The 144179-nt window shown below is 35.8% G+C and overlaps 1 protein-coding gene across 2 annotated transcripts; it reads right to left on the bottom strand.

The window, feature by feature from the left end:
* Positions 1–29220: 29220 nt before the first annotated feature.
* Positions 29221–96462, bottom strand: LOC138715673 (uncharacterized). Of its 2 annotated transcripts, none has more exons than XM_069848743.1 (5): positions 96386–96462; positions 87279–87350; positions 64607–64661; positions 54604–54729; positions 29221–29450 (listed from the first exon to the last, which is right to left on the bottom strand). In XM_069848743.1, exons 2-5 carry the CDS (start codon positions 87330–87332, stop codon positions 29305–29307), a joined length of 381 nt encoding a protein of 126 aa, XP_069704844.1. In that variant the 5' UTR covers positions 87333–87350; positions 96386–96462; the 3' UTR covers positions 29221–29304. The 2 variants fall into 2 exon arrangements, with proteins under 2 accessions (XP_069704844.1, XP_069704846.1); XM_069848745.1 differs by having other exon boundaries at positions 87279–87347; positions 96386–96437.
* Positions 96463–144179: the final 47717 nt, after the last annotated feature.

Genomic DNA, 144179 nt, shown 5'->3' with positions numbered 1-144179 from the left:
ATCTATTTTTTTCTTTGCGCGAAAAATCAATATTCTGGAAACTACTGCGAAAACATATGAAGGGTACACGGGAAAAACGAACAATGTCACAATGCTGTTAAGGTTGATGTCGTTATCTAATTCACTGTATTACTACAAACGTTAGTGTTATTTTTACCAAAAGTGGTAAATGAGAATTAAAACCACGGATACATTCATCATTTCCTTCATTTCAAGCAGAAACATCAATAAATGTTGCAGTAATATACTGAAATAGATCACTATCTCATCCTTAATGGAAATGTGACATTGTTCGTTTTTCCCGTGTACCCTTCATATGATTGTGTCAGTAACAGTGATAGTGCTGAGTGGTTGTAGTGATAAATGCAAGTAATTGTGATAGTCATAGCGCAATTGTTAATTAGACTCATATTATAGTCTCAGTATGTGAAAGTTGCGATATAAAAAATACGCTCGTTTGTTCCGTTTGGACGTGGAAACATTCAAACTTTTCTTTTGCATTGCAAGTCAAGCTTGAGTAAAACGTGATATTAAAAAAAAAGTGATACGACGAAGCAGGTTTACTAATCTAATCGACCAAGTTGTCGCCCTTGATGTCTCACGCTCACCATGAATTCGAGGTTACCAGGCAAAAAAAAAAGAGAACTATAAAATTCTAGTATCATTTTCCCGAAAGGGAAACAAAACTACGAGTTTAGAGCACGTAAAAGAAAAGAGGGTTCCACACAAATTCTGTCAACCATTTCTTGCACACGCTCAATTTCGATGTTGGACAACCTCTGCAAATAAATGAAACGTTAAGTAGAATACTATGATGTTGCCGACAGAGAGTGAGAATGCTGCTCCAAAAATACAGAATTCTTTTGGAGGAAACTTGTTCTGACCTGGCCTGTTGAACTTTCTCTCCATCACTCTAGAGTCCAGTCTAGTCCGTGAAATATATAACGATCACAAACTACGCCTCATTATATTTATTAAAAAGCTTGCGGTATTTCATTAATCAAGTGCGTTAGTTTAAATATAGACAGTGATTATCATGACACAGTCCTAATATCTCACCGTCCTTACGTGTTGTTAGCCATTGGATATTAAAAATGTACATTACTTTCTTAAAAAGTTGTGAGTTATCATGCCAAAAATCGCTACCGGTATATGAACAAATTTTAATGTCATATTTTTAACAAATCAACGTGTTCAAATTAATCGCCTCGAGTCAGAAGAGGCTGTAAAAATTTCCATGATGCAATAAGTAGGCCTATAGCAGAAGAGTTCATTTGTCAATCCTTGAAAGTAGCAAATTTTGGAAACAGTAAATTTATTACAATTTTCATCATTAAAGCCACACATTTTTTTTAATTATTGTAAAAGAATTTGCTTTCAATCTTCAAATTTAAAAAAAAAAATCCATTACGAATATTCTAATGACAACATTTCATAAAGAATTCTTACGTGAAGTTAGGTACTTTAAAATGATGAGTTTTGAATAATTAATTACGAATGTGTGACACTTACCTTGAATGAATGAATGAATGAATGAATGAATGAATGAATGAATGAATGAATGAATGAAATAGCCTTTGGATTTCCCGTGAAGGGCTATGGCCTCCTAAAAGGGGAGCTCTTTAGAGATCATGCGGTGAGCTAATCCGCATGACTGTAGATTCTGTTCTATATAAGTTTTGTTCGTCGTTTGTGTGTGTACACTTGCGCTCTCACTCGATACTGGCAAACTGTAGCGATCTCCATTCTTCTCGGTTCTTGGCTGTTCTGGACCACAGGGGTCCAGCTAGGCTCTTGAAGAAGTCCGCCCATCTGGTCCCAGGTCTTCCTCGGTTTCGCCTCCCGATGCGTGGGTCCCACGTGGTGGAAATATGCGCCCATCTGCAGCCTTGGAGTCTCGACACGTGGCCTCCCCATTTCCATTTCAGGCGTTCCCCTTGGTGTGCCATGTCTCTGGTGTTTGTCATCTGCTTGAGTCTGGTGTTGAAAATCTTGTCTCTGAGGGAGAGTCCTAGGATTTTCCTCTCCATTTTGCGCTGGCAGATCTGAATCTGCGTCTTCTGGTTCACGGTCAGTTTCCAGGTCTGACAGCCGTACAGTAAGGTTGGGAAGATACAGGATTGCAGCACCTCCAGCTTTAGTTTGCGGTTCAGTTTCTTGTCAAGGAGTATGAATTGCAGTGACCAGAAAGCTCTCCATGCTGATGCAATTCTTCTTTTTAGTTCTCTCGTCATGCAGCTTTTGAATCCGACCAATTGGCCCAGATAGATGTATTCCTCCACGTACTGTAATATGGTTGCGTTGACTTGGATTGGTTGTGGTTGGCTGTTCGTCACGACTTGGGTTTTTTCCATGTTCATGCTTAGGCATGCGTGTGAGCTGCAATCACTTAGTTCCTGTATCATCTCTTGTAGGTCGGTGGCGTTTTTAGCGAAAAGTACGATGTCGTCCGCGAATCTTAGGTTCGTCAGCCGATATCCGTTTATATTGATTCCATGTCTTTTCTTCCACTTTAGCTTACGGAATATGTCTTCCAGGAGGCTAGTAAATAGCTTTGGTGAGATCGGATCCCCTTGTCGGACTCCTCTTCCTATTCTGAATATTTGTCCTTCTCGTTCTGTCATCACGGTGGCGTGCGAGTCTCCGTAGAGCTTAGTTAGGATGTTGATATATTTGTGCTCGACTCCCTGGTTACTCAGCGTCTGTAATACACAGGAGTGTTCTACCGAGTCAAATGCTTTCTTGAAATCTATAAATGCGAAATAGAGGGGAATATTGAATTCGTCCGTTTTTTCTATGACCTGGTTGATTGTCTGTAGATGATCCACCGTGCTGTAACCTGAGCGAAATCCTGCCTGGTCTGGAGCTTGGTTGTCATCCAGTACTTTCGTGAGTCTCCTTGTGATTATCTTAGAGAACAGCTTGTAGACATTTGATATCAGGCTGATTGGACGGTAGTTGTTCAGGTCGTCCTTGGCACCTTTTTTGTGGAGTAGAATAATTTTGCTTGTCTTCCATTGGTGGGGTACTGTCTCCGATTTGAGTATTTCGTTGAAGACTGCGGTGAGCGGTGTTAGCAAGGAGTCGTGACCGAGTTTCAGGTGTTCGTTGTGGATGTTGTCTTCTCCGGGCGCTTTTCCGGATTTGAGTTCCCCTATCGCTGTCCTGACCTCGCTTTGAAGTATTGGTGGGACCTCGATGTCGTCTACGTTGTTCATCTGAATACTGTCGCTTGGATTCTCTTCCTGTTTTGAGCTGGTGTATAATGATCTGTAGTAGTTTGTGGCTGCCGTCACAATGTCTTCTCTTTCTGTTAGACGGTTGCCTCTGGGTCCCCGTGCTCCCAAGAGCCATTGCTTCCCACTTCCTCTCTGTTTTCTTGCTTGTCTTGTTGATTTGGATGATTCCAGTATTGTTCTTACTGCCTCTGTGTTGTGTTCACGTACGTCCCTTCTGATCGCCCTTTTTGTTTGCTTATCAATCTCTGCGTACTGGTTTTTATTGTCCTCGGTTTCATCCCTGCTTGGATATAATCTCTTCCTTTGTTCAATTAATGCAATTGTTAACGGGCTGAGCTTGGAACTGTTTTCTCTAGTTACATTTGTTCTCCTGGCTGTGATTGATGCTTGGGTAAGGGCCTCTTCGATGGAGTTGTATAGATCCTGTGGGTCGCGCTGGGAGGATAGGTCCATTTCATGTAGTCGTTCCTGTAGTGCAAGGCCGAAAGTGTGCCTATCTAAGCTGTCAATTGTGCTCGCTATTGTATTCCCAAAATGTCTTCTGTTTCTCTTTATATTCACTGTGGCACGTACCATTCTGTGATCCGTCGAGAATTTCAGGTTTGGTACGACTTGTATGTCTCTCGCACCTGCTAGGCTGTCGGTTAGTATGTAGTCCAGTTCGTTTTTTGTCGTGCCGTTGGGGTGTCTCCAGGTCCACCTTGCTTCGCTACGCTTTCTGAAGAACGTGTTTAGTATCACCATTCTCTGTTCTGTGGCGAATTGTACCAGTTGTTCTCCTCTTGCGTTCCTTGTCCCGTAGCCGTACGGCCCAACTGGGTCCTCTTGTGCGTGGAGTTTGTTCCCTACTTTGCTGTTGAAGTCGCCTAATATGAAGTTCCTGTGTGATCTGTGTCTCTCAATTGTGTCTTCTAGCAGTCTGTAGAAGTCTTCGCTGTCTTCGTCACTATGGTTCTCTGTGGGTGCATATATTTGTATCATAGTTACATCGCATGTCGCTGTCTTTATCTTTAGAACTATTATTCTCTCTGAAACCCCTATGATTTCCTTCACCATGGGTTTGATGTGTTTCTTAATCAGGAATCCCACTCCTTTCTGTCCTTTGGTCTGCCCGATGTAGCAGAAGAGGTCGCCGTTATTCTTTTCGATTATAGTTTCCCCCATTCTTCTGATCTCGCAGAGGCCCAGGATATCGCAGTTAATGTTTTTTAGAGCATAGTTTAGCTCCTCTTCTCTTTCTTCTGTCCTGAGTGTGTTCACGTTTAGTGTGGCTATTCTGAATTCTTGTCTGGTGGTACGATGGTGTGGTGTCTGTACTGGTGTGTTGTGAGATTCCGTTGGCGCTCTTGGTGGTTCTAAGTTGTTGTTTGTTGCATAGTGCTTGTTCCTGGGATGCTGATTTGTTGTTGTGGCCGCTGCGCGTTTTTTGGTTGGGGCAGGTTCCGTGGTTGCGGCGGGTTTTTTGCCTGGGGCAGCTCGTTCCAACGTATCCATCTATCATTTATCAGTATTTTCTGATATTCCACCTTGACGTTGTTGCCTTTGTTACTCTCTTCGGTAGCTAGATTACGTAGTTGGGTTTGTATACTCCTTTCCTGGAGTGTCATGTCATCATCGATGAAGCATTCCTCCCCCGCTAATTTGTGTTTGTTCTTCATTATAATCATTTTGTCTTCCATGCTGGCGAGTTCAACCCTGGCTAGTCCTCTGTCGGAGTAGTCTTTGCAGATGTACATAACTTTGCTGTATGGTTTGTTGAATTCTACTTTTGCCAGTATTTCATTTACTTTATTGGTCATTTCTTCATGGTTGTCTGGTCGTATCTCTTTGTTTTTGATGATTATGTTTTGTCTTCTTTCTCTCCTCTGCCTCCTCTCTTCCGCTTCCTCTAGTGACCTTAATTTTTTCTCTATATGTGTGGTTCTCTCATCCATGGTGTTATCTAAGTTGCGTACTCTGGTTTCCAGGTTGTTGCACTTTTCTTCTATTCTCTTGTCAAAACCTTTTATTTCCTCTCTCAAGTCTGCTATGTCTTTCCTTGTTTCAGCCTTAAAGTCCGTGTTTTGTTTCTTTAGGTCTTTTAGTTCGGCTAGGATGTTACTGAACATGGCTTGTATGGTCTGATTCGTGTCGGTGTCTTCTTCACTGCCGCTGTTCCGTTGGTTCGCCCGTTGTGCAGGTGTATTTCGTGATTTGCTTGCCGCCATTTTGGACGTGCTCCTGGGTTTGTCGCACTTGTGAGGAGGTTCCGCCTAGCGTGTTGTTTAGGGTGGTTGGCTGCCCGCTGCCGTGTGGGCGGTTCTCTTTTAGCACTGTTACTGTGTGGGCGGGCTGACTTCCCGGGTTGGTAGTAATGTCCTCTGTCGCTAGGGCTCGCCCGCTTCTTTATTTCTTTTCTTGGTGCTTGCCGCCTTCTGGTGGGGTATCGCTGAACTCGTTCGGTTATTGAGTTGAACTTCCCCTGCGTCACTTCCGGTGTCAGGAGCGCTTGTGTGACTTCCTTCCCTGTGGAGGCACTCTGCGATCTTTTAACCTCACTTAATGTGGCGTTTGTTTTTTCTCTGTTGTGGCTTTTATCCTGCAAGGATGTTGCTACTAACACTCCCCGGCTGTCTCTGAACTATTACTGACCTTTTTGTGGTATTGTGGTTGGTTTGCCGCCCTTTATCTCGCTAATTTTCGCTAGGATAACGCACCACTATAATTCGACTTCTACTAGTAGTCCGCCATCTTACATCGTCTGTCGACACTTACCTTACTGTAGTCGAATTAGTAAACATATTTGTGATTACAGTCTTTAATCAAAATATGTCTTATGACTCGACCTGTTATCAATGGATATATCGAAGCACTAGAACATCGAAAATTATTTTACTGATTAAATTTGAGTCCGCTTCCATATACCTTAAAGTTCATAATTTTAACAGTATACAAGTCGGCATACGTTACCAGTAGATACTTTTGTTGTGCCCAAGGATTATGACAGGCAATCATAACTTTGTTATGACCATAAGCAATATCTTTTCACTTTATTTTAAAGTAATAAAATCGTAGTTATTAAAAGATTCAAACATGCCTTTACAATGCGACAGAGCTCGCTTCCTGTTTTGACAGATTACAGAATACAGCTTAGCTAACTCAGCATAGTCCAGTCCTTGAACATGCAGAAATGCGTACGCTTACATTTTTATCACGAAGCCAGTCTTAGCAACAGCTGACGTATAACGAAAGATACATATTTTATGCAGCGTCTCTCGCGAGACATCAATTTCTATTGGTTACTGGTAAATCAGAAACAGAGATTCAGTCGTGAGAATTCCTTAAATCTGTATTGTTCTAAGTGGCGACCGGAAATGCCGATTTGAAAGAATGGTTAAGAATCAGAAGCGTGGTGTTTAATGAATGCAATTCCGTCTTTTTAGAAGATTCGCGGGTAAAATCGTGTCACTCTGTTACGTCACAAAGGACGCGGTTCCAGAATTTATAAATGGACATGAAACGTCCAAAACGCGGTCATTAGTTATTGGCCAAGACAGCGGTCATGCAGTAGCGGTCGTAACTTCCCGACGTCCAGGAAGAAGGATGGCAACATCTGTGAACAGCATCAGGGTTCGGCCTACTATCTACTGTAAGTAAAATCATCAATCTTTAGACTTTTCATTTAACTAGTTATCTTGGTACTTTAGAATTAACAGAAATTTCATACTTTCTAAATCATTCAATCTCAATATTTGATAATCTGTTTGTAGTAAATTTATATTTTGTTAATAAACTTAGTAATAGTGAATTTCTACACTTGTGATTATTCCGAAAGCCTGAGATCACAGTCTAAGTAGGAATCCCTCCTATCCATAAGCAAGTGCAGTTTATAAAGTATAAAGCAGTGTCTGATTCGTTTGTGTTATTTTGATAGAGATTATAACTCGCTATTATCTCAAAGATAAGCCATCCGCCCTTGTCGTGGCAAGTGGCACGACAAATTACTTGTGTCATATATGATAGAGCTCAACAATAAATTTTGATGTCAGATATGGTATAATAAATATTGGTGTCAGATATAGTATAACAAAAATTGGTGTCAGAAATGGGCACACTTTCATTATTTCAAAGAAAAGGATAAATTATCAGAAGAGTAGACTCCTGCGCTAGCTGAATTGTCAGAACTTCTACCTGTCACGCAGGCGGTCCGAGTTTGTCTCCCGGATAGGCCTGGAATATTTCATTGAAACATTCATAGTGACGCTTGTGACCGACAAGATCGCAGTTGCGGCTTTTATCGTGGTTCTCGGGGATCACCCGTTTCCCCATATTAGACATCTACATCAATCCGCCAACATTTCTCCATTTCGTCATCGTTCCATAGCATTCCCTGAACGCCGACTGATGACGCACAGAAGGGGTTGGCCAAGGGATGAGTGGGGCACGCAGTGAACCTCAGTGTAATCATTCGATGTGGGTTTGGGAATGCGCCTAGTTGAGGGTTAGTGTAGTAGATCGTAAAAGATCGCAGTGCTGGGTCATAATTCCCCTCCCGAAAATTACATTCCATTCCTTCACAGAACAGTATAAAATAAAAAAGACAGAGTGGCTAGCGAAGCATATTGAGGGGTAAAATCGCTGACACAACACGACTTACTTATAAATATTCAATTCGAGGAGTCTACAAATATTTAGCAATACACTTATTTTCTGACATACTTACGTTTCCTGTTACTGCACAATGAAGGATTTAAACATATCCTCTCGTCTTACTTTAATATTGAAATCCCCAACAAAAGTTTCATGTGATACCTAGATAATTGATCAAAAGTATGTTCCATTTCCTCATAGAAGCTATCCTAATTGTTGTCTTTCTCTTCTGTAGGGACGTTAGCATTTATAACTATGATATCGCACCATCTACGCTTAACTCAGAACTGTAGCTCCTCAGAGCGACTGCTTTACTCCCCTTTCTTACTCCACTCACCTTTTCTCCCAGTACGGTCATGACGTCCTAGTTACGCTCGGCTGCATCAACATTCATTCTCGGGGCGGCAGTTATACAATACGCTATCAAGAATTACAAATGAACAGATATTAAAATCCTTAGGAATATACCTTCAGAAAATAAGAGAGAAATGAATGAGGGAAATAAATAAGTTAAAAGACATGTAAAATAAATTTTAAAATGTATGTATGCATAAAATGTAAGAAGATCTACCTATGTATATATCGTCCTATTACTAGTAAAGCCGATTAAATCCACTTTTTGTGTAAAATAAGTACAGTCACCGACTTGTCTTTCCGTGTATTCTACTAAAATGAATAAGTCCGAAATGTTGCATGCAGGCAACAAACCATTTACTTTATTAGAAGAATTTATTATGATTTTTCGTGCATTAATAACGTTTTAATTCCTGTTTTTACAAAACTTGTATTACTGGTCTTAACTGGTTTCACTAGTAATAGGACGATAAATAAATTGTACGTTGATAAGTGAGTGATAGCTATATGACCGGATGTCAATGCTGTCATTCGACATTGTAACGCACTCCAATCAAATAAATAAATAAATAAATAAATAAATAAATAAATAAATAAATAAATAAATAAATAAATAAATAAATAAATAAATAAATAAGTAAATGAATAACTAAATAAATAAATAAGTAAACAAATAAATAAATAAGTAATTAACTAAGTAAATAAGTAGGCCAAAATAAGTGAATAAGTAAATAAGAAAATAAGTGAAGAAGTACATAAGTAAATAATAATAATAATAATTTGTATAAACAAAAGCCGCCCCAAATAAGGGTTCGATAGATCGGCCTACTAATCAATTCATAAAGAATAATAAGTAAACAAAACAATTTTGTGACACTTGGAAAGAAAAAAATAGCATTAAGGTAAGAAAACATAGGAAATCATTTACAATACAAATTTTGTTGGGTACAAATGATTACTAATTATAGCTAAGGATGATTTTAACACGTGAGATCCTATGGCATCAATCGTTGCATCAGAAATTTTATATTATTTAAGTTGATTTAAAGTTTCACGTGGGATCGTGCCACGGGCACTGAACATGAGCCCAGAAACTGTCCAATGTGTGATGTGGTATTGTGCTCCAAGATGCTGACAACAAGGCTCATAGATGATTGTTTTTCACGACACACCTCTTGTGGCTGTTGCTTATGCATCTCGAAACGGACTGTGGGATCAAGAATGACACCCTTATCCTTCTGTCGATCAATTATGATGATATCAGCACATCTAGTAGAGCCATCAGAAGAGATGCAACCAACCTCCTCGTAAACCTCATAGGAAGCAGTCTGACGGATTGAAGCTGCGATGAGAGAACGAACCGTATTAGGCCTATGTCTATAATGAAAAAATATGTAAGTTCAATCATAAGACTTATCTCTTTGCAAATATTTATTTGCTATGAAGGTATAAAATATATAAACGTTTTCGCCTTATTGGGCATCATCAGATATAATAAAATACGTGATCTGGAACTTGAGTAATTTGACAAATGAACAATATAATATACATGGCAAATGGATCTTCATGAGTTTTATGTATGGAGTTATAAGTAAAGTTTGTTAGAACTAATTTAAATATAATGTGAGCTTGAAGGAATCGAAAAATAGTTGAGTATACATATAACTCATATTACAAGTATATATATATATATATATATATATATATATATATATATATACATGGTTAAATGATAAGTAGTTAAATTATGCAGGTACAGCGATGTTAAAAACTTTAATTAAAACATGATTATAAATAAAAGGAACAAGATGTCATGGATTTAAAATTTACGAAGAATAAAATGTTTTAAAATTACTATATGATCAATTATTATTAATACAATGTTGCAATTGATAAATCTCTGTGTTGTCAATTGATCATTATCGAGAATTATATGCTTGTGGATTTTGCTGTGTGACGTGCTGAAATAAGAGAGGGGAAATTAATCAAAGTGGTAACTCGTAGAATTTCTATATGTTTTAGCTTGTGTAAAAGTTAATTAATAGAGGGGGGAAGGGGGGGCAAAAGAAAGGTAATGAAGAGTTAATTTAATTTCAAAGGTAATTGTTTGATGCAATGTTCAATTTCGCTTGGAAGATTTCGAGTGGCTGCTACATGAGGGTTGTCAACGTGTAAAAGTCTTTGACAAATATTTAAGTGCTGAAGGTAAGTTTCCCACTGGGCTTTAAATACTCCTAAACCTCGCAATCTTTTTGGTGCATACGACATAGCATCCGGGGTGTCGGTAGGAATGTTAATTATTTCCTTAACAGCATTGCGAATTAATTTGTCAATATCAGATAGAAATTTCACTTTAAGATCTTTTAAAGGAGCACATTGGAAGGGGTAAACCAACTGAGGCCAGATATATTGATTTAATATATTTATCTTTTGGTCAGGTATGAGTAAGTGTGAAGTGACCAGCTGACTAAGATTTTTTGTCAGTTTCTCAATTAGTTGTGCCGCATTAAATTTTATTTCACCATTAAAAGTAATGCCAAGATATCTTATAACTTCATCCGATTTGATGCAAGATATTTCTTGTCCATCTATCAAGGTGAGGGAATCAGAGCAGAGACATCCTTTACGTAGGTGTATAACATTACTTTTATGCGGGTTTACTTCAAGACCAATTCTAGCTAAGGAATTCATAGTCAGCGATGTTGAATATTCAGCGGCTGATTTATTTTTACACAATAATACTAGAATGGAAAGATTATTTAATTGAGGTGACATATTGTACCCATATTCTCCAGAGATATTACTTTCCCTTAATTCCTTCATCACGAAGTCAATGGCAACATTGAATAGAATTGGTGAGAGTGGAGCCCCCTGTGCAACTCCTTGCTTGATTATTATAGGGGCTGTCTTTGTATTTTTATTAATAGTGATAGTAGTAGAATTTCCTACTAAAAGCGATGTTATAAGAGTCTTGAGTTTTATAGGTATAGGCATAGCATTGAGTGTTTGTTCAATGTGTTGATGAGAGACATGATCAAACGCCTTAGAGATGTCCAGAAAAACTACACAACAATCATTTTTATTAACTTTTGAATCCTTAAGGCATCCATTAACAATAGAGGAATTTAGGAAAACACTTAAACTAAACTAAACAAACAAACAAACAAACAAACAAACAAATAATACGCGTACTGCAGTTTAAAGAGAACTGGAACATGATAAAATCTAAACCCGTGAATTAATACTACTTCCAAAGGAAATGGGAATATGATTATTTTGTTGTTGAAGGCGAAAAATTGCTTGTTTACTGTGTCCCATCCAATTCATTTCTACTCGTCATTTCAATATTAAACACATTTCAACAAACAACAATTAAGAATTATGAAATGCACAAACTTTCGGGTAAGTTCATTATTACGAACTGCATATTGATTATTTATTTATATACTGTTAAATTAAGGACGTCACTCGTTGTGTTCATTTTGAGTTGACATTAATTGTGACTTTCAAGGTTCATTACTTAAATGCTATAAATTTATGTTTCCGTAGGTGATAATAGGAGTTTTCAAAAATCTAAAACAGATTATGTGCAAAGAAATCTTAAAGAAACTACCGACAGGAAATCTAGCATAATTGTAAACCATGAAACCACACAACGCATTATAAATACAATGAATTTATTACAATCCTTTTTGAAAATTATATGCCGCCAGTGATGGACCTTTGACGGCCAGAGAATGTAAATAACTCTACGCGGAAGTCGATCATCCCCAATAGAAATGGAGTGAGGCTGAAGTCATATTACGAGTTCTGCAGACCTGCCTTAAGTACTAAATACGATAACCTGTCACTGATAAATTCGATCTTCTTTACTGCTCATTTTATTATTTCATGAAGCTTATTCCTAACTGGTGATTATTGTTTCCCTTCCCGTACTAGCTACAAAAAGTAATCTTCTATTGACAATATGCCATTTCCATCTAACCTAACCTCCTCTACTCTCACACAGTTTATTCCATATCTAGCTAGTTCTTTTGCTACTAACATTACCTACCTCTTCTATTCTATAAAGAATAGTTACATTCTAAGTACCAAATCTCATAATAACCTTATTCCTTTGCTGTGGTCGCGCCAAAGAATCAGTCCCATTCCGAGACACTGGTCCATATTGTGGTTGAGGAAAACCAAACACTGGCTTTTGCGAATTCATGGAGGTTGGGTATTGGGGTCCTGGTGGATTGTTGTACTTCCCCATCTATTCTTCGAATAGTGTAGTGTTTATGTTGAACCAGGATCGTAGCATGTGGTGACGAGAGTTTGCGTAATTTCATTGCGACATTTTCGCCAAACACAGTGTACTCGTCTCTTTCTTGTCTCCTTGCCCTAATTTCCCTCATAATTGAAAATGCCTCATCTTGCGCCGAAGATTTGCTGCATTTTGCTCGTCCTTTTCTTTTCTGTGATGCAGTAGAGCCTTTCTCCGGTGATATAAATGTCCTTTTCTTCCCTCTATCTTCGGATTGCGGCGATGGCTCGGGTGTCTGGTCTTCATGTTCAGGAAGAGCACCTACATCAGGTCATTCTTCTGGCTCTGAGTTCTTCTGAACCTAACAACGAACATTTTGTTTATAATCAAATCATTTCATTGTTTCAAAACTCCACTTTTTTGTTTTGAATTCAAATTATATATATTTAACAGCTAATATTTCTTTATCATCTTTTCTTCAGATGCCCCAAAAAATGTGAATGGAAAATGATAGCAAAGGATTTTAATGGCAAGTGGAACTATCGGAATTGTGTAGGAGCAATGGATGGGAAATACATAAATTTGCAAGCTCCAATTAACAGTGGAACTGAATACTTTAATTATAAGGGTTTCTTCAGTATTGTCTTATTTGCAGTAATCGACGCAAGTTATAACTTCATATACGCAAGTGTAGGATGCTAGGAAAGAATATCGGATGGTGGCGTATTCAATGAGACGAAATTCAAGAAATGTCTAGAAGTTAACACAATGAATCTTCCACCAGCCTGCGCCCTTCCAGGGAGAACTGTTGTTACTCCGTTTTTCTTGCGGATGATGCATTCTCCTAATCCCATAACATTATGAAAACATTTCCTGGAGTGCAAGACAAAGGATTTTTAACTATCGATTAAGTAGAGGACGTAGAGTTGCTGAAAAAGTTTTCGGATTAATATCTTCCGTCTTTCGAGTACTTCGAAAGTCAATGTTATTGGAAAAGGACAAAGCAACAAAAGTAACACTAACAATACTTTATTTGCACCATTTCCTCAGAAAGAGTAGGCCTACATTATTTCTGCTGAAGGGAAGTTGGACTTCCAGTAAAACATGAGAAAACAGCCTATACTGTGTTAGAAAACTAGTGAAATTTAAATATAATTATACATACCTCTGTGTCTGTGACTTCTCTTGGTTTAAACTCAGCATGCAGGCTTTCACGGCCGGTGTCTAGTTGAAACAGAGCTTCCGGGCTAAGATGCCGTGGTCTACTGGTGCTGACGTTACCAGACGTTTCGTCTACTTCTACGGCAGACATCTTCAGTGGTTAGGTATCCTCGGTCGAAGTCTTCTGCTCGGGATACCTGTAGCAACTGATGACCTGACTCGAAAAATCGAAGGAGAATTGGGAGGAAAATTTAAAAGGTACGCAAAACGCGTCCTTGCAATGGGTTGGGGGCTGTACAAAACTAAATATGTGAGCTCCAAGCCTGTTGGCCACTAGTCTCACTCCGGGTTACGCTGCTCCCCTGAGGGAGCTCTAGAAAATTTTGAAGGAGAAGCCAAAATTGGACGTAACCTCTTAGGTACTACATACGCGGGGGGGGGCTGACATTGATCAATTGATCACGGAACGGGGCGAGGAGGAGTTGGCTGGTGTTTGCCGTTAGAATGGCAAGACACCGTCATCTGTTGTTCGATGACAAAGCACGTGAAGGCCGTCGGAAGAAGCGCCGTGAAATCTAATCTGCAATTTGAGAGTTCCCTGTCCTTTCAATTTGCGACTTACTGAGTGACCTCGTATATTTAATGGACTATTTATATTATCTGAACTAGGGCATACATCGTTTATAATAAGGGTGGAATATGTATGGGGAAGGGCATATAGGTCCGTGGCCCATTTCTTATGGGGCTCATCCCGACATTTGTCTTACGCCTGAGGAAAACCACGCAATACCTTAGGCGAGATGAGTTGTCTCATGTATAAGAAACTAGCCAATTTGGCTATTATGTAGGAGGTGATTGTAGTCATGAGCCTTGTTGAATCGTCTCAATTTTGAGACAAGCCATTTGGCTATATGATGGCTCAATTACGAAGAGGGGGAGAGATGTAATTAGTTGATTAATTTAAGTAATTAGGGAGATTAATGGGGATATGAGTGCAGGTCCGTGGCCAATTTCTTTTAGGGCTCGTCCCGACATTTGTCTTAGCGCCTTAGGAAAACCACGGAAAACCTTAGGCAGGATGAGTTGTCTCAATATCAGAGACTAGCCAGTTGGCTCTTAGGTTGAATGACTCTATGAATCGATGGATATATACTAGCCAATTGGCTCTATGATAGTTCCATCGATTAACAAAAGTAGATATTGTTAGGGAGGGATTTTGTTTAGCCCAGTTAAGACAAGGTCATTTTAAAGCGGTTGCACTATCCAAGGAGTCTCATGGAGTTGAGTCGTGACTACCAAAACCTGGGAGTAACGCCAGCCTCCCTGTCCTCCTGTCTCAATAGTATAGCTAATGCACCTGTCTGGTGTCTACGCCGTAACCTAGGATCATACTGGCCGAGGCCAGATATGAGCGGGTTGAGGTTAGCAAGAGCTTCCGCATACAGGTTCCTAGCCAGTCGAGCAATGAACTCGTCTATGGTTGGCAACTCTAGTTCATCATGGAACTTTCTTCTCGAGGCGACTCGGGGGAGATGGGTAATGAGTCGAATCACCTGGTTTTGGACAACTTGGAGTTTACGGAGATGGGACACTGCCGCAAACCCCCATGCGTGTGCGGCATAGGTAATGACAGAGCGAATGAGGGCCTTATACATGGTAAGTCCTACCCTCAGGTTGTCAGGAGTTAAGGCCGCCAGAATGGGATAGTGTCTAACTATCAGCCCGTTGGCCTTACGAAGAAGGGATTGGATGTGATCTCCGAAGTTGAGATGAGAGTCCATAATGATCCCTAAATATTTAATTTGGTTCATCCACGGCATTTCTCGTCCGAAAAGTGTGGGTGGTGGTGGTATGTCTTCGAGCCTCGCTCTTAGTGAAAAGAGTATGGCCTGACATTTCTCTGCATTGACCTTGATTCTCCAGTCGTGGAACCACGGCTGGAGATGATCTAAGATCGACTGCAATCTACGCGACGCTAATCTATAGGTTTTGCCCATCGCCAAGAGGGCAGTGTCGTCTGCATAGATATACAGATGACTACTTCTGCCGTGGATATAGCGAAACGGGAGGTCATTAATGAATATATTGAAAAGTATGGGCCCGATAATGGAACCCTGTGGGACTCCTGCGTGAATTTCACGTGGGGTGGAGAAACTAGTGCCTACACGGGTTTTGAATGTACGGCCTCGGAGGTAGTTAGAAATGAGGCGTATCATTCCATCTGGGACTCCCATTCCCAGTAACTTAACGAGGAGTCCCTCATGCCAAACCTTGTCGAATGCTCACTCGATGTCCAGGTAAGCTGTAGCTACTACACGCTTCGTGCTCATAGCCCAGGTAATGTCCTCCGTCATGCGGAGTGCCTGGAGTGTAGTGGAAAGACCAGGGTGGAAACCGAACTGCTCGTTCCTGATTTGGGGCAACACTACTTCAGTGAGGCGTCTATGTATGACCCGCTCCGCCAGTTTGCTGAGACAACTGAGGAGACTAATAGGCCTATAGTTGCTTGGATTCGTCTTATCCTTTCCGGGCTTTGGAAAGAGAACTACGTGAGCCTCTTTCCAGGGAATGGGATGGTGACCGGAAGCCAAGATGTTATTAATTATCTCTGCTATGCGCTTCATAGCTGACCTTGGGAGATGCTGCAATATAATTCCTTGGATACCGTCGGCTCCTGCGGCCTTATGAGGGCCGAGGCGACGAATGAAATGGGCGACCTCGTGGGTGTTCGTAGGTCGTATCCCATTTTCCGGCTCCCTGCTAAGGAGGTCTCGAACCGATTCCTCAACAGCTCTGATATGGGGCAAGTTTAAATTTTGTTCCACGGTTTGAAAAGTGGTCTCTAAAACGTCTGCCAGTGCGGTAGCCTTCTCCTCAGGAGTAAAGGCCGTGACATCTGGACCGACTACTAATGGGTGAATAGATTGAGACGGATTGGACAGAGCTCGAGATACACGCCAGACATCTGACATGTTTCTGCTGTCCATCGTCTCAACCTTGGATTTCCAAGCATCCACGACAGTTTCGTGGACTGCCTCACTGATCCGCCTGCGCAAGCGGTTCATTTCTATTCTATGTTGATCTAACCTAGTGCGCTTCCACAATGTTCTTGCTTTTTTGCGTTGCGATCTTTAGGTCTCTAATATAGGCTGGGAGTGCATCCGTCCCGGTTGTGAAGACCGTTTCGGTATTGCAGCAACCATTGCCTTCTTTATGCACTCCGTCAAGTCGCTAACTGACCTATCTATCCCTGCCGGAGTGACTTCAGGGGGGAGTGGTGGAAGCGTAGCGGCTACCTGGTCTTGGAAGAACACCCAGTCTGCCGCCTTGTAGTTGAATTTCTCAGCGGTTGGGGAGAGTTCAACTGGGTGCATGATCTCCATTATCACCGGTAGGTGGTCGGACGGAAGATCATCCAGGGTTGTTAGTCTCGCTCTAGTTGTGAGACCTTTCACCAGAGCGATGTCTAATATGTCAGGCAGTTGATTTGCAGTAGCCGGTACGTGTGTGGGTTCCCTAGGGGCCATCACGACGTATCCGTTTCCTGTAGAATTAAGAAAAAGCCTATCGCCCTGCCGATTGGGGCGTTGACAGTTCCAGCTAGCGTGCTTCGCATTGAGGTCGCCGGCGACTACGAATCTATCGGATAGACTTGTCACTATATCTAAATCGCGTTCATTTAGTGTGCCCGGAGGACTGTAGGCAGCCATAAGCAGAAAGGGGAGTCTGCCTACGTAGGCTCTAATAGCCACTGCCTCTATTGCCGTTAGCTGGGGAAGGAGATACAGTGCGCGATCGAAGAACGAACGAACACCGCTACACCTCCGCCTCTTCTACCCGCTCTATCTTGTCTATAGACTTTAAACCCCGCGCATCTTAAATTTACTTGGAGTGTCAGGAACGTTTCTGTTATAAATGCTACGTCTATATTATTAGCGTCTAGGAAGGCCCTGAACTCATGTCTAAGGCCCCTGGCGTTCCATATACACATCCTAGCAACTCCGTCACTTCGTCTGGCCATTGAGAGAAACGAGGGAGGTTAGGATCTTAAATATCTCTGGGAGGGCAGACATAGGATTCTCCATAAGGAGAACTATCACTCTAGTTAATCCTTCTAGGATTGGGGCGAGCGGGAGGTTGGGGTTTGCTAATTGCAACGCCTCGGCAAAGTGCTGGACTTGGTCCAAGGTAGCGCCTTGACCGGTCGGGCCTTTGGAGGTGTTTGCAATAGCTTCCTGCTGGGTCGGTGGGGCAGGGGCGGAGATGGGCTCTACCGTGGTAGCCTTGGTGGCTTTTCTGATGCCCCTGTTGCGCTTAGGGCGCTGAGAAAGGGGTCCTACTTTATTGGCAGCAGTTTGTGGGGCTGTCGCTGCCACGGTGGACCACAGAGGCGCGGGAACGGGGACATCCAGAAGCGAAGGGATGTCCGCCTGCTGCTGCTGCTGTTGGCGGACCGGCCCGAGTTCCGTGCGTCGCTCCGCACGAGGCCCCTGCACAGGGGCGCGAGCCCGTGGCTGCTGCTGCCTCGCAGCTCGCTCCACCCACTGCTGCCGGACCCACTCGTATTGGAGCGTCCGCTGTTCCTCGAGCTCTGGCGTCCTCCGTCGGGCAGCCCTGCTCGTTCCTTCCGTGGCATCTCTAACCTGTAGTGCTACGGGACAACCTCCGTAATTGGCGGTGTGAGCGCCATTACAGAGTGCGCATGTAGCGGGGACATCGTGCGGCTTGCGACAATCTTTAGTCCTATGGGGGCGGGTGCAAGCTCGACACATAGGCTGCGCTTTGCAGCTAGCCTGCGTGTGGTAGTACCACTGGCAGTTGCTGCACTGAGGCGGGCGCTTGCTGGGGACGTAGTCCTCAACTGTAACCCTCATCAGGCAGCACTGCCGCAAGGCTTTTATCCTATCCCAGGTTTCGGGGGAATTCTCCACATCGACAATGACCATTGGGAGTTTGGCCTTTGTCCTTGATGAGTGCATCCTCGTCACTCGCCGGACGATTATGCTTTGGAATTCCAGGTCGCCCTGGATGTCCTCCTCATCTGTGTGAATATCTATTCCTCTTAAAACGAATCGCAGAGGCTTGTCGTTCTTGGGGCGCAGCAAGTTGTACGCTACTTCCCGTTCGGTCAGGAACCTGCAAAGATTTGCGTAGTCCCTTTCGCAAACAGTTTTCACGGCTGTCCCGCCGCGCGCCCTGTACGAACATAAGCCCAATGGTTCGTATTCGGCTTTGAACTCTAAGTTCAGTCTCAACATCATCTTCCTCGTCCTCACTCTCCGACACGTGAGTACGAGCTGGGGAAAGGTGGCGGGGAACAGCCTGATCTACCTCAGGGGCAGCAGCCGTCTCCTGTGGGGCCTCAGGTTCGGCGGGGGGTGCTGCCTCCTCGGTCACGACGATTCAAGAGTCGCCGCCTCTAATTGCTCCAAGGTAGAGAGAGCCGATCTCTCTTCCTTCGTGAGCTCACTAGCGGTAGAAATGCCGCCTTGCTCAGTGTTAGCTGAGCCCTTCTTCTTTTTGGCCTTAATGACCTGAAGTGCGCCGGACCCAGATGGAATCGGCGGCACTTCATCAGCCAAGACCGTAACACCACGGCTATTCAGTCCGCTAGGACCGGGCAAGTCAATACGTGTCACCTCAGTGACCTTGGGAGGGGTGGGCTTTCTCGGGAGTCCTGAAGGGACTGGGATGGTGGTAGGGGGACGAAGCTCAAGCATCTCCGCAACGGGGACCGGGACAGGCGGCGTCCGTATAGGACCAGCCGATCGCAGGTTCCGACGCCTGGGCGGAGGAGAAATCTGCGCGGGACGCGACACGCGCAAGTAGGAGGTGGTGGGCCCTGTCTGGCTAGTGCAAACTAGCAACCGCTTTACGCCACCTGCAGTAGGTTGGCTCGTGGCCTTGTTGCTCTTAACTGGAGCCATTCGAATTAGAGATTCGATCCTGTCAGGTGGGAGACCTAAGCGGCACTCTGTCCGCAGTGCAAGAACCTGCTAGGCCCCTTTCCCACTAAGGGTGGAAGCCCAGCAGTTACGCCCGACCGGTCGCCGAAGCCTAGCCCGGTTAGCCGATCCCAACAAGCGTTGCGGAGCCCGCCGGGGACCGTCGGTTTGGTTCGCTAATTTCGTTGGCCCTGATAAGGGCCGGACGAAAATTTGCGTAGCCCTCAGAAGGGCCGGGCAATAGTAGAAGAGTGGAGGGCGGAAAGCAAATTAGCCCGAAGGCCCTGCCTTTGGGCAGTCACTCCGGCACGAAGGCACAGAGGCTCTCCCTAGCAGGAAGCCTGCCTAGGGGCCGAGGACGGCTAGGGGTCTCCTCGAGAGAGGACCCAATCCCCGACCGGGATCCGCCTGGTCTAGGGAAGTTAGTGCGCACAGCCCTCCGTAGGCTGCGCGGCTTTCTTCGCGCTAAGTGCCGGTGCGGCAATGGAACCAATAGGCTGCTCTTTAAGAAGTGCCGATTACGTAGGTGTCCGCCGCCTGGCCGACAGAAGTACGATGCTCGGCGCCTCGAGCCTCCCTGGCCGAGAGCTGCTTGGTTGCTGCGCTCGGTTGCTGCTGTAGCACTGAGGAATCTGGTTGGTTGTCCGCTGTAGCTGCTTTCGCCGATGCGCCAATCAGAAGGCCTCAGGACACGTCTTGCTCCTTTCACGTCCAAGAAAGAAGTTCTTTCTCTCTCATGACCTGACTCGAAAAATCGAAGGAGAATTGGGAGGAAAATTTAAAAGGTACGCAAAACGCGTCCTTGCAAGGGGTTGGGGGCTGTACAAAACTAAATATGTGAGCTCCAAGCCTGTTGGCCACTAGTCTCACTCCGGGTTACACTGCTCCACTGAAGGAGCTCTAGAAAATTTTGAAGGGGAAGCCGAAATTGGACGTAATCTCTTAGGTACCACATACGCGAGGGGGGCTGAGATTGATCAATTGATCACGGAACGGGGCGAGGAGGAGTTGGCTGGTGTTTGCCGTTAGGATGGCAAGACGCCGTCATCTGTTGTTCGATGACAAAGCAGGTGAAGGCCGTCGGAAGAAGCGCCGTGAAATCTAATCTGCAATTTGAGAGGTCCCTGTCCTTTCAATTTGCGACTTATTGAGTGACCTCGTATGTTTAATAGACTATTAATATTATCTGAACTAGGGCATACATAATTTATAATAAAGGTGGAATATATATGGGGAAGGGCATATAGGTCCGTGGCCCATTTCTTATAGGGCTCATCCCGACATTTGTCTTACGCCTGAGGAAAACCACGGAATACCTTAGGCGAGATGAGTTGTCTCATGTATAAGAAACTAGCCAATTTGGCTATTATGTAGGAGGTGATTGTAGTCATGAGCCTTGTTGAATCGTCTCAATTTTGAGACCAGCCATTTGGCTATATGATGGCTCAATTGCGAAGAGGGGGGAGATGTAATTGTTAATTAGGGAATGACCTGACTGGTTGCTTGTCCTTATTTATAGCGCCGAGACATGGTGTTCCGTTGTCGCGGCGTTCCGCGCCCGTCAGATCGTGACCTTGGACTGGCCGTGGCGTTGATTGGTCGCGGCGGCCCGCACCAGCTCGGTCCCAGTGGCCTTGGGCTGGTCGTGGCGCACAGTTGTTGCGGTGGTCCGCGCTCGCTAGAGTGCGGTGACCTTGGGCTGGTTGTTGTGTTCCAATATCGTGGCGGACAGCACTCGCAGGATTTCGGTTTCCATCCGTCGTCCCGTCGCTGTGCACAGGTTTTGTACGAGTCCGTTTGAGGACAGGATGCCAGCAGTTGTTGAGTTTCAGACCCTCTTCTTTACGGTTGTAATTGTTTGGATGTTTATGGATTTCAATCGCTTCCCTGAATAGGCTGGGGAAGTAATTGGACGTGTTACTGATGATGTCTGTTTCTCGGAACTGTATGTCGTGCCTCCCATCCTGAAACGCATGTTCCGCCACTGCAGATTTATCCAGCTGTCCCAATCTGCAGTTCCGTTCGTGTTCCACTATTCTAGTTTTGACGCTACGTTGTGTAGTGCCTATGTATACGGCACCGCAGTTGCACGGAATCCTGTATACACCTGCGGCAACCAACTTGTCTCTCTTGTCCTTTACCGATCTCAGCATGTTACGGACTTGTTGGGTCGGCAGGAAAACCGTGTCTACATCGTGCCGTTTTAATATCTTGCCGATCCGGTCCGTGACATTATGATGATACGGGAGGAAGACCGTGCCCTTCTTCTTCTGCTGGACTAGAGTGTGGCTTTGGGATGGCCCGTTCAGATCTCTCCTGGGATGCATGGCCCTCCTAATCTCCGGAGCTGAGTACCCGTTACTGCTTAGCGCAGCTCTTAAGTGGGCCATTTCTTGTCGGAGATGTTGTGGTTCTGAGATTTTCCGCGCTCGCTCAATCAGAGTCTTCATCATGGCTCGTTTTTGACCAGGATGATTGTTTGAGCTCTTGTGTAAGTATCTATCGGTGTGGGTGGGTTTCCGATAGACGCTGTGTCCTAGGGTACCGTCCGGTTTCCTGTGGACCAACACATCCAGGAACGGTAACCTTCCGTCTGATTCTAATTCCATCGTAAACTGGATCTGTTTGTGGACCCCATTTAGATGGTTGAGAAAATCCCTTAGTGCTGGTTCTCCATGTCTCCACACCACAAATGTGTCGTCCACGTATCTGAACCAGCATTCAGGTCTTCGTGTCGTGGCCTTGAGTGTAGTATCTTCAAAGGACTCCATGTAGAAGTTGGCAATCATCGGGCTAAGAGGGCTGCCCATGGCTACTCCGTCTGTCTGTTCATAGAAGTCCCCATTCCATTGAAAATACGTAGTAGTGAGCACCAGTTGGAATAGCGCTACAATGTCCTCTGGGAAGATGTTCTTCAATAGTTCTATGGTTTCTATAATTGGGACTCTGGTAAACAGAGGCACCACATCAAAGCTGACCATAATGTCTCCAGGTCGGGTTTTCAGCGTTTGAATCTTCTCAATGAAGTGGCTGGAATCTTTGATGTATGCGGATGTCTTGCCTTCTAAGGGTTTCAGTAGGTTGCTCAGGTATTTGGCTAATGCGTACGTTGGTGACCCGATTGCATTGACAATCGGCCTGAGCGGCACATCCTGTTTGTGTATCTTAGGTAGTCCATACAGTCTCGGCGGTAGTGCTTCCGACTTCTTAATCGTACGTTGTATTTCTGTTGGAATCGACGAATTCTTGATTAGGAGGTTGGTCTTCCTTAAGATGACTGAGGTTGGGTCCCGCGCCAGTTTTTTGTATGTAACTGGATCTAACAAGTCTCTTACTTTCTGCATATAATCCTCCGTGTTCAGGATTACCGTTGCATTTCCTTTGTCCGCAGCAAGGATTACGATGTTGTCTTTTTCGTTCAAGGACTTTATAGCTTTCCTTCTTCCCCGGACAGGTTGCTTTTCGGTGGTGCTACGTGTTGTAGTACCCTTGCCGTCTCACGTCGGATCTCTTCTGTAGCGTCAGAGCTCAGGTTTCTGATTCCCGACTCTATGTTCGCAATGATGTCTTCAATTGGAACCATCCGTGGCGTTACCGCATAATTCCCTCCCTTCGCCAGGACGTCTGGTAACGTCAGCACCAGTAGACCACGGCATCTTAGCCCGGAAGCTCTGTTTCATCCTCTTGGTTTATTTCTGTCTTTCAGAACAGCATACTATCGTAACAGAACCATTTGCTTTTATAACAGATATCACTACCGGAACACGACTTATTGGTGTCCTTCTCCTTTTCCACTTCCGTAGCAAAATGGCTTAGCAAATTTTTTTTTATTTTTCTCTCAATTTCTTCTTTGCCAACACCGAAAGAGATTGTGACTTCCATAAGGGCATCGTGTCGTTTATTACGGTCTTTATATTCACAATCCCATAAAACAGGACGACTGCGATACAGATCCAGTAACTTGGTAACTCGTTCGTTCGACCACTCCATAGCGCAAACACTGCTCACAGCTCACTGATTCATACTGACGCCACGCGGCACGGGTCGGCACGTCCACACATGAAATTCGGCTCGGCTTCCTTTCATGAAGACCGACATCAGTCGGTTTGAATTCGGCAAGCCGCTCGGCACAAATCGGCCAGTCGGCACAGGCCGAACGATACGTCCATACCTATTTCATATTGCCGAGCGGCACTGCCGATCGGCATAGTGTGGACACGCCTTTATACTGGAGTTTCGCAGCAAGATGTTTTTTTTACGGTGATGGGTTATTAGCCCTTCGCCCATCCTCCAAGCTGGAAGACCACTCCTTATCGGCTATTCGCAACTGCTTACTTAATATATTCGCAGCTGTCCTCCATATCTGGAGGCCGTCTCCTTTATCCGCAACCTGAGGACACGCCATGCCATGGTGTTAGGGACCCACAATATGATACATAGAAACCCACCAAATATGTTATATATCATATATAAATTTGCCTCTAAATAAAGATATACCGGCTCTAAAGAAAGATTTTGCAGGTTTGTTTAATATATCGTATTGTTACATGGAGTACACTGACACATCAAATAATATAGCCTAATAGCTCATGTTTCCAACCGAATCTTTCTAATCCATATAGCTATCCTTGTTTTCACTTTGTTCTCATTTACTTACCCTTGTTCTCATTGCATTTCTCTTTTTATCCTTGTCTTACTCCTGTAATTCCGTTGTTTCCTTAACTTTCCCTTGTAATCCCATTGTTCTTCCTGTATTTCCTTGTCCTTCTTTTCCCCTTGCAAAGACGTTGTAGTTATATATCTAGACACACAATTGGCGCTGGTGTCGTGTACAAATTTGAAACCTCTCGCGCAGGTTCGCGCGACGCCATGTTTGGGGAGCACGAATGATTGTTTCTATAAAGCATTCGGAATTTAGAAAATACAATTGAGTATATAGGCGTTTTCGTAGTGGATTTCCTCCTTCACTGTAAATTTATTTACGTATTTTCTAACGTATAATAATATAAAATAACAGAAGTAAATCTAAATATTGTAACTAAGCATTGTTTTAAATATAAACGCCTTATATTGCTCATAAATAGACTTATTAGTTTATTTATATTTCCTATGACCGAATACATGGAATATTTTTACTTAGGGTAAACTAGGGTCGGTTGGACAGTCGGGCATGTTGGACACTCTGTACTTTAACGTGTTACCTCGCCACTTGTGGCACCAAATTCTGCTAGAAGTCAATGAGGGAAGTTGCCACGAGTGGGGCTACTTCCGTCATTGGCTTCTAGCAGAATGTGGTGCCTACAAGTGGCGAAGTAACAGGTTAAAGTACAGAGTGTCCAACATGCCCGACTGTCCAACAGACCCCAGTTTACCCTATGCTATTTTATATGCGTTAGAAAATACGCAAATAATTAATTTTATTGAAATTGTATTACAAAGAGAGGGATGTCCGTTAAAAATGTCTATATACCCTATGTATTTTCCAAACACCTAACTCACTGTAATAATAATCCTCAGTGTTTTGAGACTCAGAGGCAATATGACTCTTCTACTGCAGACATTGATAGCAATTTCCTCATTCTTACATCATTCTCAATGACACAATATTGTCAAAATGTGATTGTATGCATTGCTGGCTTAGTTGTTAAATCATTAATAAAAATATGATGTAATAAATCTAAAGACTCAATTTATGGTACGTAGTCTACCAGCAGTAAACAAAATCTCTTTTATTATTTTAACGAAAGAATAATGGGAGTCTTGTCATACCATCATCTGAGATTATAGAAATATGCCGCTTAAGTGAAAGAGCGATTATACAGATGTTGACAGTTCAATGGCATATTACCACCCACTCTTACATCGTGTGAAAACAATGTGATCTAACAATAGAACACTTGTATAATCTTTCTACACTTATAGGGACATATTTTAAAACATGGATCCCGGATTCCTCCCGAGAATCATATTTTAAACTTCTTAAATTGACATAGAAGTACATAAAGAGCTAATGGCGTAGCTCAATGGGCTAAGGCCTGCCGATAAGGAGTCGCGCTCGGGCGCAGGTTCGATTCCAGCTTGGGCTTATTATTTGGTTGGGCCTTTTCCGATATCCCCACCAGTAAGGGGAATGTCAGGATAGTCTATGGCGAATCCTTGGCCTTGTGTCGCCAAAATACCATCTCTCTATCATCAATACCATCGATGTTAAATAATCTAGTAGTTGATACAGCGTCGTTAAATAATCAACTATAAAAAGTATTGCATAACGAGCAGATGTCAGCACACAACAAAGTTACCAGTACAACACGACTTTACATAAAAATGTTGTAAGACAATATTTAACGGAGTCAACAACAACAACAACAACTTACTTACTTACAAATGGCTTTTAAGGAACCCGAAGGTTCATTGCCGCCCTCACATAAGCCCGCCATCGGTTCCTATCCTGAGCAAGATTAATCGAGTCTCTATCATCATACCCCACCTCCCTGAAATCCATTTTAATATTATCCTCCCATCTACGTCTCGGCCTCCCTAAAGGTCTTTTTCCCTCCAGTCTCCCAACTAACACTCTATATGCATTTCTGGATTCGCCCATACGTGCTACATGCCCTGCCCATCTCAAACGTCTGGATTTAATGTTCCTAATTATGTCAGGTGAAGAATACAATGCGTGCAGTACAACAACAACAACAACAACAATAATAATAATAATAATAATAATAATAATAATAATAATAATAATAATAATAATGAATCAATAGGCAAGATGTTCTGGACACTAGGCCTGAGTTCTATTATATGACTAATTCATGCATGTGACGTTCATTTCATACTACAGCTGTGATTAATAAGCTAATACATGGTAGGCCTACTTATATTTCAAACTAAAACATTAGGTACGTGTTTTTATTTTACTGGTGTATATTACGTAATATGGAGGCGAATAAATAATAATTGTTCGTTTCTTGTCCACATCAAAGCAAACGTGTGTTTACAATATGGACCTAATGTAATGCCTTACACAGCAGGCAGTGTTTTGTTAATAGTAGTTCATACTAATGATTTTCTTTTCATCTGAACTATTACTACAATACGCATTTGTATTTCTGTTCGCTCTATATGTTGTCAAATAACTACACAACGTCTTTGGTTACGGTATAAAATTGTTCCAGTTTTCTTTTATTTCGTGTCAAACTAACTTAACTAAGCTTGATTATGTCTTTAACGTGGTCGCATTAAATGTTAATAAGATTTTTTTCATTTATCCATTCAGATTGATTTATAAGAGACATCAAACATATATGTTAAACATTCAGCATTGTATAGTGCAGCTGTCTGCTAGCCGGTGCTTCTCCCAAAGCATGGCGGCGGACGCAAGCTTCAATTTGTCCCTACTCAGAACTTCTGCGCAGCCTTGGCTGTAGGGGCTCGCATCCCCTTGGTCCCTTTATATTTTCTTTGTCCTCCATGTACAGAAATCCGCTTGTTTTCCTTGGATTCTCTTATTCTCCTTGTACTCTTCTTGTCCTTTATGTATTTACCTTATTCTTTATTACAATAATTGTTATCCTTGTCTTCCATTTGTTCTTGTCTTCCCCTTACTTTCCCCTTGTTCCCCTTATCTTCTCTTTATTGTTCTTGTAACCCTTTGTTCCTTTTCTCTTCCATTTGTTCTCCTCGTATCCTCCTTGTACTTCTTGTACTCCCCTTGTCCTCCTTGTATTCTGGCTGTTCTCCTTGTATTCCTCTTGTTCTCTTTGTATCTTCCTCTTTTTTGTATGCCCTTTGTTCTCTTTGTCTTACCCTTGTCACTCTATTCCTCTTGTTCTCATTCCCTTCCCCTTGTTCTCATTATTGTCCTTGTTTTCCTTGCAATCCCATTTTTTATTTTCTTCCCCTTGTTTTTCTTATATTCTCCTTGTTCTACTTGTGTGTTCTCTTTGTTATCCCTTTATTTTCTTCTTCTCATTGTCTTTCACTTGTTCTTATTGTATTCTCTTTGTTTTTCCCTTCTCGTTCATTTTGTATTCCCCGTGCTCTTCTTATATCCCCTTCATGTATTCCACTTGTTCTCATTGTATTCCCGTTGTCCTCTTCGAATTTCCTTTTTTGTCTTTGAATTTTTCTTGTTTTTCTTGTATACTGCTTCTCCGCTTTGTATTGCATTTGTTATTTTTGTATTCCCCTCGTTCTCCTTGTATACTCTATTTTCTCCTACTATTCTCCTTGTTCTCCTATTTTTCCTCTTGTGTGGTCGCCTCACACGTAGTTCTACATAAATATATGTAGTAAGGTACTATATTCTCCGAGAAGACCAATCAGACATGTTGAATACCAATCGAGTGTCGTGTTGTGACATCTGTGTGTCGGAAACAACAAAACGGAAAGTAAAAGTTCTGACATGTGGATGCATTTTAGTTTTAAACATTAAATTGTATTATTAATTTTACGCAGTGGTTGGTAATACGGCTTCAAATTGCACAAATACTAGTAGGTATGAAGTCTACAAATTCTACCGTTTTCCTGTTGACAAAGAAAGAAGAAAGAAATGGCTTATAAATTCGAGTCGCAACAATTAGACGCCAACAGTAAATACAGTAATTACCTTTGTAATATAAGTATGATTCAACATATTTTATGGCGAAATATTTAAAAAAATGGAATGTGATTTCAATGTTTGCATTCAATATTCATCAGGGGATTCTAAGTGTATTCATTGAAAAATTTATGCAGGCTACACTACTTCATATAGAGAATCTAATTCATTGTTCTTCGTGGTAGTCTAGTGGCTAAAATGTTGCTTGTTATTTATTATTTAATGCGGAAGTTCGAAGGTTCGAGTCTCCATGTTTAGCTTCTCTTTTCTAAGTTGCTTTCTATCTTTAAATTAATTGATTAATTTTCAGTGAAACATTAATTGACATAGTATTTAACTTATTTAATATTTGGTAATGAATTAATTCTCATCGAAACATTAATTTATAATTATAGAGACTACATCACTTTTATTTTTAATTGCTTACTGAATTAATTAATTTTCATCTAAATATTAACGCACATAGAGTCTACTTTACTTTATATTTTATAGGTTTAAATAAATTACTTAATTAATTTCTACTTAAATTAATACGCATAGAATTTACTTTAGTTTATATGTTCAATATTCTTTTAATCTTTAATTTATTCATATGGATTTACTATATATACCATTTTAATTGCTTATTTCACAGGTAACTTTAGCGAAAGCTTACTGTCTCCCAACCTCAAACATGCATACATAATCTTGTCCTTGCACATGATCTCATATTAAAATTGTTATGTCGCCTTGAGTATGGGATTCAAAATGGCAGTTGTTCTACTTGTATAATAAAGTGTTCTAGTATGTAGCATTGTAAAACTACTGTATGCATCTGTCGTATTTTTTCTCCTTAAAGACATACGATGCCATATTATATGGAAGTGTTGTATTGTTTCCTATTGAAAATTGGAGTTTTATCGTTTTTTAGACAAACAATATAACACCATACTTTATTTGAATGGGTATTTGCCACTTGCAAAATATTAATCAATACATTTGTGAAATAGGATATGGTGTGATTATATTACGGAAATAGGTAATGTAATTAATTTTGGTTTCTGCAATTATATTTCATTTATTTCTCCAGTACATTTTGTTGAAAAAAGCATCTCACTTGGCTCTGTTTCACTCTAATTGTTTCAGTAATTACAATTCCTTTAATGCACCTTCTGCCAGCGAAATGAGGTATTCGCCGAAGTACAGGTCTGCACGTTCGTATGATATATAAGCTCTTCCTTCATCCAAGAGATCATTTATTTCTGACTTTACCTTCTGCGACGATTTGGTGTCATCTGGAAATCGTAATTCATTGCATTAGTGCTAATAACGGACAACCGCTATAAGTAGCAAATGCAAATAATATGAAAGACACTCTTTCAGCTTCCCCAATAACGGGACTGCCTCATTGGACAAAGCATAACTAACACACAGAGTGGAAAAAAAAACAAATCACAAAAGAGAAATGTAGATAACGAACAAAAAAGGGAAAATTAGGACAGGAAGGGAAATAGCATACATATAATAGGCCTAAACATAGTAAACAAACAGATTACACGTTCAAACAAATGTTCTTCCCTTTTTAGGAAACAAAGTACAGGTAGTATTTTAAAGTGGCAAGTAATCCTTTGATAGCAGTAAGGGAAACATCACGAATGAAGTCGTTGTTCAGCTGTAACCTCTTGCAGAAACTGACAAAGAGGCGAGATATTGTGCCCCTAGCATCAACCATTAGCCCAACTACTTCAATGGAGGTGAGGTGATATTTCTCCAAATAGAATCGAACTGTGGGCTCATAAATTCTGCATTTTTCTACGTGGACTTCAGAGGCTGATGTTCCTGTGCCTCGAACCTGGTTGTCGGGTCATTAGTGTAGGCGGATGTAGAGCCTGGTGGAATGGGAAGCATGTCAATTCGCCGACAGGATCCCTCTTGAGAGATGCCCTGGACTTCTTCATGTACGGTGAGACCTTTCTTCCTCAAGGCTTCGGCAATCATGGACCTGATTCCGTGATGTCTAGAGTTCCACAGCGTCTCGCTGAAAGGACAGCCACCCAAAACGTGGCCAAGATTTTCAATCTCACTGACGCAACGACGACAGTGGTTTCCGTCTCGGGACCTTCCTGGTATAGCAAGCAGCGGACAACATTAGCTGTCATTTTAAGAGCTAGTCTCCATTCACTGCTAGTGAGGCGATCAGGTTGTCGGATCCATTTATTGGCGGGAGTAAACTCCTTATAGAGGATGACGCCTTTCCCTTTCTGATTTAAAGAATTCCAAGATTAAAATGCTCGCTGAAATGTACTGTTTTCCGAAAATACGTAATAAAATTCTGAAATTTGCTTTAATTCTAATAATGTTTAGAGAATGGATTGTTATTTTTGGTCTGTATATCTTTACTTTTTCTATTTGACATAAATTTAAAAATTACTCTTTAGAATATGGATGTTGTATAACAAAAACTACGACCTTCCAACATATTTTAGTAGCACCTTAATTCAGCAATTATTCATTTAGTTGCATGTGCACTGGGTGTATATCAGTCGATGTTGAAATAATGAAAATGTAATCAGCTACGCTCAAAACCCTTTGAATCAAATGAAACAAACACGTCAGTTGCTCTCGGACTATTTCGTTTAAACACATCAGTTGCACCAGGAACATATTTATCCCCAATAAGTGACAAAAATACACCACGGAGAATGTGTAATACTGTGACAATATGTATCGCGCTTATCACTTGTCACTATCTGCTGAGAATGTTTACCAGGGTTGGCAATACAAGTACCCTTATCCCTTGTCACAATCTGCTGAGTATGTTTACTAGGGTTGGCAATACGTAGTGTGCTTCTAGCTTGCCACTCCACTAGAACCACGATTATCCATCATTCTATTAACCGATTTATGGATTATCCGACTGGCTTTCTCTTTCCTCCTCCTTTCTTTTCTTCTCTCTCACTCTCTCTCTCTCTCTCTTTTGATACAGAAATATATGAAGTAGGTACTTAACAATATATTAGCACTTTTTTTCTAGAGAGTGTTATTACAAGCATTTACTCTTAAAAAGTATGGTCTATTGTTCGAGTTGTAATTCATAGACCCAATAACTTATATATGTATTATTTTTCACGGGTATGAAAATAAATCGTGTTGTGCTAAGTATCGAAAAATGCGCATATCATTAAATTGTTTGGGGAAAGAGAAACTATGATTCATCTCACATCAGAATACGAGAGTTACAACTGTGTGCAATTTAATATAAATTAAGGATAAGTGTATAAAGTATGAGTCAACATGAGACCCTCACTATTCCTATCTTTCCACATACAGATATTACAATGAATTTCCTTCCCGCTTAAAAACTCGTTGTTGACAACATGGCTTAAATGAGTGAACTTCTGATCCTCTACCTAGCATGTTACATACAAGATCATGGAGGAAAATACGAAAGTGTAAGTATTAATTACTAAATTTACGAAAATTTTTTATGGTACGGATTATCCAATTTTTCGATTAACGTTCAGCCCACCCCCCCCCCCTTGATTACCACGGACAATAGAGGTTCTACTGTATCTGCTGAATATTGTACGTTCACCCCTTATTGTGTGATCTTCATACAATATGGGTGACAATAATGGTATTTAACATATTTTGAATGAGAAAGGAAAAGTTTTGATTTTAGTTGATGGTTTTAAGTTTCGCAAAGATAAAGAAAGATGCACCGTTAAAACATGTAGGAGAAGGCTCTATCTCAATGAAACAGAATCAGTAATTTTATTTATAGTAATGTTAATCACAATCATAAGATAAATTAAGTGGTATTTTAGATAGACAAATAATCTCTAATAGTGTGAAACGAAACGCCCTTAAATATTCATCGGCTAGAATATTAAAAATTACACTGGTCAACAAAATTTAAACTTTTGTCTGTTAAATGGGAAACAATGGGTGGTACTAAGTGACTTTTTGTGCTGATTTCAAATCTTTTTACAGAACTTTTCCATCACCCAGGGTTTTAGAGTAATCACATGAAAAACATTTTTCGTATCTATACAATATAGTATTACGATATCTTAGCTGAAATTACATTTATTGACATAAAATGTATGTGAAGCATATTTTCGGCTGTACTTTGCTTGAGGAAAATTTCTCTTCAGTATCCAACAATTGTCTGCCAACATATCTCTCTTCAGTATCCAAACATAGTCTGCCAACATATTTGGTAGCACCTTTCCATTTCCACGATGTCCTGGTGGAAATGCTCCCCGTGTTCGTCGCTCACAGCACTAGGTTTTTAGGGAAGAAATCGAGATGGGATGCAGAAAGTGTATTTTTAAGACGTATTACATCGCATGATCTTGTAGTTCTCAATCATCTCACTGACAAGTTCTCTGTAGTTCTCAGACCTGAAGTTTCCTAAAAAGTACGTGACAACATTTTTCAAATACAACCATGCAGCTGCTTCTTGCATATTTAACTGGTTTTTCAAATAGCGTATCTTTCATCAGTTCCCTTTTTTGAGGTCAACAAATATTCCTTCTTTTAGTTTAGCTTCAGTGATTCTTGGGAATTTATTTTTCAGGAAGAGAAATGCACTATCATCACGATCCATTGCAATCACAAAATTCTCAATCAAGCCTAGTTTGATATGCAGTGGAGGGAATAAAATTTTTTTAGAACTTACTAGTAAGTGGTTGGTGAAGAACATTAACTTGTCCTGGATTAAAGTGACTCTCTCTTTGGCAAGTTCTTTTTATATAATGATTACTTTTATCTCTGCTATCCAACTTGCACAAGAAACAGCAAAATTTAGTATAGCCAAGCTGTAACCCAAGTGAGATGGCTATTACTTTCAAATCCCCACATATCAGTCAATAAAAATTGTTATACTTGATAGTGGATAGTAAGAGCTTCATATTCTCATAATTTTCCTTCATACCAACTGCATGAGCTAAGAGAATGGATAGATATTTGTTTTTATTATGTAGTAATGCTCCTTTCATACTTGTTTTCGAGGAGTCTATGAACAAACATCAATCCTCAGGTTTATGCTCAACACACAGTGGCTCGAACAAATTCTCAACATCATTGCAGAAAACTATGTCGCCCTCTTTAGAAAACAAATCCTCAAATTCCTTTTGGCGTTGGCGAAAGAAACTTACTTTGGTGTTACCTGCAGCAGCTTCCAGCCTTTCAATCTTGAGGCGAGTAATTCTACCTTGCTTTTACTTAAACCAAGATCCCGAGCCAAATCATTTAAATCCTCCTGTGTTAGAAAATGAGGTTCATTAATAGTATCATCTTCCACAAAATCTGGATCATTTTGTAATTCAGTCTGAACATCAGGAACACTTTCAATTACTTCAGTCAATGTTACATCATCTCGTGGAGTTGGTATGGAAAGTCCTGGCCCATGAAGCACCGGCCGAATTGCAGAAACTAAATATTGATATTTAACAGTGTCTGGATTTCGAACTTATTCCAGATAGGCCTATATTTGTCAAGCAGAAGTAGCAGTCTGTCAAACGATCCTTAGGTTCGCGCCATATCATAGGGACTGCAAAAGGCATATGACAGGATCCTTTTAACCAGTCAGTTAATAGTATTACACATTTAGCACACCAGATTTCCGGGGCCCATGTCTTGTTCTGGTCTATTTTGTTGTTAAAATAACAGTCATAAGCTCTTCTAACTAGAGGAGAAAAGTTTTGCCTCTGCGCTTTTGAAGTGAGCTCAACACACTTAACAGAAGTTGTTTCTATCAATAAGACACTTTCAGAACATGTTTCTTATACATTATACACTTATATACTACTCCTTACAATGCACTATTAGGTGTGGTATTACACACTTCTATCACAATTCAATTGACAACGGAAGAGGGCACAGAATAAGCTTATTTCTTTACATAAAGCATCTATTCATCTGGGAAATTTACCTTACAATCACAGTTTTGTGAGAGAAATATTATTGTTGTTATTCGTGAATTCACAGGCAATCATACCATACGTTACAAGTCAATTTTTTACACAATGTAATGAAATATAAATGTAAAATACGCCTTCTAATCAGCATGTTATATACCATAAATACTAATAAACAGGAAGAAATTTATTTTCAAAATTAAAAAAAATGGTGGGTGATGGAAAATTTCTGACTTCATTCTTGGAATCAGCAGATGGCGATACATAAGAAACAACCGAAATTATTTTTTTAACAAAATCATTGTTGACCAGTGAGAAGAGAAGTTTCAAACACAGGATCTGAAATTACAAGTTTAGATGCGTCCAGAATTCGGCAAAGTGTTTATCGTGCAAAGAGGTCTATACCCCCAACTTTACCCAAGAATTTACATGAAGTACACATACATTAACAACAGGTGACCATAATAAGAAACAAAAACTTGCTTATGATGAACGACAATTCTTTAAACATTATGTATATTTTTCCAAATTCTGCTTTCTTTTTGAATCTATTAAAACTTTGGTTGATGGAACATTCTACTACTGCCATAACTTTTTTTAACAAATATTTCGCTATACATGTTAATATAAATAATCAGTATGTTCATTAGCATTCCGCCTTTTGCCGAACAAATCAACGGATACGTACGAAAACATGTTTCGTGAAGTGGTCCGAATTTCCGACAATATCAATTGCAAATTTCTACCAACATTTGTTGTTGCAGATTTCGAAAAAGCCATAAATAAAGCCGCGAATAACGTATGACCTACGCCATCTATCATAGGCTGTAGGTTTAATTTATCCAGGCGTGGTACAGTAAAATTCAATCGTTTGCTCTTTCGTCTGAATATAATGAGCATACTGAAATTGGAAAGTGGTTACATTGAACGTTTTGTTTAACATTCTTCGATCCTGCTGAAGTTGGAGATGTTTTTTTTAGTTGATAAGCATCCAACCATACGATCCAAAACTAACAGATTTTGCCGATTATTTGGTTACGTAATTCATAGAACCCGATTCACTGTTTCCTCCGGAGATTCGGGCTTCGAACACTGTTACTTCTGAAAGAACTACAAATGCATGTGAGGCATTTCATAGAGCTTTCTCACTGCATTTTAACAGTGCACATCCACATATTTACAAGACGCTATCATTGAAATACAAACCAGTACATACCCTTTATTAAATTTAATGATAGGCGCTATACAAAAAATTATAATAGGGTAAATCCGAAACATAGAAAGAAAATATTAGTACACTATAGCTCCTCAAAAGCATAAGTTATTTATTATTAAAAACATAAAGATTAAATTTGAAAGTTACTGATACAATATTATTATTATTTTGAACTCTGACGAATACCAAATTATTGGTACGATTATTTTATTATTTTAACAGCATTTTTAACCATACCCGTTCATTTGAGAGTTCTAAGTTTCTATAAAATGGGAAGGAAAATGCCGCATCGCGGAAATTGGCCACGGGTGCAATTGATGTACACCCAATTTTACCGCCGAGCGCAACTGATGAGTTCCGATCAGATAGAATTTTACCGTGAGTGCAACTGATGAACACCGGTGCACTTTAACGTTTTGACTACGATTTATTTTCTGTTAATATTGTGGAACAATGCGTAAAAACTCAGAGACTGTAATGCTTAATTTATCCCGCCACTGTGTATAACACTAATAATTTCACTCTGCACAAATGTTTTCATATTATTATGTCAAAGTATGTTTCATAATATAAACCTATATAATTTTTATTTTTGTTATGGTAAAATATTATTGTATCAATATATGTTTCATAATATAAATCAGTATGATTTTTAATTTTGTCATGATAAAAATTGTTAATTTTTGTACAATTGTATTAAATAATAATGGAAAACTGTCCTTAACATTAACTGTATTGTAAAATTAATTGACACTTATGTATTTTTTTTAATAATACCTGGAGTATTACAAACCCACCGCACTAGTGGCGATATTTTATTTCATCAGGCTGGCGCAGAGTTAAGAAGCATCACCAATATGCCAACAGTAGTTTTCAAAATGATTGTGGCAATAAACACACATAAAAACAGAAGAGTTGCGAAGGTGTTGTAGAACTTCTCAAACTGTACATTATAAGCCTAACGTTAATGTCATTATGAAAGTAATGGCAACATAGTCACTGTTTCACACTAAATTTATTTAGGTTACTTTTGACATATACTGTACTTCAAATATAGTCTCCTGCCATGTCAACAATACGTTGACAAAGTTTTGGAAGACGGCGGATTCCATCTGGAGCAGCATTTCTAGATATCTCTCTCACTGATCAATCTAAAGATCTTCGGATATCAACTCTTGATTGAAAGCCAATGCCTAGCTTCCGCCCAACTTGCAATAGTTCAGAATCGTAGGACTTCTCCCACAGGCTTCTTGTAAAAAGCCCTAAAGCACTGAGTTGCATGTTTTTCTCCTACATCTTGAATTTCTATGAAGCATTTTTGTTCGTATCTTTAGGGCTATATTGTTTATTACATATCAGAAACAGCCACTGTATTTATAAAAAATGGCTACTTCGAGACTTTCAATACTGCAAATTTATGAAACTATCTCTGCTCTATTACTTAGTACAAGATTTCAATCGTCACCGCTAGGAATATTGATTTACAGCATTGCTGTCATTACTTATCGAACGTCCTAGTAATTCTAGTATATTATTTGCTTGAAAAATACGTCAGGAAAAATGTTGTTAATGTGGAGTCTGTTGGTTGATGAGTAAATCACTTCAATGAGGTTGGTTACTGGTATACCGACTGTCGTTCACAAACAGCTGCATCATGTCACAAAAAATAAACAAAGTTTTCAATTTTTTATGTGAGAACTCGAAAATCACGCAAAGTGACAAGAGTTTGCTTTGGTGCTTGTTACCATTCAGTTGAAAGAATTATGATTAATCTCGACTCGAAAAAACACATCTCGTGTAAATGGAATGTCTTATAACCAAGCCCGGATGTTTAGGTTTTAAAGAACGAAAATTAGGCTTTTTCAACCCACGTTTTAGGACTTTTTTTTTTAGAATATTAGGCCTATATCTACAATTAAGAATTTATAGGTTTTTACGGAAAAAATTGAAGCTAAGCAACATACTACTAACATATTACAATTATATTAGACTTGCATTAAAATATATGTCATTGTGATATTATATCTCAAAAGTAACCTGTTAAATCACGTGGTGATAATGAAAATTTCATTTAATGTTTATGGAACTATTTACCAATATTAATACATACTAATAGTCTCTTATGTTTAAAACACTGTATCTCTATAAAATTATTACACTCTCATTTAATTAGTACTCCTAACATGACACTGAATGATGAAATATTAACAGATTATCAGGAATAAAATGACCTCATAGAAATAATCAAGAAGTGGTCCACCCATCTACTGCCATAGCGGATTGTTATTCATACAACATAATTCAGCTTCTCAATTAAAGGGATCATGCCTAATAAAAGAAATACGTTTAATTGTGCAAAACTAAATTGAATCGGTTAGAACAGAAATAGTACATATGTTACATTTTGGGTGATACTGAGTTAAAAATTCTTCACAGGTAGATGTATCTTTCTGTGCAGAAACAGTACATGTACAACGTTCTTAAAGGGTCGATTTTGACTCTCGTAATTCAGGATGAATACAGAAAGGATACTTGTGTAGCACATCCATTTCTGCACTGAATGAAGCTGAAATTAACTTTCGTTAATACTGGCCGCATGTAAGAACTGCTGTGACCAACATATATATCAATTTTGGCATTCCTACATTGTGTTTTTCCTTCAAACAGCTAAAGTAGCAAAGGCTTAGTACATATAGGTTATGTAAGCTTTAGAATGGCACAGGAAAATGCCGATGGCGACACTGCTGTTCTTTGATTGTATGCAGAATCTCCCACTGTCTTATCAACAGATGCAAAAGGTACTTTTGGTGAGGTTTTTTTGTTTTGTATACACAACGTTAAGACCAACAAGGCTATGTTGTACACGTATCATGAAGGTGAGGGAAAAAACACCGGATGAAGTTTGTTCCTTCCTTTTGCATTTCTTCACAAACGAACTGCCTTTCATGACGAGAAAACTCATCTTCAGTAATGTATGTGTTGGACAGAATAAGAACCACATAATGGTTAGGTTCTAATGAATCTTACTGATAGTCGTCGATAGGGCAGTGTAGTCCATCTTTTTCAATCCGTGGCCATTTCTATCTTTCGTACGATAGATATTGCGGCTGCACGAAATGTCTTATCTGGCGATAAGATTGGATTTATACCAGCCAACAATGCAATAAACTGATTGTACGAGCAAGTCTTACTGGCAGATTTAGTGAAAAGGAGGTCTGCACTGTGCACAGGAGATATTTTGTCCTTTACAATGTGGTGGCGGAAAAAAAAATTTAAGAAATGTTGTTTCAGTGAAGAGTCATTCCTCCTAGGAGCACTCAAAGCTTACAAATACAAATCCCTTGTTTACAGCCAGGATATGAAAGGAAAAGTTGTAGCCAGCACAGTAAATGGCGGGGTTTCAGCATACATATTCACATTCGTTACACAATCTACTACTCCCCCTTTGCCTCAAGATAAAGCCTACCCAACATGTCGGGTCCCAATCAAGTCCAAGAATTAGTAGATATGGCACAACTTCTATGATAAACTCTACAGGTGGCTGACAACATTCAGTGAAGCAAATTAGCTTCGCAATGAGAACAGTGGTAACCAAAATGATGGATATTACGCCTAAGTGCTTGCATTTCTTCCGTAGAAATTTGAGGTAGAAACTTTTTACTTCTATGAGGTTCTATGAAGTGGACCAAAAGAAGTGAACTCTTTTCTTTTATTTATTACTAAATAATCTTAAAAGGTACAACAAAAATAGAGATGTGCATTGAAAACCAATAGAGTGGAGATTACTTATTAAAATATTTGACATAATGACCATCATTCATGTCCTGACATTGACGAATTCTAGTCATCACACCTAGTATAACCTTCTCCAAAGTTTCTTGCGAGAGATTGCGACACAACAGTCAGGAAAATTCCATGAACGGCCTCTTCATGACAAACGAGTTACTGTGTGGTGTGGGGTTATGGCTCATCGTGTGTTTGGCCTTTTCTTTTTTCGAGAACGTAGAAGAGAAGGTTGTGTACAGTGAACGATGAACGTTATCGCCACATGTTGGACACGTTCCTGAGACCATTGTCGGATCTTGAAAATGTGGATGAGATATGATTCCAACAAGATGGAGCAACCAACCACACTGCAAGACAAACCATGGCTTTGTTTAAAACGGTGTTTCCATCTCACGTGATGTCTCGGAATGGAAACATTAACTGTCCTCCGAGATCGCCAGATGTCACAGCCGCTGACTATTTCTTCTCGGGATTCCTCAAGTATAAGGTGTACCAACCAGAATAAACCAAGAACGGTTGCTGCTCTCGAAGAAAACATTCGTACAGAAATTCGCAGTCTCCCTCAAGAAAATTTGGAGAAGGTTATGCTAGATGTGGTGACTAGAATTCGCCAATGTCAGGACATGAATGGTGGTCATATGTCCAATATTATGTTTCATAAATGTTCTCCAATCTATTGGCTTTCAATGCACGTCTCTATTTTTGTTGTACCTCTTAAGGTTATTTAGTAATAAATGAAAGAAAAGGGTTCACTTCTTCTGGTCTACCCTGTACTACCTTTGTAGTACAAGGAGAACTTATGGACATTATTCTCTTTCATTTGGTTGTGGACAGTTGCCCAGATTTATTTTCGTAACATTCTGAGTTTTCGTATTTTTCGGTTATGTTACTTTCGTAAGTAAAAATGTTGTCTCTGTTAGTGAAATATTTTAACAAATAATGTTTTCAGCACTATATTAATTGACAGCCTTTCAAAGGTCCAAAATAGCCTTTAAATGAATGTGGTTCAGTCCAGTGCAGAAAGGGAACAGTGTAAAAATTTAAGCAACCCTTATGTAAAATCAAAATGTTTAAAAATATATTTTTGGGTGAAAACAAGACCTATGGGGTTCTCTCTTCATGGCAAAACAGAATAAAATGAACAGAAAATTTCATATTGCTTATAAAACAGTTTTATTTGTATTTGTTTTTTTTTTTCAAATATAAGATTTTGTTACATGTACCCTTTCTGTGCTAACCGATTCAATTATATTGTACGAATAACTACGTTGCAGTCTATGCCACTAGTTCACTACTGAAAAATAACGAATCAAATTTCTCACGCCTTGAATAGAGAGGATACTGGCCATTCTTTGCCCATGTCACGTGCCACGTCTGACTCTGACATGGGCATTTTCTTTTAAAATTTGCTCGATATTTCTACAGACTGTAGTCCTCTGTATACATAGGTGCCGCATTGTAGAGCTTTCCTTTGAAAGAACTTCGTCTAAATTAAGATATTTACTATTTACGCTGCAATGAACGGCAATAATAATTCATCGATTACCTTGAAATAAATAAAGTAGAGAAGTATAAATTAAATCAACGAATTAAGTATTCTGACAAGCAAAATATTTCAGATCCTTACCTACAAATTATATCCTTATAAGTCCTTTAAAATGTAAGTATGTTTTTCGTTGGTACACTGACATTCAAAGGTACCCTGCCTACGATTTTATGATCGTGTAAACGAACTTCCTAACCCCGGAATAAGTCAGAACCAAATATAACAAAAATTGACGAACTTTGAAAAAGTTCGGCTAGTACTCAATAGGTGGCACCATTATTGGGAGGCGTTAAAATTGTCAGAGAAAATGGTTATGTAGATTAATCATAAATTATTGTTCTAACAGACAACATCAATGGTTTCCATCCAAACACAGTATTGGTTTACAATCAGTAGAGTGAGATGAATAATTGAATTCTATGACACGGGTATATTTATCTACGATTGGCAGCAATGACTCTTATCTTCGCCATATATTCATAGAAGCAATAACTAAAGACTCCACACTTATACCACAGTCTAGTATATACAGTCGCGAAGCTTAATACGTAGTAAATATGCAAACATTAGATAGTTGCTCACCACTAGGATCGCTAATATCGCCTCATTACAGGCAATGCAAAATAGTACCGTCACAGTCTATTGTTTCTAGCACCATCAAAACTCAAGCTTCGTGACTGTATATAGTAGACTGTGCTTATACCAACAAATGATCGATCACTATTGATTAGTGGGATCAGATACCTTTGAACGTCAGTATACGTAAAACGAAAAATAAATGTGATATTTCGACAGTAACGAGAGAGCAATATAATAGGTCCGAACCTAAGAATCCGGGATTTGTTATAACTACCACGAGATTGCGAAAATCATCTGCAGTGCTATGAGGAATAGGGAGAAATATTTTGTCACAGATTATCCTGATGTCCTGGTCCCATTTCTAAAAACAATGAGACGTCTATAGAATTACTTTATAAAGATTAGTCACCAAGAAGAGACGAAGGATCCGTCTTCCGGCAGATTGTTTAATGTATTATTGCTACATACTGCAACAGAACCAATGCAACACTAAGTCACAGAATGAACATAGCACACACCCGTCTGAGCAAGCTCATGTTCGCTGGCAGTTATAATAAATAACTATTTTCTACTAAAATTCAATGTAACAAACATTTAATATAGTTGCAAAATTTAATACAGATTACAATGTTTTGAAACATACAAGTTGATCTCTTCGCAGATTTAATTCAAAAGAAGAAAGACAATAATCGCAGTCCTTTACATTGGTACTCATAAGAAAGTGATAGCGAATTTCACACGCGGGTGTGTCTTTGAGACCCTTTATTCTTTCATAATGACATATTGATGCTCGTGTCTAATCTCAAACTCACCTCTGGACGTTTCTGTTGAGATGATCATTACCAATCTTAAAGCTTATATTTTAAATAAATAACAGCTGTATTAACTGGGGATAGTCATTATTATTTCTGTCTGTTGTATGTTGAAATTGTAGAGGGTATTTAATTTCTTTTAACTAGTGTGAAAATATTTATCGCCAACTGTAGTTAGTGATAGAAATCTGAGTTCCTAACAGTTGAAGAAAATTGTAGGTCTTGGTACTGGAATGTAACTTTTATGATCAATCATTCAAAAGTTGTGAAGTACATGTCGAAAGCTTCGTTTCGCAGCTCTTTTGATTCCTTGTTATTGTACAACATAATTTATTGGCAATATCACTACTGAGTGATACGGCTTTCAGAGCTGCCAAGTTAAAATTATGAAGTAAGCTGGAAATTGTGTTTAAAAAAGCTGACAAACATCAAGGAAGCTGATATCATTATTACTTACATATATATATATATATATATATATATATATATATATATATATATATATATATATATATGTATATATATGTATACCTGAATACGTTATCATACATACAATCATAAATTATTAAGGATAATCTGAAAAACTGTTGCAATTAAGCTCTTTTACGAGATGACAAATGCGCATATTATAGGGATTGGGCGACGGGAACCGGTCGCTACAACATTCTCTCAGATATGGGAATTATTCAGTATTGAAAATATGAAACATAAAACAGCCACTTTACTAAGAATTACTTTTATTATACTGTACTCTTCAGTTTGGCTTTATTAAAATATTTTTCGTCAAATATTTATGGCATTTTCCTTCATAGTTTAATTTGTAACATACGATGGAAGAGAAAGTTTTGTCTGTCTTCATTGAGAAACGAAGCTGAGTTTTACTTTGTCCCTATAAAAATGTAAGTTGAAAATTGAAATAAACCGAATAATGCAAAATAGAGATTGGCAGAACACTTGTGAAAAAAAAAAACTGACAAAAGGATACTGAGCGCTGACAAGCTGATAAACCTTAGAAAACGCTGATATCATCTTTAAAAGCTGACACTTGGCAGCCCTGGGATTTATTATCAGTAATATAGAAAGCAGAGGCTTCCTTTTACCAGTTACAAGAGTGAATCGATAAGTTCAGAATGCCACCTTCTTAAATTCTTTCCATGTTCGCAGATACCAGCAAATACTGTAGATGATACCAGTCTCAAATAGAACCTGTGGCGATTCCTGGCGGTGAACACATGTGGAGAGGAAATTTGTTTAGATGTGATCAGAAAGAACCGCCTGCAAGCTCTACTATCATAATAAATTGAAATATTTTGGGACATGGCTTTCATCCGTAATACCAACGATTGTGTTGAAGTCTAAGTGAATAGATCAGAACTTTCATATCTGTTTGTACTACATTGATAGATGGATTTAACTAAGAAAGGCACGGGCCTAGGGGCGACAGCTTTATGGGGTGACATATTTTGCACAATATTTGTAATTTTATCAATATTTTATCCTTCTTTTATAATTGTGCTTGAAAGTTGACAAAAAGCATGAAATAGTTTTAAAGTAAGGACTACAATGGACAATACGATTTTTTAAATATATAAGTTAATTATTAAATTGCAGTCGGTTTCTGAGACACTCTCCAACAATTACCTTCCTCCTGCGAAGTATCACAACTTTAAATACCAGAGACGGATGATTAAATTATTTTACATTGTCGTTCTCTTAATGATTTTATTTTATAGTTCTGTAAATCCGAGTTAGTCATTGGTAATAGTTGTGTGTTAAAGTACTTTATGCTACTGTAGTACGATTTTTAATTGGTCAGACAATTTTTATTTACATGTAGTACAATAATATATTATCTTTCTCTTTTGTTTGGTTGACAATCAAGTAAGTGACATTAACAAGAGTGACAAAAACAAACGCGCAAAATTTAGTGTGTCAACATTTCTTCTGTTTGGTTGACAATCACGTATGTAAGTAACATTAACATGACTGACAAAAGCAAACGCGCAAAATTTAGTGGGGCAGCATTTCATAATTTAGCAAGGAAAAGCGAGAAAGGGGAGCTAGAGTTGTAAAAACGCTTGGTAGAGTAAACACATTTTACACAAAAAATGTTGCTGGTTCAAGTTTAAGCAGTTTATTATAATAATGTGCTGATAACACTGCAGCCGTAGTGAAAGAAGTAAATGGGAACCAATGAGTCAAGATAAAGAAAAACAAAATGTTTTTGAATTCGAGTTACACATAGACCCACGTGTCAAATCAGACGTTACAAAAAGTAATAACCTTTTAAGTGATGATCCTGCGGAGTGGTGTGTTAATGATTCAACAATTGACAATCTTGTATATCATGGTATTAATGAAAATTATTACGAAGACTCATTGCCGGTAAAATCAATTATCTGAACAAAAATTATTTTATCATAAACTTTTAAATAATAGCGAATCAACTATTCCTCTAGCACTGGTGCCGTTTATTCTGTGACATGTAAAGAGGCAAGACCACGATCGCTACTCTTGACATTTCAGAGTGAAAAAATATTTCTAGTATTACACAATTACCATAATGAAAATTCACTTGAACACAAAAATTGAGAAACTGTCGCTTTTAATATAAAAATATCTCTTGACACCGTAGAAAATAATTTCGAATCATACCTATGTTAAGGCAGAAAAATATACTGAGAAAGGTGTCTGCAATAGTGAAGAAGCTAACAAGTCGTGGACTTCCTCTGCATGGGCATATTGAAACATTAAATTCATTATCATTATATAACGGCCAGTTTATGATGTCTCTCGAACTTATAGCTGAGTTCCATAATTTCTCGCAGGGCACGTTCGACGACATGGAAATCCAGGACAGGAAGAAACAAGCTATATTCAACAATTTGTTATGTAATAATAGAACTGCTTTCTGATTGAATGAAAGAATTATCATCAGTGATATAAAGCAGGCCAAATATTTCTCTATAAGGGCCATTCCATTTAAAATGAGCCATCTGAAAAAAAAATATTTTTTTACATTGTAATTATATTTTCTTGTAGTAAAATTAGTGATATTTTATGAATCAACAGCAACTAAAATTATTCTGAAAATAAAAGATTAATTATCTGAAGTGCAAAGCATGACCCATCAGTTGTTATACTCGTATTACAGTCGTGAAAATTGTACAAGTTGATATCGCTATTAAATCACCAGGAACATTGTCGCCATCCATCGTCATTCATTGAACATTGTGCGAAGTTACGTAAAAGAAAACAACTACAAGTAATTTTCAAGGCAAGTAGTTTTTATGATATTTAACATAGAGTAACTTAAGGTTTCAGTGCCAAAAAATTGAAAAAGTTTATTTATTCGCAAAATTAATGGTTGCACATTAAAAGCCACTTACTTACTTACTTGCAAATGGCTTTTAAGGAACCCGAAGGTTCATTGCCGCCCTCACATAAGCCCGCCAGCGGTCCCTATCCTGTGCAAGATTAATCCAGTCTCTATCATCATATCCCACCTCCCTCAAATCCATTTTAATATTATCCTCCAATCTACGTCTCGGCCTCCCTAAAGGTCTTTTTCCCTCCGGTCTCCCAACTAACACTCTATATGCATTTCTGGATTCGCCCTTACGTACTACATGCCCTTCCCATCTCTAGCGTCTGGATTTAATGTTCCTAATTATGTCAGGTGAAGAATACAATGCGTGCAGTTCTGCGTTGTGTAACTTTCTCCATTCCCCTGTAACTTCATCCCACTTAGCCCCAAATATTTTCCTAAGAACCTTATTCTCAAAAACCCTTAACATATGTTCCTCTCTCAGAGTGAGAGTCCAAGTTTCACAACCATACAGAACAACCGGTAATATAACTGTTTTATAAATTCTAACTTTCAGATTTTTGGACAGCATACTGGATAATAAGAGCTTCTCAACCGAATAATAACACGCATTTCCCATATTTATTCTGCGTTTAATTTCCTCCCAAGTGTCATTTATATTTGTTACTGTTGCTCCAAGATATTTGAACTTTTCCACCTCTTCGAAGGATAAATCTCCAATTTTCATATTTCCATTTCGTACAATATTCTGGTCACGAGACATAATCATATACTTTGTCTTTTCGGGATTTACTTCCAAACCGATCGCTTTACTTGCTTCAAGTAAAATTTCCGTGTTTTCCCTAATCGTTTGTGTTTGTGTATTTTCTCCTAACATATTCACGTCATCCGCATAGACAAGAAGCTGATGTAACCCGTTCAATTCCAAACCCTGCCTGTTATCCTGAACTTTCCTAATAGCATATTCTAAAGCGAAGTTAAAAAATAAAGGTGCTAGTGCATCTCCTTGCTTTAGCCCGCAGTGAATTGGAAAAGCATCAGATAGAATCTGACCTATACGGACTCTGCTGCATGTTTCACTCAGACACATTTTAATTAATCGAACTAGTTTCTTGGGAATACCAAATTCAATAAGAATATCATATAATACTTCCCTCTTAACCGAGTCATATGCGTTTTTGAAGTCTATGAATAACTGATGTACTGTACCCTTATACTCCCATTTTTTCTCCATTATCTGTCGAATACAAAAAATCTGATCAATAGTCGATCTATTACGCCGAAAACCGCACTGATGATCCCCAATAATTTCATCTACGTACGGAGTTAATCTTCTCAAATGGATATTGAACAAAATTTTATACGACGTCAACAAATGTGATATTCCTCGAAAGTTACCACAGTTGGTTTTGTCCCCCTTTTTAAAAATAGATACAATTATGGACTCCTTCCATTGTTCTGGTACAATTTTCTTTTCCCAAATAACAAATACAAGTTTATAAATTTCGCAAAGGAATGCACTTCCACCATCTTGTATTAATTCTGCTGGAATTAGATCGATACCTGGAGACTTGTACTTTTTCAGATTTTCTATCGCAATTTCGACTTCTAAAAGCGTGGGTTCGGGTATAAATGGCTCAGCAGTTTGCACCTCAACCTCGTCCCGATCGCCTCCATTTGGCCTATGTACATTTAGTAGTTGCGCAAAATAGTTTTTCCATCTGTTTAGAATTGATGGAGAGTCTGCAAGCAAGTCACCATTCTCATCCTTGATCACGTTTACCCTTGGCTGATATCCGTTCTTAAATTCCTTTATACCCTTATATAAATCTCGAATGTATTTATTCTTACTATTTGTTTCTACCTCATTCATTTTTTCCTTCAAGTAACCTCTCTTTTAATTCCTAAGTGTACGACTTGCTTCCCGTCTTTCATTGAAATAATTATCTCTCTTCTTCTCAACTGGATCCTGTAAGAATTTCAATTTTGCCTGTTTCCTTCTATCTACTACCATGCAACAATCTTCATCAAACCACGGTTTATTTTCCTTAGTTTCATAAAAACCTATGCTCTGCTCAGCTGCAATTTTGATACTATCTCTGATATTTTCCCACACGCTATTAACATCTAATTCTTTCTCAACTTCATCGGAACTTTCTAAAGTGGCAAACCTATTCGAAATTTCGACCTGATAATTTTGCTTAGATTCCTCGTCCTTTAATTTCAAAATATTAAATTTAGTAATATTAACTTATTGCTCTACTCGCTTGGCTACTGATAATCTTTCTCTTAATTCTCCAATCACCAAATAATGGTCAGAATTACAGTCTGCACCCCTGAAAGTTCGAATATCTACTATACTAGTATGTCTCCGTTTATCTATCAAGATGTGATCTATTTGGTTGTGTGTCAATCCATCTGGAGAAGTCCAAGTATATTTAAAAGCCACTATTTTGTTTTAGTTATTTGTGAACTAAGATTCGACTGTTAATCATTTTATGGCAGTCTTTTAGTCGTTTTCTGAAAAAATTAACGTTATTTTATATTTTGTGTCACACCCGTGACACTATCTGTACATGTTATACAACCTCTATCGTTACCTTTATAACAGGAGTTGTCACATTTTTAGAATTTACAGACCCTCTCATTACAAGGATAAGGTGTTTTTTTCCTAATAAATTTATATCCAAAAAAAATTTAAATTATTATTTTACGGTAGTGCAATATATGACTATTTTGATTCTTCTCTCTTTAATGTTAAGAATAATAGGCGACTATATTTTTGAAGTATTTTTTACTGTTAGCTTTATCTTAAATGGGCATTTAGATTGGATTAAATACAGTAATTGAACAGTTATACAATATTTTACAATATATTTAAATGAACAGTAGATACAATAATAGCCAGCCAAACACTATAAAAGGTAGTCTATACTAGAACTTGTTAATTGTTTATTCAACTGTCCGAAGACAGGTCTGAACCTCACAAGTGAAACCAAGAATGCACCGCTTATGAGGCAACTAGGTCAGGAGATAATGGGGTAGGGTGGCCAGTTCCTTTCCTTCTCCGTTGCATACATCGCCGACTAATCAGACTTCAAATACATACAAACAATTTTCTTCCTCTGACACATATCGTCAAGTGAGATATATTGCCTGATAATAGATAAACATATCAGCCAGAACCTCAGTCAGAGGATAAACATGTCAGTCTAGCCCATTAATTCTGATCACAAAAATACTGATATTCCTATTGATATTAAAAGCTAATTGCATACTGAGCTATGCTTAAGATACAATTATGCAAATTTAAAATTTGTTTTCATTGTAAGATAAAAATAATAGCGCTTTCTTTTCCACATCGACAAAATTACACTAGCAGTTCTTATGACTTTTTAAAAAGCGAAACAAAGGTTTCATTCAGAATTGACGTAATACTTCTCCCTGAGGTAGAAATAGAAGAAAACAAACATTTCTTGAATGAAAGATGGAAGAGTATTCGTCCCATATATCAATCAAAAGTTTAAAACATTCTTCTCCTCCTCAAGCAAAGACAGCATTTGTGCTAGCCGAACAGCAGTATCGACACTTGTACAATTCAAATTATTCAAGTACCAATTCTCAGGTGTTTATTCTGACTCCAAGGATGAAGAACTACTAGTATCAGAAGTAACACCTCCATGACTTTTCCTGTAACGATGGACTCAATCAAGCAATGACAGTAAGAAAAATCCAACCAATGTTTGATTGCCTCCGTGGTCTGTTGATTAGCATGCTGGCTAACAGATCCGGAGGTCCCGGGTTCGATTCCCGGACTCGGCTCTCGGTGAGTTTTTCTTGAAGAAGAAAAATTACCTGTACCTAGACATTTGTATGAATGTGAGTGTGCCGGGTTAATATTAATTAACCAATCTCCACAATATAAAAATACATCAGGACTGTCGCTGGGCAGTAACCTAAACACACGTTTCAGCGTCACATTGTTGACTATCTCAACCTGTTAGCAGAACCATAAAGCATCTAATAGATGCTATAGAGTTAGCATCAACGAAAAAAAAAAAAACCTATTGTATGTGTATGCAGCCATTTGCCAGAGCCTAGTAGAGGAAAATGGTGAAGTTAAAGTGATGTGTATGAATGTAGTTGGCAGACAAATTCCAATGGTAAACTCTTCAAAGTTAATGTAAAACACGTTTCCTACATCAGCTATGATGAAATATCTCCTTTATTGCCATCTCCTACTCTAAAACATTCTGAAATTCGGGTGTTGTATGAATTTCCTTGCCAGTTAAATGTTTATGAAAGAGGATAAATAATTGTGACTTAACTATTATTTTTGTAACAATAAAGTACTTGTATTGAGATACTATAAAGAAATACTAAAAAAATGTAATATTGATTCTAAGATTTTATGTATTTTTAATAGGCTAGTTTCAATACATAAGTATATGTTCCAGTTTCATAAAAATGCCTTTAGTGTGATTATTGTTCTACATTTGGAATCTCTTAGTAATCCATAGACCAAAGAATTAAATGCTGCCACACCGATGATAACCCTGGTGGCACCCGTGACAGGAGAAAAACTCATTTTATTAAATAATGTCTATGTCTTTCAAATGTAGCCAATAAGTAATTATATCGAATTAACTATGTAGAGTAACACTAAATTACTTTTAAATTTAAAATTCCAATAAAAATCGCGCCACCGGCATAGTTCTGTCGGCTAAGGCGCTTGCCTGCCGATCCGGAGTTGCGTTCGGGCGCGGGTTCGATTCCCGCTTGGGCTGATTACCTGGTTGGGTTTTTCCGAGGTTTTCCCCAACCATAAGGCAAATATGAGGTAATCTATGGCGAATCCTCGGCCTCATCTCGCCAAATATCATCTCGCTACCACCAATTCCATCGACGCTAAATAACCTCGCAGTTGATACAGCGTCGTTAAATAACCAAGTAAAAAAAAATAAAATCACAGAAATATTGACTTGTTTGATAGAGTACCCTATGCTGTGTCCCAAAATTGTCACAAATTTGTTCCTGAATAAGTTAAAAACTACTTCATATCATATATTCAAACTTTTAATGGAAACTTGTAGCAATTGAAATAATACAACTGTGCAATTTATTAATTTTTGTAGATTTAATTCTTAAGATTTAGCAATCTACACTCCTGTGCTAGAAGTGCGGATGTTACACCCGTGACAATGGGATTGCCCATAATAATAGATTCTACTGCGGAAATTACACTAATCGATCAGTTACCTTTCATATTAAAATACGTGGACGAAAATGGGGAGCCTGACGTGCAGCACATTATTTTCTTTGAATTTAGTGCTGCACACTATTATTCATTCTGCAATCTAGCACAAAAGATTTATAATTTCTTCTCTGGTTACACAACGCTGATAACTACTTTTTTCTTTCATGGAACCAGGAAGCAAAACAGTAAAAAGTTTATCGAAAACACGTTGGTCAGCAAGTTAGGAAACATGTATAAATTTAATCTAAATGAAAATTGGGAAGGTGTTGCCAAGGTTCTCACACATGTTATCAATAATTCCTGTCAAAAACCACTGGTGCAAAAAGGGCCTACAGACTTCTTGAACTAGAAGCAGTAGTCTATTCATGATGACAGTTTGGAACAACATGCTCCAGAGATTTAATAGTGTAAATGTTACATTGCAAAGTGTATAAGCATAGATATACATGGATTATATGGATCACTTTTAGGGTTCATCAGCTCTGTTCCTAGCATGTTCAACTACTATCCACAGAGATTACTGATATGGACTACGAATGCATTTACAAGAGTTCAAGGGAAAGCAAACTTCATGCTGATGGAAACAGAAACTGAAATTCTTCTCACTGGTTCGGAGTAATTTAGAGTCGAAATGTTTCCCGATACTAGTGACGTGCAGTCCACCCAAGCAACCCAAGCACGGCTTGGACAGCACTGATTGATTATAAGAATCGCGATATCTACGTAAATCCATGATTAAACTTTCTGTTTACTTAATCATAAAGTCCGGAAACGTTCCTAAATACGTTTTGTTAATTGTAAGTCGCGTGACGAGGCACATACAATGCACATACTGCGGTCCCGAGCAGGCAGCAGATTGCCAGCAGTGCTGAATGCAGGTTAGCATGGAAGTTGCCATGACAACTCACGTCATCATAACTTCTAACCAATGAGGAACGCCTCACGAGACTCTAGTAGATGCATATACCCCAAGCAGCTGATACCCTGTCTGGGCTGGCTGTGTGCGCGAAGTCGAATGAGTGTAAAACGTACTGTTTCTCTCAAGCTTGTTTGTACCGGTACTTTGTAGTTACATGGTGTACGTGTATATAAGTGTAATAAAAGATTTTGATTATGTCTGGTGATAATAATAATTTAATTCAACAACAAAAGCTAAATACAGTAATTTAACTAAAGCAATACGGGATCATGATGTTGCTATTGCACATATTCGTGCTTCTAACGCACTCGCGACTTTTGGAACTGTGAATATTGAAACTGAGTAGTGACCAAACACAACAGAGTACAGTATTATTCTTCATAATGAAAAGGTAACACGCAATAGAGACATTCTGAAATGGCTTATAAACGCCGTTTGTTTTCTTGCAAAATTGGAACTTTCATTTAGAGGAAAGAGTAAGTCGAAAATGTCCAACAACCGCTGTAATTATTTAGAACTTTTGGACTACACCGCCCAGTACGACCCTCTTCTAAAACATAATTTGGAGACATCTACAGTATTCAAAGGTGTATCAAATCGTATTCAAAATCATTTAATTGAGTCTGTTGCCAGTGCACTTAATAAGAAAATTAAACAGCAATTACAGAAATCTGATTTTTGCCATATTAGCTGATGAGACTACTGACGTTTCGAATAAATCACAATTTTCTCTCATTTATCGATATATGATTGAAGGAAGGGTGGTAGAGCGGTTTGTGTGCCTACGTGTTGCAAGTGAGGACAAAACAGCGGTAGTCCATTCTGATCTTATTTTTAAGACATATTAAAAACTTTTCAAACTTGTCGCACAGAGCTACTATGGGAGTGCAGTGATAATCTTTTCATTACATGGTGTCAAGCTAATATTGAGACGTGTTTTCCATAAGCTCTCTTTGTTCACTGCTATGCACACTGTCCAAAAGTGCTTCAAGTATTCCTGAATGCTGTATATTTTTTTCTAATTTTTCTGGGCTTGCAGCATTTTTCTCCAAAGCATCAAAGCGCACAAAATTTCTTGATGAATTTCTGGGTCGACGATTACCACATGTTTCCCCAATAAGATTGAATAACTCGTCATGACTTAACTAATACTTAGAGCAGTGTTTTGTAGTAGTATTTTTAATTTTAGGCAGTAGTTGCAGTAGGCGTAATCTTATAGATTTTGTAAAAAAACAAAAAGGTACCAAATAATTAGTAATGTTATAAGTATTTGAATCAAATATAAATAGTAGAAGGAAAAGAAAATTTGACTACGCGGCTGCTTGGGTAATCTGTAGGACCACCGCACGTCACTGCCCAATACCCGACTAGTTGCACACTGAATGAGCGAGGAGAAAGAAAAGTTATAAAATACTGTCAGAGTTCTTCATACTTTTCAGCAAACTTAAGAAAGGCAGGCTGTTATTCATTGTCACCTGACGAATTAAAATACTTTTGGTTTTTTAATTAGTTATTTTACGACGTTTTTCCAACTGTTATAGTTATATAGCGTCTGAATGAGATGAAGGTGATAATGCCATCGAAATGAGTCCGGGATTCAACGCCGAAAGTGATCCAGCATTTGCTCGCATTGAGTTAAGGTCAGACCCCGAAAAAATCTCAACTATGTAACTTGTCCCAACCTGAATTTGAACCCGAGCCTGTTCATTCATGATTAGGCGTGCTAAACTTTACTTCACAACGGTGGTCATTTAAATATTTTGCCTGACAATATAATCAAGATATTTTTGAAGTTATGAGGGGAAATAGATTACTGAAGGAGAAGCGATGCCTCTTTTATATTTAGATCACGTTCAAGAGAAGATTTTTCTTTGCTAAACTGTGCTAATATATTTGCTTCTTTTATGTCAATGTTCCAAGGCAATTTAAGACCTCAGCGGAATAAAGATGTAACAAAAAAATCTATAATACACGTTTCAGGAGGAAGGTAAATAATTTCAGGCGCAAGTACGGAGGGTGTTCAAGAACAGTTACCATCTTCTGAGCCAGGAATTGGCGCACACGGATCGCACAGTGTGCAGGGGCATTGTCATGGAGCAGCATCCATTTTCCAGTCCTCTGCAACTCTGGCCGAACCCGCCGGATACGCTGTAGCAATCGGTTCAAAACGGACTGGTAAAATGCAGCATTAATGGTTTGACCTGCAGGAACAAATTCCTTGTGGATAATGCCGTTGTTGTCGAAGAAGGCGATCAACAGTGTTTTCACCTTGGATTTTTGCGGACGGCTTTTTTTTGGTAGCGTGTAAGTCGGTCAACACCATGATATCGATTGCCGTTTTGATTCCGGATCGAACTGGTAGCACCAGGTCTCATCTCACGTGACGATGGTTTTCAGAAGCAATGGATCCTGGTCACAGATGGAAATGAAATCACCAGAAGTTTCCATTCCGTTTTGTTTTCTGCTCGTCTATGAGCTTGTGCGGCACAAATCGGGAGCAGATCTTCCGCTTACCCAAATCATCGCGGACGATGGTGTCCTTGCTAATGTCCAATTCCTCCGCAATCAATCTTAGAGTCAGTCGCCGATCTTGTGCCAGTATTTGTCGCACTTTCTCGATCATTTCTGGGGTTCTGCTTGTCGATGGTCGACCTGAACGTGGCTCATCCTCAATTGTTTCCTTCCCTTCACGGAAACGTTTAAACCATTCGTAGACACACTTTCTGCTCACGGCTTCCCTCCCGTACACCTGCACCAACATTCCATGTGTCACCGTTGCAGTAGCAGAACTTGATGTTTACACGTTGCTCCATTGCGCTGTGACACTTCCTCTCACACTGACTACGGTCAACTGGTCGCAGTCTGTTTACACTGACAGTCACATGCATTGCATGCTGTGTATCGATTCTCCCGAAGTCTCTGAAGAACCATGCGCCTGCACAAGCACATGCGCCAAGTTGCCGTTCAGATATGACACCATTCACCGAACTTTTTAGACACACCACTTATGTATTTTACATAACTTAAATTGTGACAATTTTAGTAGTACCAGAATGAAATGTAATTGAGGTTAATACTTACTTGCTTTCAGCCCTGTGAGTTCCTTATACACTGTGTCTAAGGATTTAAGCACGTGAATCTTTAAATTAAGAGCTTCCTGAAATGTTGAGTTCAACCTGTCAGCGCCTTTCTTAAATCGTTCCAGTTCTGAAATGAAAAATTATACTCATTTTGGAACTTAATTTTTATTACATATATGTATATATATATATATATATATATTGAACCGCAGTTTTGATAATGAATAAATCAATTTAAAAGTGAAAGAAAAAATAGGCAATGAATTATTCATCATAATCTACTTTGAAGACATTATGTCGTTCTCTGATCATTCTTTCAAGGATGACGAACCAATATATATATATATATATATATATATATATATATATATAGAACACAGAGGGATTTCCAGGTCAGCAAGACGTAAGTTCAAAGCTTTTTTTGCTAGGAGGAGAGGCCTAAAGGCTAGAATATAGTCTCGACAGGACTTACTGTGCCTTACCACTCCTTTATTTAGAAATGGTTGTTGAAGTCCGAACAGCTGCTTTCTGTATAGATAGCGTGATTCGGTTATGTGGTGTTATTTGTTGATTCAGCCATGTACCTTAAGGGTCCGGTGAAGTCTCACAAGAGTGATCTACCAACCCCCCTAAAAGCGTATCATGCCTCCTCAGCCTGATGTCATCTATATGCCAGTCACAATACTACATGATGGTGAATATGAAATGAAGTGTGACGGTGGAATGATGGAGGAAAACAGGAGAACTCCGAGAAAACCCCTCAGGAAACTGGGCTTTGTTCAACACAGATACGAGAGTCGAATCCTTGGTCCACAGTCATCGTAAGCCAGCGCCCAGCCAACTGAGCTACCAAGGCGGCTAAGAACAGTGCGTAATATTATTGAATCTAGGCTCACTAGATTTGTAGCTTGAACAGCAGTGGAGAACTTCACATCGAGGGCATCATAGCAGAAAGGCGTATCAACAAATGTAGCGTTATTGAAATATAGTAATGAAACCTGATTATGTTTGAAAACAATCGTTATATGCAGTAATTGGCATGAGCAATAATCAAAGAAAGTACCTTGTTATGTAGACAAGGATGGGAAAATGTATTCCATATTTAAATGGCTCCAATGTAAACGGGCGGTTTTGTAGATACTCCCGTCTGACACGTTGACCTCGACATGTTTAACGATATAACAAGTCGACGAAATAATTAAGAAAGAAGAAAATAATTTACATAAACATTAATTTTTGGACCTAAAGAATTTATCTGTTATGGTACCGTAATTTCCCATAACTAGGGTCCAGGCACCCAACTATGGTCCAAAACGCATTATGTACTACTTAGTCCTCCAAGAGTTCGGTGTTTGGCATATAAGGCGCCACTGTGATGGAATTATATTCCCCATAGATGCTTCTATCTACCATAACACGTGGCTGTAATATGGATGCTTAACAAGTTCAGTGTGCATCGTTCTATTGAATGTGTGAAGACACGAAATCATTTAGTTTGTGTTTCTCTGTTTTATTAAGCTCTCCTCTGTAGAACTGGTAAATTATAGATATATGATTGTTTGTACAATTAAACCTAGCTATATAGTGTTTACTTTCACGTAATAATTAGACTGGCAGAGTTTAAGGACTCAAGGCTACAAAAAAATATTTAACCTCAAGGCTACAAGTCAGTCCTCAACTATATATATACCACAATTTTTCGTGGACCATACTTGTATTTCATTTTGAAATATTTGTTTTAATGAAATGTGAACAATTTGATTATTTACTTCTGCAAATACGGTATCTCAGTATATTCTGAAACACCATTTAACATTATAGTCCAGTAAATAAAGAAACAGGCTCTTCCAGCATCAATGGTACTAGCACGAATAATGGTCCAGTAAAACGAAAACTTCAGGGTAGAAGGATCACAACCGTTCCTGTGAGTAACTATGAGAGCGATGACATTGAATTGGATACAGATTATGATGTTTCCGGTGTTCTCTCCATATTTACAGACAGTGAGTCAGATGTGGAAAAGAAGACGAAATCTGTTAAAATAATGCTAAAGGCACATAGTTATATGGTAGTTACTTATGAGGAAGAATTGTGGCCAGGGAAAGTTTTGGAAGTGAAGAAGAATGGAGCTGTTGTCTCATGTATAGTAAGAAGCGGCAATTACTGAGGTGGCGAGAAATGGAAGACATTTTATTCTATAGAAAGGAAAAATAATAAAACAAATTGAAGACCCCATATGAGTCTCGAAAAAGAGTGATCTATTTTCAATTCAGAACAACAAGAGAAGTAGAGATTCAAAGGATAGAAATAAGCCCAGTGAATATAGTTCTCAGTATGGTAAATAAACATTATCAGTGAATTTATTTGCAGAATATTTTGCCAAGAATGTGTTAGTTTATTTTGATACCGTACTTTTGTTCTTTAATATACACTCACCGGCAAAAATACCGGGCCAACTACATTTTATTTAAAATTTTTGAAAATTTTAGAATTTGTTTCATAATTGTAGATGTGCTGAGGTTTATTTAGTTATTCATTTATTTTGTGATACGTAACAATGTAATACTGAATACTTAATAGCCAACAATGATCTGAAAAGGAGATTCGTTCTTCTTGCAATATTGTGTCTAAACTTCTCGGACTCATTTCAAGCTATGCTGAAGCAGTCTTCAGACTGGTAAGCTCTCTTGAGGCAGTATTGGAGTACTTCATTGTATACAAATGTCACTAAGTCCTATCGATTCAGCAAAATGGTTGCATTGATAGAAGATGGGAATAATCAGCATTATGTGGCTGCAGTTCTTGGGACCAGAAGAGCCTTCCAGAAAATAAGACAAGTTAACGTGAGTGAGAGAACTGTAAGCAGACGTCTGGATGAATGTGGACTGAATTCCAGAAGATCAGCTAAAGGCCCAGAATTTCTCCAGCAACATCGTGTTGAACGATTATGTTTTGCTCACAATCATGCTAATTGGAACCTGGGGCAGTGGCGACGAGTGCGCTTCACAGTTGAATCGAGATCTAGTTTATAGATGGCCGTGAAAGATTGTGGAGAAGAGAAGGAGAACGTTTTTCTTCTTGTATCTTCAGTTCACGTGTGAGTTTCCAAGGTGGATCAGTAATGGTATGGGATTGCATTTCGTATGAAACTTACACAGAACTTGTTTTCATTAATGGAGGTAATTTGACTGCTCCAAGATACATCGAAGGAGGTCTAATTTAATATGTGGTACCATATACCCAACTCATTGGTGAAAAGTTCCTGTTAATGCATGACAATGCTCGCCCTCATGCTGCAAGAATCGTGGATGAGTTCCTTCACGACGTTGGATTGAATAGGATGGCATGGCCAGCAAGAAGTCCCTATATAAACCCTATTGAACATGTGTGGATCTTTCACGACGTTGCAACGCGTTGGATTGAATAGGATGGTATGGCCAGCAAGAAGTCCTGATATAAACCCTATTGAACATGTGTGGAGAAAGCTAGGGAAGTGAGTTAGAAGTCGACTAACTCCTCACAGCAACTTACAGCAGCTCCGAAATGTTCTAAGTAAAGAATGGAATAGTATCGACCAGACTAACATCCAGAATCTGATCGAAAGGTTGAATCGGCGAATGGTAACAGATACAGTCACGGGAAGGCAATATCCGCTATTAGTAGCATCTGGGTGGGCACAAAATCAGTTGTACATTTGGAAGAAAATTGAAACAATTTGTAAGTTTTTACACCATTTAATTATATGCATTTTTTGGCGTTGAAAATAATAGCGCAAGTGATAATAAAAAAAGAGTCTTTTTTCTAGGAAGCAATGTTATCTTCATTTCATAATGGGTTTTCTGATTCTCTCCTTACTTACTCACTTACAAATGGCTTTTAAAGAACCCGAAGGTTTATTGCCGCCCTCACAGAAGCCCGCCAGCGGTCCCTATCCTGTGCAATATTAATCCAGTCTCTATCATCATACTCCACCTCCCTCAAATCCATTTTTATATTATCCTCCCATCTACGTCTCCCTAAAGGTCTTTTTCCCTCCAGTCTCCCAACTAACACTCTATATGCATTTCTGGATTCGCCCATACGTGCTAAATGGCCTGCCCAACTCAGACGTCTGGATTTAATGTTCCTAATTATGTCAGGTGAAGAATACAATGCGTGCAGTTCCGTGTTGTGTAACTTTCTCCATTCTCCTGTAACTTCATCCCTCTTAGCCCCAAATATTTTCCTAAGCACCTTATTCTCAAACACCCTTAACTTATGTTCTTCTCTCAGAGTGAGAGTCCAAGTTTCACAACCATACAGAACAACAGGTAATATAACTGTTTTATAAATTCTAACTTTTAGATTTTTGGACAGCATACTGGATGATAAGAGCTTCTCAACCGAATAATAACACGCATTTCCCATATTTATTCTGCGTTTAATTTCCTCCCAAGTGTCATTTATATTTGTTACTGTTGCTCCAAGATATTTGAATTTTTCCACCTCTTCGAAGGATAAATCTCCAATTTTCATATTTCCATTTCGTACAATATTCTGGTCACGAGACATAATCATATACTTAGTCTTTTCGGGATTTACTTCCAAACCGATCGCTTTACTTGCTTCAAGTAAAATTTCCGTGTTTTCCCTAATCGTTTGTGTATTTTCTCCTAACATATTCACGTCATCCGCATAGACAAGAAGCTGATGTAACCCGTTCAATTCCAAACCATGCCTGTTAGCCTGAACGTTCCTAATGGCATATTCTAGAGCGAAGTTAAAAAGTGAAGGTGATAGTGCATCTCCCTGCTTTAGCCCGCAGTGAATTGGAAAAGCATCAGATAGAAACTGACCTATACGGACTCTGCTGTATGCTTATTGTAGGGATTCGTAACAAGCTGTTTTTTACTGTGATGGGTTGTTAGCCCTTCGCCCAACCCCCAAGCTGGAGGACCACCCCTTATCGGCTGTCCACGACTGCTTATTCAAGATATTCGCAGCTACCCTCCATATCTGGAGGCCGTCTCCTCTATCCGCAACCTGAGGACGCGCCATGCCGGAGTGATAGGGACCCACAATACATGGTTTCTGATTCTCTCCTCATAAAAAAAATTAAGAAACTTTAGATGGCCCAGTATTTTTGCCGGTGAGTGTAGTTGTTTAGTATTGCAGGAAAATGACTTTCAGATTTCACCTGTGTATTGTGTGTTTATGCAATATGTAGTAATAAAAAGAATCCATGTACTTTTCATTTAATTGTAATATTTCTGTGCTAGATTATGTTTCTACCCTTAAATTAGAAACTCAATTTATTCATTTACGAATAATTACAGATTCAGCTATAGTCCATTCATGCTTTCAAGCATGAATATGTGATTGGATCATAGCTGGGCAATTCAGAATACAACTATGTACCAACGCATATTATTTTTTAACACTTGTAATTAAATAATTTCAAACACATATGTCAATATTTATTTAATATACACTTACAAGATTCCGAAGCTAAAACTTCACTTAATCTGGATGAATAGTATTGAATATACAAAGAAAAATGTGACAAATGTGGACCATAGTTAGGGAAACAATTGATATTAGAGGAGAAAAATTCGCTCCGGCGCCAGGGATCAAACCCGGATCCTTGGTTCTATATACCAAGCGCTCTGACCACTGAGCTACGTTGAAGTCAAAATAATTATTTAATTGATGAAATAATGGGCGAATGTGGGCGGGGAGGGGAAAGGAAGGGAGAGTGAAGAAAAAGAAGCAGAAGTAAATCAAACATATAAACATGTTCTTCACAACATTGCAAGGGATGAGGGATGATTAAATAATTATGAGAAACCTAAAACTATAAAAGCTATGTAGGGTCCCTCTATTTGAATTCACGATCTTCTCAATGAACATAGTATGTTAAGACAATGAGACCATGAAGTGGAGGAAGTGCTCCAAAAGTAGAATATGAGGTATTGTATTATGTTTGAGGGGAAGCACTATGACAGCTCTTGAACCTAGTGGATCTATTACGCTCACCCAAGAGCTAGGGGTATAATCAGAGCAAAGGGATTTGGAGCACTGTAAGGTAATGGTGAAACGTAGTAGACCTATATACGAGTCACTGCTTGCTGGATTGCATCATGTGGCTGCTTACACTGCCTGCTCAATCAACGTTTATGTGCGAGTAATGAAAAAGTTATTTTGCCGCTAGGTGGCAGGTAGTGCCCATCGCCATTAACTTTATCTCTATATGCAAAGGACCCTAAAATAACTATTGTTACGACGTCCTTCAGAAGAGACAATGTTGTCCGGGTCCTTCCGTAGTGCTTAATATGTAATAATATTTATACTGAATTTAAAACTTGATTTTTTTCTAAGCCATACTACATCCAAACATAAGTTATAATTGACGGGTTTGCATCATGTAAGTACAATTATACAAGTAGGTCTTTACTTATTTTAGGCGTTGTTTATTATTATTATTATTATTATTATTATTATTATTATTATTATTATTATTATTATTATTATTATTAAAATCAATTAACGTAATAAAAATAATTGTCTGAACTGATACAAAATATTTCAACAAGTTTAAACATATTACGAAGAAATATATGCTTCCTGTAACCAAGCTAAGAGATTATTGGAAATCATTATTCGAATTAAAGACAATATGGTGGTAACTTCCCCGTTGTAAAGTAGAAGGGTCTTCTAATCCATAGAAATGTTATAAGGACACTAGGCCTTCTGTTTTCTTAAGTTCAGTATTCTCAGAAAGCTACTTCCCCATATATAAAAAGGCCCATTCGAAGTGTGATAAATTTTGCCCTCATTTAAAGAAAAATTCCTCCCCTCTCCGAAAAGAAATGCTGAGTAAAATATTGTAAACAGATAATTTACCCATTCCTTTGGAATTACGAAGTTATAATATTCAATGTGTTTTACGAGGTAGAGTGTTCCGATCCTTTCCACTTCATGTTGCTGTAATACTATGGATGACAGCTAAATTACACTTAAAATGACAAAAAATTGACTTAATTAAGATCTTAACCCTGCTGTTCTGTTACATTTTACTTTACGAATGTACTGTTCGGGTCAATATGACCCGACCTATTAAAATTACTTATAAAATTACAAAATCATATTTGTGAACATTTGTATGACTACAATAACATAGTTTAACATTGTTGTTATTTTTAAAATTTCTATTATTTTTATTTTCTTATTTTATTTTCTTATTTTATTATAATCTTACATTATTTTGATATTTTTACTATTATTCAGTTTTGTTATTTCTTTTTGCCATATTATTCATTTGTTATTTTATTTTATATGGTACAGATTCCATTACAAATTATATTACTCCGTTTATGTTACATCTTTTTTGACATGAGGCTACGCACGGTAACAAACACTACATTTTCACTATACAAATAAAGAAAACATTTATAAATAATATACTTAAAATTTATTAATCTCATTAACATCGTTAAGATTTGGCACAACTATTGTTATTAGTAATTGCCAACAATATGCTGTATTTTACATACAGTACATGTGCATTTTTTTAGCATTGCTAAACATGAAGGGAACAATCGGAATAGTTTGTTGTTAACGGGAATAATGGCTTGTCCATCGCAATAAATAAAGGAAAACTTAAAATACTGAAGCTTAATTCGTAAAGAAGAAAAAGTAATATTGCCTGTCATATTTATTAAGTAACTCAATGCTCACAATTCAACTATTTTTCAATCTGTAGTCATTCATAAACTAAACAACTGTTGACGTGCAGTCTCACTACCATTGTGATTTGCCCGTGAATCTGACGAACGACGACTGGTTCGAGGGAAACTCAGAGATTTAGTGGAATTTATCCACGGAAAATATACACATTTATTAGGTTAATCTTAGCTATACAATCGAGTGTTTTTATCATTGTGAATGTTTCAATTCTTGACGTTCAATAATTTCAGAAAGTCTTCAAATTCGATTGAGTATACACATTAAACATCCAGTTATACCACAGTATAGATATTAATACAGTCAGGAACCTGTGTGTTAATAGTTCTATAACAACAAGTTAGCTGAGTATTATTAGCGCGACTGGTGGCGAATAACTATAACTACATGCTCACTGTATCTATTAACTTTGGAAAAATAAATGCACATTATTGCATATATGATTCTTAAATTTAAATAAATTTAAACAAAGCAACAATATGAAAAGCACAGTATTTTACTTGAGTACTGGCACTAATATCAAATGCCGCTTAACCTGTAATTAGATGTACTGCAGGTCCTATTATTACAAGTTTAATGACTCCAAAATAATTCAATGGAAGGTTAATATCACTGATTTTATTGAAAATAAAGAATTATATTATCAATAGAACAGAAATATTATTAATATTATTATTATACAATAAATTGAATTCAGAAATCATCAACAAAGAATAGTTGAATAGGCTACCTAAACCGTGATTTTAAACTGTGATTCACAATTTTTAACAACACCTGAGAACTTTGGAACATCCGACAAGCAAAATTTAAGGATTTTTAAGAACTCATAAAAGCTCCGTATTCAACGCTTCAAGTGCGAAATGTACATATAATACAGAGTGCAGTGATAGCAAAGACTTTGTTTCCGAAGTTAAGTATCAAAAAATTAGAATATACCGACGTCCGAGAATACCGTCGGTACAGCAGTTTAGTTCTTTTTATGAACATTGATTTATACAAGCTTTAACATGAATGTCATATCGTGTGTGTAGGATCTTTGGTTATATCAGTAGCCCGCTGAGTATTGCTTAGATCCGTTTCTATTTTCGTGCGTTATAGATCACTTGTATTCATGTATAATCCTCTTGTCCCACAAACTCTTTGTAAGTCCCAGAAAGAAGGCAGTGCGCATGATCAGAGGACGAGCGACCTGGTTCACAAGAGAAGAACTAGTTCAGGTAATAAAATTAGTTTTGTTTCGTTGTATATCTGATAATGCGCACTGCATCCTTCCTCGGACTTACAAAGTAGCTTGAGTTCGATTTCCGCTTGGACTTTTTCCTAGTTTTTCCCCAACCGAAAGGCAAATGTCAGGTAATCTGTGGAGAATCCTCGGCCTCATCTCGCCAAATATAATCTCTCTATTGCCAACACTATCGACTCTAAATAACTTTGTAGTTGATACAGCGCCGTTAAATAACGAAGTTAAAAAAAATATTTGTGCGAGAAAACGTTTTTCTAAGACTGTACATAACTGTTTTGGATTTTGTTTTAATATGTATGATATTGGTGATTAAGGCAGTGATAAATCATGATATGTAAATTACCAGTATGATATTTGGCTTAGTAACTGAGGGAAACCATAAAAAATACCTAGTCAGATTGGTCGGCTACGGAGTTCGAACCCGGGACTTACCGGGTCAAATGTCACTGTCTGATTCATCTTGCTTGTAACAGTGTTAATTAATAAGTTCTTATTGAAATTCATAAAGTGGCTGTTCTCGAAGTGTTCCGTACATGGACGGCCATTTGCACTCAAATATTTTGTATTTTAATTTAGCAAATTCTCTCGCCTAAAATATTTAACGCATTTTTTTACATCTGAAACCATTAGTGCTGAATTGAACTGAACAATTAAATGAGATAAAATATAAACCCGAAACTTAACCAAGTTAAGAACACATGCCAAGTGCAAGCCAATGAGTCTACTTATATGTATGGATTTTTTTTTAGAAAGCTTAAAAATGCAATTCTGGGTTTCGTCATTTGTTGTTGCTGCAATTTAAAGCCTGAACAATACGGTACCTTGGAAATTCTCGTTTTTATAATAAATCTTTCGCTTTTTTATTATCATAATAATATTAAACAGCTGAGTTTCCCAGTAGTGTTAGTTACTTGCCGCTTGGATCGCTATGCTTATGCGTGCGCATGTCTGTCTGGCAGAAAAAGTGGCGAAGTTTGCTTACTGTATGAATACCTATAGTCTACTGTGGTTGTATGTACCTTCAAGTAGCATTACTTACTGGTTTCAACGCTGGCTACAACCTTCGGTGGGCTTGTGGAGTTAACGAAGATGTTCTGAAAATAATAATGGTGCCTTGTTAGTCGTACATTGTATCTCATTAAGCGTGTATTAAATATTTATTGACAATCTTTATAAAGTTGTGCGACATGAAACAGAGTAACATTTAGGTGGACAAAATTACAAATTCAAATATTTATATCTCTTCTTACTGTCTCTTAAATACTGTACAGTACTTAAATTTGTGTTATTTTTCCATGATAATTAATTGTGAAGATCATATTTTTCTAAAATATTATAGTGAAGTATCATTTAGTATCAGGCATATTTTTGTATTAAACATTTTTACGATAAGTTCCAATCATTGGTCAACAATTATTTTGTTAAATAAATAATTTCGGGTATTTCTTATGTATTGCCATCTGCTGATTCCAAAAATGAAGTCAGAAATTTTCCATCACCCACCATTTTTTTTTATTTTGAAAATAAATTTGATCCAGTTTATTAGTATTTGTTGTGTATAACATGCTGATTAGAAGGCGTATTTTACATTTATATTTCATTACATTGTGTAAGCAATTGACTTGTAACGTTTTGTATTATTGCCTGTGAATTCACGAATAACAACAATGACATTTCCCTCAGAAAACTTGATTTTAAGGTAAATTTCCCAGATGAATAGAAGCTTTCTTCAAAGAAAGAAGCTAATCCTGTGCTCTCTTTCGTTGTCAATTGAATTGTGATAGAAGTATACAATACCGTACCTAATAGTGCATTGTAAGGAGTAGTGTATAATGTATAAGAAATATGTCTTGAAAGAGTTTTATAGATAGAAGCAACTTCTGTTAAGTGTGTGGTGAACTCACTTTAAAATGGCAGAGGCCAAATTTTACTCCTCTAGTTAGAAGAGCTTATGATTGTTATTTTAACAACAAAATAGATCAGAACAAGACATGGGCCACGGAAATCTGTTGTGCTAAATGTGTAACACTATTAACTGGCTGGTTAAAAGGATCCTGTCATATGCCTTTTGCAGTCCCTATGGTATGGTGCAAACCTAAGGATCATTTGGCAGACTACTACTTATGCTTGACAAATATATCTGGAATAAATTCTAAGTCCAGACACTGTTAAATATCAATATTTAGTTTCTGCAATTCGGCCGGTGCTTCATAGGCCAGGACTTCCCATACCAACTCCACCAGACGACATAGCATTGACTAAAGTAATACAAAGTGTTCCTGATGTTCAGACTGAATTACAAAATGATCCAGATTTTGTGGAAGATGATACTATAAATGAACCTAACTTTCTAACACAGGAGGATTTTAAATGATTTGGTTCGGGATCTTGGTTTAAGTAAAAGCAAAGCAGAATTACTCGCCTCAAGAGTGAAAGACTGGAAGCTGCTGCAGGTAACACCAAAGTAAGTTTCTTTCGCCAACGCCAAAAGGAATTTGAGCAATATTGTTTTCTAAAGGAGAGGACCTAGTTTTCTGCAATGATGTTGAAAATTTGTTCAAGTCAATGAGTATTGAGCATAAACTTGAGGACTGGCATTTATTCATAGACCCTCGAAAACAAGTTTTAAAGGAGCGTTGCTACATAAAGGAAACAAATATCCATCCATTCCTTTAGCCCTTGCAGTTGGTATGAAGGAAAATTATGAGAATATGAAGATCTTACTATCCACTATCAAGTATAACAATTTCTCTTGGCAGATATGTGGGGATTTGAAAGTAATAGCTATCTCACTTGGGTTACAGCTTGGCTATACTAAACTTTGCTGCTTCTTGTGCAAGTTGGATAGCAGAGATAAAAGTAATCATTATATAAAAAAACTGGCCAAAGAGAGAATCACTTTAATCCAGGACAAGATAATGTTTTTCACCAAACACTTGTAAGTTCTGAAAAAATCTTATTGCCTCCACTGCATATCAAGAATTAAGAATTTTATGAAAGCAATGGATCGTGATTGCAGTGCATTTCTCTTCCTGAAAAATAAGTTCCCAAGAATCAGTGAAGCTAAACTAAAAGAAGGAATATTTGTTGACCTCAAATAAGGGAACTGATGAAAGATAAGCTATTTGAAAAGCAATTAAATATGCAAGAAACAGCTCCATGGGTGCATTTCAAAAATGTTGTCACGAACTTTTTAGGAAACTTCAGGTCTGAGAACTATAGAGAACTTGTCAGTGAGATGATTGAGAACTGCACGATCATGGGATGCAATATGTCTTAAAAAATACGCTTTCTGCATCCCATCTCGATTTCTTTCCTGAAAACCTAGCGACGAACACGGGGAGCGTTTCCACCAGAACATTGTGGATACGGAAAGGCGCTACTAGGGTAAATGATGTCCAGATATGTTGGCAGCCTATTGTTAGATACTGAAAAGAGATGTTCTTCAAGCAAAGTGGAGCCGAAAATATGCTTCACATAACTTTTAGGTCAATAAATGTAAATTCAGCTAAGATATCATAATACTATAATGTATGGATACGAAAAATGTTTTTCATGTGATTACTCTAAAACCCTGGGTGATGGAAAAGTTCTGTAAAAATATTTGAAATCAGCACAAGAAAGTCACTTAGAATCACCCATCGTTTCCCTTTTAACAGACAAAAGTTTAAATTTTGTTGACCAGTGAGTTGGCATGCCACTAATAGAGTACACGTTTGTCTTAAATATTTTTAAAAGTAGCACACACTAAATTTATATTGTTGTAAATTGATAATTCTCACGAGATATTCGTTCTTTTGACTACTTATGTCAAAAGAAAAAGTGGCGCTCTCTAGACACAAAGTTCCCTTCGGGTATCTCCGCTTCAATTTGGAGACAGGCGATGTTACATGTTCTTGGACCACGTGGCCTGATATCAACAGTCAGAATGAAGGTTTGAAGGTTTGTGAAGCGTTTCGGGCCATTGTTCATAACGTCGTGCGTTCGAACACAACGTAATGCTTTTTATGTTTTTTTTTTGTAAGTAGAGAGACAAAATATAATTGCTCCTGTTTCTTTTATGACTGTTTTAGTAATTAACATCGGGTTCATGAATGTATTATGCCATGACTTTATCATTATTTATCATGACATTATGGCTGCAAATGGAAAGAAAGATTATATTCTCAGCAAAAATATATTTCGTTGCATAAAAAACAAACTTACAGGCGTCTGCCTTAAAAATTATAACAATTAAAAGTTAAACCAAAAAAGAAAACAAAAAAAACAAACAAAAAACCACGATTCAATATTTAGTCCATCTTCCTCCCATCTCGATCACATCTTGCAGTCGAGTGGGCATGGAATAGACTACTGTTTTCAAATACCGACTGTTCTCAGCCATGACATCCCAGGCATCCTGGACGAGCTTCCACAAATCAACAGGGCGTCTTGGAGGGGAATTAGACCAAATTTTTCCGCATATGCTTCTTTACTTGTGCCCACATATTCTCCCCAAAGGGTTCAAGTCCGGAGAGGGACGAGGTCAATCTATCAATTCGATATCCTGTCTCCTCGCAAACCAGTCCCGAATTAATTGAGATGTGTGGACTGGATGATTATCCTGCTCAAATTGAAGAATTCCAGCAGGATATAAAAACCTAGCATGAAGAACCATATAGCGTTTCAGCAACCGTTGATATTTTTGCTGGTTAAATTTCCCGCGAATATGATGGATTGTGCCCACTCCACGATGAGAAATCCACCCCCCACACGACACAGATATTGTACCACTGCGGGCACGCATGGCAGTATATCTGTGATCGAATCGGGTACCAGGAGGACGATATACAAGAGTGGGTCCTTTCCTTGTAGTAGAATAGGTTACTTCGTCAAAAAAGATTACCCTCTCCCAATCCCGATCGACATTTCCCACTGCAATGACTAAACGCTCCTCTATATGCTCCTCCTTATGAACTTCTCTAGGAATGGCACGTCGAGATCTCAAATTGGAGGCCCTTAAACGATTTCTCACGGTCTGGTCATGGCCAGGGAAATTAACAACTGCCTTCAAATTAGCAGCGGTATGAAAGGGATTCCTTTCAAGCTCTGTCACTAATCTGGCGTCCTGTTGTGGTGTTGAAATTTTCCTTCTCTCACTCCCAGCTTTTCGGCCAAAAATTGCCGAGCGTTGATAATTTTGCACCAATCTCCGGGCTGTCATTTCTGAAACGTTGAAACGCCTACATGCCTCGGATGCCGAAAAACCAAGATGACTCACAGCCCGTATTATACTTTCTTTCGTTCCTGCACCTCTTTGTGAAGCCATGTCAGACAAAGTCGCAGGCCGAAATGGCGTCGTGGTTTCCTCAGAGAATTAGCCTCTACCTAGGTCTTAAAATAACAGCAAAACATTCATTATACTAAAAATATATATTCTTCAATTACTTACTTACTTATTTTCTGGCTTTTAAGGAACCCGGAGGTTCATTGTCGCCCTCACATAAGCCCTCCATTTGTCCCTATCCTTAGCAAGATTAATCCAGTCTCTACCATCATATACCACCTCCCTCAAATCCATTTTTATATTATCTTTCCAACTACGTCTCGGCCTCCCTAAAGGTTTTTTCCCCTCCGGCCTCACAACTAACACTCTATATGCATTTCTGGAATCGCCCATACGTGCTAAATGGCCTGCCCATCTCAAACGTCTGGATTTTATGTTCCTAATTATGTCAGGTGAAGGATACAATGCGTGCAGCTCTGCGTTGTGTAACTTTCTCCATTCTCCTGTAACTTCATCCCGCTTATCCCCAAATATTTTCCTAAGCACCTTATTCTCAAACACCCTTAACCTATTTTCCTCTCTCAGAGGTCCAAGTTTCACAACCATACAGAACAACCGGTAATATAACTGTTTTATAACTTCTAACTTTCAGATTTTTTGACAGCAGACTACATGATAAAAGCTTCTCAACCGAATAATAACACGCATTTCCCATATTTATTCTGCGTTTAACTTCCTCCCGAGTGTCATTTATATTTGTTACTGTTGCTCCAAGATATTTCAATTTTTCCACCCCTTCGAAGGATAAATCTCCAATTTTTATATTTCCATTTCGTACAATATTCTCGTCACGAGACATAATAATATACTTTGTCTTTTCGGGATTTACTTCCAAACCGATCGCTTTACTTGCTTCAAGTAAAATTTCCGTGTTTTCCCTAATCGTTTGTGTATTTTCTCCTAACATATTCAAGTCATCCGCATAGACAAGAAGCTGATGTAACCCGTTCAATTCCAAACCCTGCCTGTTATCCTGAACTTTCCTAATGGCATATTCTAAAGCGAAGTTAAAAAGTAAAGGTGATAGTGCATCTCCCTGCTTTATCCCGCAGTGAATTGGAAAAGCATCAGATAGAAACTGGCCTGTACTGACTCTGCTGTAAGTTTCGCTAAGATACATTATAATTAATCGAACTAGTTTCTTGGGAATACCAAATTCAATAAGAATATTATATAAAACTTCTCTCTTAACCAAGTCATACGCCTTTTTGGAATCTATGAATAACTGATGCACTGTACCCTTATACTCCCATTTTTTCTCCAATATCTGTCGAAAACAACAAACCTGGTCAATAGTCGATCTGTTACGCCTAAAGCCACACTGATGATCCCCAATAATTTCATCTACATATGGAGTTAATCTACTGAAAAGAATATTGGACAAAGTTTTGTACGACGTCAACAAAAGTGATAGTCCTCGAAAGTTACTACTGTTAGTTTTGTCCCCCTTCTTAAAAATAGGACTCCTTCCATTGTTCTGGTACAATTTTCTTTTCCCAAATTGCAAGTAGAAGTTTATAAATTTCGCTAGATAATGCCCTTCCGCCCTCTCGTGTTAATTCTGCTGGAATTTGATCAATAGCTGGAGACTTGTACTTTTTTAGATTTCCTATCGCAATTTCGACTTCAGAAAGTGTAGGTTCCGGTATGATTGGCTCAGCAGTTTCAATTTGAATTTCGTCCCGATAATTTCTATTTGGCCTGTGTATATTTAGTAGTTGCCCAAAATAGTTTTTCCATCTGTTCAGGATTGAATGAGAGTCTGCAAATAAGTCACCATTCTTATCCATGATCACGTTTACCTTGCCTGATATCCGTTCTTAAATTCCTTTATACTCTTATATAAATCTCGAATGTTTTTATTCTTACTATTTGTTTCTACTTCATTCAGTTTTTCCTTCAAGTAACCTCCCTTTTTATTCCTAAGTGTACGACTTGCTTCCCGTCTTTCATTGAAATAATTATCTCTATTCTCCACAATTGGATCCAGTAAGAATTTCAATTTTGCCTGTTTCCTTCTATCTACTACAATGGAACAATCTTCATCAAACCATGATTTCTTTTTCTAAGTTTTATGATAACCTATGCTCTGCTCAGCTGCAATTTTGACATTATCTGTTGATATCTATCTGTTGATATCTATATATTGTCTATTTATATTTTGATATTTTCTCGGATATTCTTCAATTAGGAAATAATAATATAAATACTTGTTAGAGTCTTATTATTAATTATATCATTTTCAAACATAACATACACAGAGTTAAGAAGAATATAATTATTTGATAATCTGGACCTCAGTGTCATAATTTGTTTTCGAAAGATCTGTATTGAACTGTATCCACACAATACGTCCTTAATCATTGCTGCTGTTACCACTGCTGCTGTTGCAGCTGGTATTACAACTACAAATATTATTGTCACAAACGTAACTTTTTATATAATTATTAAATATTCAGAATATAATCTAAATGAATGTGCAGTTGTAGTGTGTCTGACAACGCGTTTAATTACGTTAATACCAGGTAAATTACATAGTTCAGTCGGAAGAACGTAGGAACGTCGGACGTCGGCAATGTCGGAATTCAAATGCCAACGTATCAGGCTCAAATCCTCGTGAAACCTCCCCAATTTATTATGTTACAGGATAGTATAATCTATACTAATAATAAATCTGTAGCCGAACTTTCTCTGGTAATTTTCTATTTTCCAAAAATAATTGGTCCTAACAGATATAATTAACCACCCTGAAACCGAAAATCGCATTTTTGAAATTTTTGTTTGCATGTCTGTCTGTCTGGATGTCTGTTACCTTTTCACGCGATAATGGCTGAACCGATTTATATTACAATTAGAATATAAATTAAGTTCCTTGTAACTTAGATCTTTAGCTATATGGCATTCAAAATACTTTAAATAAAAGGGGGGTTATAAGGGGGCCTGAAATAATAAATCGAAATATCTCGCTTATTATTGATTTTTGTGAAAAATACTACATAAGAAAAGTTTCTTAGAAATGATTTCCGATAAGTTTTATCCCAGGCAAAATTTTGATATTACTGATATTTAAGTCTGTCTGTCTGGATGTTTGTTACCTTTTCACGCAATAATGGCTGAAAGGATTTCTATGAAAACCGGAACATAAATTAAGTTTGTTGTAGCTTAGATTTTTAGGCTATATGGCATTCAAAATACTTTATTTAAAAGGGGGGTTATAAGGGGGGCTGATTTAAACAAATCGAAATATCTCACTTAAGCTTATTATTGATTTTAGTAAAAAATGTTACATGCAAATGTTTCTTTACAAATGATTTCCGATAAGTTTTATTCTTTACAAAATTTTGATAGGACCGATTTAATGAGATAAATGAGTTTTAAAATTAAAATAACGCCATCTAAGACAGTGCAATGAAATAATAAATGACTTCGTCTGTAAGGGGCCTTGGACACAAACAATCGAAAAAGGGGCCTTGGACAGCAACAATAGAAAGCTATTAAACGTAATCTACAGACAATGTTTCTGTGTTTGTATGAAGTAATATCGGAAGCTAAAATTAACCGATTTGTATAATTAATTATTATTTCACCATTGGAAAGCGTAGTTTCTCTAGATGGACATAATGCTATAATGTTATTACAGTAACTTCTGAATAAATCGAGGACAGGTAAGATTAAAATAGCTTCTTATGCACAGAAAATTTGATAGGCTATTTTGTACATTCGTTTTCTGTATTTCTTAAAATAATATTTATGTACACACTCACTTTAATCTCAGAGAATTAACGAACAACAAGAGTGTATTGATTTAGTATGCAGTAATAGTACGTTAGCTTAGCAATCCATTATTTTATAATTCAAATTTTAACTATGCTCAATTGAATCGTGTTAAAATACAAAATATATATTTAATAAATGTAATGCAAAAAAAATTGGGTAATGAGCCAAGCAGATTATGTTACACTGTTGTAAAAGTTGTTCCTTTTGAGATTCAAGAGCCCCCACAACGAATTAAAAACTTACTTATCGGAGTACATCCGTTATCAACGCACTTTTTATATAATGTAATATAATATAATATAATATAATATAATATAATATAATATAATATAATATAATATAATATAATATAATATAATATAATATAATATAATATAATATAACATAATATAATATAATATAATATAATATAATTTGTATCAATAATAAATATGTAACCGAAATTTTTCTGGTAATTTTCGTTTTTCTAAAAATAATTGGTGTTAACATGTATAATTATTCAACCTGATACCGGAAATCGCTTTTTTGAAATTTTTGTTTGTCTGTCTGCCTGCCTGTCTGCCTGTCTGTCTGTCTGGATGTTTGTTATCTTTTTACGCGGTAATGGCTGAACGGATATCGTTGAAAATGAAATATAAATTAAGTTCGTTGTAATTTAGATTTTAGGCTATATGGCATTCAAAATACTTCATTTAACGGGGCCTGAATTAAATAAATCGAAATATCTCTCTTATTATTGCCTTTTTTGTGAAAAATGTTACATAACAAAAGTTTCTTTAAAATGATATCCGATAAGTTTTATTCTATGCAAAATTTTGATAGGACTGATATTTAAGGATATACAAGACTTTTAAAATAACAATACAATACATTTTCACCGCCGCCTCAGATTGTAGCGTTGTTGTTCCTGCAGTAATTCCTATGTGCAAAATATTAATTTTTTGAGTAGGAAGAAAAAACACATTTATTCATTCCATGGCAATGGTACATAGGAGATCGTGAATTCTTACATTTTCGAAAGAAAGAAATATAATTAAATATTACTGTTTATGCTGTATCACTATTTAAGTTATTTGAAGGGTTCAGAACCATAGTGGGCCAAGCGCCATTTACTGAAGACGTAGAAAACAGTGGTTAAAATTAAGTTATTACCATAATTCAATGGAAACATATAGCAAGTAATATAAAGTATACACATTAAAACTAAATGATATGTCAATCTTCATTAAACTCTGGTTGCATGTAATAACAAATAAGAAACATGTTAAAGCAATTGTCATTGCACCAAATGAGTACTCTCTGGACCAAAATGATAGCATTTTAATTATTTAAATACAATTTCAATTAAGTAACATATTAAACGATTTATCCTTCTAACAAACACGAATGTTCCCTGGATCTAATATTCTATTTTAATTATGTAATTACTTTATATTTATTTCTAACAGTGCAGCGGAGCGCACGGGTACGACTAGTGTAGTAATATAACAATATAAGAAGAAAAAACTAACACTGGCGTTAGGCAGCTGTATTGTTCTAAACCTTACATTAAATTTATATTACTTATATCGCTAACGAATGATAACAGAATACAAATGATAATTTGAATATTATTTATATCGCTAACGAACGATAACAGAATACAAATGATAATTTGAATGTTATTTATATCGCTAACGAACGATAACAGAATACAAATGATAATTTGAATATTATTCATGTCGCTAAAGAACGTTAATAGAATATAACACATTATAACTTGAATATTATTTATATCGCAAAAGGAACAATTAATATAAATAACTTGAATATTATTAATATCGATAAAGACCGATAACAGAATATAAATGATAATTTGAATAATACGGTATTTATATCGCCAAGAAACAATTAAAAAATAAAATGAAAAAAAAAAAACAAGGCCCGAAGCAGTTCCGGAACTATGGAATTATTCCATATCTGTGTCTCGTAGACCAGCGGTAGAGTGCTCGCCTAATGATTCGAAGATTGTGAGTTCGGGATTTGTTGAAGTTTTCATTTTATTTTGTAATCGTTCTTCAGCGATATGAATAATATTCAGATTAAAATTTGTATTCTGTTATCGTTCTTTAGCGTTATAAATAATATTCAAGTTACCATTTATGTGCTGTTTTCGTTCTTTATCAATATAAATTATATTCAATTCTTTTATATTTTGTTATCGTTCTTTTAGCATTCAAGTTATATTTTTTTAATTCTGTTATCGTTCTGTAGCGAAATAAATAATATTGAAGTTATCATTTATATTCTGTTTTCGTTCTTTAGTCATATAAATAATATTCAAGTTATAATTTCTATTTTGTTATCGCTCTTTAGCGATATAAATAATATAAATTTAATACTGGTTTGGAGCAATACAGTTGCATAATACTGGTGTTAGTTTCTTCTTTTTATATCATTACACTAGCCGTACCCGTGCGCTCCGCCGCAGTTGTTAGAAATAAATATAAAGTAATTTCATAATTAAAATAGGACATTTGGTCCAGGGAACATCCGTGTTTGACAGAAGGATAAATAGTTTAATATGTTACTAAATTTAAATTTTATTTAAATAATTTAAAATGCTATCATTTTGGTCCAGAGACCACTCACTTGGTGCAATGATGATTCCTTTAACATGTTTCTTAGTTGTTATTAAATGCAAATAATTAAAATATCTTCATTTATTTCATAGAACATCCGTTTTTGGTGCAAGGATAATTCGTTTAACATTTTTCTAAATTATCCTTGAATGCATCCTTTATTAAATCACTCCAAATTAATAGAGTTGATTGTGTACGAAGATGATTTTTATGTTAAAATTACTGTGCACCTTTTTTAAGTTTATTTTATTCACGCCTTAACATCTGTGGTCATGTTTGTGTGGGTATATGAGTAGACCGTTTTTACTCTTGTTGAGTTCCTGTTTCTATTGTGTGTTGTAGATGGCTTGTGTTCATGTAACTGATTATAGACTTTGATTAATGTTTTTCGTATTGGTAATTAAGGCGGTGATGAATCATGACATGTATCATTCCAATCTAGCATTTCCTTTCATGATTAAGGGAAATCATGAAAAACCCCAGTCAGATTGGTCGGCCACGGGGTTTGTACCCGAGACCTACCGAATGCGTGTCTCAAACGCTCCCGTCTGAGCCAACTCGCTCGGTTGTATATTATTGTTTATGCAAATAAAAAAATGAAGTGCCCTACATAAATATTATTTTAAGAAACACAGGAAACTAATATGGGTAAATTATGAGCGCAGGAACCCCATTTCGTTACACCTTATAAAATAACTCAGCTCTAGTGAGCTCTATGTTAAAATGCTTATTTATTATGGGCTGTATGGTGCAATAAAATACTCCTCTTTACGACAAAACTCTTATCTATTATGTTCTGTGCAGAAAAATAAATTTAAGTGTATAAAATTAGAGTATTTTGTGTGGACCAAATAAAGTTGCAATAATCACGTTATACAATATTTCGACAGGATATCAAGTTTTCTGTGCGGAAAGATCTATTTTCTTCTTGCCTCAGTCCTCATATTACCTCCGCCTAGAGAAACTACATATTTCAAATGGTGAAGGATTTATCCAAATTAGCTTCTGAGATTCCTTCATACAAACACACAAATATTATCTGTAATTATATTAATATTGACAAACGTCAAGGCCGCCTTAAATAGACGGAGTCATTTGTTTTTATTTTATTATAGCCATCGACGTCGTTCCTGCAATAACTCCTATGTGACATCGATTTTCAATTTTTTTTCTCTTTTAAATAACTTAAATAGTTATACAGCAAATAATACAATCTCCTATATGTAATGATATTTCTTTTTTTCGAAAATGTAAGAATTCACGATCTCCTATGTACCACTGCCATAGAAAGAATGAATCTGTTTTTTCTTCCTACTGAAAAATTTCATATTTTGCACATATGAGTTACGGAACAACGACGCTATAATCTGAGGCGGCGGTGAAAATGTATTACAGGCCTATTGTTATTTTAAAACTCTTCTATATCCTTAAATATCAGTCGTATCAAAATTTTACTCGGAAATCATTTTTAAAGAAACCTTTGTTACTGTATGTAATATTTTTCACAAAAATCAATAATAAGCGAAATATTTCGATTTATTTAATTTACGTCCCCTTAGCCTATAACCCTCCTTTTAATTAAAGTATTTTGATTTTGAATGTCGTATAGCCTAAAATCTAAGTTACAACAAACTTAATTTATATTCCAATTTTCATCGAAATCCGTTCAGCTATTATCGCGTGAAAAGGTAACAAACATCCTGACAGACAGATAGACAGACAAACAGACAGACAGACAGACAGAGAAACAAAAATTAAAAAAAAGCGATTTTCGGTTTCAGGACGATTAATTATACATGTTAACACCAATTATTTTTGGAAAAGCGACAATTACCAGAAAAATTTTGCTTACAGATTTATTATTAGTATAGATTGTAGACTATCTTGAAACACAATAAAATGGAAAGAAGTGATGAGGAATTGATCCTGAGATGTTGACATCTAAATTCCGACGTTCTTCCGACTGAACTATGAGGGTACAAGTGTAGAAACTTTTGCGGAAAAATTGGCCCAATCCCCCCCCAAGATTTTCTGATGATTTGTAGAAGCTCGTCCACGATACGGGAGGCAAAGACTAATTGGGATTTCCTGGTATCTGATCGGATCAAAAGTCCTGATAGAACTAATATTTATCCCTTGCGGTGAATTTCGGTGAAGTCCGGAGGGCCAAATTAGTCAAATCCACTCCTTCACCTCCACGCTTGGGCCCCCTGGGATCTATTAAGATTCGAAAGAGACAGTGGTGTGCGGAAAGCAACGGGAAGTTACCGCATTTATCCTTCCCAAGGAAAACTGCAAACATGAGCAAAGGAAGCTTTTAATAGGAAAAGGAGCATCTTTTTTTAATTTTATTGGGTTATTTTACGACGTTGTATCAACATCTATGTTATTTAGCGCCTGAATGAAATTAAGGTGATTATTATTATTATTATTATTATTATTATTATTATTATTATTATTATTATTAAATATCCGCTCAAAAGATCCCTAATTAGCCAAGCGGTATTCTAGGGTTTTAGTTTTGTTATACGGTATACTACTTATTTATACCACTTATGTTTTACACAGATAATGGTGAAATATATATATCTACAGTCTTTTAAAGATAACGTTTACCAAGTCTATAAATTGTCTGTAGCAACAATGTTTTTTGATCACTTACATAGTGGAGTCCTGTATTCGGTGTTGCAGTCCACAAGGTGTGTCTTTATTTGAAATCTCATTGCTTCAATAATAGGACAGTCAAATAGAATGTGTTTCACACTGTGAATATCTTCGCGGCAGGAGCATGTAGAGTCGATGTCTGCTGGAATGTTGAATCTGTCGAAGTAAGTTCCAAATTTCCCATGTCCAGAAAGAAACTGAGTTGTTACGAAAGTAGATTTGAAGTGATGGCTTTTGAGTCGGTCGTGGATTGTTGGGAAGTAGGTGTCTCTTGTTAGTGATCCGGTTGTTCATGTCGTCCATCTAGTATTCCAGTTTTGATGAGTCTGTTGTTGTATTTGTTTCTTGATATATGATATTGGTTGTAAAGTGTATGTCAGAGTTTCGCTACTGGAGGCTGCTGCTTTCGCTAGCTCATCAGCTCTTTCATTTCCTTTTACACAAAATTGTGTCCACGGATCCAAGTGAGGCATATGTGGTGTGCGTACTTTTGAAGAATTCTCTTGCCTCTATCGCTAATGGGTGACGGTTGTACTTGTCACCGATGCAGTGAAGGCCAGCTTGAGAGTCACTAAATATGCGCGCTGTGTTTTCGTTCTTAATGCACCATTTCATAGCTTCATTAATTGCTAGAAGTTCTGCCTGAAAAACTGTGCAATAAGGAGACAGTTTTATCTTGGTGCAAAATATTTCATTATCACTGTGATAGCCAATAAATGCGCAGCCTACTTGTTCTTCCAGTTGATTACTTTTGTGTCGTAATCCATCTGTATATATGTGGTAGTCGTGTGTCGAGGAGCAGGTGAGGAGGAGTTGTGCTTTTGATGGAATGCTTGGGTGGCCCACTGCTATGTGATCGGCTAACTGTTCGATATTGTGGTTGTTGAATGTTGTAGTGGAGTTTTTTTTTTTCGATTTTTCTTTAAGTCAGATAATTGAGCTCTGTATATACCAGTAAGATCTAATGGTTCAATAGCTGCGATGACTTGAGAGCATCAGTTGTTACAGTTCGGTAAGCTCAAGTAATTCTCAGTAGAAAGTCTCTTTGGATTTTTGCTAATTTTGTTTTAGCCCATTGTTTATCTAGTGTGTCCTGGAAGGTAGATGCGCAGTATAAAATTGAAGGTTCTACAGCTCCTCTCTATATAATACGTAGTATGTCCGAGTTCAAACCCCATGTGGGTCTCGAAGCCATTGAGAGTCTAGATTACAATTTGCTGCAGTTAGTTGCTAAATGATTGAAGTGTGCTCTGAACGTTAGTATTTTGCCCAAAACAACACCCAAATACTGCAACTGATCAATTATTTCAATTTCTTGCTTGTTCATTTCGATTCTCGGTGTGACCAATTTTCTCTTCTAGTTGCACACATGGCTTTAGTTTTTCTGGATTGAATTGCAACTTATTGTCTCGACCCCATTCGAACAGGATGCTTAGTCCTGTGTTCACATATGCTAATAGGTTGCAGCTCTCAAGAAGGGGCAGTTGAAGTAGATCGTCGTAAAGAATGACCCAAAAGCCAGGACTGCAAGTTCATCCTTGGGGGCAACCCCGCTCTACTTTTTCGGTAAGTGGTGTTGCAGAGGCTGAGTTGAACTTTCCTATTGGTAAAATAACTTTGAGCAAGCTCGTAAATATTTCTTGGACAATAAGGAGCATCTCTCCGGACCTCTGGAAAAATAACTAAGGAAGAGAATAATGAAGTGCTTTGTGTGGAGAGTGGCACTGTATAGGGAAGAAACATGGACATTACGACGAAATGAAGAAAAACTAATAGAAGCGTTTGAAATGTGCATGTGGAAAAGAATGGAGCGTGTGAATTGGACAGACAGAATAAGAAATGAAGTTGTGTTGGAAAAAGTGCATGAAGAAAAAATGATGCTGAAACTGATTAGAAAGAGAAAAAGGAATTGGTTGGATCACTGGTTGAGAAGAAACTGCCTACTGAAGGATGCACTGTAAGGAATGGTGAACGGGAGAAGAGTTCGGGGCAGAAGATATCAAATAATATACGACATTATGTGGATCGTATGCGGAGACTAAGAGAAAGACAGAAAATAGGAAAGACTGGAGATTACTGGGTTTGCAGTGAAAGACCTGCACGTAGGCAGAATACTTGGAATATCGTGGCTGAGGACAGTCGCTATTTGAAAAGACTCGACTGCAAGATTTGATCGAGATGTGGGGAAGATTAAATATTGAATCGTGGCTTTTTGTTTTGTTTTTTAAACGCTTAATTGTTTGAATGTTCTAAGGCAGACGCTAGTAAGTTAGTTTTGTTTATGCCAAGAAAGATATTTTTGTTGAGAATAAAATCTTTTTTTTTTCCTTCCAATTGCAGCAATGTCATAATAAATAATGATTAAGTCATGTCATAATACATTCATGAACCTGATGCTAATTTTTAAAATAATCATAAAAGAGAAAGGCGCAATTATGTTTTTTGGTCTCTCTCTCTGTTAAAAACAAAACAAAAAAGAACATATAAAAGGCACTAGGTTGTATTCGAACGCAAGACCTCATGAGTACCACGGCCGGGACGCTACCATTACGCTATCAAGTAACACACAGAATACTTTAATTATAACTGTAGATATCAAGCAACGTGGTCCAACTACATGTAACATCGCCTGTCTCCGAATTGTAACGAAGATACCCGAAGGGAACTTTGCTTCTAGAGAGCAGTCACTGTACTGACAACTGTACTTATAGAATTGTTTATTTTTAGATCATTTTTCAGCATTTTAGGACATTTCCTAAATTTTTGGATCATTTTTAGGGTCCTTAGGTCATAAAAATCCGCACTCTGGTTATAACTTTATAAGTGTTCGAGACAATTGTAAGTTAAACATAATTATAGCAAACCACAGCGGCCGCGCTACTTCTCCTCATGTCGCTTTCTGTCGTTCCCTAAACCTCCATTGTTTCTCAGCATTAATGAGTGACACCTTTTTGAATTCACCATGAGATCTTATCTCTTGATCACGCCACTTGGACATATAAACGTTGGACATGTGACCAGTAGGCATACTGGGGCCGGCAGCGCTCTTACCTGGCTGAGCGACTTCCACGCTCTTGGTTTTCTGACGTTCCCTGCAATTTCTAGACCATTCAGTTTCACTCATAACGGGCTTTTCCTGGGTTTGTTGATCTGCTCTATGGGTTTGAGCACGTTTACTCAATTTCGGCTGGGTAAAGCGGCCATTGTAACGCGATGTTACGCTAATTTTCCACATCGAAATTTCTGATTAAATATAATTTCGTCCGAGAAAATAGGCTTATTAAAAATCAAATGCCGTTTATTGTATCTAAATTGGAAAATGCGTGTAATCACAGCACCGGCTTGAAGTTGATTGTGCACTCAAAATTGTACTCCAACATTCGCACGCCCTCACTACCCCATGCACGACAACTTTCCCAGCCAGCACACCTAATCGCGTAGAGGGGGTTATACTCCACATGTTGACATTTAAATTAACGAAATCCATAAGGAACTCTCTATCGTACGATTGCTTCAGAATCCTACCGAATTTCGTTACGCTCACTTTCCTAGCCTACACTCCTACCGGCAGACCGAATTATAAAAACGTTATCACGTCAAAATAAGTAATGACGAGTTTTGTAATCATCCGTTATATTGTTTAGATCAACATCTCTAAATAGATTAGTTATATTTAGAGTGTAGTTCTTATATCAAATCAACAAGGCACTCAACCCGACCGACTCAGATTTCTTTCAAAATTTAAGGGTTTGTTTGACCTGCCGTGCTAACTAAAACTGCCGAGTTTCATATGTCCTGTGCTTTTCGTTTTCTGTCAGTGGCGTTTCAAACATGAAGAAAACTCACATTTTTGTAAGCACGCCGCTTCAATTAAAATTATATATCTCAACAACGTCTCCAGATAAATTTACAAAAATTGGGTGATACATTCTTAATATGTGATAGTTTTTATTACTTATATTGTTTTCTGCATGTATTCAATTACACTAAAAAACATGGTGAAACAATTTTCATATATTCATATTTAAAAATGCGGGGGTTCTATTTTAATGAAAAAAATATATAGTACTCCTCAATTAGTGATATAATGAACTGATAAGTTTCAACTTGGAATCTTCATAGGTGTATAAAGATAAAAATTATTATGTCACAGCAAGCGTAAGCTAACCGTATAAGTCGCGATAATTATGTCCCACACATTCGTTCTACTTAATTATATTTGATCATATTCTTGAATGTCGCTATGTAATTTAACATGTAGTACATAATTCGATTTTTTTAATTATTACCTGAAATAAATTATTGTCACATGGATTTTGTTAAACCTGAAGTTCTGTAAGAAATGCTTACCTTTCATTGCTGAGATGAAATAGCCTGATCATCTTTCCAGACAGGATGTTGCATTGTTTCAACTACATTTTAAAACTGCTTAGCAATTATAATACCCATCCTAAACAGCAGGACTATATGAAACTTGTGTTCCAGGCACTGCGGTGGATTTTGCAAATCGAAGAGCAAGCATTTCTTCCTCTTCAGTATAGCCTTTTTTAGTCACATAAACGGCATTAATGTTTGGGAGATGATGCCTTGTCCAGTCGTACAATTCCCTAGGTGTAGTTATTTGTTTATCGGATGGTCTCTGCAAACTAGCACAAGCCGCAAACCTTTTAAGTGTCCCACCTACAACGTCGCATGCTCTTTTGCCATGCGATATGCAAAAATAATGCGATTCTGTTGGAAATCCAAAATCTTCTTCATGTAATGTGAGGTTCAAGAAATTGTTTTTCTATTTTTATACTGAGCAGAGAATCCATGGGAGAAATACATAATTTTTGTGGTGAATTACAGATGTTTGTTTTAATGACTCCATTAGATATTTTTGAAACAGATGTACAGCTGTAGTGTCATATTTCGGGTAGTGTGAAATTATTACCAGATTTTTAATAGACTGTATCGGATGACGATTCGTTATGATATATTACGAAAGTATGAATGGTTGTCTGCACATTAGTCCTGTGATATGACTGAATTTCATCTTGGATTACGAAATAATAGTTTTCAGCGAAGTCGCATAACACAACAAGCAGGCATGGCTGTAGAAATGATTTCATATCACGTAGAAACTTACTTTGTTCAGATGATATAAATGAGTGAGTCAGTAAATCACCAAGTTTCTCCAAGAGACAGTCGAAAAATTTGTCTGTGGGTTTCATTATAGTCTCAAGCGTTGATCGGTCAGTCGTCATCCAGTGCTTGTAGGTCACTGATTCACTGCAGTTTTATACGAAACATTTCTCTAAACCCTCTCTTATTTTGAATGGTTCAGGAAATTCTGCACATTTCCTGAATAAGCAATTTATATGAGGAGGATTGCACACCATAGAAGCCAAGAAATGTTGATAAGTTGGAAAGTATAAAGAAAAATTTTCTTGCAATCCACGTAGACCTGAAACTTTAATAAATTGCTTCCGGCATAAGTTTTACATTCTTATAGGACACAAACACAGACAGTATAGTCCACTAACTCCAGCTAGAATACAATTTCTTTGTCAGGGTTAGAATTTTTAAACACTGCATATAATTAATTTCTGCTCATGTGATTTATCCCTGATTCTTTAATCACAACAAATATTTCTTACCAGGCATCATTCTGCTTATGTCGTCAGAACAACAGAATTATTTAACTTTATCGGCAACAGCCGCGAGCAAGGGTTTTCCAGGTTTCGGATTTGGTGAACACAAAATTCCCTTTCCCTTTGCCAGGACTTTGGCTTTCCGAATTATGTATTCCAAAGCTGAAAGAAACTCTTTTTTATATTATTTACGCTGCAGCTTTCAGGTATTAGTGTTAAAATGGTGATTTTCTCACTTTTACCTGAACTTTGAAAATTTTCCTGCAACTGAGACAAAATTTCAGAATCAGAAAGGTCCTGATTCCTCGGCATCTTTATATCGAAGACTTTGTCTTTTACAATATTTTCAAATTTCTGTCTCTTATATTTCTCTTGTTGTAGCCTTTCTTGTTTAATAAGGAACACACCTTGGTCAAAAAGACTTGTATTTAATGAACTTACATTTGCTGTAGAGTCGACGTATTCTTCATTACTAGAGTCATTATGACGATTTTGCGTAACAGCATCATATTATATTTTTATTTCTTTGCGACACATAGCGCACACCTTTTGTTCCTGTTTTAAATCAGGAAATACATTAAGCATCCACGATATAACACTTCTTAAATTTTTCCTCTAATTACAGTGCCCTGATTTCTCGAAGGGATTGCAGCAAACATAGGCCTATAACTTAAAACGCGACTTCATTACATCGCACAAAACTACCACATACTACGAAAACTAACGACACTGCACTTAAAACAGTTTACACGTGTTGTATAAATTGAAGACTGTATTGTATAAACTGCCACTCATGACGGCCTGACAGACCGATGACGCAGCTTATCAGACAAGTAGGAACTCGTGCGCATGCAGTGTTGGTGTAAGACGGGGTTAAGTGCTACAAACCAATACATTGATATATTTTTTTACTGATATTCCTGAAACGTTTCCAAAATGAAACTTACACCAAGGGGAGAATACTCTTACCTCTATAACATACATTTTTCGCGAAATAATTTTGTCCTGCATTTATGGATATTCAATGTTAAAATGTGTTTTACGTGACTATTCAATAAAGAATTCATTACTTTGATGCAAACCTATTTTTATTGAAACGTATGATCCCTTAGCTTTAAAATAAGCCCAAGTTTAAGATTCTACCTCAATTAGAAGAGAAGTTATGAATTATTTTTGTTGACATTGTATGCGGCACGTTTACATTTTTTTTTTCGTATTGATAGAATTGCTGTAGGGATATCGTGCATTACTGAGGGCTAAAATTTTACATAATTCTTAACTTAAGGTTCTTTACCATCCTACCCAATTTAATGAAAATCTGAGGTGGTCGGGTTGAAAAGTCCACTTTTTTGTGTTGATTTGACATGGAATGCCCCATACGTCTTTATTTCTATACTTTCCGCATGAATAGATTCATAGTTCAACATGGAAATACTAGTAGTTCCAGGAATATAAACTATTTAGATGTTTGCCTGTTAAGGGATTAGGTACAGCTTACAGCCGTAAAATTTTTGTAAATATTCAACATTTTTTTCTCCATTACTGTATCTTGTACAATAATCAAAATTGGTATGTATAAAACACTGTACTTCTGCTATATGAAAAAATATTTTTACGATTTAAAAAAATAATTATGTTCTATTTTTCAAAATTCAAAATGTTGGCAGTTCACTGTGCACTGATGAAGCGTTTCCCTCGTAACCCAAAAACTTGTCACCTTTTTCTTTCATGTTTTCTCTCCTTTATTTCATTTCCGAAACTCATACAGTATTTATAATATGATGCTATTTTGACTACATTCCTTTATAAATAATATGTTTTTTTTTATTTTGTGTAGTAGAAAATACTGATATTTGACCATTTTTAAAAATGAATGTATTTTTATCAGACAATCTATCAAAGGTATAGAAGTGTTGTTGCATCATAGTGTAGATATGACATGCATAAATACACACAAAGAACTTCATCACAGGATGTTGGATAGTTTTTTGAGTTATGTGTGTGGGAAACGCATCATCACTGCATAGTGAACTCAATTTTGAAAAAAAAAAAACAAACAAAAAAAAAAACAAAAAACAAAGGAACAAAGGACATACTTTCTTTAAGTCGTTTTTTTTTTCATAGCAGAACACATAGTAATTTTCATTATTATGTAAGATACTGTAATGGAGGAAAAAATTGTTGAATATTTCCAAAATTCTACTGCTGCAAGCTGTACCTAACGCCTTAAGGATCCCGCAAGTTCACACCTGTGGAGTAATAGCTAGCGCGTCTGGCCGCGAAACCAGTTGGGCCGGGTTCGATTTCCGGTCGGGGCAAGTTACCTGATTGAGGTTTCTTCCGGGGTTTTCCCTCAACCCGATATGAGCAAATGCTGGGTAATTTTCGGTGCTGGACCCCGGACTCATTTCACCGGCATTATCACCTTCATCTCATTCAGGCGCTAAATAAACTAAGTTGATGAAGCGTCGTAAAATAACCTACTAAAAAAATGATCCCGCATACAAAGTCTATGTGGTGCAGAGAAGTACAACTTTTAATCTTTCTTCATCTGGTGCAGTAATATGGCCAGCACCACACTCCGAGGGCCTTCAATCAAACTCAATTTTATTGAAGGAAGGCCGAATGAAACTACCCTCAAATAAAAACATCCGTCCTCATCTGTTATTTATGTACAGTTGATCCATTTTTGTTGATTATAAGATTAAAAATTACCTTAGGAATAACGTCGTCATCTTTTTTTTGAGTATGCTTAGTAATTAACTCTCTAGTTCGTAATGTATTGCTCTCATTACTTTTAGTCTATAGTAACAGCTCTACTATTTATTCACGATACAAGTGTTAAAATTACATTATTTTGAGAGTATGGTTGTTTGCGAAACAATGACACAGACCGAGTGTATAAATCATACGAGCAAAATAAAATCCAATTCACATGTGTGCCGCGCACCATTTCTAGACAGCCATTCGTCCCTGCTCATACAGAGGCAAATTTGTGCACGATTATATTCCTTTTGATTACAATAATGAAACTTTATTTCACCAAAAGTACACGGTGGTATAACTCAGAAGTAGAAAAATCGGCTACAGATCGAGATATCTCCGGTTCAAACCTAGTGGCGGTATGTTTTCATAATTATAATTAATTCTTAATTGTTTCATATAGTCATCAATAAAATTCTTGTTGAAACAATTTATTTTGTATATATACTCGTACGTTTCTTAACAAAAAATAATTGCTTTTAAAAGTAGGCCTGCTATTGGTTCAACCGGAAACAGTTAAAAACGTCGGTGTTAAAATAATCTTTGCACTACTGTTAAAAGAGTTTTTCCGCACGCTACCGCCTAATAGTAATTTCTCAACAGGCTCGCCTATCTTTAAAATATTTACTTTTAGGAATGACTGCATAAAATCATATTTTTTTTATTTTAATGATTGAGTTATAGAACTTAGATAATACGTATCGAAAGTAATATACTGTACTATCTACATGTCATAAACAAATAAGGCATAGGCCCCCTACTAAAAAACGACCCTAATGAACCCATATTACACTTTAATTTGAGTTCTTTCGGGTCGCCTGGTAAAGTCACTGAGAAATGACATAAAACTTGTGTACGTAATATGTACTGTTTAAATGTTTTTTTCTTCTACACATGCGACAAATCTAATTAAATATTAAAGCTCACCTGCATGACAAGTACTCCGGCAACGGCCACTAATAAGGCGAGTTTCAGCGCCATTTTTAGTAATTTTTGCTGCTAAAAAAAAAAAGAAGAAAAACGAAATTATACGTTATACTTTATACAGTTTCCCTTAGAAAGCGGCTATGTACAAAAGAAATATGTCTTGATTTTTGATGACATGGGACTGAAGTCCGTGTACACTGACACTATCTGGAGGGAAGGGTGAGATGAATGCGTTAAATTAGTATGAATTTGTAGTTTCTGAGATTCCTTGGAGATGGTTGAGACAGTTACCAAGTGTCACAAGAATTTTCAGATCAGATGCTATTGGCTGTCGTCAACTGTGCATCCCCGACTGTCACCCTTATTTTCATTATATATACTCGAGTCTCACTAACCGAACGTCCTCGACTGTCACCTGAAATTATTCTGCATATCAGCGAGCTTCGTGAAGTAGCCATTTCCACCTAGTTCATGTGTATGGGCTTTAGAATTACGTGGGAATTATACTCTGGCTCGTCTTCCAACCTCGCCGAAAATCAGCCGTCACTCTTTGTCATCCATTTCTCTGGTGCGAATTGAGTGGACGTTAAGGTAATATGAAGTGAAATATGTGGAATAAAATTATGAAAGTTTATGAAATTAAGAATTCTAGAAATCATCCATTACTCCATAGAAGGTCGAGTCTGGAACACGAATCCGAGGGATGTTGAGCTCTCTCACTAACGCTAAGCTACCGATGAGGGCCCAAGGAATGAGGCGTATTTCCAACAACTTCCGACTTTTTAGTGTAGGGTCATGAGTTCGATTTCATATAGAGCCTTCGATATTTGTAGCGTAAATAATTTAGTTTTGGAAGAGATTTCCTCTTTCCCAAGCATGTCTGCATATTTTAATAGAAATTTCAGAGTTATCACCATATCATCACCCTTTTGTCTATAAATATCCTTTATAACTTAATAACAACGTTAAGTAAAGTATAATATTGCATTGACGGAAGTGTAAATAAAGTTAGGTTAGGTTAGGTAAAGGTGACTAGGGACGGGGCGACCCTTTGCATGTCGGTCATACTAAGGCCTATTTTGCATCCCGTATTATTGGGATGAATGAGAATGAAGTGTACGGGCGGAGGTAAACTACACACACTTTTCAGGTATATTTTTTCCCATACCTTTGCTGTACATCTGTGGCATGTAATCTGCACACACAACAAAACCTAGGTAGTAAGGGTCGTATATAAACTGCACACACAGCATAACTCGGATTATTTTTTTTAATAAATTACATATAAATCGAACGCAATGTCAAACAATGTTACAAGCGATAAACACAATTGACAATTGTAATGAAAGGAGAGAGGTACTGTATGAATTACACTGACTCAGATGGATAGTTACACAGCAGTTCAACATAAAGTATTGGTCCTTGAATTCAGTTGTTTATAAGTGCTATCTATGCTGCAATAAGTGTTGTATGGAGTGAAGCCAATGCCATTGGATGTACATTCCAGCTAAGTCAATCTTGGTTTCGTCAGATTAAAAAAATATGGTTCAATAAACAAATATAAAAGTGATTCTGAAATCGGCAGGTGGTTAAAATTTGTATTCGCGCTACCATTTTTAGATCTACATGAGGATGGCGACCGTTTTGTATCTGATTTAGTGGCCATTAAGCCACAAGATGAAAAGCTAGATAACTTTTGTGACTATTTATTTTAGTAGACACCTATGTAGACGACGACGCTACCTTTCCTCCTACAATATGGGCAGCTAAAACAGAAAGCTTGCAGCGTACAACTAATTAATGTCTGTGAGTATTTTCATATTAGATTCAACAAGACATTTTACTCTGCTCATCCTGATATTTATAGTTTAACAAACAGGTTAATTGAATTTCAAATATACATATAGGCCTACGTGAAAATTTAGGGGATATCTACTGCAGGAAAAATTAAAAATAAGGCTCCTTAAAGAAGAAAGAATCTATGGAGAAAAATACAAAAGATTTTACTGCGAAGCAGTATCCCGATTGGAATTCATTAAGCGAACAAAATACCACCTACCAATATAAATTATTGCTTAATACGTTAATATTGTAGTAGGAGTATGTTCAAAGGAAATACATGCCATCATAGCTCTGTTTTCATTACCTGGGTTGTTTGGGTGTGCAGATTATATATCCAAAATCGGTGTGTGCAAATTACATGTGTATAAATTACCTTCTTTTAGGTCATATACCTGAAACGTGTGTGCAGATTACTGCCCCCGAAGTGTACAGCTCACCGGCCGCAATGTGTCCCCTCACCCGCTCACTCAATGGGGACCCCCCCTACCCCCGCCCTAAGTTCATATCGCCAAGGTGACCAAGCAGCACATGATCCATTCCAACGACCCTTCCAAGGTGTCGAAGCGCCCTTGGAAGTGCTCTTAAGGAATGAATCCTGGCAGCGATATTGCGGAAGGCTGGGAACCCAGGAACGGTTGTGGAAAGCAACCCTTGCCGTAAGCGGACGAGACATGCGTCTTGATCTGAAAATGTCTATGGAATAAGATGAAGAAAATGAATGATATTAAATCTAAATTATTTTTCTACACTGGAGGGGAAGGGAAATGGACCGTGGCAATGAAAATTTCAATTCATTATTTGCCTAAGTTACTGTGGAAAACCACGACGGAAGTGTATGTGAAACCTCTTTCATAGATATTTCTCACTGAAACTTTTATCTGAAAACATTTCAAAGTAATTTGAGTCTATGTTTGATAAAATAAAAGTAGACTTTCTTAAAATGAAATTTTTATTTAGAACTGATTTTGTAACATTAACCAACATGTCCTTTTCATTCAATTATTTTTTAATGTGTTAAGTGAAGCTGTGGTTATATTTACTTTTAAACTGTTAGGAAGGTGAGAAAAGACTTACGGATTTGAATATAATAGTTATTTACGATAAAAGTTTTATAAAGTACATGTTATTTTGTAAGTATGGCTATTTATGAAGCGAGGACGCAGACCGCAGACGAACAAAATAAATTCATTTTAAGATATGTTTCTTAGACACCCGTTCGTCCATGATGGTACGGAGACAATTCTCAAGATTCTCCACTTCTGTATCCCCCTCACTGTAATAATAAAACTTCAATACGTTACGTGGCATTTCTCAATGGTCGATTTCAGATCGAGAATCCCAGGCTCAAGTCAGAGTGCTCTCTAACCTTTTATAATTTAATTTAATTCTTAATTGTTCCATGAAGTTGTAAATAAAGCAGTTGTGAACCAATCAATTTGATATGTGTAGCCTTTTTTCCTAAATAAAAAACAGTCGGGGTCACACATTGGCGGAAACTACTGCTATACGGGATTGATTTGTACAAAGTATTAAACAAAAAGCATTGAATATTTTGAGAGATGGTAAAATTCATCAAAACAAGAAGACAGAGTCTAATAGATATGAGTCCTAATTAATATTAGCCGAGATATGAATACTTGATACTCAATATCATATTAGGATGCTCAGTGTGATTACCATTCTTCGTAACGCATCTTTATGCCCTAAGTCTTTGGGATTGACGCCTTTTTACCATTTTGTTTATTGCATTTCCGATATGATATTGTATTCCCAATAAGGAACAAGCAAAGAGCTCACATCAGAAGATATGCTGTTGCTAAAATACCAATTTGAAAACCATTGTTTCGTACAAAATTTATATTTTAGACTAATGACTTTTGCATAGTTCCTAAACCTTGAACAGTTTAAAATAACTTATCTCACTGCACCATTAAGAAGAACAGTTTGTTCTCACTCATAGGGTGGAAGTGAAATAGCCTTGCAGATTTCCAGAGCGAATAACTCATGTTGTATGAAAAAAAATACTGTAATATTATACTGGTGAAAATTTCATAGTTTTTCAGAAAAAAAAAAATGTTTCCCCCATCCAAATGTTTAACAATCTCTCATTCGGTAACTTTTGCGAGTAAAATCGTGATTTTTGTCCATATCGCAGGAAATCTAATAAAGAATAATTATCCTCTGGCGTATTTCAATAGCCTACACGGTTTTCGTGTAAGTTTAATTAAAAAAAATCCTCTAAATTCAAGCAATTGCAAGATGCGAGCAAGCGGCAACGTCTTGGCAAAAAACAGCTCACCTACCGAGACACACAGAGTTTGTTGATTTCTTACATCTGTATTACAAGTAGAGTGTATTAGCGGCGATGTTGCCGGACTGCTGAAACCTCAAACTTAATTTTCTAATTAACCGTGCATTTAATCACAAAACGTAATGTAGGTTTTCTATTCATTTACGTGTACCCTATCGTTCCTTTCTATCTCCAAGGTTATTTCACTTCAATTCTGTATATATAATCAGATATATAGAGTGGAAAGTGTTCAGTGGCAGTAAGGTTACAGGCCAAATTCTTAAGAAAAAAGGAAGAGAATTTTCCTTTGCGTTATTTCTCTTCCTTCAGTGGAAAATCAATTTTTTAGAACAAACTACAATGCCACAGTAAATTCAGTAGCACTTACACCACTTCCCAACAGCAGTGAAGGGAATAGATGTAAAGAAACACTGCCTGCTACACGCTCTGATCTACAAAGTGTTTTACACACCGTACGACATACACCCTGCGGAACTCAGGCTTTATGGTGAAGTATGCATCTACATTTTGGCAACAGCGTTGCCAAACATCCATTACTTACATTGATATATTAGTAATTAAGGTATTCTTTAGCAACTCAAAAGCATAAACCTCAGATATTATGTATAACTGAACATCATATGAAGCAACAGGAAATACTACAACTGTCTTTACATGGATATGTATTAGGTTATCATTTCTGTAGACATGTCTTCCAAAAAGGGGGTGCCTGTATTTTTATCAGAGAGGATATATTATTTAGTAAAATTGATATATCTGATTTTTGCCTTGAACAAGATATTGAAATCTGTGGAATACAAATTGGTTATGAGATATCAAATTTAATTATCTTATGTGTTTATAGGGCGCCAATGGGAGATTATAAGAAATTTACAACTAACTTAGATTCATTATTGAAAAGACTTTATAAACCACATACCGAATTTGTAATCTGTGGTGACATAAACATAGATTATCTATCAGAAAGCTCACGTAAAAGAAAATTAAACTCACTTCTTGAAACTTATAATCACACAGTAAGTTTTCCAACCAGAACACAAGCTGGAAGTAGGACTGCCATTGATAATATATTTATAGATAAAAGTAGATTGAATTCCTATTCAACAGTACCATTAGTCAATGGCCTGTCTGATCACGATGCACAAATTCTAAGTGTTTTCAATATGAGTGAAAAATTCCAAAGTGTTAATCTAAAAATAAAAAAAGGATTATAAATGCTGAATCTCTTCATCATTTAAATACATGTCTACAAAATGAATCTTGGGAAAATGTATATAGTACCGATACCATTGATATTAATACTAAATTGAATGCATTTTTCACTACATTTACGAATTATTTCAATTAATGTTTTCCAGTCAAGGTGGTGAAAAAATGTAAAAGTAAAAACATGTGGATAACTCAGGGAATTAAAATATCATGTGCTGGAAAAAGGAATCTATATTTAATGAGTAGGAATAGTGATGATCATCATGTTCTTAATTACTACAAGAATTACTGTAAAACTTTGACAAAAGTTATAAAAGATGCAAAGAAAATGTATCTAAATGAAAAAATACAAAATTCAGATAATAAGATTAAAACTATTTGGGATATTATTAAAAATGAAACTAATCGATATTCAAAGAGTGAAAATATTACTTGCATTAAAATCAATGATAGTAAAATAGATAACCCAAAATCAATTGCAAATCATTTTAACGACTTCTATATAAATATTATTCAGAACTTAAACATTCAAGATTGTGCAGAAGATGCTGCACTTGGTTACCTAACTGATGCATTTAACACTGAGTTTTTAGGTCTCAAATTTATTCCCACTACCGCAGCAGAAATCATGCATGTGATAAAACAACTAAAAACAAAATATTCCTCTGGATATGATGAAATTCCAAGTAAAGTTCTGAAAGCTTGTTCTGAAATATTATCCCCTCCGTTAAGCTATCTATGCAATTTGTCAATGCAATGTGGTATTTTTCCAGAAAGACTCAAATATTCAATAGTAAAACCAATATACAAAAAGGAAGATAAATGTACTATTGCTAATTACAGACCCATATCATTATTAACAACATTTTCAAAAGTGTTTGAGAAAGTTATGTATAATAGATTATATCATTACCTGGAGTCCAACAATATATTAGTTTTAGAACAGTTTGGATTTAGAAAACAAAAATCGCCAGAGAATGCTGCTTTTAGTTTGGTGGATGAAATACTAAATTCATTAAATTCGAAACTACATGTAGGTGGGATTTTTTGTGACTTGGCTAAAGCATTTGATTGTGTAGACCATAGTATATTAGTAAAAAAATTGAAGTTTTATGGTATTAAAGATGAGATGTTGGGTTGGTTTACATCGTACTTATCAAATAGAAAACAAAAAGTAGAAATAAATGTACCAAATAGTCATAAAGTTACTTATTCAGAATTTAGAAATATTAAACATGGTGTTCCGCAGGGGTCAATTTTAGGTCCATTGTTGTTTCTAGTTTATATTAATGATTTAGCCTTGACCATAAACAATTCATCCCATGTAATTTTATATGCAGATGATACAAGTGTAATTATTTCAAGCAAACAATACGATCATTTTATAAACACTTCTAATACAGTGCTGAATCTAATGAATGAATGGTTCCATGCAAATAAACTAGCACTTAATGTTGATAAAACCAGTGCAGTCAAATTTAGTACACACAATAGTGCTCAGGTTTCCTAAAGTATTCGATTAAATGGAACTCATCTCAAAGAATCTATAAGCTCAAAGTTTCTTGGTTTAGAATTGGATAATCACTTGAACTGGAAAACGCATATAGAATGTATTGCTCGTAAATTGAGCTCTGCCTGTTATGCATTAAGATCCTTATCTACTATTGGTGATATAAACTTACTTAAAATGTCATACTTTGCATATTTTCACTCTGTAATGAAATATGGATTAATATTCTGGGGTAACTCGTCTGAAGCTAAACACGTTTTTGTTTTACAAAAGAAAGCTATAAGAATAATGACCGGTGTGCATAAAAGGACCTCATGTAAAAATATTTTCCGAAACTTAGAAATCTTGACTTTACCTTGTGAATACATTCTTTCCCTAATGATGCTGTATATTAAGAACCAAGATAAATTCAGTACTAATCAAGACATTCATCATTTTAATACAAGACATAAATCAGATCTTCATCTACCCTCTGTTAGTCTAAGCTGTTTTAAAAAAGGAGTTCGCTATTCATGTATAACAGTCTTTAATGCACTGCCTAATTATCTTAAAGATTTGAAGAACAACGAGAAAAGGTTCAGAAAAGAATTAACCAAATTTCTACATACTCATACCTTCTACACAATTGATGAATTGTTTATGCTTGTGAATTGAATTATTCTACTTAAATGACATGTACAATTTTATATAGCTCAACTAAAATATGTTTTTATATTGACTTAATCTGTTTACTATGTATTGCATTTTTTTGTTTAGCATAACTGATGAATTGTATGTATTGTAAATTGAATAGTACACTGTATAGGTCAACTGATGAATTGTTTAAGCTTATAAATTGAATTAATCTACTTCATATGAATTGTATAGCTTAACGAAAATAAGTTTGTAAATTGAACTAATTTGATTGTATATGTTTGTATAGTTTGGCTGAGGAATTGTATATGTTCTTAAAATGATTACTAGTCTGTGTAGCTCTACTGATGAATTGTATATAGACCTACTGTAAATTGAATGGTAATATGTATAGCTCAACTGATGAATTGTTAATGATTATAAATTGAATTAATCTACTTGATATTAATTGCACAAATTTGTATAGCTTAATGAAAGTATGCTACTTTGTATTGTATATATTTGTATAGTTTTGGCCGATGAATTGTATATGCTTTAAATTGAATAGTAATCTATATAGCTCTACTGATAAATTGTTTGTGTTTGTAATTTGAAGTAGTTTGCATGATATGTATTATCAATTTCTGTATATCACAACTGGTTGAATTGTTTATGCCTTAAATTTTATTTAAATTGTTTTGTATTATAATATAGCTCAACTTATGAATGATCGTTTGCGTTTGTAAATTTAATAATCTGATTGGCTATGTATTGTATACTTTTAGTAGAGCCATCGATGTAGCTCAGTCGGCAGACTCGCTGGGCTGCTGATCCGGAGCTGCGTTCGGGCTTGGGTTGGATCCCCCTTTGGACTTTGGTTTCTTCGGAGGTTTTCCCCAGCCGTGGGACTGAAGCCGGATGGTCTATGGCGAGTCCTTGGCATCAACCCCTTTGATTTGATTACCCCCTTTGATTTGATTACCTGGTTGGGTTTTTCCGAGGTTTCCCCCACCGAAAAGGCAAATGCCGGGTAATATTTTGGCGAATCCTCGGACCTCATCTCATCTCACTACATCTCGCCAAAATGTAAAAAAATTGTACAAAATTGTAAAAATTGTAGAAAATTACTAAATTGTAAAACTATAAAAATTTGTAAAAATTGTAATTGTAATATTGTAAAATGTTGACATGTTCCACATCTTAAAGCTTCATTGCTCATGTAAGATCTATGGAATTAAATAAATGAATGAAATTAAAATACTCTTAAACAGTAATAATGACAGATACATTATACAAAATAACTGTTGGAACTGAGAACTCTAAATGTACAGTTCTAGATGTATTTAAAAAATAATGTGATCGAAAATTATCGTATTAAATAATAATTTCTGGGAAAATTAAGCGCAAACGATCAAAATGGCACAGAACCTTTCAATTAACGTTGTGCTAAATTTCGCCCCTCGACTGTCATTGAACACTTTCCACTCTATAGAACATTAGACCATAAGAAATTGTTTGCCATGTCTATCCAAGTAACCGACATGATTAGCAAATGTGAAATAATTACGGGAATATATTTTAAAATTAAAATTTTATTTATTATGTCCCTAACTAGTAGCTTACCTAGGCGTAGCTTCTTGATTACAGGCATAAACTAATTGTGAGAGCACGTTTGCTGCCTTTTTATACGATAATTTGACCGTGACTAGGAACCCTACGAGTCAAGTCAGGTGAGTACGTGCTTTATTATCAGAAGAGCTGGGCTTATTTTACGACAATACGTTTGGAATTTATAACTTTTCGGTACTACAGTATGCCATTACTTATTATTCTATTGTTTAAAAGTTAACTAAAGACGTAGAAGTCATTTAGTTAGCAAGTGATAGTAGGCTAGATTTTCAGTTAATTGCTTTTGGTTTTTAAAGAACAATGATTTCGTAATTAGTCGTGCTTTAACAAAAATCGTATTTTTTTTTTAAGTAATAGGCTCATTCAAAAGGTCAAACAAATCTTATAGCCAGTGTATATTTGTCTATACTTAAAAATTCTGTACATTTCTAAATAGAGCTGAACATTGTTGTGCATAAAACATATGAAGAGTCCACAGCAAAAAGGGTGAATGTGGAATAAAATATTGCATTTTGCAGTAAATGCAATTTAAACTTTGATATTCCCACTCTTTTTGTGGTAAACCAATTCTTCAACACAATGTATATCTGGACCTATCATCTCTCTTGCGGTGCAACAAAGTGTATTATATTCTACTTCCTTTGATCTATAGTACTGAACCTTCATCTCATTTTTTCACAAATTTACGACATTTCCCCTTTTTGCAGTGGACTCTTCACATGCTAAGAACTCCGTAACTTAAAAATTGATCGTCACATTATAATTAGCATAATTATCATTATCATCATTAACAGCAGCATAATTACTTAATAGATTGGAGAGTACAAACGTTTCTGGTTCCATTGTTATTATTAAATTTGGCATTAGAAGTCAAATCAGAAGCCACCGGCGTGGCTCAGTCGGTTAAGGCGCTTTCCTGCCGATCTGAAGTTGCGTTCGGGCGCGGGTTCGATCCCCGCTTGGGCTAATTACTGTACCTGGTTGGGTTTTTTCCGAGGTTTACCCCAACTGTAATGTGAATGCAAGGTAATCTACGGCGAATCCTCGGCCTCATCTCGCCAAATATCATTTCGCTATCACCAATCTGAAATTCAATGTAACCTAACTTTTATGAAAGAAAGCAAGATACAGAGTTCATTTCCCTATAGATATTATACTTTTCTGTATACAAATTCGTAAATTATTGTCAGAATCCATAGGCTATTCGTTTGTCGCTACTGATCATTTTAAAAGCCAGTCTAGATCTTTGTTTTAATTTTGGACATGACTTGGTTTAGCTGGTATTGCTCAGCTTTATAGAGGTTATCCCATTGTACACATAGTCTCTTTCTTTCGCTGATACTCAGCTGTATTTATTTATTTATTTATTTATTTATTTATTTATTTATTTATTTATTTATTTATTCTGGTGTAGTTAAGGCCATCAGGCATTCTCTTCCACAACACCAGGAATACAAATACATTAACAGAAATAAAAAGGAAAAAAAAAACACTATAAACGAAGTAAAGTCACACAAAAATATACACAAGTTGCAGTCACACAAACTTTAAATGAGTGATTAAGTATAATTAATTGTATCCTAATTAACTAACATAAACAAGAAACTTACGATTTTAATCTGGAGTAAAAAAAAACACAAATCGACACTTCTAGCAATATCTAAAAAGCATTAAACAAGACAAAATTTTCCAATTTAATTTTGAATTGTGATAAAGTCCGGCAGTCCCTGACATCATTAGGTAGCGAATTCCAGAGACGAGGTATTTCTACAGTGTACGAGGATGAGTATAGAGACGTTCTATGATGAGGGATAGAAAGAAGTGCTTGATGTCGGTTTCGAAGAGTTGTAAGAAATTGAAAGCGCGATAAGAGATAATTCGGAGTAGAAGTATGCATGATTCTAAATAGAAGAGACAGTGAATGTATTGTTCTTCGGTCCTTCAGACGCACCCATGAAAGTAACTGGAGGGAAGGTGTTATATGGTCAAATTTACGAGTATTGCAGATGAATCGTATGCACACATTATGAACACGTTGTAGTCTCTCAGCTAAGAGTGAACTTACATTAGTTAGTAAGGAATCGCAATAATCAAAATGGGGCATTACAAGCGTCTGAATAAGATTCTTTTTTAGACTAAGTGGTAGAAATTCTTTCATATGAAACAAAGAGTGAAGTTGAGAAAATATTTTTTTGCAAGTGTGTGTTACTTGGGTGTTCCAATTTAGATCGCTATCCATAAAAATGCCAAGATTTTTAACTGTTTCACTGTATTTAACAATAATCCCATTCAATGTTATATGTGGTATAGTACCACTATCAAGAGTACTTCGTAGACGATTATGTCCCATTACGATTGCTTGCGATTTCTCTGGATTTAACCTTAATCCAAATTTGTGTGACCACAGTGAAATCGAATTTAAGTCTTCGTTTATTTTATTTACTGCGTCACTAGTCTCATCAGGGTGGAAATGCAAATAAATTTGCAAGTCGTCAGCATACATATGGTATTTGCAGTGTTTTATCATTTTAGTCACGTCATTAATATAAATCATGAAGAGTAAAGGTCCGAGAACTGATCCTTGTTGAATTCCAGATTTCACGACACACCATCTTGAAGAATAATCGCATGCAATGACACATTGTTGACGTTCGCGAAGGTAGGATTCAAACCAAGTAACAGAACTTTCAGAAAGATGCAGAAGTCTTAATTTACATAATAGAAGGTCCGTGTCAACTGTATCAAATGCCTTACTGAAGTCAAGTAATGTCATCTGTGGCTTCACGTATATCCTCATTCACTTTTAGTAGTGCTGTAGTCGTACTATGTCCATTTCTGAACCCGGATTGGTATTCGTCCAGTAAGGCATGTTCGGTTAGATAGTTCATTAGTTGTTTGTGAACAATACGTTCCAGAGCTTTTGATAGGGCAGGTAGGATACTAATTGGACGGAAATCATTTGCACATAATGGGGTTTTAATTTTAGGGATCGGACGGATAAAGGCTTTCTTCCAGAGGTTCGGGTAGGTAGAAGTTATGAGTGAGGCGTTGAATATATGTGTTAATGTCGGCAGTATTATGTCCAATATTTTCTTCAATAATATTATACTAATATTATCCACACCTTCAGCTTTAGAAGTAATACGTTTTATTGCCGCTCTCACTTCAGAAAGAATAGTAAGAAAATTATTCAAACGCGACGACGAATTTCTATGATAAGAATCTGGTTTTGCAACTTGTGCTCAAAAGTGTTTGTTTTCACAGTACTGTTGATTATGTTAAGTAATGTGTAATGTACGTAATTGTAAATCCCTAATTCCCGTTAATATTCCTACAAATTTCGAATACCGATTGTTCTATGTTTTGTATTTGTTCAAAATACGAGCAATTACATAATAGCCTATACTTAAATTCTACAATTTAGACTGAAATTAGATATTTTACTCTTGACAAAGTATACCCTTCTGTGTGACAAGTAGGAAACAAAATTTGATCTCCTTATTTGAATAATAATAATAATAATAATAATAATAATAATAATAATAATAATAATAATAATAATAATAATAATAATAATAATTTCAATGATTTATGGCATGTATTTTGAAGGACAGTTCAAAAAATGAATTATAGAGAGGAATATCTTTCGTAACATGATAAGAAGCTGAATTTTTGACAAACATATAAAACGTAAAGTATGTGTTATCGTTCTGACACATGCAACATATTTATTTTTTCTTTTTTCTCGGACCTCCTGACCTCTCCTTCCAAACTGTCTTCTTTTTTTTTTAGTAGGTTATTTTACGACGCTTTATCAACATCTTAGGTTATTTAGCGTCTGAATGAGATGACGGTGATAATGACGGTGAAATGAGTCCGGGGTCCAGCACCGAAAGTTACCCAGCATGAAACTGTCTTCTTCTACGACTATTTTACCACTACTTACATATACATTTTTATTTATAATATCCAGGGAACAGATTTATATGGACTAAAAATATATGAAATATGTAAATATATATGTAGTTATTTTTACAAAAATATGGAATTAAATATGGATTTTTACCAAAATATGGAATTAAATATGGACTTAAAATTATAAAAAAAATGACTATGTACGTTAAATATTGGTACATTTTAATCAAACTAAACAAAAAATATAATGGACGTACCTTATCTTCCAATGTAGTTTCAACAAAACACAATTTTTATTGTCTGTTACCATAACAATAGGTTACAAACATTTCTTTCAAGTGCTGAAAAGTGAATCTTCTTCTATTGTCTCTGAGGATAGATTTATACTGACTAAAAGAGCGTTCGACGTCACAAGAAGTAACTGGTACATAATTCAATTTCACAATGTCTGCTGGGGATAAGTCCAAGTTAATCTTCACTGTTGATTCACCACTCATCACAGCAACAACCTTTTGTAGTTCTTCATATCCAGGGTTTTTTGAAAGTACAGTGTCCACCTTAGCTCTTACTGCATCTGCAACTTTACCTCTACCACGATTCAGTTGTTCCACAGTACTATTTATAATTTCAAAACTTTCAGATAGTGAAAGGTGCCTATTTTGGAGACTTTTGAGCGTTTTTATGATGCATGAAAATGTATGCTGAATGTGAGCGAAGTCATTCTTCACACTTATGTCACAGGTAACTGTTTTCGCAGTATCAATTGAGACTGCATCTTCAGAGTCCAATGCAAGGAGAACATTGTTAATAGAGTCTATATGTTCGGCATAATATTCAACTGCTTCTAGCCATGTACCCCATCTAGTTAAAATTGGCTTTGGTGGCAATGGAATTTCAGGGTACATTTCTTTCAACACGTTAACTCTACTGGGAGCTTTGAGAAATACTTTTTTCACTGATGAAATCAACAAATCTACTTTAGGGAAATTGTCTCTGACCACTTCTGCCACACGACGAAATGCATGCGCCACACAAGTAAAATGAGTCAATTTAGGATATACAACAGATAATGCTTGTCCAGCTTTGACCATATAAGGGGCAGCATCGCTAATAAAGAATAACACATTATCGTACATAATACCCTTTGGCCACAGGATACCCATAGCTTCGTTGAATAGTTTAACTATAGTTTTGTTATTGCACTTTTCTAGAACATCACAATGTAAAAGAATTCGTTCAGAATATTGTTCACTTAACAAACCGATAACTACATTACCAACAAGTCTACCTTCTTTGTCGGGAGTCTCATCAATGGAAACCCAAATTGAACTATCTTTAATTTCATCTCTTATCTTCTGTATTGTCTCATCGTAGATGGATGGAGCATACGTCTTCCTAAGTGTTGACTCATCCGGGATTGTATGTTGAGTATATTTTTCAAGGAATTCCCTGAAGACCTTATTCTTTAGTTTGTAGAGAGGAATATCAGCAGAGATGAGAGAACGGCACAGGTCGATGTTAAACTCAGATCTTACATTCGATGTTGTTGGTTGTGTTAAAAACAATTGTCTCTGCTTGGAATTTAGTTGTTTGTTGGCCTGATGTTTACTAGTTGTAATGTGTTGTTGCACCAGGAACTTTTGTGTAGATGATACTGCACACTGACACAAATTACAAAATAATATTTTATTGTCAGTTGATAAACCATCTTCTTTAAATTCTGAAATGTAACTTGTTAGTTTTGATTTTAAATTGACTGAATGACGTACTTTTGGCATATTTACCGTCTTTATAGTATGATTTACAAAACTGAACCTATGTGTACTCTGACTGGCATTTAACTGTTGAGCTGCACAACTGAAGTCTGTTAAAAATTTTAAATTAAATTAATACAGTTTTGTAACTTACTTTCCCATTGTTGATAGGACTGCTAATTTTCAAATAACTCTAATGTTAAAGGGTTACTGAACATGTGTTTAAATCTCTATTGTTGAAATGTATTTTTAAAAGTTAATGGAATTTTGTTTTGTTTTATTGTTAAACCTAATATAATATGGACTGTTTTATATGAAATATGGAAAATATATGGAAATTAACGAAAATATGTACTAAACTCTAAAATATGGAAAAATATGGAAAATAAAAGTAGGATTTTTCAACCCTACACATTGTGAAACATAAAGATAATGCAAAATATAAATTATATTAGCTTTATAAGTAAATATGTATTTACATATAAATCCTTTCCCTGATAATATCCTACTTATTCATCCTCCTCAGCACTCTCTTTTCCTATGGACTTCCTACTGCTCCTTCTCCTCCTCAGTTTTAATTTAATCCATTTTTTTACTCTCTTCCTCATACTTTCAAATGTATCATTATTTCATTTTTATTTTCTTATTCACAATGATTTTGCTTTATATCTTGTCATACCTAGTTTCTCTCTTGACGTATAATTTTTTCGGAATATTCTTCTTTTCCTTCATCTCTCAATAGTATTTCATATTATCTGCCTTTCCTGTGGGGGACCTTGTAACCCCTATCGGGAGCGTCCCCTTGGTGGCGGATGGGGGATCCCACTAAATATGGTGGGGCGGTCCGAATAACTACGGTAATAAGGACCCGTGGACCAACAAGGAGCCCGGTTTCTGGGGGCTTAAATACTGGAACACCCTACCTCCAGGGGACATAAATATGGAGGTCCCATGCCCGGGGTTAATGGGTGAAGACCTCAACGGCGACATTCATAGCGGCGGAAGAGGCAGCCCTTCATATGGGGATGATACATATGATAGACGTGACTGTTAGTCTATGAGCTGGCAATCTCAGCAACAGTCTTACTCTGCTTCACGCTGGTAACGTGTCCAGAGGACAGTTAATTCTACACAGTCTCTTCAAGGAAACAGAAATGACCGGATAAACATTATGACGAACCAAGCTTAGAAAAAGGACAAAAGACATAGAATATCGGAAGAACTGAAATTAGGTGTTTGGAATGTAAGAGGTATATGTCACAAAGATGAAGAATTACAGAAAGAACTTAAACAAGCAGATATTGATATAGCAATGATCCCAGAAACGAAAAAGAAATTAAAGGGATCTGTAGAGTTTGAAGATTATATAATGTTATATAGTGGAGTCCCACAAAATAAGAGAGCGTCGGCAGGAATAGCAATACTATTGAAGAAAAAATGGAAAACAAAAATACAGAACTATGAATTTATTAATGAACGCTTAATGAAACTGAGATATAAAACACCTAGAGGGCCAATGACAATAATAGGTTGCTATGCTCCAGAGGAAGGGAGATTGGAAGATACAAACGAATTTTACGATCAGCTACAAACTATATTGGATAAAACAAATAAAAATGACTACATAATTATAGCAGGAGACGTAAACGCCAGAATAGGAAATATACCAATTGGAAAAATTATAGGAACAAATGGAGAACCCACAATCAATATCAATGGAAATATCTTAAGAAATTTTGCATTATATAACACTCTGAAAATCACAAATACATTCTTCTGCCATAAAAATATACATAAATATACTTGGAGTGCTAGATGTAGCCGTACAATCATAGATTACGTGATCGTAAATGAAAAAGTATCAAATGTGGTAGAAGACACACGAGTGTACAGAGGATATGATGTGGGTACAGATCATTTCCTATTAATATCAAGAATATCAATACCATCTAGATGGAAACAAATTAAAAGAAACATAAATGAATCAAAACAAACTTTTAAAGTTCATCTCCTACAAGAATAAAGTATACTACAATTGTATCAGAAGCGACTTAATCAATCAAAGACCTATAGATGAAAGACCAATAAGTAATAATATAAATTCAGAATGGGAAGAAATTAAACATATAACTATAAAGGCTGCATCAGAAGTATTGGGTAAGAGGACAAAAAAATATAAAAATAGAGGACTCAAAGTTTGGAATAAAGAAATTGCGAACATAATAAATGAAAAGAAAAAAGCATATTTACAGTTCCTAAGTAATCAAACAACAGAGAACCGAACAGAATATAAGAGGTTAAATGCTGCAGTGAAACGCGAAGTGAGGAAAATAAAGCGACAAAGTTGGGATAAATATGTGAATGACTTACAGCACCACCTACACGGACGATAAGAGAAAGTGTATAAAGTTCTAAAATAGTTGAATGAGAATGAAAAAGATAGACTACAGCATAACCCAATTAAGAATGAAGAATGGAACAAATATTATAAGAAATTATGGACTGATCCAGAAGGAGATAAATTAGTAATAAGAAATGTTAATGAAAATGTAGATTTAATAAGTATGGTTGAACTAAAAGAAACTTTAGAAAACTTCAAAAACAAAAAAAAAGTCCAGGAACTGACGGTTTGAATATGGAACTATTTAAATATGCGTCGATTAAATTCCAAACTAGGCTTTTGCACGTTATTAATATGTGTTGGAAAAATGGACATTTACCAGAAGAATGGAATATTGCATTGATATGCCCGATTTTTAAAAAGGGAGATCGAACTAAATTATGATAATTATATAGGAATCAATCTTTTGAACTCAGGTTATAAGACTTATGGAAAAATTATAACACAAGGAATTGCTCCAATCTCAGAAACTATACTGCATGATTCACAAAATGGATTTAGAAAAGGGCGTTCCTGCAATGACTGTATCTTCACGATAACACAACTTATGGAGAAACGACGAGAATATAACCTACCAACTCTAATAGCTTTTATAGATTATGTAAAAGCTTTTGATAGAGTTAAAAGAAATTTGCTATGGGAAATAATGATTAAAAACGGTTTTCCTCAACATCTTATATGAGTAATACAAAGTATGTATACAAATACAAAGTTTAAATTGCAGAAATCCATAGAAGAGGATAATTTAGTACAGATTAATTTAGGAGTACGACAGGGGTGTCCATTATCGCCTACCCTATTTAATATATATATATATATATATATATATATATATATATATATATATATATATATATATATATTAATGACGCAGTTGTACGATGGCGAACTATGCTTAAAACACATTTTAAAATAAAAGGGAGAAACATTGATACACTGTTGTTTGCTGACGACCAGATCTTAATTGCAGATTCGGAAGATAATTTACAAAGAGCCATACATGAATTAAATAATATTACAAGTGACTATAATCTTCAAATCTCATATGAAAAAACGAAAATAATGGCTCTTAAAGGAAGAGATCTGTTAAGAGCAAAAATTTTCATAAATGATAAGCCCATCCAACAACAAAGTGATTTTAATTATCTTGGTTACATTGTGTCATATACCGGCAACAGAGATGTGCAAAATAAATTAAACAAATTCCAACACTATGTGGTACAATAAAAAGAACTTTTAAAAATTGTAATAGAGCAACACTGTTAAAACTTTACAAAGTAATGGCGATCCCAACCTTGCTTTATGGGTGTGAAAATTGGGTCTTGACTGTCTCACAACAGAAGAAAATAGAGGCTGCTGAGGTGAAATTTTTGAGACAGGTGGCAGGTTATAGACTCATAGACAAAAAGAGAAATGAAGATATTAGAAAAGAATTAGAAATTCAAAGTCTAAATGAAACAATCATTGAATACAGACAAAGATGGCAAGATCATATACAAAGAATGGATGAAGATCGTATACCACAAATAATAAATAAGTATAAACCTGTAGGTAGAAGAAATGTCGGCAGGCCACGGATGAGATGGTCGGATCAGTTTTCTTGAAGACGGAACGAGCCACAAGGCTTATGCCGTGATGAAGATGACGATGATTTTCTGCCTTTCATCTTTGTTTGATGACTATTTTTAAGAATTTTTCTCCTCCTTTCCTTAGTTCTAAAAACATTTAATTACCTTGTATTTCTTGGACTACGCCTTTGTTTTAATAGCCAATTATTTTAATTTGCAATTCTTATACGAAGTATAAAACGAAAATAACATGTAACTTAAAATATTTTTTGAATATACGCGTCTTCAACATCCCCGCAACCGAACATATCGCTTCACACATACCATTTGTCGGTCTACCAGTCTCGCTATTTGTGAATCAATTTCTCCTAGACTACTGTATGAATTTGTGTATATTCCGTATTTAAAAATCAATTTACTCGAGAATAATGCAAATTAAACATAATAATTACGGTTAACAAATTAATGGGTTATTGTTGGAATGAAACAACACAATGGAGATTCACTTCAATATCCGTCAGACGATTTTTTTCTGTGATTCTTTTATTACGTAGAATAAACTAACAGATGTGACGATGAAATTTATTTCTTGCAATAAAGGCTTGTCTAAGACACATTAGTGAAGTAACGGTCAGCGCGTCTGGCTGCGAAACCAGGTGGCCCGGGTTCAAATCCCGGTCGGGGCAAGTTACCCGGTTGAGGTTTTTTTCGGGGTTTTCCCTCAACCCAATACGAGCAAGTGCAGGGTAACTTTCGGTGTTGGACCCCGGACTCATTTCACCGGCATTATCACCTTCATATTATTCAGACGCTAAATAACCTAGATGTTGATACTGCATCGTAAAATAACCCAATAAAATAAAAAATAAAGACACATTAGTCATTTATACACACTGTTACTTCTAATATCCGCTATGACTTTAAAAAGTTTTAAACATTAGGGAATACCAGGCAGCGGAGAGAGCGGAAAGCGTTTAATTCTTGAAGTATTACTATCCCTTGTCGTAAATTTATTTGTTACGCTTCAGTGAACTACTGACTCAAAATATAATTACAGAGAATTTCAGCGAACGTTGTCGCAATATACGTAGACCGACCAGAGATAAGACCTCAAAACACCTGCCGTTATTTGTCTCAGCGAACGTTAGGCATAACTCCGTCATCTATCTATTCAATGCCCCACGTGAGTAAAGTTACAGGCTGGGGACTGCCCTCACATGTAGGCCGCTTGGGTGGGTCCATAATACTACGCGGAATGGAATTATGTGCATGCTCTAAGGCCCCCACGCTACAATTCCTCTGTGGGCTGCCTCCCAACTCCCCTACATCCTACAGAATCCATTTATCTTCTCGGTAGACATCACATCGGTCTCTCAATCTCATGAGCGCTATGAATCCTAGGAGAGAGCCCACGGTACACATGATCATATACCACGGGGTCCAACTTCGGTGGCGACCTGCAGCCGACTCTACATCGGAGCAAGCCCAAAGCGGAGATTTTGATGAAAGAGGTGTAATTATGATGTCAAAATAAGTCCGAAATCCAACGACAAAAGTTACCCAGCAATTCTGTTTCAATGTTTAAGGGAAAACCTAGAAAAAACCTTCAATCAGATAACTTGTCCCAACCAGGAGTTGAACCTGGTCAGACTTACTAACCGTCCTTCATAGCGGTGGACGTAAATTCATTATGGATTCTATTACCAATTAAAATAGTACGCTGTGAATAGTTCGCATGTGCTAATTCATCACACAACATTAAATTTCACTTTCGTATTTCGATGTTAGAAAACTTTAATAACCAGGAAACTGATTCATATCAGATCGATTTCCTTCTCTAATGGAGGTTGATTTCTTCTGCATGGCCACGTTGCATCACGTAAAAACAGATACTGGTCAGCAGACAAGCCTAGAATCATGACTGAGGTTACACTATATAATGAAAAAACGGGAGTGTGGTGTGTTGTCAGTGGCCATAGAATTATTTTTTTTAAGAAACTAGTTATCAACGGTACAAGTTACGTAAGTCACATTTCGCAAACTTTACGTGTTGAATTAACATATTCAGAATATTTTACGGCATATTTTAAGCAGAATAACGCCGCAGTTCGTACTGACAAGTTATTCATCACGAAACTGCCGAGCGTTCGCAATGAGTGAGTGAGTGAGTGAGTGATTGAGTGAGTGAGTGAGTGAGTGAGTGAGTGAGTGAGTGAGTGAGTGAGTGAGTGAGTGAGTGAGAGAACAAAGAAACTTAACTTTTTAGTGTATTAAGAAAAACTATAAATGATCATTCCATTCACAACTCGATAAAAGAAATTGAAGTCATTCGAAATGCATAACATGTATAATGACTTATGAAAAAGTATATTGCTTCTTAGTTCTTTCATCACTACTTTAATTCCAATCCTTCTTTTCTTACATTTCTCTTACTACTTATTTAGTAATCCTTCATATGTTTCTATTTTTCTGCTATGCTTCCTCTTATACTGATCTTTTTCTCATCTTCAGCTTCATGTCTTTCACAATTCCTTTTTTATTTTGAATGACAGGTGTTTATTATCAGTCAGCTTATCACTCATTTTAACCAAATGCATTCGATCATGCTGTTAGTAACTGTAGGCCTACATAATATGTCTGAGCAAGAAATTAATATCATTTATAAACCAACATTTGCAAATCTGCTACAAAAATTTCACATTTCCTCTTCAAACTGCTTAATGAAATTTTGTCTTTAAATTTCATGTGACTGGAAGCATCAATAGATTACTTGACAAAATTAAATCAATGAGTAGAATAGACGAAGACTACCATTTCGCTAACTTTGAACAAGGCGCTGTGTACCCTGCAACTTATTATTATTATTATTATTATTATTATTATTATTATTATTATTATTATTATTATTATTATTCGAGACGGTTAATATCGTGTAGGTGTAGGTATTTTTTTATAGGATTGATTATTGATTTTTTATATGTGATGCGTTCAGTATAGATATCGCTCTTATAGATAGATCGCGAGTATTAGGCTATTTGATATTTCATAGGTGTTTTTTTTCTTTACATGTTATGTAGATTATGTTTGTAAAGTGTTAGAAAGAGGACGCGGAAAGGCTTTTTGTAAGTAAGACGTGGAGATTATTGAAACAAAGCTAACGGCGAAGCTTGGTGATGTCTATAAGGTTCGTTCCAACAAGCGGTTCATGGATCAGTTCATGTACGGTTCCTGTACCATCTTATGCGCATGCGCTAGTTGAGCATCTGCTATGGGATTGAAACTGGACTGGACGCTGTTGGAACGCTTTCGCGGATCGTTATGTACTAAATCCAGAGATGCTATAACTGTGATCATCTTTGCTAAGAACGGGATGCTTAATTATTATCGGTCCGCAGCTAATTCTAATTGCAGAAAATAGAACTTCGATCATTTTCTATAAAAAGATGACAAAAAATATGGAAGGCAAGAATTCAATGTCGTGTACTGGGGGACTCTCATCTAAAAATAGCTCTTTTTTTTTAATTATTAATGTATGTACGTTATTTATTATACTTTTAATCAAAGCTGCATGTTGAAATTGTGATTAACTATTTAAATACCCAAATAATTTCCATTCCCTTTCTTTTTGGCGAAAATTTAAATTAAATCTCTAGTTTTATTATTCGTCTGCACTGTCTCTTTTCATCTTTAACCTCATTGATGTGAACAGTCGATCATGTCTTTCTTCAGTATCCAGGAGACGTTGGTGAGCTTATGCGCATGCGAGTCTTGCATACTCTTCCGTACATGCCTCAATCCACGGACTATTTCTGACCGTTCCGAACCCGTGTCAAAAGCTTGTTGGAACGCCCGACTGCAGTACATGTTTCCGGTTCAGGACTGGTTCGGATTGTGTTGGAACATTTTTTTCTGTACTGCGCATGCTCACGATGGTTACGGACGATTCCTGACTGTTGTTGGAACGAACCTATAAGGATCATAGGATCACTGGCGCTAGGCAGCCATGCGTATTAATTATATAGAGCGGACAGTGAACTTAGGTGCACTCGTACACTCGGGGAAAATTTTGTAGCGTCCATCCTTTGTAGTGTTTGGGGAATTTTGAGATTCTTAGAACGATTAGTAGGCTATTTGAAGATATTTGAAAGTTCGAGTATCGTCTTAAGTTTTTGCAACGCGACTGTTGGGACGTAGGATTGTTGTAGCCAATAGAAGTTTGTGACTAGATCACATGAGGTAGTTTTAGAGCGAGTTAGTTTTCAGAGAGAGGTGTCGTCAGTTGACTGAGGTAGACAGTCTGCGGTAATAACTCTGGCGAGCGAAGAGGTGTGAACGCGAGGGGAGATAGATCCCGAAGAACTAGCAAGCCAGAAACCTTTGTATTTTCGGACTTAGAAAAGTTCAGTAACAGCAGGCGAAACATTATTAGAATTGTGGAACTTAGATAATTATTTCAGTGACATCAGACGAGACACTATTAAGATTTTGGGACTTAGATAATTCTAACAACAGCCAAAGCTAGTGAGATACCGCCGATAAGTATTTATTATTTTCCAGTCTATTCGCCGATAGTAATAACAATATTTGGATATAACACACGAGCCTGGATCAGCGTTCAACAAGCTATAATCTACATACAGATATTAATTACAATTTGAGTTTCAAATATTAGAAAAGTTAAAACGGGTTATTTTTCACCTACTTCCGTCCCCTTAACTCCACGCCCCGACCGACTTCAGCTTCCCTGGGATCTCAGTTCTACCGCAGGCAGGTCGGGTGATTGGCGCCAAATATCAACGTATTTACGGATCAACGACATCATTTTGCCACCTTGAACCATCTGTCCGGTGTACCCGGAACTAACAGCCGGAGCTACGTAGAAGCGGAATCAACTAGATCTGGAAGACGACCGCTACGGCTGAATACCCTACGGCTAAACGCCTCCATTTCCCGCCACAAATGCGCCCACCGTGGGCACGATTAACAAGAGGAGCCGATCAGCAGCAGGGGTCCGATCAGCAATAGGAGCAGATCAGCAACAGGAGCAGATCAGCAGCAGGGGCCCAGTTAGCGACGAGGAGCATGAGTAGAAGCGGAGGGGCGGATTAAAGACCTGGATCAACCAAGCTGCGGAACGAAGCAGGATGGAGAGGAGAACGAGCGGACAATGGTGCAGTGCAGAAGCCATCGGCAAGTAAGAATAGTTAACAGCGCACAGTAAACACTTTCTGAAAGAATTACCACAATCGGTTCGAATTGGTACACATTTTTATTGTTTACATAAAACGACTTTCTAGCCCGAGAAACGACGATTTTTCCACTTTTCACGATTTATATTAACAAATACACATTTCTCCTGACGCGATCTTGAAACTTTTCATAGAATTACGTGTGTACACACGAATTTAACACCTTTTTAAGAAATCAGAAAAATCCGATGGTATTTGTACTTTTTATTCATGATTGTATAGCTTAAAATCTCGCAAAAACTAAATTTATAGAAAGATTTTGTTTGAGTGGAAAATCGAAACGAGTGATAGAATACTGTTTAATAATTCATATTAAACACGTTCTGAAAGAATTAACGCAATCGGTTGCAATTTGTAGGTTTTATTAATGTTTATACCAAAAACGTATTCCTAGCTCGAGAAACGACGATTTTTCCAATTTTTACTATTTACACGTATTTTTCTGGACGCGAACATGAACAATTTTGATACTAATGAGTGCGTACACACGAATTTAACAATTTTTTAAGAATCTAGACAAATCCGATAGGATTTGTAGTTTTTATTCATGACGATATAGCTTAAAATCTCGCAAAAACTAATTTTTTAGAAAAATGTTGTTTGAGTTGAAAATCGAAACGAGTGATAGATTACTGTTTAATACTGCTTATTAAATACTTTCTGAAAGAATTAGCTCAATCGGTTGGAATTGGTAGGTTTTATTAATGTTAAAGGAAAAACGCATTTCTAGCTCGAGAAAAGATGATTTTCCAACTTTTTACGATTTACACTAACAAACACACATTTATCTGGACGCGAACATGAATCTTTTGATAGGAATACGTGCATACACACGAATGTGATATTTTTTTAAGATACTAGAGAAATCCGATAGGATTTGTAGTTTTTATACATGATTACATAGCTTAAAATGTCGCAAAAAGCAATTTTTAGAAAATTTATGTTTGAGTTGAAATTCGAAACGAATGATAGAATATTGTTTAATAATGCTTATTAAACACTTCCTCAAACAATTAGCTCAATCGGGTGGAATTTGTAGTTTTTATTATTGTTTATACAAAAACCGCATCTCTAGCTCGAAAAACGATTATTGTTCCACTTTTTACGATTTACACTAACAAAAATATTTCTCTGGACGAGAACATGAATCTTTTGATAGAAATACGTGCGTACACACAAATTTGACATATTTTTTTGGAAACTAGAGAAATCCGATGGAATTTGTAGTTTTTATTCATGACTATATAGCTTAAAATCTCGCAAAAACTAAATTTTTAGAAAAATTTTGTTTGAGTTGAAAATCGAAACGAGTGATAGAATACTGTTTAATATTTTATATTAAACTCTTTCTGAAAGAATTAACACAATCGGTTGGAATTTGTAGGTTTTTATTAATGTTTATACACAAAACGCATTTCTAGGTTGAGAAACGAAGATTTTTCCACTTTTTACGATTTACACTAACAAACACATATTTTTCTGGCCGCGAATATGAATCTTTTGATACAAATATTGTACGTGCGTACACACTAATTTAACAATTTTTAAGAAACTAGACAAATCCGATGGGATTTGTTGTTTTTATTCATCATTATATAGCTTAAAATCTCGCAAAAACAAATTTTTTAGAAAAATTTTGATTGAGTGGAAAATCGAAACGAGTGATTGAATACTGTTTAATATTTCATATTAAACTCTTTCTGAAAGAACTAACACAATCGGTTGGAATTGGTTGGTTTTATTAATGTAAAAAAAAAAAACATTTCTAGCTCGAGAGACGACGATTTTTCGCCTTTTCATGATTTACACTAATAAACACATTTTTTCTGGTCGCGAACATGAATCTTTTGATAGGAATACGTGTGTACACACGAATTCGACATTTTATGAAAGAAACTAGAGAATTCCGATGGAATTTGTAGATTTTATTCACGATTATAGCTTAAAACCTCGCAAAAACTAAATTATTAGAAATATTTTGTATGAGTTGAAAATTGAAAGGAGTGATAAAATACTGTTTCATTATGAATATTAAACACTTTCTGAAGGAATTAACTCAAACAGTTGCAATTTGTAGGTTTTATTAATGTTGTTACCAAAAACTCATTTCTAGCTCAAGAAACGACTACTTTTCCACTTCTACGATTTTCACTAACAAACACATATTTTTCTGGACGCGAACATGAGCTTTTGATACAAAAGCGTACGTACAAAGAAATTTCACAATTTTTTAAGAAACTAGAGAAATCCGATAGGATTTATAGTTTTGATTCATGATTATATAGCTTAAAATCTCGCAAAAACAAATTTTTTACAACAATCTTGATTGAGTGGAAAATCGAAACGAGTGAGAGAATACTGTTTAATAATGCATATTAAGTACTCTGTGGAAGAATTAGCACAATCGGTTCGAATTTGTAGGTTTTATTATTAACGTTTATACAAAAAACGCATTTCTAGCTCGAGAAGCGACGATTTTTCCACTTTTTACGATTTACACTAGCAAACACATATTTTTCTGGACGCGAACAAGAATCTTTTGATAGAAATACATGCGTACACAGGCATTTAACAATTTTTTAAGAATCTAGAGAAATCCGATGGGATTTGTAGTTATTATTCATGATTATATAGCTTAAAATCTCGCTACAACTGAATTTTTAGTACAATTTTGTTTGAGTGCAAAATCGAAACGAGTGAGAGAATACTCTTTAGTAATGCATATTAAATTCTCTCTGAAAGAATTAGCACAATCGGTTCGAATTTGTAGGTTTTATTAATGTTCATACAAAAAAACGTATTTCAAGTTCGAGAAACGACGATTCTTCCACTTTTTACGATTTACACTAGCAAACACATTTTTTTCTGGACGCGAACAAGAATTTTATGATAGAAATAGATGCGTAGACACGAATTCAACTGGTTTTTAAGAAACTAGACAAATCCAATGGGATTTGTAATTTTTATTTATGATTACATGGCTTAATATCTCGCAAAAACAAAATTTTTAGAACAATTTTGTTTGATTGGAAAATCGAAACGAGTGATAGAATACTGTTTAGTAATGCATATTAAATACTCTGTGGAGGTCCTTCAGGTTACTTTTAGTGAGGTATTGCAAGACGATTTCGTGGCCATATGTGATGATAGGCACTATTTTAACCGTGAAGATTTTCATCTCCGTTTCCAACGAGATCCTGGTTAGGTACTGAATGTCATTCATGGCGATCATTGCCTCTGCCACTCTGTCTTTGATGTGGGTTGTGTATGTCGATCCATTTTGTTGCAGGGTTATCCCCAGGTATTTAAAAATCTTTACGTTGGTCAGTGGCTCGCCCTCCAGGTACAGCACGTCTGCTGCCGCTTCTTTTCCCCCTCCTTTGAACGTCATCGCCACTGTTTTTGTCCTGTTTAAAGTGAGGTCATTTCCTCTGGCCCACTCTACCAATCTGTCGAGTGTTCCTTGCAGCGTATTTCGTGATGTGGATGCCATGATCATATCATCTGCATACAGATAAGTCGTCAGTCCTGCTTTCGTTGCCTCTACTACGTCGTGTGTCGCTATGTTGAACAATAGGGGACTGAGCGGATCCCCTTGAAGAACTCCTGTTGTCTGGTCTATCGGTGTTGACACTGTTATTGTGTCGTCGATCCGAATACTATTCTCCATCAAGATGTCCCTTATCAGCCTGGCTATGGGGTTTCTCCTTCCTATCAGGTTCTCTAATTTGGCTATGAGTTTTGTTCTATTGATTGTGTCGAACGCTTTTGTGTAGTCCACAAACACCGTGTAGAGTTTCCCCTTCGGGTGGAGGAGCGCTTCTTTTATATTTTCTTGGAGGCATTCCACGGCTTGGATTGTGGAGCGGTTCTTTCTAAAGCCAAATTGTTCTACTGGTATATGATGGTCTACTAGTGCTGTTATTCTTTCTGCGACGAGTTTCGTCAGTATTTTCAGGAGTGTGCATTCCAGAGCGATGCCTCTGTATGCATGAGGGTCACTGGCGTTGCCTTTCCCTTTATATAGCATTTTAATTTTCGATGTTCTCCAACGCTCTGGAATACTCCCTCTCAACAAGCATTCATTGAAGAGGTCCGTCCAGGCTTTTATGAGCATTGGGGCTGCGCTCTTTAAATGCTCGTTGAAGATATTGTCCGAACCACTGGCCTTTTTGTCTTTTGATCCCATGACCAATCTCAGGACTTCATCCTGTGTGAATGGCTCGAGGAAAGGGTCTTCTTCTCTCTTTGCCGTTTCCTTGTGCGGCCTAGTGTCTTTTGATTGCAGAATTTCGGTGAAGTGCTGTACCCATGTGTCCATGGGGATATCCCTCGGGAACGTCGGTTTTCTTTGCTTCAGGACTCTAAATGGGTCGTTTTCTGACTCCTCTATAATCTCTCTGGCTTTTTCTTCATAGTACTCCCTCTTGGATTCTCTTATGAGTGTTTTGTATTTTCTTCTTTCATTTGCGTATTCTTTGAGAGTCTCTTCTGATCGCGAGGTTAAGGCGCTGTGGAGCTTGTGGAGGGCTAACTGTCTAGCCTGGTAGCAGTTCCCGTTGAACCAGGGTTTTGCCTTCCTTTCATTGGGCTTCGTGATTCTTGTGGCGTTTGTAATAATGTGTTCCAGTTTGTTTACTGCTCTGTCAATGTGTCCAGTCTGTATCTCCTGTTCTGCTTCTTTGATTTGGGTGGGGGACTGTTCTATCCTCTGCGTATCTAATTTCCTTGAGATCTTCGGGTTCCGGGGGCAGGTCGGGCTTTCCTTTTGAAGTCTAAATGTCGTTGCGACAGGCATGTGTTTTCTTGCTGCTATTTTGAGTACTTCTTGTGTCACCTTTCAGACGCCCTTCATGTTCGTCAGCACAAGATCAATTGTGCTGCTCCCATTATGGCACACATAGGTTTTCTCGGACGCTTTATTTATTAAGGTTAATCCTTCTTCTTCGAGGAATTGTAGGACAGTTTCAGTTTTACGGTTGCGTACATCAATCCTGCAGTTCATAACTCCTGCTATTATCACTAGCTCCTGCTGTTGCGATTGCGCTAGTCCGCCACTTATGATGTCTATGATCTCCTCTTCTTTGTAGTTCGGGTGTAAGTACACGCCTAAAATAGTGCACAGCCTGGTTCTAATTATTAGCATTTCAGGTGATTTCCGTTCAATTTTAAATGGGTCTAATTCTGGTTTGATGAGGCAGGTGATGCCACTCACTGGTCTGCCTCTCTGGCCCTGAGTGGCAAGCGCGTTAATGGTGTAGAAGCCTTTAGCATTCCATTCCTTTCTCAGAAACATTTCGGTGAGTACTATCACGTCGAACTTTGCCAGGTTATCCTCTGGTATCATGTCCAAAGCGTTTATTAGGCCTTCTGTGTTTCATGTAGCCGTCTTTAAGACGTTGCTCGTGACAGTATAATCGTAAGCCTTGTCTGTCCTGCCTCCGAAATATATATTGCCTTACGACGACTTCTCTTGGTCAGAATTTCGGTTGTTCCGTCAGGTCTTTTAGTTCGAACGGGATGCCAACTCTGAATGCCTTGTTTATTCCTTTTACACTTAGTTCTTCGCATTCTATTGCTCCACTTATTCCATTTTCTTCTAGATATTTGATTAGGCCTTCTTTCTCGACGGATTGGTGCAGGCATCCCACGTATAGCCATGCTGTTTTATCCGCCGCTCTTATGGGTATATTTTCTGGATCCCTAGTGCCAGTGATTCGGGTGTTTTCCCTGGGTTTCTTCCTCTTAGCCACCTCTACCCAAGTGCCTCGCTCTTCTTCTGCTGATTCCTCATTTGCTTGGATCTCGGAATTTGAGTGTTCGTCCTCTACTTCTATTCTTTCTTCTTTCCTCTCATCTACTGGTTCGGTTGTTTCGTTCTGAGAGGTGTCATCTGAGACTCCTTCGTTTCCTTGTTTAGTTGGTGAGTTGGGGGCTTTTTGTTTTATTACTGATGGTCTTTGTAGGTGCTGTTGTAGTTCTTGACGAAGATTTGTTTTTATTTCCTCTCTGAGCATGTTTTCTATACCGGACTTGATGTCGTCCATGAACGCTTCCATTTGGGCTTTTAGTTTTCCTATAAGCTTGTTTTCTATTTCGGCTGTCTTTAGTACTTTCGGTTTGCAATCTGAACATAACCCTGTGACTTTGCAATTTCTTCTCTTCACTATGTCGAACTCGCCTCTCGTGAGCCCGCTGCACTCGAAGTGCTGCCATCTCTTGCAGTTTTCGCATTGTGTTGCGTTATCTTTGTTATTGACAGTCTTCCTACAAATGTCGCACTGACCATCCATGGCGACTTTGATCTTTGCACAGGTCCTACGTCACTTCCGGTTGCAGCCGATTTCGCGTGGCTTTCTTCCAAGCGTGGTGTTTGCCGTTCCTAACATATTTCGTTCTGTTTATATCTCAGATATTGTATCGCGTAGCTTCCTGTTGTCTCCACTTATTTCCCCTCTGAGCTGGTGCTTCATTAACGCATCTTTTCTACTGCCATCAACATCAGCATACGAGAGCACCGTCCTCGAAAACCAACGTAAGAAAGTAGAAATATGGGAGGAGTTCTACGTCACGGACGCCATGGCCAGAGAGGACTGGAAGGAGGCCAACTACCTACAAGAGACACATGGTGACCAGATTCGCGACCCACGGCTTCCACTTCAAAATAAACCGCAACACCAGCTTTCACGACCCGAACGAAGAGTGCATGTGTTTACTTTGTGACGAACTGTGTGGAAGATACCATGTGATGGAGTGTTAAAACCGATTAGTTTCACTGACCAAGTTCTGCAGCAGCGAAAGCTAAAATAATATATTATCCTGCATATTGTGCGAACCTCCGTTATTATTAAATACTCTGTGGAAGAATTAGCACAATCGGTTCGAATTTGAAGGTTTTATGATAGCTTATACAACAAACGCATTTCTAGCTCGAGAAACGACGATTTTTTCACTTTTTACGATTTACACAAAGAAACAAATTTTTCTGCACGGGAGCAAGAATCTTTTGATAGAAATACGTGCGCACGTACAAATTTAACAATTTTTGAAAAAATTAGAGAAATCCGATGGGATTTGTAGTTATTATTCATGATTATATAGCTTAAAATCTCGCAAATCTTAATTTTTAGAAGAATTTTCTTTGAGTCGAAAATCGAAACGAGTGATAGGATACTCTTTAGTAATGCTTACTAAATACTCAGTGAAAGAAATAGCCCAATCGTTTCGAATTTGTAGGTTATATCAATGTTTATAAAAAAAACGCATTTCTAGCTCGAGAAACGACGATTTTTCCACTTTTTACGATTTACACTAACAAAAAAATATTTTTCTGGTCGCGAATAGGAAACTTTTGATAGAAATACGTGCGCAAACACGAATTTAACAATTTTTTAAGAAACTAGGCAAATCCAATGGCATTTGTAGTTTTTATTCGAATAGAATCTACAAATTAAGTCGGATTTGTCTAATTTCTTAAAAAAAATGTTACATTCGTGTGGACCCACTGATATATAGCAACAATTTCACATTCGCATACGGAGGAAAATGGGTTTGTTTGTGTAAATCGTCCAATTGTAAAAATCGTCGTTTCTTGCGGTAAAAACAAGATTTTGGTATAAACGTTAGTAAAATCTCTATATTCCAACCGATTGTGCTTATTCTTTCACAGAGTGTTTAATATACATGATTGAACAGTATGATATCACTGGTTTCGATTTTCCCCACGATCCAAAATCTTTCAAAAAATTTCGTTTTTGCGAGATTTTTAACTATATAAATATGAATAAAATCTACAAATTCTGTCGGATTTGACTGATTTCTTAAAAAAATGTTAAATTCGTGTGGAATAACCTATATATCACAACAATTTCACGTTCGCATGCGGAGGTATTGGGTTTGTTTGTGTAAAGCATTCAATTGTAAAAATCGTCGTTTCTTGCGTTAAAAGCACGATATTGGGATAAACGCTAATAAAATCTCTATATTTCAACCGATTGTCCTAATTCTTTCAGAGAGTGTTTATATACATAATTGAACAGTTTTATATCACTAGTTTCGATTTTCCCCACAAACCAAAATCTTTCAAATAATTTCGTTTTTGCGACATTTTTAACTATATAAATATGAATAAAATCTACAAATTCCGTCGGACTTGTCTAGTATCTTAAAAAAATGTTAAATTCGTGTGGATCCACCGATATATTGCAACAATTTCGCGTTCCCATGCGGAGGAATATGTGTTTGCTTGTGTAAATCGTCCAATTGTAAAAATCGTCGTTTCTTGCAGTAAAACACAATTTTGGTATAAACGTTAATAAAATCTCTCATTTCCAACCGATTGTGCTAATTCTTTCAGAGAGTGTTTAATATACATGATTGAACAGTATTATATCACTGGTTTCGATTTTCCCCACAAAACAAAATCTTTCAAAATATTTAGTTTATGCGAGATTTTATCTATATAAATATGTATAAAATCAACAAATTCCGTGGGATTTGTCTAATTTAAAAAAAAATTGATAAGTTTGTGTGGACTCACATATATATAACAAAAGTTTCACATTCGGATGCGGAGGAATATGGGTTTGTTTGTGTAAATCGTAGATTTTTAAAAATCGTCGTTTCTTGCGTTAAAAGCACGATTTTCGTATAAACGTTAATAAAATCTCTATATTGCAACCGATTTTGCTAAATCTTTCGATTTTCCCCGCGAACCAAAATCTTTCAAAAAATTTCGTTTTTGCCAAAATTATAACCATATAAATATGAATAAAATCTACAAATTCCTTCGGATTTTTCTAATTTCTTAAAAAAATGTGAAATTCGTATGGAAACACCTCTATATCACAACAATATCACGTTCGCATGCGGAGATATATGAGTTTGTTTCTGTAAAGCGTCCAATTGTAAAAATCGTCGCTTCTTGCCTTAAAAGGACGATTTTGGTATAAACGTTAATAAAATCTCTATATTCCAAGCAATTGTGCTAATTCTTTCAGAGAGTGATTAATATACATGATTAAACAGTATTGTGTCACTGGTTTCGATTTTCCAGACAAACCAAAATTTTTCAAAAAATTTCGTTTTTGCAAGCTATTTAACTATTTAAATATGAATAAAATCTACAAATTCTGTCGGATTTGTCTGACTTCTTAAAAAAAATGTTAAATTCGTGTGGACACACCTATATATCACAACAATTTCACGTTCACATGCGGAGGAATATGGGTTTGTATGATTTGAGGCTTTCTCGGCGTTGGTTCGCTAATATGTTTTCGCGGGATATCAGCCGAGTTAAGATTTTGGAATGCTCCAAGCTTTCGACTGCTATCTCTGCAGCCATCTTTAGGGAAGTGATGTCCGAACAGAAAGTCGAAAGGTCAGGTCCAGCTCAGTCAGGCATGGACACCGGCCTTAGACCAACTCAGGCCCTTTTACAATCAAGGTCATGAAGATCATGGACCGAGGACGGCAACCGATCCCAACCGGCGGAACAGGGCTCGCCGCCCGCCAAACTTCACGCAGCAATCCCGGGAGGGGCGGAGCTTACGAGCGATGACAATTCCCGGCCCCGGATTGGCCGATCCGCCAACCAATCCCGTTTCACCTGAGACAGCCACATCTATATAACCTTTCGACTTTCTGTTCGGACATCACTTCCCTGAAGATGGCTGCAGAGATAGCAGTCGAAAACTTGGAGCATTCCAAAATCTTAACTCGGCTGATATCCCGCGAAAACATATTAGCGAATATGGGTTTGTTTGTGTAAATCGTTCAATTGTAAAAATCGTCTTATTTTGCGCTAAAAACACGATTTTCGTATAAACATTAATACAATCTCTATATTACAACCGATTGTGCTAATTCTTTCAGAGTGTGTTTAATATACATGATTGAACATTACTATATCACTGGTTTCGATTTTCCAAACAAATCAAAATCTTTCGAAATAGTTCGATTATGAGAGATTTTTAACTGTATAATCATGAACAAAATCTACAAATACCGTAGGATTTGTCTAGTTTCTTAAGAATATGTTAAAGTCGTGTGGTCTCACCTATATATAACAACAATTTCACGTTCGCATGCGGAGGAATATGGGTTTCTTTTTGTAAAGCGTCCAATTGTAAAAATCGTCGTTTCTTGCGGTAAAAGAACGATTTTGGAATTAAACGTTAATAAAATCTCTATATTTCCAACCGATTGTGCTAATTCTTTCAGAGAGTGTTTAGTATACATGAATGAACAGTATTATATCATTCTTTCGTTATTCCAAACAAACCAAAATCTTTCAAAAAATTTCGTTTTTGCGAGTTGTTTAACTATATAAATATGAATAAAATCTACAAATTCCGTCGGATTTGTCTAATTTCTTTAAAGCATGTTAAATTCGTGTGGGCCCACCGATATATAGCAACAATTTCACGTTGGCATGCGGAGAAATATGGGTTTGTTTGTGTAAATCGTCCAATTGTAAAAATCGTCGTCTTACGGTAAAAACTCGATTTTGGTATAGACGTTAATAAATTCTCTATATTCCAACCGATTGTGCAAATTATTTCAGAGAGTGTTTATATACATAATTGAACAGTATTGTATCACTGGTTTCGATTTTCCCGACAAACCAAAATCTTTCATATAATTTCGTTTTTGCGACTTTTTTAACTATATAAATATGAATAAAATCTGCAAATTCCGGCGGACTTGTCTAATTTCATTAACAAATGTTAAATTCATGTGGATTCAGCTATATATCACAAAAATATCACGTTCGCATGCAGAGGAATGTGGGTTTGTTTGTGTAAATGGTCCAATTGAAATAATCGTCGTTTCTCTCGGTAAAAACACGATTTTGCTATAGACGTCAATAAAACCTCTATATTCGAACCGATTTTGCTAATTCTTTCACAGAGTGTTTAATATACTTGATTGAACAGTATTATATCACTGGTTTCGATTTTCCCCACAAACCAAAATCAATGAAAAAATTTCGTTTTTGCGAGATTTTTAACTATTTAAATATGAATAAAATCTACAAATTCCGTGGGATTTGTCTAATTTCTTAAAAAAATGTTATATTCATGTGGATTCACCTATATATAACAACAATTTCACGTTCGCATGCGGAGGAATATGGATTTGTTTGTGTAAATGGTCCAATTGGAAAAATCGTCGTTTCTCTAGGTAAAAACAAGCTTTTTTGTTATAAACGTTAATAAAATCTCTATATTCCAACCGATTGTGCTAATTCTTTCACAGAGTGTTTAAATATAAACGATTGAACAGTATTATATCACTGGTTTCGATTTTCCCCACAAACCAAAATCAATGAAAAAATTTCGTTTTTGCGAGATATTTAACTATATAAACATGAATAAAATCTACAAATACCGTGGGATTTGTCTAATTTCTTAATAAAATGTTAAATTCATGTGGATTCACCTATATATAACAACAATTTCACGTTCGCATGCAGAGGAATAAGGGTTTGTAAGTGTAAATAGTCCAATTGAAAAAATCGTCGTTTCTCTCGGTAAAAACAAGATTTTGGTATAAACGTTAATAAAATCTCTATATTCCAACCGATTGTGCTAATTCTTACACAGAGTGTTTAATATACATGTTTGAACAGTATTATATCACTGGTTTCGATTTTCCCCACAAATCAAAATTTTTCAAAATATTTCGGTTTTTGTGAGATTTTTAACTAGCCTATATAAATATGAATATAATATACAAAAACCGTGGGATTTGTCTAATTTAAAAAAAATGTTAAATTCAAGTGGATTCACCAATATATAACAACAATTTCACGTTCGCATGCAGAGGAATTTGGGTTTGTTTATGTAAATCGTCCAATTGTAAAAATCGTCGTTTCTAGCGGTAAAAACACGATTTTGCTATAAACGTTAATAATACCTCTATATTCCAACCGATTGTGCTAATTCTTTCACAGAGTGTTTAATATAATTAATTGAACAGTATTATATTACTTTTTTCGATTTTCCCCACAAACCAAAATGTTTCAAAATATTTCGTTTTTGCGAGATTTTTAACTATATAAATATGGATAAAATCTACAAATTCCGCGGGATTTGTCTAATTTCTTAAAAAAATGTTAAATTCGTGTGGAATCACCTATATATAACAAAAATTTCACGTTCGCATGCAGGGGAATGTGGGTTCGTTTGTGTAAAGCGTCCATTTGTATAAATCGTCGTTTCTTGCGGTAAAAAACGATTTTTCTATAAACGTTAATAAAATCTCTGTATTCCAACCGATTGTACTAATTCTTTCACAGAGTGTTTAATATACATGATTGAACAGTATTATATCACTGGTTTCGATTTTCCCCACAAACGAAAATCTTTCAAAAAATTTCGTTTTTGCGAGATTTTTAACTACATAATTATCAATAAAATTTACAAATTCCGTGGGATTTGTCTAATTTCTTAAAGAAGTGTTAAATTCGTGTGGAATCACCTATTTTTAACAACAATTTCACGTTCGCGTGCAGGGGATTATGGGTTTGTATATGTAAATCGTCCAATTGTAAAAATCGTCATTTCTTGCGGTAAAAACACGATTTTCCTATAAAAGTTAATACAATCTCTGTATTCCAACCGATTGTACTAATTCTTTCACAGAGTGTTGAATATACATGACTAAACAGTATTATGTCACTGGTTTCGATTTTTCCCACTAACCAAAATCTTTCAAAAAATTTTGTTTTTGCGAGATTTATAACTATATAAATATGAATAAAATCTACAAATTCCGTGGGATTTGTCTAATTTCTTAAAGACGTGTTAAATTCGTGTGGAATCACCTATATATAACAACAATTTCACGTTCGCGTGCAGGGGATTATGGGTTTGTATGTGTAAATCGTCCAATTGTAAAATTCGTCATTTCTTGCGGTAAAAACACGATTTTTCTATAAACGTTAAAAAAATCTCTGTGTTCTAACCCATTGTGCTAATTCTTTCACAGAGAGTTTAATATACGTGACTGAACAGTATTATGTCACTGATTTCGATTTTCCCCACTAACCAAAATCTTTCAAAAAATTTCGTTTTTGCGAGATTTATAACTATATAAATATGAATAAAAATCTACAAATTCCGTGGGATTTGTCTAATTTATTAAAAAAGTGTTAAATTCGTGTGGAATCACCTACATATAACAACAATTTCACGTTCGCGTGCAGGGGAATCTGGGTTTGTATGTGTAAATCGTCCAATTGTAAAAATCGTCATTTCTTGCGGTAAAAATACGATTTTTCTATAAACGTTAATAAAATCTCTGTATTCCAACCGATTGTGCTAATTCTTTGACAGAGAGTTTAATATACCTGACTAAACAGTATTATATCACTGGTTTCGAATTTCCCCACTAACCAAAATCTTTCAAAAAATTTCGTTTTTGCGAGATTTATAACTATATATATATGAATAAATTTACAAATTCCGTGGGATTTGTCTAATTTCTTAAAAAAGTGTTAAATTCGTGTGCAATCACCAATATATAACAACAATTTCACGTTCGCATGCAGGGGAATATGGGTTTGTATGTGTAACTCGTCCAATTGTAAAAATCGTCGTTTCTTGCGGTAAAAACACGATTTTTCTATATATGTTAATAAAATCTCTGTATTCCATCCGATTGTGCTAATTCTTTCACAGAGAGTTTAATATACGTGACTAAACAGTATTATGTCACTGGTTTCGATTTTCCCCACTAACCAAAACCTTTCAAAAAATTTCGTTTTTGCGAGATTTATAACTATATAGATATGAATAAAATCTACAAATGCCGTGGGATTTGTCTAATTTCTTAAAAAAGTGTTAAATTCGTGTGGAATCACCTACTTATAACAATAATTTCACGTTCGCGTGCAGGGGAATCTGGGTTTGTATGTGTAAATCGTCCAATTGTAAAAATCGTCATTTCTTGCGGTAAAAACACGATTTTTTTTTATAAACGTTAATAAAATCTCTGTATTCAAACCGATTGTACTAATTCTTTCACAGAGTGTTGAATATACATGACTAAACAGTATTATGTCACTGGTTTCGATTTTCCCCACTAACCAAAATCTTTCAAAAATTTGGTTTTTGCGAGATTTATAACAATATAAATATGAATAAAAACTACAAATGCCGTGGGATTTGTCTAATTTCTTAAAAAAGTGTTAAATTCGTGTGGAATCACCTACTTATAACAACAATTTCACGTTCGCGTTCAGGGGAATCTGGGTTTGTATGTGTAAATCGTCCAATTGTAAAAATCGTCATTTCTTGCGGTAAAAACACGATTTTTCTATATATGTTAATAAAATCTCTGTATTCCATCCGATTGTGCTAATTCTTTCACAGAGAGTTTAATATCCGTGACTAAACAGTATTATGTCACTGGTTTCGATTTTCCCCACTAACCAAAACCTTTCAAAAAATTTCGTTTTTGCGAGATTTATAACTATATAGATATGAATAAAATCTACAAATGCCGTGGGATTTGTCTAATTTCTTAAAAAAAAGTGTTAAATTCGTGTGGAATCACCTACTTATAACAACAATTTCACGTTCGCGTGCAGGGGAATCAGGGTTTGTATGTGTAAGTCGTCCAATTGTAAAAATCGTCATTTCTTGCGGTAAAAACACGATTTTTCTATAAACGTTAATAAAATCTCTGTATTCCAACCGATTGTGCTAATTCTTTCACAGAAAGTTTAATATACGTGACTAAACATTATTATATCACTGGTTTCGATTTTCCCCACTATCCAAAATCTTTCAAAAAATTTCGTTGTTGCGAGATTTATAACTATATAAATAAGAATAAAATCTACAAATTCCGTGGGATGTGTCTAATTTCTTAAAAAAGTGTTAAATTCGTGTGGAATCACCTATATATAACAACAATTTCACGTTCGCATGCAGGGGAATATGGGTTTGTATGTGTAAAGCGTCCAATTGTAAAAATCGTCATTTCCTGACGCAAAAACACGATTTTTTTATAAACGTTAATAAAATCTCTGTATTCCAACCGATTGTGCTAAATCTTTCACAGAGAGTTTAATATACGTGACTAAACAGTATTATATCACTGGTTTCGATTTTCCCCATTAACCAAAATCTTTCAAATAATTTCGTTGTTGCGAGATTTATAACTATATAAATATGAATAAAATCTACAAATTCCTTGGGATTTGTCTAATTTCTTAAAAAAGAATTTAAATTCGTGTGGAATCACCTATATATAACAACAATATCACGTTCGCGTGCAGGGGAATATGGGTTTGTATGTGTAAAGCGTCCTATTGTAAAAATCGCCATTTCTTGCGGTAAAAACACGATTTTTTTTATAAACGTTAATAAAATCTCTGTATTCCAACTGATTGTGCTAATTCTTGCATAGAGTGTTTAATATACATGACTAAACAGTATTATTTCACTGGTTTCGATTTTGCCCACAAACCAAAATCTTTCAATAAATTTCGTTGTTGCGAGATTTATAACTATATAAATATGAATAAAATCTACAAATTCCGTGGGATTTGTCTAATTTCTTAAAAAAGTGTTAAATTCGTGTGGAATCACCTATATATAACAACAATTTCACGTTCGCGTGCAGGGGAATATGGGTTTGTATGTGTAAATCGTCCAATTGTAAAAATCGTCATTTCTTGCGGTAAAAACACGATTTTTCTATAAACGTAAATAAAGTCACTGTATTCCAACCGATTGTGCTAATTCTTGCATAGAGTGTTAAATATACATGACCAAACAGTATTATATCACTGGTTTCGATTTTCCCCACTAACCAAAATCTTTTAAAAAATTTCGTTTTTGCGAAAATTATAACTAAATAAATATGAATAAAATTTACAAATTCCGTGGGATTTGTCTAATTTCTTAAAAAAGTGAGAAATTCGTGTGGAATCACCTATATATAACAACAATTTCACGTTCGCGTGCAGGGGCATATGGGTTCGTTTGTGTAAAACGTCCAATTGTATAAATCGACGTTTCCTTCGGTAAAAACACGATGTTTCTATAAACGTTAATAAAATCTCTGTATTCAACCGATTGTGCTAATTCTTGCATAGAGTGTTTAATATACATGACTAAACAGTATTATATCACTGGTTTCGATTTTCCCCACTAACCACAATCTTTAAAAAAATTTCGTTTTTGCGAGATTTATGACTATATAAATATGAATAAAATCTACATATTCCTTGGGATTTGTCTAATTTCTTAAAAAAGTGTTAAATTCGTGTGGAATCACCTATATATAACAACAATTTCACGTTCGCATGCAGCGGAATATGGGTTCGTTTTTGTAAAGCGTCCAATTGTATAAATCGTCGTTACTTGCTGTAAAAACACGATTTTTCTATAAACGTTAATAAAATCTCTGTATTCCAACCGATTGTGCTAATTCTTGCATAGAGTGTTTAATATACATGACTAAACAGTATTATATCACTGGTTTCGATTTTCCCCACTACCCAAAATATTTCAAAAAATTTCGTTATTGCGAGATTTATAACTATATAAATATGAATAAAATCTACAAATTCTGTGGGATTTGTCTAATTTCTTAAAAAAGTGTTAAATTCATGTGGAATCACCTATATATAACAACAATTTCACGTTCGCATGCAGGGGAATATGGGTTTGTAAGTGTAAATGGTCCAATTGTAAAAATCGTCATTTCATGCGGTAAAAACACGATTTTTTTATAAATGTTAATAATATCTCTGTATTCCAACCGATTGTGCTAATTCTTTCACAGAGTGTTTAATATACGTGACTAAATAGTATTATGTTACTGGTTTCGATTTTCCCCACAATTCAAAATCCTTCAAAAAATTTCGTTTTTGCGAGATCTTTAACTATATAAATATCAATAAAATCTACAAATTCCGTGGGATTTGTCTAATTTCTTAAAATAATTTTAAATTCATGTGGATTCACGTATATATAACAACAATTTCACGTTCGCATGCAGAAAAAATATGGGTTTGTTTGCGTAAATCGTCCAATTGTAAAAATCGTTGTTTCTTGCGGTAAAAACACGATTTTGCTATAAACGTTAATAAAATCTCTATATTCCAACCGATTATGCTAATTCTTTCACAGAGTGTTTAATATACAAGATTGAACTGTATTATATCACTGGTTTCGATTTTCCCCACAAAAAAATCCTTCAAAAAATTTCGTTTTTGCGAGATTTTTAACTATATAAATATAAATAAAATCTACAAATTCCGTGGGATTTGTCTAATATCTTAAAAATATGTTAAATTCATGTGGATTTACCTATATATATAAACAATTTCACGTTTGCATGCTGAGGAATATGGGTTTGTTTGTGTAAATCGTCCAATTGTAAAAATCGTCCTTTCTGGCTGTAAAAACACGATTTTGATATAAACGTTAATAAAATATCTATATTCCAACCGATTGTGCTAATTCTTTGACAGAGTGTTTAGTATACATGATTGAACTGTATTATATCACTGGTTCGATTTTCCCCACAATAATAAATCCTTCAAAAACTTTCGTTTTTGCGAGATTTTTAACTTTATAAATATTTATAAAATCTACAAATTCCGTGGGATTTGTCTAATTTCTTAAAAAAATGTTAAATTCATGTGGATTCACCTATATATAAGAACAATTTCACGTTCGCATGCAGAGGAATATGGGTTTGATTGTGTAAATCGTCCAATTGTAAAATTCGTCGTTTCTTGCGGTAAAAACACGATTTTGCTATAAACGTTAATAAAATCTCTATATTCCAACCGATTGTGCTAATTCATTCACAGAGTGTTTAATATACATAATTGAACTGTATTATAACAGTGGTTTCGTTTTTCCCCACAAAAAAAATCCTTCAAAAAATTTCGTTTTGCGAGATTTATAACTATATAAATATCAATAAAATCAACAAATTGCGTGGGATTTGTCTAATATCTTAAAAATTTTTTAAATTCATGTGGATTTACCTACATTTAACAACAATTTCACGTTCGCATGCAGAGGAATATGGGTTTGTTTGTGTAAATCGTCCAATTGTAAAAATCGTCGTTTCTGGCGGTAAAAACACGATTTTGCTATAAACGTTAATAAAATCTCTATATTCCAACCGATTGTGCTAATTCTTTGACAGAATGTTTAGTATACATGATTGAACTGGATTATATCACTGGTTTCGATTATCCCTACAAAAGAAATCCTTCTAAAATTTCTTTTTTGCGAGATTTTTAACTATATAAATATATATAAAATCAACAAATTCCGTGGGATTTGTCTAATATCTTAAAAAAATGTTAAATTCATGTGGATTCACCTATATATAACAACAATTTCACGTTCGCATGCAGAGGAATATGGGTTTGTTGGTGTAAATCGTCTAATTGTAAAAATCGTCGTTTCTTGCGGTAAAAACACGATTTTGTTATAAACGTTAATAAAATCTCTATATTCCAACCGATTGTGCTAATTCTTTCACAGAGTGTTTAATATACATGATTGAACTGTATTATATTACTGGTTTCGATTTTCCCCACAAAAAAAAATCCTTCAAAATATTTCGAGGTTGCGAGATTTTTAACTATATAAATATAAATAAAATCAACAAATTCCGTGGAATTTGTCTAATTTCATTAAAAAATGTTAAATTCATGTGGTTTCACGTATATATAACAACAATTTCACGTTCGCATGCAGAAAAAATATGGGTTTGTTTGCGTAAATCGTCCAATTGTAAAAATCGTCGTTTCTTGCGGTAAAAACACGATTTTGCTATAAACGTTAATAAAATCTCTATATTCCAACCGATTGTGCTAATTCTTTCACAGAGTGTTTAATATATATAATTGAACTGTATTATATCACTGGTTTCGATTTAATACACAAAAAAAAAATCCTTCAAATAATTTCGTTTTTGCGAGATTTTTAACTATATAAATAGCAATAAAATCTACAAATTCCGTGGGATTTGTCTAATTTCTTAAGAAAATGTTAAATTCATGTGGATACACCTATATATAACAACAATTTCACGTTCGCATGCAGAGGAATATGGGTTTGTTTGACTAAATCGTCCAATTGTAAAAATCGTCGTTTCTTGCGGTAAAAACACGATTTTGCTATAAACGTTAATAAAATCTCTATATTCCAACCGATTATGCTAATTCTTTCACATAATTGAACTGTATTATACCACTGGTTTCGATTTTCCCCACAAAAAAAACACCTTAAAAAAATTTCGTGTTTGCCAGATTTTTAACTATATAAATATCAATAAAATCTACAAATTCCGTGGGATTTGTCTAATTTCTTAAAAATACGTTAAATTCATGTGGATTCACCTATATATAACAACAATTTCACGTTCGCATGCAGAGGAATATGGGTTTGTTTGTGTAAAGCGTCCAATTGTAAAAATCGTCGTTTATTGCGGTAAAAACACGATTTTGATATAAACGTTAATAAAATCTCTATATTCCAACCGATTATGCTAATTCTTTCACAGAGTGTTTAATATACAAGATTGAACTGTATTATATCACTGGTTTCGATTTTCCCCACAAAAAAATCCTTCAAAAAATTTCGTTTTTGCGAGATTTTTAACTATATAAATATAAATAAAATCTACAAATTCCGTGGGATTTGTCTAATTTCTTAAAAATACGTTAAATTCATGTGGATTCACGTTCGCATGCAGAGGAATATGGGTTTGTTTGTGTAAATCGTCCAATTGTAAAAATCGTCGTTTGTTGCGGTAAAAACACGATTTTGCTATAAACGTTAATAAAATCTCTATATTCCAACCGATTGTGCTAATTCTTTCACAGAGTGCTTAATATATATAATTGAACTGTATTATATCACTGGTTTCGATTTTCCCACAAAAAAAAATCCTTCAAAAAATTTCGATTTTGCGAGATTTTTAACTATATAAATATAAATAAAATCTACAAATTCCGTGGGAATTGTCTAATATCTTAAAAATATGTTAAATTCATGTGGAATTACCTATATATAACAACAATTTCACGTTCGCATACAGAGGAATATGGGTTTGTTTGTGTAAATCGTCCAATTGTAAAATTCGTCGTTTCTTGCGTTAAAAACACGATTTTGCTATAAACCTTAATAAAATCTCTATATTCCAACCGATTGTGCTAATTCTTTCACAGAGTGTTTAATATACATAATTGAACTGTATTATATCACTGGTTTCGATTTTCCACACAAAAAAAAAAAACCTTCAAAAAATTTCGTTTTTGCGAGATTTTTAACCTTATAAATATCTATAAAATGAACAAAATCCTTGGGATTTGTCTAATTTCTTAAAAAATGATAACTTCATGTGGATTCACCTATATATAACAAGAATTTCACGTTCGCATGCAGATAAATATGGGTTTGTTAGTGTAAAGCGTCCAATTGTAAAAGTCGTCGTTTCTTGCGGTAAAAACACGATTTTGCTATAAACGTTAATAAAATCTCTATATTCCAACCGATTGTGCTAATTCTTTCACAGAGTGTTTAATATACATATTTGAACTGTATTATATCACTGGTTTCGATTTTCCCCACAAAAAAAATCCTTCAAAAAATTTCGTTTTTGCGAGATTTTTATCTATATATATATCAATAAAATCTACAAATTCCGTGGGATTTGTCTAATATCTTAAAAATTTGTTAAATTCATGTGGATTTACCTATATATAACAACAATTTCACGTTCGCATGCAGAGGAATATGGGTTTGTTTGTGTATACTGTCCAATTGTAAAAATCGTCGTTTCTTGCGGTAAAAACACGATTTTGCTATAAACGTTAATAAAATCTCTATATTCCAACCGATTGTGCTAATTCTTTCACAGAGTGTATAATATACATAATTGAACTGTATTATATCACAGGTTTCGATTTTCCCCACAAAAAAAATCCTTCAAAAAATTTCGTTGTTGCGAGAATTTTAACTACATAAATATCAATAAAATCAACAAATTCCCTGGGATTTGTCTAATTTCTTAAAAAAATGTTAAATTCGTCTGGATTCACCTATATATAACAACAATTTCACGTTCGCATGCAGAGGAATATGGGTTTGTTTGTGTAAATCGTCCAAATGTAAAAATCGTCGTTTCTGGCGGTAAAAACTCGATTTTGCTATAAACCTTAATAAAATCTCTATATTCCAACCGATTGTGCTAATTCTTTCACAGAGTGTTTATTATACATGATTCAACTGTATTATATCACTGGTTTCGATTTTCCCCACAAAAAAATCCTTCATAACATTTCGTATTTGCGAGATTTTTAACTATATAAATATCAATAAAATCTACAAATTCCGTGGGATTTGTCTAATTTCTTAAAAAAATGTTAAATTCATGTGGATTCACCTATATATATCAACAATTTCACGTTCGCATGCAGAGGAATATGGGTTTGTTTGTTTAAATCGTCCAATTGTAAAAATAGTCGTTTGTTGCGGTAAAAACACGATTTTGCTATAAACGTTAATAAAATCTCTATATTCCAACCGATTGTGCTAATTCTTTCACAGAGTGTTTAATATACACGATTGAACTGTATTATATCACTGGTTTCGATTTTCCCCACAAAAAAAAAATCCTTCAAAAATTTTGTTTTGCGAGATTTTTAACTATATAAATATCAATAAAATCTACAAATTCCGTGGGATTTGTCTAATATCTTAAAAAAATGTTAAATTCATGTTGAATTACCTATATATAACAACAATTTCACGTTCGCATGCAGAGGAATATGGGTTTGTTTGTGTATACCGTCCAATTGTAAAAATCGTCGTTTCTTGCGGTAAAAACACGATTTTGCTACAAACGATAATAAAACCTCTATATTCCAACCGATTGTGCTAATTCTTTGACAGAGTGTTTAGTATACATGATTGAACTGTATTATATCACTGGTTTCGATTTTCCCCACAAAAAAAAAACTTCAAAAATTTCGTTTTTGAAAGATTTTTAACTATATAAATATCTATAAAATCAACAAATTCCTTGGGATTTGTCTAATTTCTTAAAAAAATTATAATTCATATGGATTCACCTATATATAACAACAATTTCACGTTCGCATGCAGAGGAATATGGGTTTGTTTGTGTAAATCGTCCAATTGTAAAAATCGTCGTTTCTTGCGGTAAAAACACGATTTTGCTATAAACGTTAATAAAATCTCTATATTCCTACCGATTGTGCTAATTCTTTCACAGAGTGTTTAATATACATAATTGAACTGTATTATATCACTGGTTTCGATTTTCCCCACAAAAAAAATCCTTCAAAAAATTTCGTTTTTGCCAGATTTTTAACTATATAAATATAAATAAAATCTACAAATTAAGTGGGATTTGTCTAATTTCATAAAAATATGTTAAAATCTTGTGGATTCACATATATATAACAACAATTTCACGTTCGCATGCAGAGGAATATGGGTTTGTTTGTGTAAATCGTCCAATTGTAAAAATAGTCGTTTCTGGCGGTAAAAACACGATTTTGCTATAAACGTTAATAAAATCTCTATATTCCAACCGATTTTGCTAATTCTTTGACAGAGTGTTTAGTATACATGATTGAACTGTATTATATCACTGGTTTCGATTTTCCCCACAAAAAATTCCTTCAAAAAATTTCGTTTTTGCGAGATTTTTAACTATATAAATATCTATAAAATCAACAAATTCCGTGGGATTTGTCTAATTTCTTAAAAAAATGTTAAATTCGTGTGGATTCACCTATATATAACAACAATTTCACGTTCGCATGCAGAGGAATATGGGTTTGTTTGTGTAAAGCGTCCAATTATAAAAATCGTCGTTTCTGGCGGTAAAAACACGATTTTGCTATAAACATTAATAAAATCTCTATATTCCAACCGAATCTGCTAATTCTTTCACAGAGTGTTTAATATACATGATTCAACTGTATTATATCACTGGTTTCGATTTTCCCCACAAAAAAAATCCATCAAAAAATTTCGTTTTTGCGAGAATTTTAACTACATAAATATCAATAAAATCAACAAATTCCGTGGGATTTGTCTAATTTCTTAAAAATATGTTAAATTCGTCTGGATTCACCTATATATAACAACAATTTCACGTTCGCATGCAGATAAATATGGGTTTGTTAGTGTAAAGCGTCCAATTGTAAAAGTCGTCGTTTCTTGCGGTAAAAACACAATTTTGCTATAAACGTTAATAAAATCTCTATATTCCAACCGATTGTGCTAATTCTTTCACAGAGTGTTTAATATACATATGTGAACTGTATTATATCACTGGTTTCGATTTTCCCCACTAAAAAAAATCCTTCAAAAAATTTCGTTTTTGCGAGATTTTTAACTATATAAATATCAATAAAATCTACAAATTCCGTGGGATTTGTCTAATATTTTAAAACTTTGTTAAATTCATTTGGATTTACCTATATATAACAACAATTTCACGTACGCATGCAGAGGAATATGGGTTTGTTTGTGTATACCGTCCAATTGTAAAAATCGTCGTATCTTACGGTAAAAACACGATTTTGTTTTAAACTTTAATAAAATCTCTATATTCCAACCGATTGTGCTAATTCTTTCACAGAGTGTTTAATATACATAATTGAACTGTATTATATCACTGGTTTCGATTTTCCCCACAAAAAAAAATCCTTCAAAAAATTTCGTTGTTGCGAGAATTTTAACTACATAAATATCAATAAAATCAACAAATTCCGTGGGATTTGTCTAATTTCTTAAAAAAATGTTAAATTCGTCTGGATTCACCTATATATAACAACAATTTCACGTTCGCATGCAGAGGAATATGGGTTTGTTTGTGTAAATCGTCCAATTGTAAAAATAGTCGTTTCTGGCGGTAAAAACACGATTTTGCTATAAACGTTAATAAAATCTCTATATTCCAACCGATTTTGCTAATTCTTTGATAGAGTGTTTAGTATACATGATTGAACTGTATTATATCACTGGTTTCGATTTTCCCCACAAAAAAAATCCTTCAAAAAATTTCGTTGTTGCGAGATTTTTAACTATATAAATATCTATAAAATCAACAAATTCCGTGGGATTTGTCTAATTTCTTAAAAAAATGTTAAATTCGTGTGGATTCACCTATATATAACAACAATTTCACTTCCGCATGCAGAGGAATATGGGTTTGTTTGCGTAAAGCGTCCAATTGTAAAAATCGTCGTTTCTGGCGGAAAAAACACGATTTTGCTATAAACATTAATAAAATCTCTATATTCCAACCGATTGTGCTAATTCTTTCACAGAGTGTTTAATATACATGATTCAACTGTATTATATCACTGGTTTCGATTTTCCCCACAAAAAAAATCCATCAAAAAATTTCGTTTTTGCGAGATTTTTAACTATATAAATAGCAATAAAATCTACAAATTCCGTGGCATTTGTCTAATTAAAAAAAAAAATGTTAAATTCATGTGGATTCACCTATATATAACAACAATTTCACGTTCGCATGCAGAGAAATATGGGTTTGTTTGTGTAAATCGACCAATTGTAAAAATCGTCGTTTCTGGCGGTAAAAACACGATTTTGCTATAAACGTCAATAAATTCTCTATATTCCAACCGATTGTGCTAATTCTTTGACAGAGTGTTTAGTATACATGATTGAACTGTATTATATCACTGGTTTCGATTTTCCCCACAAAAAAAAAAAATCCTTCAAAAAATTTCGTTTTTGCGAGATTTTTAACCATATAAATATCTATAAAAACAACAAAATCCTTGGGATTTGTCTAATTTCTTAAAAAAATGTTAACTTCATGTGGATTCACCTATATATAACAACAATTTCACGTTCGCATGCAGATAAATATGGGTTTGTTAGTGTAAAGCGTCCAATTGTAAAAGTCGTCGTTTCTTGCGGTAAAAACACGATTTTGCTATAAACGTTAATAAAATCTCTATATTCCAACCGATTGTGCTAATTCTTTCACAGAGTGTTTAATATACATATGTGAACTGTATTATATCACTGGTTTCGAATTTCCCCACAAAAAAAATCCTTCAAAAAATTTCGTTTTTGCGAGATTTTTAACTATATAAATATCAATAAAATCTACAAATTCCGTGGGATTTGTCTAATATCTTAAAACTTTGTTAAATTCATGTGGATTTACCTATATATAACAACAATTTCACGTTCGCATGCAGAGGAATATGGGTTTGTTTGTGTATACCGTCCAATTGAAAAAATCGTCGTTTCTTGCGGTAAAAACACGATTTTGCTATAAACGTTAATAAAATCTCTATATTCCAACCGATTGTGCTAATTCTTTCACAGAGTGTTTAATATACATAATTGAACAGTATTATATCACTGGTTTCGATTTTCCCCACAAAAAAAATTATACAAAAAATTTCGTTTTTGCGAGAATTTTAACTACATAAATATCAATAAAATCAACAAATTCCCTGGGATTTGTCTAATTTCTTAAAAAAATGTTAATTCGTCTGGATTCACCTCTATATAACAACAATTTCACGTTCGCATGCAGATAAATATGGGTTTGTTAGTGTAAAGCGTCCAATTGTAAAAGTCGTCGTTTCTTGCGGTAAAAACACGATTTTGCTATAAACGTTAATAAAATCTCTATATTCCAACCGATTGTGCTAATTCTTTCACAGAGTGTTTAATATACATATGTGAACTGTATTATATCACTGGTTTCGATTTTCCCCACAAAAAAAAATCCTTCAAAAAATTTCGTTTTTGCGAGATTTTTAACTATATAAATATCAATAAAATCTACAAATTCCGTGGGATTTGTCTAATATCTTAAAACTTTTTTTAAATTCATGTGGATTTACCCTATATATAACAACAATTTCACGTTCGCATGCTGAGGAATATGGGTTTGTTTGTGTATACCGTCCAATTGTAAAAATCGTCGTTTCTTGCGGTAAAAACACGATTTTGTTATAAACGTTAATAAAATCTCTATATTCCAACCGATTGTGCTAATTCTTTCACAGAGTGTTTAATATACATAATTGAACTGTATTATATCACTGGTTTCGATTTTCCCCACAAAAAAAATCCTTCAAAAAATTTCGTTGTTGCGAGAATTTTAACTACATAAATATCAATAAAATCAACAAATTCCGTGGGATTTGTCTATTTTCTTAAAAAAATGTTAAATTCGTCTGGATTCACCTATATATAACAACAATTTCACGTTCGCATGCAGAGGAATATGGGTTTGTTTGTGTAAATCGTCCAATTGTAAAAATAGTCGTTTCTGGCGGTAAAAACACGATTTTGCTATAAACGTTAATAAAATCTCTATATTCCAACCGATTTTGCTAATTCTTTGACAGAGTGTTTAGTATACATGATTGAACTGTATTATATCACTGGTTTCGATTTTCCCCACAAAAAAAATCCTTCAAAAAATTTCGTTTTGCGAGATTTTTAACTATATAAAATATCTATAAAATCAACAAATTCCGTGGGATTTGTCTAATTTTTTAAAAAAATGTTAAATTCGTGTGGATTCACCTATATATAACAACAATTTCACGTTCGCATGCAAAGGAATATGGGTTTGTTTGTGTAAATCGTCCAATTGTAAAAATCGTCGTTTCTGGCGGTAAAAACTCGATTTTGCTATAAACCTTAATAAAATCTCTATATTCCAACCGATTGTGCTAATTCTTTGGACAGAGTGTTTAATATACATGATTGAACTGTATAAAATCACTGGTTTCGATTTTCCCCGCAAAAAAAAATCCTTCAAAAAATTTCGTTTTGCGAGATTTTTAACTATATAAATATCAATAAAATCTACAAATTCCGTGGGATTTGTCTAATTTTTAAAAAAAATGTTTATTTTCATGTGGATTCACCTATATATAACAACAATTTCACGTTCGCATGCAGAGGAATATGGGGTTTGTTTGTTTAAATCGTCCAATTGTAAAAATCGTCGTTTGTTGCGGTAAAAACACGATTTTGCTATAAACGTTAATAAAATCTCTATATTCCAACCGATTGTGCTAATTCCTTCACAGAGTGTTTAATATACAAGATTGAACTGTATTATATCACTGGTTTCGATTTTCCCCACAAAAAAATCCTTCAAAACATTTCGTATTTGCGAGAAATTATTAACTATATAAATATAAATAAAATCTACAAATTCCGTGGGATTTGTCTAATTTCTTAAAAATACGTTAAATTCATGTGGATTAACCTATATATAACAACAATTTCACGTTCGCATGCAGAGGAATATGGGTTTGTTCGTTTAAAATGTCCAATTGTAAAATCGTCGTTTGTTGCGGTAAAAAACACGATTTTGCTATAAACGTTAATAAAACTTCTATATTCCAACCGATTTGTGCTAATTCTTTCTCAGAGTGCTTAATATACATAATTGAACTGTATTATATCACTGGTTTCGATTTTCCCCCACAAAAAAAAATCCTTCAAAAATTTCTTTTTGCGAGATTTTTAACTATATAAATATCAATAAAATCTACAAATTCCGTGGGATTTGTTTAATATCTTAAAAAAATGTTAAATTCATGTGGATTCACCTATATATAACAACAATTTCACGTTCGCATGCAGAGGAATATGGGTTTGTTTGTGTAAAGCGTCCAATTGTAAAAAATCGTCGTTTATTGCGGTAAAGCACGATTTTGCTAATAAACGATAATAAAATCTCTATATTCCAACCGATTGTGCTAATTCTTTCACAGAGTGTTTAATATACATGATGGAACTGTATTATATCACTGGTTTCGACGTTCCCCACAAAAAAATCCTTAAAAAAATTTCGTTTTTGCGAGATTTTTAACTATATAAATATAAATAAAATCTACAAATTCCGTGGGATTTGTCTAATTTCTTAAAAATACGTTAACTTCATGTGGATTAACCTATATATAACAACACTTTCACGTTCGCATGCAGAGGAATATGGGTTTGTTTGTGTATATCGTCCAATTGTAAAAATCGTCGTTTCTTGCGGTAAAAACACGATTTTGCTATAAACATTAATAAAATCTCTATATTCCAACCGATTGTGCTAATTCTTTCACAGAGTGGTTAATGTACATAATTGAACTGTATTATATCACTGGTTTCGATTTTCCCCACAAAAAAAAATCCTTCAAAAAATTTTCGTTTTTGCCAGATTTTTATCTGTATAAATATCAATAAAATCTACAAATTCCGTGGGATTTGTCTAATTTCTTAAAAATATATTAAATTCATGTGGACATCAGCTATATATAACAGCAATTTCACGTTCGCATGCAGAGGAATATGGGTTTGTTTGTGTAAAGCGTCCAATTGTAAAAATCGTCGTTTCTCTCGGTAAAAAACACGATTTTTGCTATAAACATTAATAAAATCTCTATATTCCAACCGATTGTGCTAATTCTTTCACAGAGTGTTTAATATACATGATTGAACTGTATTATATCACTGGTTTCGATTTTCCCCACAAAAAAAATCCTTCAAAAAATTTCGTTGTTGCGAGATTTTTAACTATATAATTCGCAATAAAATCTACAAATTCCGTGGGATTTGTCTAATATCTTAAAAATATGTTAAATTCATGTGGATTCACCTATATATAAAACAACAATTTCACGATCGCATGCAGAGAAATACTAGTTTGTTTGTGTAATTCGTCCAAAGTAAAAAAAGTCGTTTCTGGCGGTAAAAACACGATTTTGATATAAACGTTAATAAAATCTCTATATTCCAACCGATTGTGCTAATTCTTTGACAGAGTGTTTAGTATACAAGATTGAACTGTATTATATCACTGGTTTCGATTTTCCCCACAAAAAAAAAATCCTTCAAAAAATTTCGTTTTTGCGAGATTTTTAACTATATAAATATAAATAAAATCTACAAATTCCGTGGGATTTGTCTAATTTCTTAAAAATACGTTAACTTCATGTGGATTAACCTATATATAACAACACTTTCACGTTCGCATGCAGATAAATATGGGTTTGTTAGTGTAAAGCGTCCAATTGTAAAAGTCGTCGTTTCTTGCGGTAAAAACACAATTTTGCTATAAACGTTTATAAAATCTCTATATTCCAACCGATTGTGCTAATTCTTTCACAGAGTATTTAATATACATATGTGAACTGTATTATATCACTGGTTTCGATTTTCCCCACTAAAAAAAATCCTTCAAAAAATTTCGTTTTTGCGAGATTTTTAACTATATAAATATCAATAAAATCTACAAATTCCGTGGGGATTTGTCTAATATCTTAAAACTTTGTTAAATTCATGTGGATTTACCTATATATAACAACAATTTCACTTACGCATGCAGAGGAATATGGGTTTGTTTGTGTATACCGTCCAATTGTAAAAATCGTCGTATCTTGCGGTAAAAACACGATTTTGTTATAAACTTTAATAAAATCTCTATATTCCAACCGATTGTGCTAATTCTTTCACAGAGTGTTTAATATACATAATTGTACTGTATTATATCACTGGTTTCGATTTTCCCCACAAAAAAAATCCTTCAAAAAATTTCGTTGTTGCAGAGAATTTTAACTACATAAATATCAATAAAATCAACAAATTCCGTGGGATTTGTCTAATTTCTTAAAAAAATGTTAAATTCGTCTGGATTCACCTATATATAACAACAATTTCACGTTCGCATGCAGAGGAATATGGGTTTGTTTGTGTAAATCGTCCAATTGTAAAAATAGTCGTTTCTGGCGGTAAAAACACGATTTTGCTATAAACGTTAATAAAATCTCTATATTCCAACCGATTTTGCTAATTCTTTGATAGAGTGTTTAGTATACATGATTGAACTGTATTATATCACTGGTTTCGATTTTCCCCACAAAAAAAATCCTTCAAAAAATTTCGTTGTTGCGAGATTTTTAACTATATAAATATCTATAAAATCAACAAATTCCGAGGGATTTGTCTAATTTCTTAAAAAAATGTTAAATTCGTGTGGATTCACCTATATATAACAACAATTTCACTTTCGCATGCAGAGTAATATGGGTTTGTTTGTGTAAAGCGTCCAATTGTAAAAATCGTCGTTTCTGGCGGAAAAAACACGATTTTGCTATAAACATTAATAAATCTCTATATTCCAACGATTGTGCTAATTCTTTCACAGAGTGTTTAATATACATGATTCAACTGTATTATATCACTGGTTTCGATTTTCCCCACAAAAAAAATCCATCAAAAAATTTCGTTTTTTTGCGAGATTTTTAACTATATAAATAGCAATAAAATCTACAAATTCCGTGGCATTTGTCTAATTAAAAAAAAAAAATGTTAAATTCATGTGGATTCACCTATATATAACAACAATTTCACGTTCGCATGCAGAGAAATATGGGTTTGTTTGTGTAAATCGTCCAATTGTAAAAATCGTCGTTTCTGGCGGTTAAAAAACACGATTTTGCTATAAACGTCAATAAATTCTCTATATTCCAACCGATTGTGCTAATTCTTTGACAGAGTGTTTAGTATACATGATTGAACTGTATTATATCACTGGTTTCGATTTTCCCCACAAAAAAAAAAATCCTTCAAAAAATTTCGTTTTTGCGAGATTTTTAACCAAATAAATATCTATAAAAACAACAAAATCCTTGGGATTTGTCTAATTTCTTAAAAAAATGTTAACTTCACGTGGATTCACCTATATATAACAACAATTTCACGTTCGCATGCAGATAAATATGGGTTTGTTAGTGTAAAGCGTCCAATTGTAAAAGTCGTCGTTTCTTGCGGTAAAAACACGATTTTGCTATAAACGTTAATAAAATCTCTATATTCCAACCGATTGTGCTAATTCTTTCACAGAGTGTTTAATATACATATGTGAACTGTATTATATCACTGGTTTCGATTTTCCCCACAAAAAAAATCCTTCAAAAAATTTCGTTTTTGCGAGATTTTTAACTATATAAATATCAATAAAATCTACAAATTCCGTGGGATTTGTCTAATATCTTAAAACTTTGTTAAATTCATGTGGATTTACCTATATATAACAACAATTTCACGTTCGCATGCAGAGGAATATGGGTTTGTTTGTGTATACCGTCCAATTGAAAAAATCGTCGTTTCTTGCGGTAAAAACACGATTTTGCTATAAACGTTAATAAAATCTCTATATTCCAACCGATTGTGCTAATTCTTTCACAGAGTGTTTAATATACATAATTGAACAGTATTATATCACTGGTTTCGATTTTCCCCACAAAAATAAATCCTTCAAAAAATTTCGTTTTTGCGAGAATTTTAACTACATAAATATCAATAAAATCAACAAATTCCCTGGGATTTGTCTAATTTCTTAAAAAAATGTTAAATTCGTCTGGATTCACCTCTATATAACAACAATTTCACGTTCGCATGCAGATAAATATGGGTTTGTTAGTGTAAAGCGTCCAATTGTAAAAGTCGTCGTTTCTTGCGGTAAAAACACGATTTTGTTATAAACGTTAATAAAATCTCTATATTCCAACCGATTGTGCTAATTCTTTCACAGAGTGTTTAATATACATAATTGAACTGTATTATATCACTGGTTTCGATTTTCCCCACAAAAAAAATCCTTCAAAAAATTTCGTTGTTGCGAGAATTTTAACTACATAAATATCAATAAAATCAACAAATTCCGTGGGATTTATCTATTTTCTTAAAAAAATGTTAAATTCGTCTGGATTCACCTATATATAACAACAATTTCACGTTCGCATGCAGAGGAATATGGGTTTGTTTGTGTAAATCGTCCAATTGTAAAAATAGTCGTTTCTGGAGGTAAAAACACGATTTTGCTATAAACGTTAATAAAATCTCTATATTCCAACCGATTTTGCTAATTCTTTGACAGAGTGTTTAGTATACATGATTGAACTGTATTATATCACTGGTTTCGATTTTCCCCACAAAAAAAATCCTTCAAAAAATTTCGTTGTTGCGAGATTTTTAACTATATAAATATCTATAAAATCAACAAATTCCGTGGGATTTGTCTAATTTTTAAAAAAAATGTTAAATTCGTGTGGATTCACCTATATATAACAACAATTTCACGTTCGCATGCAAAGGAATATGGGTTTGTTTGTGTAAAGCGTCCAATTGTAAAAATCGTCGTTTCTCTCGGTAAAAACACGATTTTGATATAAACATTAATAAAATCTCTATATTCCAACCGATTGTGCTAATTCTTTCACAGAGTGTTTAATATACATGATTGAACTGTATTATATCACTGGTTTCGATTTTCCCCACAAAAAAAATCCTTCAAAAAATTTCGTTGTTGCGAGATTTTTAACTATATAATTCGCAATAAAATCTACAAATTCCGTGGGATTTGTCTAATATCTTAAAAATATGTTAAATTCATGTGGATTCACCTATATATAAAACAACAATTTCACGATCGCATGCAGAGAAATATTAGTTTGTTTGTGTAATTCGTCCAAAGTAAAAAAAGTCGTTTCTGGCGGTAAAAACACGATTTTGATATAAACGTTAATAAAATCTCTATATTCCAACCGATTGTGCTAATTCTTTGACAGAGTGTTTAGTATACAAGATTGAACTGTATTATATCACTGGTTTCGATTTTCCCCACAAAAAAAAAATCCTTCAAAAAATTTCGATTTTGCGAGATTTTTAACTATTTAAATATATACAAAATCAACAAATTCCTTGGGATTTGTCTAATTTCTTAAAAAAATGTTAAATTCATGTGGATTCACCTATATATAACAACAATTTCACGTTCGCATGCAGATAAATATGGGTTTGT

Source organism: Periplaneta americana, chromosome 15, assembly GCF_040183065.1.
Source record: "Periplaneta americana isolate PAMFEO1 chromosome 15, P.americana_PAMFEO1_priV1, whole genome shotgun sequence".
NCBI lineage: Eukaryota > Metazoa > Arthropoda > Insecta > Blattodea > Blattidae > Periplaneta > Periplaneta americana.
Note: the sequence above shows the minus strand (reverse complement) of the source record. Positions and strands in the feature narration are given on the sequence as shown.

Coding starts and splice junctions, on each gene's coding strand:
- LOC138715673 (XM_069848743.1), bottom strand. CDS start 87,332: ATGGCGCTGAAACTCGCCTTATTAGTGGCCGTTGCCGGAGTACTTGTC. Junction 64,662..87,278: donor CCGGAGTACTTGTCATGCAG/GTGAGCTTTAAT, acceptor TATTATTTTCAG/AACATCTTCGTTAACTCCAC. Junction 54,730..64,606: donor TGTAGCCAGCGTTGAAACCA/GTAAGTAATGCT, acceptor TTTTCATTTCAG/AACTGGAACGATTTAAGAAA.